This window comes from Canis lupus, chromosome 12, assembly GCF_003254725.2.
Source record: "Canis lupus dingo isolate Sandy chromosome 12, ASM325472v2, whole genome shotgun sequence".
Lineage (NCBI taxonomy): Eukaryota > Metazoa > Chordata > Mammalia > Carnivora > Canidae > Canis > Canis lupus.
The window spans coordinates 5,625,314-5,769,492 of record NC_064254.1 but is presented as its reverse complement, the minus strand read 5'-3'; the positions used below and the strand labels follow the sequence as shown (position 1 = coordinate 5,769,492).

The 144,179-nt window shown below is 41.0% G+C and overlaps 3 protein-coding genes and 1 long non-coding RNA gene across 13 annotated transcripts; 2 read left to right on the top strand and 2 right to left on the bottom strand.

The window, feature by feature from the left end:
- The first annotated feature begins 39,447 nt into the window (after window positions 1-39,447).
- On the top strand, window positions 39,448-81,700 carry STK38 (serine/threonine kinase 38). Of its 6 annotated transcripts, none has more exons than XM_025418586.3 (14): window positions 39,448-39,722; window positions 45,930-46,062; window positions 57,581-57,632; window positions 58,528-58,650; window positions 60,607-60,690; window positions 64,822-64,945; window positions 67,270-67,424; window positions 70,424-70,526; window positions 71,346-71,407; window positions 76,400-76,517; window positions 77,566-77,689; window positions 77,879-77,974; window positions 78,862-78,956; window positions 79,655-81,700. In XM_025418586.3, the coding sequence occupies exons 2-14, from the start codon at window positions 45,932-45,934 to the stop codon at window positions 79,780-79,782; spliced, it is 1,395 nt and encodes a 464-aa protein (XP_025274371.1). In that variant the 5' UTR covers window positions 39,448-39,722; window positions 45,930-45,931; the 3' UTR covers window positions 79,783-81,700. The 6 variants fall into 6 exon arrangements, with proteins under 6 accessions (XP_025274371.1, XP_025274369.1, XP_025274370.1 ...); XM_025418584.3 differs by having other exon boundaries at window positions 79,652-81,700; XM_025418585.3 differs by having other exon boundaries at window positions 39,456-39,722; window positions 45,927-46,062; window positions 79,652-81,700.
- Window positions 61,294-64,372, bottom strand: LOC118350484 (uncharacterized). Its single transcript, XR_004804366.2, has 3 exons — window positions 63,226-64,372; window positions 62,642-62,748; window positions 61,294-62,351 (listed from the first exon to the last, which is right to left on the bottom strand). It is a non-coding gene; the product is annotated as an uncharacterized LOC118350484 (long non-coding RNA).
- Window positions 81,701-85,163: 3,463 nt separating the features above from the next.
- KCTD20 (potassium channel tetramerization domain containing 20) lies at window positions 85,164-123,465 on the bottom strand. 5 transcript variants are annotated; one of them, XM_025418589.3, is made up of 9 exons: window positions 123,346-123,451; window positions 121,190-121,387; window positions 100,085-100,291; window positions 97,165-97,438; window positions 94,024-94,126; window positions 93,348-93,468; window positions 91,847-92,044; window positions 90,340-90,450; window positions 85,164-88,815 (listed from the first exon to the last, which is right to left on the bottom strand). In XM_025418589.3, the coding sequence occupies exons 3-9, from the start codon at window positions 100,242-100,244 to the stop codon at window positions 88,523-88,525; spliced, it is 1,260 nt and encodes a 419-aa protein (XP_025274374.1). In that variant the 5' UTR covers window positions 100,245-100,291; window positions 121,190-121,387; window positions 123,346-123,451; the 3' UTR covers window positions 85,164-88,522. The 5 variants fall into 5 exon arrangements, with proteins under 5 accessions (XP_025274374.1, XP_025274373.1, XP_025274375.1 ...); XM_025418588.3 differs by lacking the exon at window positions 121,190-121,387 and having other exon boundaries at window positions 123,346-123,465; XM_025418590.3 differs by lacking the exons at window positions 121,190-121,387; window positions 123,346-123,451 and adding an exon at window positions 122,913-123,069.
- A 112-nt stretch (window positions 123,466-123,577) lies between these two features.
- LOC112641493 (proteasome subunit alpha type-1-like) lies at window positions 123,578-126,029 on the top strand. Its single transcript, XM_035698074.2, has one exon. It carries the CDS (start codon window positions 124,611-124,613, stop codon window positions 125,400-125,402), a length of 792 nt encoding a protein of 263 aa, XP_035553967.1. The 5' UTR covers window positions 123,578-124,610; the 3' UTR covers window positions 125,403-126,029.
- The last annotated feature ends 18,150 nt before the right edge of the window (window positions 126,030-144,179 follow it).

The following is a 144,179-nucleotide window of genomic DNA, read 5'->3' as shown; positions in this document are numbered from 1 at the left end:
ATCTAAAAAAAAAAAAAAAAAAAAAAGACAAAGAAAGAGAGGGAATGGGAACTATAGTTCTTGAGCCAAGATCTGTGCTGGCTTTACCTGGGGTTTTTTTCCCCAGGTGAGGGGGGATTTTAGCAAACGCTTTCTCTTCTCACGTTTTTTTTCCTTCTGTAAATGTGTTTCTCTTCTGGCTCATGTATATTGCCTTGATTTGATCCCCTCCTCTGTGTAAGCTTTTCTCTTCTTTTAAATTTTATTTTCTGGAGCTCCTGGGTGCCTCAGTTGGTTAAGTGTCTGCCTTAGGCTGGGTCATGATCCCAGGGTCCAGGGATTTAAAGATTTTATTTATTTATTATTTATTCATGAGAGAGAGGCAGAGACATAGGCAGAAGGAGAAGCAGGGTAGAGCTCCTCACAGGGAGCTGGATGCAGGACTTGATCCAGGTCCCCAGGATCAGGCCCTGAGGCTCAACAATTATTTTTTAAATAATAAAAATAAATAAATGTTATCTTCTTCTGTCAAAGCAGAGGCTTTGAAGGCAGACAATCCTGGATTTGGACTACCACAGTCCCTCTACTTAATACTAAAGTGTCTTGAGAAAAATCTCTTAAACTGTCTCAGAATTATTTTCTTCTGTAAAATGGGATAATAATACTAGCCTTGCAGGGTCATTATGTGTTGTCTCCTCCCACAGGAACTTCAGCTTTTCTCTATGGTGGTCACTCCTGCCTCCTTGGGGCCTAGAAACAAATCTGGCATACAGCACGGAAACATATTTGTTTAATTATTTAATGACTTAAAAAAAAGTATGTATGTAAATCACCTCACAATCTCTATTCAAAAAATTCTGCTTTCAAAGAGTATCCTATTCTTCCCCACCATTTTTCCTGTTTTTTTTAGTTTGTATGTATAATGTTAATTCATAGCATGCCTCTTTCAATGCAGCACTCTTTTTTTTTTTTCAATGGAGCACTCTTAATCCCTTCAAGTATATTCCAGAATACATTTTGAACCTCCTATGGCCATCCACACATACTTTCCATCTTCTGGTAATAGCATGCAAAATGAATTATCCATTTAAATTATGGATTATTTTAATGTTGCTTTAAATTTATTCAACCACCAACCACTCTTGTCTAGACCCTAGAATGACAGGAAGCTTCAAAAGACCATATCAGGGATCCCTGGGTGGCGCAGCGGTTTGGCACCTGCCTTTGGCCCAGGGCGCGATCCTGGAGACCCGGGATCAAATCCCACATCAGGCTCCCAGTGCATGGAGCCTGCTTCTCCCTCTGTCTGTGTCTCTGCCTCTCTCTCTCTCTCTCTCTGTGACTATCATAAATAAATTTAAAAAAAAAATTAAAAAAAAATGACCATATCAGTATTTCTTGGTAGAGACAGGGAATGGGGAATCCTGTGTTGTAGTAAACACCTCTTGATTTCCTTTGAAGAACTACCTTTCTCATAGTAGACCATGGTATTGATTCAGGTGTGGCTGATTTAATTAAATCATTCCAGTTCTTAGCACCCCCTGCACCCCAATTAGTTCAGGAACGGATGAATAATCCAATCAGACCAGTCAACTGCTAATGATAACCCTGCTACTAGGTCAACCAGAGGTGTGGTCCTTTCCTCTGACTGGTGGGTTTGTGAGCCAGGACTACCAACCTGTTTCCAGGACGGAAGATGCAGCCTGCAGTGGATCCAATTTAAAGGAAGGGGGAGAACTGAAAGACAGGGAATAAAGAGCCCTGGAACTCTTATTTAAGAAGCCCTGAACCCAGTTCCACTTCTGGAATTCCCTAACATACATTCCCTAATGCTTCACCCAATTTGCCTAAGCCACTGGAGTTTTTTTTTTTTTTTTCCTTGTCACTTGCAAACAGAAAGATTCCAAATACGGAAATGACTAACAGACTTCTCAGTATCTCAAGTTGAGAATCAAGGCACTGAGTTTTCTTCTGATTCTGAAATTCACTCCTTACTAATTCACTACTTTTTTTTTTTTTTAGGAAAAAAATTACTGATGGCCAGGCATTAATATCTGAGTTTTTGTTTTGTTTTGGGGTTTTTTGGGGTGGTTTTTTTTTTTTTTTTTTTTGTGCAGGCATTAATATCTATGTATAAGAATGGATACTTTTTTAAAAAATATTTTTTAAGATTTTATTTATTTATTCATGAGAGACACACACACACACAGAGGCAGAGACACAGGCAGAGGGAGAAGCAGGCCCCATGCAGGGAGTCTGATGTGGGACTCGATCCTGAGTCTCTAGGATCACACCCTGGGCTAAAGGTGGCACTAAACCACTGAGCCACCAGAGCTGCCCTAGGAATGGATACTTTAGGGGCATCTGGTAGCTCAATGGTTGAGCATCTGCCTTTGGCTCAGGTAGTGATCCTGGGGTCCTAGGATCAAGTTCTGGATCAGGCTCCCCACAGGGAGCCCGCTTCTCCCTCTGCCTATGTCTCTGCCTCTCTCTATGTCTCTCATGAACAAATAAATAAAATCTTATTTATTTATTTATTTATTTATTTATTTATTTATTTATTTATTTAATTTATGATAGTCACAGAGAGAGAGAGAGAGAGAGAGAGAGAGGCAGAGACACAGGCAGAGGGAGAAGCAGGCTCCATGCACAGGGAGCCTGACGTGGGATTTGATCCCGGGTCTCCAGGATCGCGCCCTGGGCCAAAGGCAGGCACCAAACCGCTGTGCCACCCAGGGATCCCCAAATAAATAAAATCTTAAAAAAAAAATGTATACTTTAAATATTATGATTGACTTCCAGTATAAAGGAAAATCATCAGAGCATGGGCCATAACAATAGTTCATTAGCTACTTGGTTCAGTGACTGTCCTGGCAGGACTAGCAGATGGCACATTCAACAAAGAGTTAACTGAAGAGATAATTATGTACAGGGCTAGGGAAACCCACTTGGGAAGAGGTTACTCCCAGTGGCAGCTCTTAGATTCAACTAAGCAAGGAAGGGAGCAGAATTACAAGAAGCAGCCAGATGCTATGGCTGTGAATAGAGGCCACTATGGCCTTAGGTAGAGGAAGTGTAGCAACCCAATTTGTGGGGGAGCTGGGAGGAGAGGACAGATGGTTAGAAGTGGAGTAACTGGACTAGTCTCTTCCCATAGATTGGTCTTTTAACAGTGACTTCTATTGCCCAAAAGCCCTCAGGAAACCTAAGGGCAAGAGAGCAGAGTGATGCAAGCTTAGAGGTCAAAATCAGCCTCATGGGGACAGAGCAGATCAGAGAAAAACCAGAAAACTGATTTAGGACCGTGTTGTCCAATTCAGCAGCCACTGGACACACATAGCTATTTGAGTTCCAATTAACACGTGCTGTTACTGTAAAATACATGCTAGATTCCAGACAGTATATTAAAAAACAAAAAATATCTCATTTTTATATTGATGATATGTTGAAATGATAATTTTTTCATGTATTGGGTTAACAACAGGATATTATTGGGGATCCCTGGGTGGCTCAGCAGTTTGGCACCTGCCTTTGGCCCAGGGATCCTGGAGTCCCAGGATTGAGTCCTGCGTCAGGCTCCCGGCATGGAGCCTGCTTCTCCCTCTGCCTCTCTCTCTCTCTCTGTCTATCATAAATAAATCTTAAAAAAAAAAAAAAAAAAAGGATATTATTAAAATTAACTTCATCTCTTTATACTTTTTAACTGGGCCTACCAGCACATTTAAAATTACATTTTTAGGAGTGCCTGGATGGCTCAGAAGGTTAAGTGTCTGCCTTTGCCTCGGATCATGATCCCAATGTCCTGGGATCAAGCCCTGCATCCAGCTCCCTGCTCAGCAGGGAGTCTGCTTCTCCCTCTGCCTATGTCTCTGCCTTTTTCCTGTGTCTCTCATGAATAAATAAATAAAATCTTTAAAAAATGAAAGTAGTGTTTCTGGGAATTATGTCATTTTAAGCTTATTTTTTAAAAAAATATATTATTTATTTATTTGAGAAGAGAGCGAACCTGTGAGCATAGTGGCAGAGGGAGAGGAAGAAGCAGACTCCCCGCGAACAGGGAGCTCAATGCAGAAATTGATCATAGGACCCCGAAATCATGACCTGAGCCAAAGGCTGACACTTAACTAAGTGGGCCACCCAGGAGCCCCTTAAGCTTCTTTTTTTTATTTTTTTTTAAGATTTATTTATTTATTTATTCACTAGAACACACAGAGGGGAGAAAGAGAGAGAGTCAGAGACACAGGCAGAGGGAGAAGCAAGCTCCACGCAGGGAGCCTGACGCGGGACTCGATCCCGTGTCTCCAGGATCTTGCCCTGGGCTGAAGGCGGCGCTAAACCGCCCAGCCACCGGGGCTGCCCTAAGCTTCTTTTTTTAAACCTAATTGTTTTGATAGCTTGATAACTTTTCCATGCTTTTTTCTAATGTAATTCCCTGAAACAGTTTTTTTTTTTTTTTTTGGATCATATTACATATCTAACAATCACTCATTCATTCAAAGAGCATTTATTAGGGACGCCTGGGTGGCTCAACAGTTAAGAGTCTGGCTTCAGCTCAGCACATGATCCTGGAGTCCCCGGATCAAGTCCCACATCAGGCTCCCTGCATGGAGCCTGCTTCTCCCTCTGCCTGTGTCTCTGCCTCTCTGTGTGTGTGTCTCTTATGAATAAATAAATAAAATATTTTTAAAAGGCATTTATTAGGTAACTTCTATTTTCTAAACACTGAGATGGATTTAGATGAAAAAATAATAATTCCAAACAGAGCCTCAGACTGCTGCCATCATTGGGCTAAGTTCTAATATAGGGGGAATTACAGAAAGAATGACACAAGCAGTTTGTAAAATTATTTATGTTGAAAATGGTTTGGGGAAGGAAAAGATTCCTTAAGGATATATTATAAGATGGGCACCTGGGTGGCTGAATCCATTTAGTGCCTGACTCTTGATTTCAGTTCGGGTCATGATCCCAGGATTGTGAGATCAAGGACATGTTGGGTTCTATGCTCAGCGTGGAGTCTGTTTGAGATTCTCTCTCTCCCTCTTCTCCTTCCTCTACTTGTTCTCTCTCTCTCCAGTAAATAAATAAATATTTTTTAAGTTTTATTTTTTCTAAGATTTAATTGAGAGAGAGAGAGAGAGCATGAGCAGGCAGAGGGGCAGAGGAAGAAGTAGGCTCCCTGCTGAGCAGAGACAACCCCCAGCCCCTCCCCCCTGACTCGGGGCTTGATCCCATCATGACCTGAGCTGAAGGCAGATGCTTAACCATCTGAGCCACCCAGGTGCCCTAAGTAAAATCTTAAAAAAAAAAAAAAAATAGGAAGAAGAAGAAGAACATATCATAGGAGAAAAAAAGAATATATCATAGGAGAGATTGGCCTGATAAAATAAACCAAAGAAGGCTTCCCAAAGAAGTTATGATTGAGCAAAAGCAGGAAGCCACAACTTGTAAGAAGAATGAAAGAATGTTCCCGGAAGAGGGTACAGAATGTATAAAGTTCCTGTAGAAAGCTAAAGTTAAAAAGATAAATCCAGTATGCTGCAGCACAAAGTGAGGAATATATTTGAAATCTTGTTAGTATGTAAAATGTTCATTTTATACATGTATTTACTCATATATATACAAGTATTTACCAAGTGCCTATTAAGTGCTTTCAAAGAAGCAAGGTAAGGGCACCTGGGTGGCTCAGTCGGTTAAGCATCTCCCATCCACTCAGGTCATGATCCCAGACTCCCGGGATGGAGTCCTGCATCAGGCTCCATGCTCAGTGGGGAGTCTGCTTTTCCCTCTCCCACTACTCCTCTCCCTTGCTCATGTTCTTTTGCACACAGGCTCTCTCTCTCAAATAAATTAATAAAAATCTTTAAAAAAAAGGCAAAGTAAATCAGTCACAAATATTATGCAGCCATAGGAGAGGAGTTCATGCCATTTGTGACAACTTGATTGGACCTAGACAGTATTATGTATGTTAAGTGAAATAAGTCAGACTGAGAAAGTCAAATAGTACATGATCTCACTTATGTGTGGAATCTAAAACAAACAAACTCAAATGAATAAACAAATAAAAAGCAAAATCAGACCTGTAAAAAAAAAAAAAATCAGACCTGTAAGTACAGAGAATGAACTGGTAGTTGCCAAAAGGGAAGGAGGTGAGGAAATGGGTGAAATAGGTGAATGAGAGTTGGAGATACAGGTTTCCAGTTATGGAATGAATAAGTTATGGGAATAAAAAGCACAGCATAAGGAATATAGTCAATGATATTGTAATAGCATATGGTGGCAGATGGTAGCTACAGTTGGGGGTGAACATAGCATAATGTGTAAGCTTGTGGAATCACTATAATGTATACCTGAAACTAATGTAATATTGTGTGTCAACTATACTCATATAAATTTTTTTTAGAAAGATCAGTTGCATTCATTCAGTCTATCAAATTAATTGAGTACTTGTACTTCTCTCTGGTGGGCTAAGAGCTGCTATAATGCTATGTTAGAAGTATATGCACCAGAAATAAAAAAGAAGTATGTGTACCCTGGAGACTTTCCCTTCCTCTACATAGAAGATTCCAGATGACAACAGATTTTTTATTTTTGAAGAAGAGAGGGGCTCTTGTGCCTGGAAAAGAATAATGATCGATTCTGGTGTTTTGTTTAATATTAAATTATTAAGTTTCAAATTCTTGAATCCAGTTTTTTAATATTGTTAAGCTAAAAACTCCCAATCATTGTTATTTTATTTTCTAAAAATCTAATGCTTCTTAATAAGATCAATAAAATCTTAAAAAAGAGAGAGAAGGTAAAAAAATAATAAGTTAATCAGAATTTCCCTAAGCAACCTTATTTACACACTTGACTGATTTAATTCCTTTAAATATATCCAGCAACATTTGTATATTTAATATGCTTAATTTTTTTTTTTTTTAATTTTTATTTACTTATGATAGGCACACAGTGAGAGAGAGAGAGGCAGAGACACAGGCAGAGGGAGAAGCAGGCTCCATGCACCAGGAGCCCGATGTGGGATTCAATCCTGGGTCTCCAGGATTGCGCCCTGGGCCAAAGGCAGGCGCTAAACCGCTACGCCACCCAGGGATCCCTTAATATGCTTAATTTTCTGAAACATTGCAAAGATCTATGACAGCAGACTTATAATTCTCACAAGCAAATCTCTGGTGTTCATGGATTGGAAAGCTTAATATAATTAAGATGGAAATATTACTGAAAGCAATCTATGGATGCAATGTAATCCCCATAAAAATTCCAAAGATCTTTTTTTGCAGAAATGAATAAGCCAATCCTCAAATTCATATGAATTTGTAAGAGGCCCAAATAAAAATAGTATTAAAACATAAGAACAAATTTGGAGGACTCATACTTCCTAATTCCAGAACTTACTACAAAGCTATAGTACTCAATAGATTGTAACATTAGACCAAAGATAGACCTATAGACCAATGGAATAGAGTTGAAAGTCTGGAAATAAACCCATACATTTACAAGCAACTGATTTTTCACAAGGGCCAAGAGTATTCAATGAAGAAAGAATAGTCTCCTCAACAAATCATGTTGTAACAACTGGATATCCACAAGTAAAAATAAATAAATAAATAATGAGGTTGAAATCCTTCCTCATACTATACAGAAAAGAATTAACTGCAAATGCATCAGTGACCTGAGTATTAGATTCCAAACCATAAAACTCTTATACAAAAACATGAGGGTAAATCTTTATGACCTAGGATTTGGCAATGGATTCCTAGATAAGACACCAAAAGGACTAGCAACAAAAGAAAAAACAGTTAAATTGAACTTCATCAAGATTAAAAATGTTTGTGCATTAAAGGACATTATTTAAAAAATGAAAAGGCAGCTGCTATGTAATAAAGAATTTATCTAGTCAGTGTCCCAGGTTCCTGACATTGCACTTCTAAAACCCTTGGAATTTCCTGAGCAACCACATGATTAGAGAATTGGTACTTTGAGCCAACCCTACTCCTGAGAAGAGGGGAGTGTGGGTGGAGGCTGGCAGTGGAGCCAATCATGTAGCCAGTGGTTTAATGAATTAAACCCATATAATCAAACTTCCATTAAAAACTCTAGACTGGGATGCCTGGGAGGCTCAGCAGTTAGTGTCTGCCTTCGGTTCAGGGTGTGATCCTGGAATCCCAGGCCTGGGATCAAGTCCTACATGGGGCTCCCAGCATGGAGCCTGCTTCTCACTCTGCCTGGGCCTCTGCCCCCCTCTCTCTATGTGTCTCCCATAAATAAGTAAATAAAATCTTTAAAAACAAAACAAAACACCTCTAGACTGAAGCTTAATGGAGCTTCCTGGTTGGTAAATATATTTATGTGCTTGAAAAGTGAGAGCACAGCTCTGTGTTGGGGACCCTTCCCCTTTATATCTCCCTATTTGGCTCTTACTGACCTACATCTTTTTATTTATTTATTGTTTTAAGTAATCTCTAGACCCAATGTGGGGCTTGAACTCAGGACCCTGAGATCAAGAGTAACATGCTTTATCGACTGAGCCAACTGGGCATCCCATTACCTACATTCTTTATAATAAAAATGGAACTGCAACTATAGTGGTTTCTTGAATTCTGTGTCATTCTTGTGAATTATCAAATGTAGGGATCATGGAAACCCTTACATTTGTAGCCACATGTTCATGAGTGTAGGTGGCCTGGAGACCTCCAGATACTGAGGCTGGTGTCTGAAGTGGAAACAATATTGGTGGAAACCATGCCTTTAAACCTCTAGTTTCTGGGACACTAGGGTTGCTCAGTGGTTGAGCGTCTGGCTTTGGCTCAGGGCCTGATCCCAGAGTGCTGGGATTGAGTCCTGAATCGGGCTCCTTGCATGAAGCCTGCTTCTCCCCCTGCCTATGTCTCTGCCTTTCTCTCTGTGTCTCTCATGAATAAATAAATAAAAATTAAAAAAAATAAACCTCTAGTTTCTGATGCTAACTCTGAGTGTTAAATATCAAACTGAATTGTAGTACACCAGTTAGTGTTGCAACAGTTGGAGTTGAAATGGAATAACACCATTGTACAATCCCATTGATATTGAAATATTCAGAATGAGTAAATTCGGACATAGAATGCAGATTGGGGATTATCAGGGATGAGTGGGGAGCAGATTCTAATGGGTGCTGGTTTTCCTTTAGGGATGATGAAAACATTTTGGAGCTAGGTAGAGGTGGTGGTTGTACAACACTGCAAATATACTGCTACTGAATTGTTCACTTTAACATGGTTAATTTTGTGTTATGTAAATTTCACATCAATTTCTTTAATTTTTTTTATTCTTTAAGATTTTTATTTATATATTCATGAGAGACACAGAGAGAGAGTCAGACAGAGGCAAAGGGAGAAGTAGGCTCCCTGTGGGGAGCCCAATGCGGGACTTGATCCCAGGATCCTGGGATCACAACCTGAGCTGAAGGCAGACACTCAACCACTGAGCCACCCAGGCACCCCTTCCATTCAATTTTTAAAAAGATGAAAGAAGAAAATTGACAAACAAAAGTACTCTAAACCTCTAAACAAGTCTTTTTTTTTTTAAATCTCTAAATCTTATAAACCTAATAGGCTGAATATTTGTGTTCCACCCCCACCAAATTCTTATATTGAAATGCTAATCCCAGGGCAATTGTATTTAGGAGGTAATTAGGTCATGAGGGTGGAGTCCTCAGGAATGGGATCAGTGCCCTTATAAGAAAAGACTAAAGGACCTATCTAGCCCTCTTTTGTTGTTGTTGTTGTTTTATTTGTTTTTATTGAAGTTCAATTTATCTAGAGTTCTTTTAGCCATGTGAAGACCAATGGAGAAGCAGGTGGGTTGTAACCCAAAGAGGACTCTCACCAGAACCTGACCATGCTGGCATCCTGATCCTGGACTTCTAGCCTCCAGAACTGTGAGAAGTAAATTTATATTTTTATAAACCACCTAGTCTATGGTACTTTGTTAGCACAGCCCAAGCTAGGACATTTACTAAATTTAATAAATTAATAGATCAAATCTATAAAAAATAAAATATAAAAATAAATATATATATTATATATATATAAAAAATAAAAAATAAATAAAAAATAAAATAAGTCAAGTCTATAAATATGAAACATCAGGGTTTTTATTCTGGTCCAGATTGTGGGATCTGAATAAATATTTGATGACATGAAGGAATTACAATTAATCTTTATTTTTAAATTTATTTTTACCTTTACATATTTTACTTGTTTATTTGACAGAGAGAGAGAGAGCACAAGCAGGGGGAACCGGAGAGGGAGAAGCAGGCTCCTCACTGAGCAGGGAGCCTGATGTGGAGTGCCATCCCAGGACTCTGGGATCATGACCTGAGCTAAAGGCAGCTGCTTAACCCACTGAGCCACCCAGGCACCCCTCCAATTAATCTTTAAAGAATTATAACAATACTATGCTTATGATTTTTAAAGTCCCTATCTTTTAAAGGTACATGCTGAGATACACATGAAATGATAAACGATGTTCTAGGGATCCCTGGGTGGCGCAGCAGGTTTGGCACCTGCCTTTGGCCCAGGGAGCGATACTGGAGACCCGGGATCGAATCCCACATCGGGCTCCCGGTGCATGGAGCCTGCTTCTCCCTCTGCCTGTGTCTCTGCTTCTCTCTCTCTCTCTCTCTATCATAAATAAATAAAAAAAATAAGTAAAAAAAATAAAAAAGATAAAAGATGTTCTAGATTTGCTTCAAAATAATACAGGGATGGGGCAGGCCCGAGTGGCTCAGTGGTTTAGCGCCACCTTTGGCCCAGGGTGTGATCCTGGAGACCTGGGATCAAATCCCACGTCGGGCTTCCTGCATGGAGCCTGCTTCTCCCTCTGCCTGTCTCTGCCTCTTTCTCTCTGTGTGTCTCTCATGAATAAATAAATAAAATAATAAAAAAAAAATAATACAGGGATGGAGGCACATATAAAGCAAGCTGAGAATGGCTAGCTGAAGCTGGATAGTGGATACTGGGTTCAGTCTACTTTTGTTATGTTTGATATTTTCTATTATAAAGAAAAAAAAGGAGAGAAGCCGTATGAGAAGAGTGGGAAGAAAAAGAAATAATTATCCTGCTGCTGATAGTGTAGCATTTTATAGATTATGGCATATTTACATGCAGTCATTCAGAAGAGACAGGTGAGCTCCCAACTTTTTCTTAAACCCTTTCCCTGCCAGCCACAAGAGCCCTGCCAGTCTCAAGACCAAGCCAGCCTGACACATAGAAGACAATACATGTTCATCAGAAATGAGTAAAAAAGCTCTCCTTCCCAGCACTGCCCACACTTACCCACAGGCTCTACAGTGATCAGCCCTCTCAAGCTTGGCCTTAAAGCAAAGACAGACTGTAAGGTAGGGACCCCTAACAATACCACCTCTTGGTCCTGTTCTCTTTCTGGCCTGACAAAACATGATTGCTTCCAGCTGCTTGCCACATATTTTAGAATTTAAATGACATGTATATCTAGCTGAGGCTTTATTCTCTAGGCAAAGATCTGTAACTTCTTTTATGAGTTTTTTTTTTTAAGATTTTATTTATTTATTCATGACAGACATAGAAAGAGAGAGAGAGAGATTGAGAGAGAGAGTCAGAGACACAGGCAGAGAGAGAAGCAGGCCCCATGCAGGGAGCCTAACATGAGACTGGACCCCGGTCTCCAGGATCCCACCCTGGGCCAAAGGCGGTGCTAAACTGCTGAGCCACCAGGGCTGCCCTGTTTTTGTTTTAAAGTTTAAGGAACAGGGCCAGAAAATGAGGGCTGTTCATTCTAGGTTATAGTTGATAGTTCTATTCAAGTCATATTTCCTCTCATTCACCATTCTGTGTCTGGAGAAGGTTAAATCCTCTCAAAGCCTGTCACAGAATCAAAAAGTATGGGAAACACTGAGTTTCAGGCTTTCAGACTCTCATTTTAAGTTGGTTCATAGTTTCCAATAATCATCACTTAAGGCTCCGATTTCTCCTACTTTGTGGTGTCACATGACCATGGAAGTGTGGGAGTGAGCCAAGAGCTAATTTGAGTAATTCCACTTTCCTGACACTGCCTACCCACCACATACCTTTCTCTACACATAACAACTCCCTACCCCTAATCCAGCACATGCACTAATCTTTCACCTTGGTTTTCTCTGGAATTTATCTGGCTTATGAAATATAATTGTACACTTGAAACAAGTGGATACAGAAGGGTTAAGTCACTTGCCTGAGGTCACACAGCTTTTAAGGGATGGAGATGGGATTCAAACCTCAGGTCAGGCTCTGGAGCCTGATCATTATCTGAGGAGTGCAAATTATGGCCATTTGGAAAGGCTGCCTTTGACATATCTGGGTGTGTGTGTTTGTTTTTTCAGCTCCAAGGAACAACATGTTACATGAACACATGTCCTTCGCTGCTGTGCCAGCCCCCTCTGGCAGTTCAGTTCCTGAGCCTCCTTTCCTAATTTCAACTCCACCCTCTACCCTCCCTGGGTGGTGCCTGAACGTCAATGCCTGCCTCAAGTATATTGCCTTATTTGGTTCTCAGACCCACAGAGAGGTCTGGAAAAGGATCCAGGCCTGAGTAAAAGGATTGCTTATGCAGCTAGGAGATGAGAAATCTATTTTACAGGACCCTGCTTAGTGCTCAGGAAATCACAAATAATAGGGAAACGAGTTTGATCAAAAGCAACTACAAGGGCAGCCTGGGTGGCTCAGTGGTTTAGCGCCGCCTTCAGCCCAGGGCGGGATCCTGGAGATCCAGGATCGGGTCCCATGTCCCGCTCCCTGCATGGAGCCTGCTTCTCCCTGTGTCTCTGCCTCTCTCTCTCTCTCTCTCTCTCTCTCTCATAAATAAATAAATAAAATCTTAAAAAAAAAAAAAAAGCAACTACAAGAAAGCAACTGAGGAGGGCCAGTAGAGGTATTGAGAATTTCTAATGTGTGCATAATTCTGTGTTTGGAAAGAGATTTTTCATTTTTTTCAGCTCCTCATGGCTGTCTTTTTCCCCTTCTTTTCTGAGCTTCTAGGGTCTACACACCAATCTCTAGTTTATAGCCAAGGAAATTCACAGGCCTAGAAAGTGCAAAAAATTTTAGGTAGCTGGTACCATAACTGTCGTCATAATTTAGCATATGCTTATGTGTAGCTCTTAAACAGCCTTTTTAAAGTGGGTTTAGAGGGTCTCTCTCTCTCTCTCTCTCTTCCTCCCATTCTCATTATTTTGGGGGCACCTGAGTGACTCAGTAGGTTGGGCATTCAACTCTTGACTCTTGTTTTTTGCTTAGGTCATTATCTCGGGGTCTCATGAGACCAAGCACCATGTTGGGCTGTGTGCTCAGTGGAGAGACTACTTGGGCTTCTCTCTCTCACTCTGCCGCTCCTCTGCCTCTTTCTCAAATAAATAAATATTTTAAATTTTTTTTCATTTTTAAGTAATCTCTATACCCAACTTGGGGCTCAAACTCACAACTCAGATCTAGAGTCACATAGCGTCACTCATTGAACCAGCCAGGCGCCCCGCCCACTCATTTAATCCTTGAAATTCGCTGAGGTAGATGTTTTCATTATCTCCATTTTATGGATGAAAAGACTGAAACACAGAAAGTTACATTGCTTACCCAAGGCAAGGCCCTAGAGCTCAGAATTACCAGAGCCAGGTTTGACCTCTGAGTCAGGATACTAGCCACAGGCCCACCCTGCCTCTGACCCTCTGAGTATCTGGAATCCTCATTCTATCTAATCCATCATAGATTGATTCCATTCCTCCTGCATCTCTGTCTTTTCTCTCTTAGTTTTATAAGTTTCCAACCATCTGGCTCCTCATTCTCAGTGCCCTTCAGAGTGCTTCTTCTACTGCCTGCTAAATCAGGGAGCCCTCATGGTTTCCCCTCAGTCTCTGTGGGGCACTCCAATCAGATGGGGGAACCACCAAATGTGGGATGTGTGCGGTGAAGGAATTCACCCAAGGCAAGATAATCTTTTCTTTTTTTTAAGGATTTTATTTATTTATTAATGAAAGACACAGAGAAAGAAAGAGAGAAAGGCAGAGACATAGGCAGAGAGAGAAGCAGGCTCCATGCAGGGAGCCCGACGTGGGACTCAATCCCGGGACTCCAGGATCTCACCCTGGGCCGAAGGCAGATGCTCAACCACTGAGCCACCCAGGCATCCCTACCCAAGGCAAAATAAAAGAGAAATTTATTGACTACTCTGAAAGGGAGCAGCAGGCAGGACAGCAAAGGAGAGATTGCCTGCTCTGAGGCAGTGGTAGTGAGGCTACAGTTATAGGACAGAGTGAGGAAGTATGACAACAAATGGAATTTTCCCTTTTTTGGTAATCTTAGGAACTGTGCCTGGTTGTAATTAGTCAGTTAGGGTCTATGGGTGATTTTTTTTTTAATTTTAATTTTTATTTATTTATGATAGTCACACACACACACACACAGAGAGGCAGAGACACAGGCAGAGGGAGAAGCAGGCTCCATGCACCGGGAGCCCGACGTGGGATTCGATTCCGGGTCTCCAGGATCACGCCCTGAGCCAAAGGCAGGCGCCAAACCGCTGCGCCACCCAGGGATCCCCCTATGGGTGATTTGAGGTGGGTTACCTAATGGGCCTGTTTGCAGTCAGCCCAGTGGGCACAATGGGCTCTTTTACCTTGTTCAGATTTCCAGTGCTCAAATTTGTTGACCAAAAGTGGCCTTTATAATCTCTTCCTGGCTCTCTGTATGTCAAGCTCCAGGAGGGAGCTTGTCTAGTTTCAGGACTCAAGTTCTTTGCTTTATCATTGGTGGGGTACTTATTCCTTCATGCTTAAAACACATCAAGAGGAGATCCCTGGGTGGCTCAGTGGTTTGGCACCTGCCTTCAGCCAGGGTGTGATCCTGGAGTCCCTGGATTGATTTCTGCATGAGGCTCCCTGCATGGAGCCTGCTTCTGCCTCTGTTTGTGTCTCTGCCTCTCTCTTTCTCTCTCTCAGTGTCTCTCATAAATGAATAAATAAAATCTTAAAAAAAAAAAAAAACCCACACACATCAAGAGATGCCTGGCTGGCTCAATCAGTGGAGCATGTGACTCTTGATCTCAGGATTTTGGGTTTGAGCCCCATGTTGGGCATAGAGTTTACCTAAAAATAAAATAAAAAAAACCCCCATACATCCAAATGTTATATATGCCCTATGTTCCCGACATTTTTTAGATCTCCAACTTATTCTTTCCATTCTATGCCTTACATTTGAACCTCACTGCTTCCAGGTTACTCATGACCTAAGTCAAAGTCAGATGCTTTTCTGACTGAATCACCCAGGCACCACAATATCCAGGCTACTCTTGATTGACCTGGAACCTCATGGCCTCTATACCTGGCCCTGCCTGCCTACTTCCTAGTCATCTTGTCTTTCCTTTCCAGAAACAAACTGTGTACCTCTGTATTTGGTCCCCTTTGTCTGGAATGCCCTAACCAGGGTTTTTCAAACTTTTGATTCCAAAAGTAAAAAATACATTGGACAATACAACCCAGTACCCACAAGTACGTGGCCCAAGGATAGGGAGCAGTGCCTACCTTAACAACACCATGTTCATATCCAAGTCAAATATGAGTGCCAGATTATAGCAATTAGAATTCTAAACCAGTTTGTGTCCACACCCAGAGGAGTTATTCAAAATATTTAACCCTAGTTCAGCCTGGACCCTAGTTAATCAAAACAGTCCTGAGAGGGTGGCAAGAGAAGAGACTAGGGCTCAAGGTAGGTAGGAAATAAGCACTAGGGTAGGGATGGGGGTTCTCCAAGTAGCGGCTATTTATCAACAAACACAGAAGTATTTGCTTTTTTTCTTTTTTTTTCCGAGAGAGAGAGAGAGAGAGAGAGAGAGTGCACTTGGATGGGGGAGGGTAGAGGGAGAGAGAATCTTAAGCAGACCTCCCCCATGCTCAGCATGGAGCCCAACATGGGGCTCCATCCCACAACCCTGAGATCATGACCTGAGCTAAAATCAGAGTCAGATGCTTAACCGACTGAGCTCCCCAGGTCCCCCAGCACTCAATATTTTAACAACTGTTACCTCTGTTCCAGAGCCTTCCAGCTGAAAATCAGTCCTGTCTATACTTTTTTTTTTTAAAGATTTTATTTATTCATGAGAGACAGAGAGAGAGAGAGAGAGAGAGAGAGAGAGACAGGCAGAGGGAGAAGCAGGCTCCATGCAAGGAGCCGGATGTGGGACTCGATCCCGGTCTCCAGCATCACGCCCTGGGCCGAAGGCGGGCGCTGAACCACTGAGCCACCCATGAATCCCCCTGTCTATCCTTTAACTTCTGTGTTCCTTACTGACTCCACCATCTAAACTTGTTTTCGGACTCCTGTCTTTTCTGTTTCTTGCTACATTCTGTTTCATCCTTGCTTGGAAAACAGCCCAGGAGGTCACTTCTAATTAATTCTAATTTATGCTCAGACAGAAGTCAATGAAGGGGGTTTTAACGGCAAAGGAATGTATTCCAGGCCTGTTGGGCCACGGTTTCAGCTTCTGTGCCACACTAGCAGGTTCGGGGAAGGGCAGCACAGCAGCCCGTGAGACACTTGGTAATGACCCTGCTGTAAATGAGGGAGTTCATAGCAAGGAGATGAAATGTTTCTCAATAGACTCTGACCATGTTGCTAGGAAGCAGGCACCCAGTACTGGCATACTATGACAAATCTTCAAAGTACCTTAGCAACCGAGACCTTTAATTCTTTTTTTAAAAAAATATTTTATTTATTTATTCATGAAGGACAGGGAGAGAGAGAGAGAGAGAGAGAGAGAGAAAGAGAGAGAGAGAGACACAGGCAGAGGGAGAAGCAGGCTCCATGCAGGGAGCCCGATCTGGGACTCGATCCTGGGTCTCCAGGATCATGCCCTGGGCTGAAGGCAGGTGCTCAACTGCTGAGCCACCTAGGGGGCCCCGAGGCTTTTAATTCTAAAGGCAAAGTCATATTAGGAATTCTTGATTGCTGGCTGAGATTCAGCAACTTTTTAGTCTCAAGTTCTTTTGAGTCTCACTGTCACATCTTTCATTTTATAAAATGGGAAAAGAATAAAAAGGTGACCTGAATAAAAAGGGTGTGTGAGAAGTAAAACAACTCTTTGTTTTAAAAATTGGTGACTGGACACCTGGGTGGCTCAGCGGTTGAACATCTGCCTTTGGCTCAGGGCGGGATCCCAGATCTAGGGATTGAGTCCCGCATCAGGCTCCCAGCGAGGAGCCAGCTTCTTCCTCTGCCTAGGTTTCTACCTTTCTCTGTCTCTCATGAATAAATAAATAAAATCTTTTTTAAAAATTGGCAACTAAAGGGAGAGAATTGAACTTTTTTTTTTCATTTGAAAAATTTATTTTACTTATTTTTACTATTTTACCAGTGTGGTGAATATTTGGGAAAGAGCTATCTTTAGATCAACCAATACACTTTTAAAAATTTTGTATTCTGGGATGCGTGGGTGGCTAAGCAGTTGGGCATCTGCCTTTGGTGCAGGGCATGATCCTGGAGTCCTGGGATCAAGTCCCACCTTGGGCTCCCTGGATTGAAACTGCTTCTCTCTCTGCCTATGTCTCTGCCTCTCTCTCTGCCTATGTCTCTGCCTCTCTCTCTCATTCTCATGAATGAATGAATCAATGAATAAATAAATAAATAATTTGTATTCTTTTTAAAAATTTTTATTTATATCCCATTAATTCACATATAATGTATTGTTTTTTTAAATATTTTTTAAAAATTTTTATTTATGATAGTCAGAGAGAGAGAGAGAGGCAGAGACACAGGCAGAGGGAGAAGCAGACTCCATGCACCGGGAGCCCGACGTGGGATTCGATCCCAGGTCTCCAGGATCGCGCCCTGGGCCAAAGGCAGGCGCTAAACTGCTGCGCCACCCAGGAATCCCCACATATAATGTATTGTTGATTGCAGAGGTAGAAATCTGTGATTCATCAGTCTTATATAATACCCAGTGCTCACTTCATCACATGATCTCTGTAATGTTCATCACCCAGTTATCCCATTCCCCCACCCCCTTCCCCTCCAGCAACCCTGTTTCCTATGATTAAGAGTCTTTTACGGTTTGTCTCCTTCTCTGATTTTTTCTTTTCTTTTTTCTTCTCTTTCCCTAGGATCCTCTGTTTTGCTTCTTAAATTCCACATATAAGTGGGATCATATGATAATTGTCTTTCTCTGATCGACTTATTTCATTTAACATAATATCCTCTAGTTTCAACCACAACATTGCAAATGGCAAGATTTCATTTTTATGATCGGTGAGTAGTATTCCACTGTATATATATAGACCACATCTTCTTTAACCATTCATCTGTCGATGGACATTGGGCTCTTTCCATAGTTTGGCTATTGTGGGCATTGCTGCTATAAACATTGGGGTGCAGGTGCCCCTTCAGATCACTACATTTGTATCTTTGGGGTAAATACCCAAGAAGTGCAATTGCTGAGTGGTAGTGTAGCTCTATTTTCAACTTTGTGAGCAACCTCCGTACTGTTTTCCAGAGAGGCTGCACCAGCTTGCATTTCCACCAAGGAGGGAATGTAAGAAGGCTCCCCTTTCTCAGCATTGTCAACAACATCTGTTGTTTCCTGACTTGTTCATTTAAGCCATTCTGACTGGTGTGAGGTGGTATCTCACTGCGATTTTGATTTGTATTTCCCTGATGCCAAGTGATATTGAGCATTTTTTTCATGTGTCTATTGGCCATTTATTTGTATCCTTCTTTGGAGAAATGTCTATTTGTGTCTTCTGCTCATTTCTTGATTGAATTATTTATTCTTCGGGTGTTGAGTTTGATAAATTCTTTATAGATTTTAAGAATCAAACATTTAAGCTCCGTTCTAGTGGGAACTATATTTAGGATAAGTACATAACCTCAGTTGATGAGAGAAAGCTCTATTTTATTACGAATACCAGATAATCAATGTAGAAGTAATGTTAGAAATATAAAACCAGTGGTGCCTGGGTGTTTCAGTTGGTTATGTGTCTGCTTTTGGCTCAGGTCATGATATTAGGGTCCTGGGATTGAGTCCCACGTTGGGCTCCCTGGGCTCCCTGTTCCTCGGGGAGTCTGCTTCTCCCTCTGCACCTCTCCCTCCCACCTTGACTCATTCTCTCTCTCTCCCAAATAAATAAAACTTTAAAAAAAATAAATATAAAATCAGCATTTTGCAAGTTCTAATAAAATCAATGTAAGCAAGGATTGTCCACTGGTATTAAAATTAAGAACCTGATCATATTAAGTGTTAGTGAGGATATGGAAAAGTTGGGACTCTCATGCAGTGCTGGTGGGAATGTAAAATGTACAATCATTTTGGAAAACAATTTGGCAATTTTTAAAAAAGATTTTATTCATTTATTCATGAGAGACACACAGGAGTGCAATCCTGCTGAGACCTTGATTTAAACTGGATAAGGCCCATGTTGAACTTCTAACCTACAGTACTGTAAGATAATATATATATATATATATATTTTTTTTAATTTATGATAGGCACAGAGAGAGAGAGGGGCAGAGACACAGGCAGAGGGAGAAGCAGGCTCCATGCACCGGGAGCCCGATGTGGGATTCGATCCCGGGTCTCCAGGATGGCGCCCTGGGCCAAAGGCAGGCGCCAAACCGCTGCGCCACCCAGGGATCCCAGATAATATATTTTGTATTGTTCTAACCTACTACGTTTGTGATACTTTATCACAGCAGCAATAGAAAATCAATAGAGTACCCTTTAAAAATGTGCCGTTTATTGCATGTCAATTATACCTAAATAAAGCTGTTAAAAATTGAATAGTTGAGGGGTGCCTGGGTGACTCCATTGTCTGCGAAGTGTCTGCCTTTTGCTCAGGTCCTAGGATCCATAGAGCCCCTCACTGGCAGGGAGCTTGCTTCTCCCTCTCTCTCTCTTCCACTCCCCCTGCTTGTGCTCCTTCCTGCTATCTCTGTCGAATAAATGAATGCAATCTTAAAAAAAATAAAATAAATGGTTGGGGGCGCCTGGGTGGCTCAGTCAGTTAAGCATCTGCCTTCGGCTCAGGTCATGATCTCAGAGTCCTGGGATGGAGTCCCAAGTGGGGCACCCTGCTCAGCAGGGGGTCTGCTTCTCCCTCTCCCTCTGCTCCTCTGCTTGTACTCTCTCTCTCTCTCTGTCAAAATCTAAAAAATAAAATAAATAAAAAAATAAATGATTGATCGAGAACTGGATGCACTAATAGCATCAGTTAATCCCATATTGGTTCATTTTTAGTCTCAGATTGGAGATGGAATAGACGTAATCATATTGTGAGAGAATCAGACTGTCATTCCCCTGAGATTGGTTAATTTTAGCATCAGTTGTGGGTCTAGATATTAGGTGTCTTTTGATGATATAGTATGAATAGACAACACTACTTAAACTGTAGTCTAGCCAAATGTTTAAATTGAGTTTCTTCCCCCCTTAGGTACAACTTTTTTTTTTTTTTTTTAAGATTTTATTTATTCATTCACGAGAGACAGAGAGAGAGGCAGAGACACAGGCAAAGGGAGAAGCAGGCTCCGTGCAGGGAGCCTGACGTGGGATTTGATCCTAGGTCTCCAGGATCAGGCCCTGGGCTGAAGGTGGTGCTAAACCACTGAGCCACCTGTGCTGCCCTTTCTTCTTCTTCTTCTTCTTCTTCTTCTTCTTCTTCTTCTTCTTCTTCTTCTTCTTCTTCTTCTTCTTCTTTTTTCTTTTTTTCTTTTTTTTTAAAGTAAGCTCTATGCCCAATGTGGGGCTTGAACTCAATGACTCTGAGTCAAGAGCTGGCTCTACCAGCTGAGCCAGCGTGGTGCCCCTAGATACAACTTTTAATTTACTGTAAACACAAGGTGCAAGATAAACACTGGCACAAGGAAGTAGACAGAGAAATCAGAAAGTAGAACATTCTGGAGGACACTGAGCCTGTTCTCTCTGAAAGTCAACTTCATGACAAAAGGAGAAGAAGCCGTTAAGGGTTGTAACAGCCAGATCAATGAACAGTACTGCACCCGTCCCAGTTTCTACAAATTTACTCTCTGAGAAGGACAATTTGGGGGAAATTTGAATTTAGTTTGGATATTAGATAAAATAAAAGTTTCAAGTGTGAATAGGAAAAGATTGGTGACTGAAAAACAGTTGCAAAATAATATAAAGGAGATATATTTTTTAAAGATTTTATTTATTTATTTATGAGAGACAGAGAGAGAGGCAGAGGCAGAGGGAGAAGCAGGCTCCATACAGGACTCGATCCTGGGACTTCCAGGATCATGCCCTGGGCCGAAGGCAGGCGCTCAACCGCTGAGCCACCCAGGCGTCCCACTAACAATATCTTTAAAGGAATATTCGGATTACACGAGACAACAGGTAATACAGATAAAGCACTTGGACTATGTTAGGTACACCTATGGCTACTTCACCAGGTCTACCACTATGATCATAACTAAGATTTATTAAGGGTCCACAAGGGTGACCCCTCTACTTTTAATTGCTTTGCCTGTATTCATTCAGGGGTTTTCAAACCTTTTGGATGGTGACTCACAGTAACATTTTACAAAGCAATGCAGCACATTCATACGTATGTACTTTTAGGCCATATACAATGGAAACAAAAGCTCTCAGAAAATATAACCTTCCCCTACTATGTGTGATGCATTCTAATATCATTTTGAAAAATGTATTCTGATTTTACTTCATTAAAAAAATGCTGGTTAGGGACGCCTGGGCAGGGAGTCCTGGGATCAAGTCCCACATTGGGCTCCCTGCAAGGAACCTGCCTCTCCCTCTGTCTGTCTCTGCCTCTCTCTGTGTGTCTTTCATTAATAAATAAATAAAAAATATATTTTTTAAAAATGCTGGTTAACGCATTAAATTCATTTCATGATCTACCAACGGGTCATGACCTACAGTTTGAAAAACCCTTTTAACTTATTTAATACACACAGACATACATAAATTCCTGTGCAGTAGGAACTATTTTTATACCTATTTTTCAGAAGAGGAAATTCTGGCACAGAGAGGTAAAATAACTTGCCTAAGCACACACGGCTAAGGATGAAGTGGGGGAACAAGAATTCTAACCCAGGGAGTCAGGCCCAAAGCCTGTCCTTTGAACCAATCTCTTACATTCCTCTCATCCCACCAGACACATGGTGAGAAATGAGTATCTGCTATTACATGTCTCTGATTCTCCAAACAAGTGATTCACGTAATATTTGAACAGAGTGCTCTGTAAAGGGTATTGGTGTATTATTCACAGTTATACAGATTTAGGAAGCATATTTTCTGACTTTGCATTTTGTGATGAATAAGAGTTCTGTATGAAGAGCATAGATTTCAAAGTCAGATAATTCTGGGTTCACACAGTGACTCCACAGCAGGGGCAGATTCAGATTTGGTGGGGACTAAACTTTAAAAGATATTGAAAGCTCCTTTTAAGGAGAAGAATAAAGCTTATGGATACAGAATTAGGTGCAGTGTCTGGAAGGAGCTCCATGTAAGAGAGGGTACCTTCAGTCTCCTTAGTTTGATTAGCTTCCTGTTAATTTGCCTGTGTCTGCCCCTCATTGGCCCTATCTTTCTGACACTCAGTTTTTAGGTCTCTTAAATAGGGTTAACAATGCTTATTTCTTATGGATGCCAGAAGATTCGCCGGAGGCCCTAACACAATGTTTATGAGTAGGTATGCAATAACTGATTATTAACAATAATATAATAATAATGATTAAAAAAATAGGGCAACCCTCTAGGGTCCCCTCCCTCTTTGGGAGCTTTGTACTCTCTCATTCAATAAACTTTACTATTGCTCAAAAAACCTTGCTTTGCTGCTGACCAAAGGGGCGGGGGGAGAAAGAAAAGAAAAAAGAAAAAAGAAAAAAAACTAGAATATTTCAATTAAAAGCCAGTTTCTAACCAGGGTTTTGAAATTAAAAACATGATGTGGAGAAAATTAGTTTGTCAGTTCATTTAAGCCTCAGCTCTGCAACTCAGCTCTCCCTGGAGTCCAATTATTCTGGTTTCTCTAAAGAGAAGTCTAAGTAAGAATAAGAAAACAGGGCATCTAAAAACAAAGGCAGATAGAGTATCATGGGAGAAAGTCATCTGTAGGGGCCCCCAAAGGCCAGATTTCCACTGTGTGGATGTCAACAAGAAGAAAAGATATTTAACCATTTTAAGTCTTTCTCAATCAGCTGAAAAATGGTAGACTTCAAGGTATACTTTGCTATTGAGAGAGGAGGAAGCTGGATAGACCCTATCCTGGTCTGTATCAAGTTTTAGCCACCAGCAGACAGACACTTTGTGCTCGTTGTTCAGTTGTGTCCTGAAGGATTATCATAAACCAAGAGGCTTCTGGAGCTGGCTTCCTGCCCCCCTGGAAAACAAGCAGTATTTGAAGAAAAGCATGAGGTCACTTTGCCTTCAACTTGCATCTTCCCAGGGTTTGAGGTTCTAAACAACAACAACAACAACAACAACAACAACAAAAAACTATGCTAATACAGAATTACATGAAAATAAAATATAATGGGAGTCTTTCTCAACCATGCAGCTTCTCTTGGCTATCTGTGGGGTTTTTGTTTGGGGTGATCATGCTGTTTCATTTAGGTAATACACCATAAATGGAGATAGGTGGGAAGAGAAAGGTCAGAAGATGGTAGGAGGTAATTAGATTAATTAGATAATTAAGGGCAGATATGTGGGTGATGATTAACTTTCTTGCTAGCTACATTTAGGCACAAGTACATGTTTTATTTTCCTTAATGTTTACAAATGACTCATACCCTCTGTGATTCAACAATCACAAAATCTTCACATTTTCCTCCAAAAATTTCTCTGTGTAATGCCGGAGATCAAAGGGCCCTTCTTTTTCTACTCTCTGGCAAAATGATTTTTTTTTTCCTTCTGCCATATCTGTTTATTGCCTAAAGACATCAGGCAGTTCTGGATACATCTATTATCTCCAAACCCGTATTTCTCTAGATTCTCAATATCCACAGTACTGCATCAGGAGGCTCCTTTGGAATATCAACTCATGGCTTTTGTCCCCAGGATATTTTTTTTCTGCATGGCCTTTTTGCCCATTTGGTGAACTAAATCTTTGTTGTCTCAATTCAGGGCAGGGTGGACCCAGCAGAAAGAGGAATCTCTTTCTGGGGCTTGGGAGCTAGGACCCTGTGGGAAACAAAAGAGACTCATGTGAAAAGACAACACTCAAGGTTTGGAAGAGTCTACTCGACCTCTAGGTGAGATCCTCTAGGTGAGATCGGTGACCTCAGTGGTGGTTGTTAGGCATAATTTCATACGAAGAGGCTGTGTGGCCACCATCAGGCCACTCTCAGGGACTGCTGCTTTAATAATTTCCCGTGATCACTTTGGATAAAGCCTGGAAAAACAATTTAAATGTGTGAGGAGAATGAAGGAGAGTATTCAGATCCTTTTAAACTAGTATTCATGAGGACTGTAAACTCTTGGTACGTTTCGGCTGGAGAGCACAAGAAGAAATGTGCAGGAGCAGAAAGCCACCCTCCCCTGTGTCTTGTCACCACAGCAGTCTCTGGATAGTAGATACAACTCAGGGGGAAGGCTGGGGTGTAGAATGACCCTAACATATCTAATTGCAATCTGTGATAATTGCTACTCAGGTAAAACACAGAAAACTGTGCACACAGGTCTGAAGGAAAAGGGAAGGTGCTTTTGCTGAGATCTGAAGGGTGAGTTAGAGATAACGAGGTGTTTGTGAAGGGAGAAACCAAATATAATCTCTGGGCTGGCATTTACTTGGTGAGCCACCCAGAACCATTTATGAAATGTTGTCATAAGGAAAAGAGCAACAAAACAAGGAGGAGGGAGTGGTTGGTAGTGGTGAACACTGCAGAGAGGTCAAGCAATGTGAAGACCACTGGATTTAAAGAATACAGAAGACATTGGTGTTGACTTTGTCAAGTATAGTCTCAGCAGATGGCAGGGGGAAAAACAAAATTGCAGGAGGCTGAGACATGTGTGGGAGATGTAGAACTAAGGATGGTAAACAGAGACAACTCTAATGAAATTTGGCTGTGAAAGGAATGGTAAAGGGCAGTAGGTGAGAGACAGATATGGGGTCAAAGGAAGGGGCTTTTAAGTTGGGGAGCCTTTGAACATGCATACACATTGCTAGGAAGCAGCAAGAAGAGCTGGTTAGGAGAGAGGGGATGGAGTTGGGGGTGGACACTTAGTAGCAAAGGATCCCCAAGGAACTAGAAGTGATATAAGCCAAAGCCCTGGAGGAAATTGCCTGAATTTAGAAGAGAAAAGGTTGAGGGCTTGGGTGTCTGTAGATTTGGCGGCAGAAGGTGAGGGAGCTGTCTAATGGTCCCTGAAAAGTGGGAAGTGATAGAATCTGCTAATTGGGATGGGTTGGTGGGTGGGAAGGTTGGCAAAATCTAAGAATTGAGGAAGGTAGAAAAGATTCGAAATAGCTAGTAGAGTGGGTACAAATTTCAGATGCACACAAACCCCCTTCTATTTCAGTACTTTTACTCCTATTTTGAGCTGTCATTCCTCTAGGTGGCAGATGCTTCATCTCAGTCAATTTAAGCAGGGCTGACAGGAGGTCGGATTCAAGCTTAGAGAAGGGATATGGGCTGAAAACATCAATTTGGATTTCATCAGAACATGGTTTGCCCAGGAGTCATTGACATATTTCAGGGAGAGAAAAGAGGAAAGAGCCAGACTTGGAAAAACTCTAATATCTAAAGGCTGAGTAGAGGAAGAAGAATCAGCAGAGGAGATGGCAGAGGTAGGAAGCAAAGCAGAAGAACGTCATATCTCAGAGCTAAGGAAAGTGAATATTTTAAGTAAGTGAAATAAGAGGTCAACTAGGATTAGGATTATAAAATATCTGTGGGTGTCCCGTCTTCTTTCTTTGAGATTGGGCACACACAAAAAAGTGATAAGATATATAGTAACCACAATGCCCACTCTTTATTGAGTCCCAGCCCCTGATTATATCATTCAACCAACCAATCAGTCATATTTACCAGAACACATCATATGCCAAACTGTGCTAAGGACGTGTTTCCTCTCATGCTCATCAAGGCTCCTCAACCATTCTTGTGGCCACACATTAAAAAAGCAATAATATTTGGGGCACCTGAGTGGCTCAGTCGGCTAAGAATCTGCTTTTGGCTTTGTCTTGGGCCCTGATCTTGGGGTCCTGGGATCGCCCCCCTTCCCACAACTACATTAGGCTCCGTGCTCAGCTAGAAGTCTGCTTCTCCCTCTCCCTTTGCCCCTACTCCCCTACTCCCCTCATGCTCTCTCCTTCTCTCTCTCTCAAATAAATAAATAAAAATCTTAAAAAGTAAAACAATAATATTTGTACATCTCTTGTGGTAAATGGATGATGAGGCTTCCAAGGCCACCTGGGTCCCTTTGGCTACACTGAAGGCTGGGAAATGCCATCACCCTTTACCTGCCTCTGATCAAGGTCTTTCTTTCTTTTTTATTTTTTTAAGATTTTATTTATTTATTCATAGAGACGCAGAGAGAGAGAGAGGCAGAGACACAGGCAGAGGGAGAAGCAGGCTCCATGCAGGAAGCCCGATGTGGGACTCGATCCTGGATCTTCAGGACCACGCCCTGGGCTGCAGGCGGCACTAAACCACTGCACCACCGGGCCTGCCCTCTTTCTTTCTTTTTTAAAAGGTTTTATTTATTTATTTGAGAGAGCGTGAGTCAGAGAGTGAGCACACCTGCACATGAGCAGGGGGAGGGGCAGAGGAGAAGCAGGCTCCCCACTGAGCCCCTGGCCCAATGCCTCCAGGGCTCCTTCCCCGAACTCTAGTATCAGGATCTGAGCTGAAGGCAGATGCTTAACCAACTAAGTGACCCAGGGTCCCCTGATCAAGGTTTTTCTTGTTCTTATAGTGAATATGATGGTAGAGAAGCTTTATTGTTGTGAGGGCAGAACTGGGAACCACCCGGAATAAAAACTGCCAGTGGTCATTATGAGGATTATTCAGAGCTTTGGAGAATGAGGGAGGTTTCAAAAGCTAGATGTTAAAAAAAAAAAAAAAAAAAAAAAAAAAGCTACATTGGATTGTTCAGCTTTCAGTAATGAGGAAGGGATGGAGAAAGAGAGAGAGTAGGGGAGAGAGAGGGAGAGAGAGAGGGAAATAAGTTTATTCCAAAAATGAGGAACATTAAGACTTGAGGTTCTTGAAGCAATCTGAGATTCAGCCTTAGCAGTTAGGAGGTGAAAACACTTGTGAGTTTCTGTTTGGCACAGATAGTGCCAATAGTGAGCTCACTATTGAAAAGAACCCCCTGGGATCCCTGGGTGGTGCAGCGGTTTAGCACCTGCCTTTGGCCCAGGGTGTGATCCTGGAGACCCGGGATCGAATCCCACGTCGGGCTCCCAGTGCGTGGAGCCTGCCTCTCTCTCTCTCTCTCTCTATGACTATCATTAAAAAAATAATAATAATAATGAAAAGAACCCCCTTTAGATGAATTCATTTTGGTATATTGGTCATTGGAACATTATATAACCCTAAAAAAATGAGGCAGTTTTATTTGTCCTGATGTAAAATGATTTCCAAGATGTATTTTTCAGTGAAAAAGCATAAGGTGCAAAACAGTGTGTTTAGAATGCTATTTTCTTTTTTTTTTTTTTTAGAATGCTATTTTCAAAAAAGGATATATATGAATGTGTTTGCATATGTAAAAACTATGGAAAGATACACAAGAAATGGACAACAAAGATGACCCATGGGGAGGGAGGAGAACATGGTGACCAGAGATGAGGGTGGGGCATTTTCATTGTGTACTCTTTTGTATTTTGTACAAAGTATTATTTATTTAATAAATAAAATTTTATTTAATTTTAATTAATTTTATTTTATTTTATTTAATAAATAAAATATTAAATACATTAAATAGATAAATACATTAAAAGATGACTTGGTGAGTCATTTTGCAAGGTTCATTTGTAATACAAACAGCCACTCCCTCATTTGCTTTGGAAATGTTGACATTTGTGTTCTGGATTTTCTTAAAGCATGAAATACCAGAGTCTATAAACCACACCCTGAGTGTTCTAAATTTGAGGTCAACTGACAAAACTAGCCATGCAAGTGTGACTTTCCAAAAGACCAAACATTGCCAAGAGAGGCAGAATGAGTAGCAGGGGGCTTAATGTATGCCTGGCTTGTGAGAATGTCAGAGCGGCAGGCGAAGAGATTTGGAACAATATCCTTTCTTTATAAATAGGGAAATTAAGGCTTGAACAGGAAGAGACTTGCCTGATGAAGAGATCATGCCATTCGTGTAAATAAGGGAAAGAAATGACTCTATATGCATATGTGAATAAAGAACTCTGGAAGGAGGGGCCCTGGCTAGCTCAGTCTAAAGATCATGTGACTCTTGATCTCAGGGTTGCCCTGTGTTGGGTGTAGAGATTATTAAAAATGAATGAATGAATGAGTAAATGAATTTAAAAAAAGAACACTTGGGGTGCCTGGGTGGCTCAGTGGTTGAGCATCCAACTCTTTTTTTTTTTTAATATTTTATTTATTTATTCATGAGAAACACAAAGAGAGAGAAGCAGAGACACAGGCAGAGGGAGAAGCAGGCCCCATTCAGGGAGCCCAACGTGGGACTCGATCCTGGGTCTTCAGGATCACACCATGGGCTGAAGACAGGCGCCAAACCGCTGAGCCACCCAGGGATCCCAAGCATCCAACTCTTGATTTGATCTCAGGGTGGTGAGTTTGAGCTCCACATTGGGCTCTGCACTGGGTGTAGAGCCTACTTAAAAAAAATGAGAGAACTCTGGAAGAAAATACAAAACACTAATAACAATGGCTAACAATGTGGAAATGGAAAGTAAGGTGCATGGGAGACAGAGGTAGGAATGAGACTTTCACTTTGAAATTTGTATAATCTTTGATCTATTTTTTGAACAATACAACCCCATTTTATTTTATTTTTAAAGATTTTATTTATTTATTTATTTTACAAAGAGGAGAGGGCAGAGAGAGAAGAGATTGAGAATCCCAGGCAGACTCCATGAGACACAGGGCTCTATCTCACGACCCTGAGATCATGACCTGAGTGGAAATCAAGAGTCTGATACTCAACCAATTGAGCCACCCAGAAGCTCCCACCCTATTTTAAAACTTTATTATAAGGAGAGATGGGCCATGACATCTACATGACTTAAAATTCAGTTTTCAAGGTAGACGTCATGAAGCTATGGCCTCAGAGATAAATGAAGAATCTGGTGCTGAAATCATGGGTCAAATCCTGCTGCTTCAAATGCCAGTGACTGTGATGGTCTGAATTATTTTATCATATTGCAGTTTCTTTGAGATTGTATGAGCCACTAGTTGGTTTAGATCTCATTTTTGATAATAGACATATTTGTCAGAATTGTGCAATGACAGCCCATTGAAAGTCTGTGGATTCAGTCATATGGAGAGAGGCACCAAAAAGCAGGAGAAAGATCAATGGACAGGAAGTCAGGAAACCTGGCTCTAACTGAACTTTGCAATTTAATGTACCCATGATTTTGGGCAACTTAATTCTTGTCCGTAGGCCCGATTCCATCTGTAAAATGGAAGGATTAGTTGAGGTGATCTCTAGGTTCCCTTTTAGCTTGGATGTTGGATTCTAAAACATATGTTAGCAATTGAGAACCAAAGGGGAATTTATGAGATCATATTTCAAAGCCAGGAGGTGGTAACAGGCTGTTGGGTCTCCTCTTGCTCCTTTGGTCAGAAGCTACACAAGAACTAGCAGGTGATCCTGGCCCATCTCTCATATATCTCATATAACCATCTCCCCACACACACATACCCTGGTGGTAACTATCTAGTTCTGTGTTCCTCAAAGCACTAGTTTAGGGATATGTTAACTAGTGCTCCAAGAAACATCTCAGATACATCTATGGATTCCTTTACAATAAACGTTCCTAATGGAGAGTCACAATGCTATTAAAAGTCCTGAGAAGGCCTGCGGTAAAGAAACTCATATCATTATACTTAACCCAGTTTCAAACTTATGGATATAGAACATTTTAGTATGTTCTATTATGGAACAAATGGGCTTATCTATTTGGAACAAATGGGATTCACATGCCTCCACTTTTAGGGAATGTATGACATCAGCTATCAGTTGGCAGTTTGGACAGTTCTGGGCCCTCGGCAAACATGGAAAATTTAGTGCATTCCTAAGAGAGCCTGGGAATCTTAAGATTCTTGCAGCCCCCCACCCAACCAGTTAAAAGAAAACCTTTCAATAATGGGAGCCTCAGGAACTCCCTTGTTTTACAGGAAGTTTCCCATCTAAACACAATGAAGTCAGTGACATCCCTTTCACTTCTGGTTTTGATTTATTTTTGCTTTAGGGATGGCTTCTTGGCCTTTTGGCTAAGATCAAGTGTATTTTTGCTTTGGGTAACCTGTTTTATTTTATTTTATTTTTTTTAAGACTATTTATTCATGAGAGATACAGAGAGGCAGAGACAGAGACAGAGGGAGAAGCAGGCTCCCTGCAGAGAGCCCGATGCGGGACTTGATCCCAGGACCCTGGGATCACATCCTGAGCCAAAGGCATATGCTCAACTGCTGAGCCACCCAGGCGTCCCAAGGAACTCATTTTCATTACTCTTTTTGTTCTGCAGTTATTATTCTCTTTCTTTCCTTGCTCCATAAGGTTCATATAATTTCTTCCCTCCTAATATTTCATACCAAAGGTTAGGTGGGAAAAGTTTATGCATCATTTGGTTACTGAACCTACCATGCTTCACATCCTTCATTTGTTTTTGAGATTTTTCACCCTCAATCCCCCAAAAAACATAGACTCATTATCATACACACACACACACACACACACACACACACACACGGGTATACACAGTCACTTGGAAAAAAATGATTTAAAATCTGTATTTCTTAAGACTTCACAATTATTTTGGCCCCATCTTTAAGTAGTTTAGAGAAAATAAAAACCTCTAAGCAGGCAAAATCATATGATCAAAACTATTATTGTACTACGCATTGGCATAGTTGTAAGTCTGCACCTAATAAACAATATGAAAAGCTAATGATTGCCTTTATTTTTTAGATTTTATTTATTTATTCATTCATGAGAGACACAGGGACACAGGCAGAGGGAGAAGCAGGCTCCATGCAGGGAGCCCGATGTGGGACTTGATCCCCGGTCTTCGGGATCACACCCTGGGCCAAAGAGAGGCGCTAAACCGCAGAGCCACCCAGGCTGCCCTAATGGTTGCCTTTAGTGCTTTCTTTATTGAGATTTTCAGGTTTGTAGCCTAAGCATTGGGCTAAAAAAGACCAGTAAGACAGCTGTGGCAGGCCCAGTCAATTATACTTATGCTTCTGAAGGACTGCAGCTGCAAATAAATTCTCCTCCTGGCCAGGCATGGTTATTGGCAGTTACCAGAGCATATATGCTGTGTGAGCTCTGCACTCTTCTGCTCTCCTAGGACTGTGGGAAAGAGATGGAGAAGAGAAGGCAGCTGGATGGGGCTGGAGCAGGTGCCCAGTGACTCTCCCAATATTTATCTATTTATTTATTTTTTTAAGATTTTATTTATTTGTAAGAGAGAGCATGCATGCAAGCAAGGGGGATGGGTAGAGGGGGAGGGAGAAGCAGACTCCCCACTGAGCAGAAGCCCCATGCAGCAGGACTCGATCCCAGGACCCTATCCCAGGACCCTGGGTTCATGACCCAAGCCAAAGGTAGATGCTTAACCGACTGAGTCACCCTGGCACCATGACCCTTTCAATATTTATATATTATGGTTGATATTGAAAGGGGACGGCTATGAAATTGAGTGGGAGGGGAACACTAATGAGAAAATAAAACCATAGTGGGAGAGACCACTTAGGAGGATGGTTAATTTCAGGGTTAACTTGGCTAGGCTATGGGGTTCAATCTGGCCACAAGTACTAGTCTATATGTTGCTATGAAGGTATATTTTAGATGTGATTAACACTTATAATCCTTTGACTTTAAATTAAGCAGATTACCTTCCATAAGGTAAGTGGGTCTCATCGAGTCAGTTGAAGGCCTTTCAAGCAAAGGCTGAGATGTCCCAAGGAAGAAGCAATTCTGCCTCAAGATGACAACATAGGGGCAGCCCGGGTGGCTCAGCAGTTTAGCGCCTGCCTTCAGCCCAGGGCGTGATCCTGGAGACCCGGGATCAAGTCCCGCATCAGACTCCCTGCATGCAGACTGCTTCTCCCTCTGCCTGTGTCTCTGCCTCTCTTCTTTCTCTCTCTCTCTCTGTCTCTCATGAAGAAATAAATAAAATCTTAAAAAAAAAAGATGACAACATAGAAATCCTGCCTGAGTTTCCAGCCTACTGGCCTATCCTGTGGACTTCAGACTCAAGACTGAAGCATCAACTCTTGCCTGGGTTTCCTGCCTGCCAGCCTGCCCTACCAATTTAGGACTTGCCAGCCCCCACAATCATATGAGCCAGATCCTTAAAACAAATCTTTCTATCCTATTTCTCCGGTTACTCTGGAGAACTCTAATACAGAGAGCTCCATGAAGGATGACCCTAGAGAAAAAACTGGAGCTGATAGACTGAGTTTGACCATAATATGAAAAAAGTTTTCCAGTTTTGACAAGAGAGATTGCAGACTAAATTAGTGATACATTTTTTTAATTTTAATTTTTTTTTTGAGAGAGAGAATGTGTGCACAGGTAGTGAGTGGGAGGGAGATGTGAGGGCAGAGGAGAGCGAGAATCTTAAGTGGGCTCTATGTCCAGAATGAAGCCTGAGGTGGGGCTTGATCTCAGAACCCTGAGAATCATGACCCGAGCCAAAATCAAGAGTTGGATGCCTGACTGGCTAAGCCACCCAGGTGGCCTGATGATAAATATTTTAAAACAAAACTGAACAAAGGAAAAAAACTGAGGCAATTATTAACTTTAGGGAAAACAAAAAATGGTCCAAGAAGGCAGAGTAATTATTCTGTCTTGTTTGGTTTAGTTTTTTTTTTGTTTGTTTGTTTGGTTTAGTTTAAACACTGAATATTGACTTGAGAAAAGCAGTGGTGAAAGTTGTGTTGTGAGTTCTATCCTCACTTTCACTGTGAAAATTAAAAAAATTTAAAAAGACTGAAAATTTCAGAATCAGCAATGTTATTTAGAAGCAAGGAGGTAAAAAGCAGAAGAAACAACTATGTGTTGAAAACAACTGCTTATTATTATTTTTTTAAAGATTTACTTATTTGAGAGTGAGAGAGAGTGTGTGCGCACAGGGGGAGGGGCAGAGGGAGAGAGAGAGAGAGAGAGAGAGAGAAACTCAAGCAAAGTTTGAGTGCAGAGCCCAATGCAGGGCTCAATCCCAGGCCCCTGAGATCATGACCTGAGCCTAAATCAAGAGTTGGATGCTCAACTGACTGAACCATCCACGTGCCCAAAAGTAGCTGCCTCTGCTGAGTGAACTAGGAGTGGATGGGGCAAGGAATTGCTGTTAACATAAGTCTTGTAGATCGTTTTTTCCCCCCAGGTCTATATGTGTATTGCTTTGATAAAAATAAACTAAATTAAAAGTTATATGGGTACAATGTGGAACATTTTGAAAGAGAAATGTATGAAGTAGAAAATAATAGTCATTCATAACTCTTTCACTCACAGAAAGCAACAATGTACATTTTACAGGAGTAGGATTATTGAATGAATCTGAGATTTGGGACACCTGGGTGGCTCAGTTGGTTAAGCATCTGCCTTTGATTCAGGTTCTGATCCCAGGGACCTAGGATGGAGTCTGGCATTGTCCCCGCCCCCCTCAGTGGGGAGCCTGCTCCTCCCTGTCCCTCTGCCTGCTGCTCCCCTGCTTGTGCTCTCTCTCTGACAAATAAATATTTTAAAAATATGTAAATGAATTTGAGATTAAATTGTCAGAGCTTGCGGTTTACCAAATATCACAACTTAGATGTAAATGAATAAGAACAGTATAATACTGTGTGATATTGTAGGTATAATTACACACAATATAATCATACACCATATAATCCCCATTTGTTGATATGTGTATTAGAAAGTAGCCTGGAGGTGGGGTGCCTGGGTGGCCCAGTTGGTTAAGTGTCTGCCTTTGGCTTGGGTCATGATCCTGGGGTCCTAGGATTGAGTCTTGCTGAGCAGGGAGCCTGCTTCTCCCTTTCCCTCTGCCTGCCACTCCCCCCTGCTTGTGCTTTCTTTTGGCCAAATAAATAAAATCTTAAAAAAAAAAAAAAGTAGTCCGGAGGGATAGTCACACCAAAATGTGACTTGGTAGTGAGTAGGGTGGGCAAACAAGGTGCTTGTATGCACAATATAAGGAGGCACTCACCTCATGGTCATGTAATGAAGTTGCTGAACTTGAGCCTAGGTGCCTCACTTGCCTCACTCAAGTCTGGCCATGGTCGGGACATAGGGCTGCTGGATCATGGGCACTTACTCCATATTTTTCACTTGGGTGTATGTTCAAGTTCCTTCCTACTCCAAATGTGGTACATGGACCTCCAGCATTAGCATCACCTGGGAGCTTGTTTGAAATGCAGACTCTTAGCTCTGCCCAGACCTTCTAAATTAGAATCTGTATTTTAATCGAATCTTCGGGGATTTGTGTGCTTGTTAACATTGGAGCAACCCTGGGCTAGCAGGCACCAAGAACAGTTCCTGTCTTCTTACTAAAGGAATATTCAGAGGCACATTGACAGGCGAGGTGAGACACACTGACAGGCGATAAGACGCCTATTCTTCAGAGGATTGTGGTCTTTGACTAGAGGATGAGCTTCAGCCAGTGAAGCAATTGCAGATCAACCTGATGGATGAGAAACAGGTGAATTGCTTGGGACAAAGAACAATTCGGGGCAACCTTTATTTTATTTTAAAGACTTATTTATTAAATATTTTATTCATTTATTCATGAGAGACACACAGAGAGAGGCAAAGACATAGGCAGAGGGAGAAGCAGGCTCCAAGCCTGATGTGGGACTCGATCCCAGGACCCCAGGATCGGGACCTGAGCCAAAGGCAGATGCTCAACCACTGAGCTACCCAGGTGCCCTATTTATTTATATTTTGAGAAAGGTGAGGGAGATGGGGCAGCCTGGGTGGCTCAGTGGTTTAGCACTGCCTTCAGCCCAGGAAGTGATTCTGGAGACCCAGGATCGAGTCCCACATCGGGCTCCCTGCATGGAGCCTGCTTTTCCCTCTGCTTGTATCTCTGCTGCACACGCATGCTCTCGCGCTCGCGCTCTCTGTCTCTCATTAATAAATAAATAAAATCTTTTTTTAAAAAAAAGTAAGGGACAGAGAGTTCACTTGCTCTCACTAGGGGTGGGGAGGGGCAAAGGGAGAGGGGGAGAGAATCTCAAGCAGACTCCCTGCTGTGAGCAGATCCTGAGGCAGGGCTCATCTTCTTGACCCTGATATCCTCACCTGAGCGGAAACCAAGAGTCTGATGCTCAATTGAGGGAGCAACCCGGCACCCCTGGGGCAACTTTTAAGCAGAAGGAAAAGATTAGTCCGTCTGAAACTGGGGAAAAGAGCAAGACGAAAGTGTTAGTATTTGTAGCACCTGTAGCACCTGGCTGGCTTAGTTGGCAGGGCATGCTACTCTTGATCTTGGGGTTGTAAGTTTGAGCCCCTGCTTTGAGCATAGAGCTTACCTAAAAAAAAAAAGTGCTAATATTCTGACCAAGTAATTCAAATCCATGGGGATGAAGAATAACTTAGTATACTATAAGGTTGTTGGTTTTCCAACAGCTTTTAAAGATATCTGTTATAGAACCGAGAATCTTGCAGGGTGCCTGGTTGACTCAGTTGGTAGAGCATGTGACTCTTGATCTGGAGGTTGTAAGTTCGAGCTCACTCCTTTGGGTGTAGCAATTACTTAAAAATAAAATCTTAAAAACAAAACCAAAACCAAAATGGAGGTCTCTTGCTGCAGCAACAGGAGTGGGTGCATCAGCCACGGGGCTCGAAGGGGAATTTCATGGATCGCTTTAAGAAAATGGCAGACAAGCCAGGCATGGGGGAAATCGTCCCCAAGCTGAAGATGGACCCAAGAGATGGTTGAATGGAGAAGTGGAGTGAAATTTCCTAAGAACCTTTAGGATTCTCTACCCCCAGTCATCTTCAAGACACCTCAGTCCTGACGTGGAGGAAGAAGAATCACCTGCAAGATGGACGTAAGTGCATGGTGAACCCGGGCATTCTGTGCTGATCCCACTGGCCTGTGGGTCTCTCAGGGGACTCCCAATCAGACTGCTAAATTCTCCACCTTGCTCTGGGATATTACAGGAAATTATTTGTATGGTGAATGAAAATAACATGTACTTTGTGGCAAAAAGATGTCAGAAAACCAAAACCTAAAACAAAACCCCCCAAAATAAAACCCCAAACTGAGAATCTTGAATAGGTGGATTGTATTGTAGTTATAATTATATGAGGGCAGAGATAATACAAAATAGAAAATAAAAAGGGATGTTCCCATTAACCAGTAGTCAATTAATATGGGTCCTGTAGGGGCACCTGGATGGAACTCCTGGAGAAGCATGTGACTCTTGATCTTGGGGTCTTGAGTTCAAGCTCCATGTTCAGTGTAGAGCTTACTAAAGAAAATAAATAAAATTTAAAAATAAAGCATCCTGCAATATGCCATTCTGCACTTAGATTAGGAAGTTAGAGGGATCCCTGGGTGGCGCAGCGGTTTAGCGCCTGCCTTTGGCCCAGGGCGTGATCCTGGAGACCCGGGATCGAATCCCACGTCGGGCTCCCGGTGCATGGAGCCTGCTTCTCCCTCTGCCTGTGTCTCTGCCTCTCTCTCTCTCTCTCACTGTGTGCCTATCATTAAAAAAAAAAAAAAAAAGATTAGGAAGTTAGATTAAGGGGGCAACTGGGTAGCTCAGTGGTTGAGTGTCTGCCTTTGGCTCAGATCATGATCCTGGGGACCCGGGATTGAGTCCTGTATTGGGCTCCCTGTGGAAGCCTGCTCTCCCTCTGCTTATGTCTCTGCCTCTTTCTCTGTGTCTCTCATGAATAAATAGATAAAATCTTAAAAAAAAAAAAAAGGAAATTGGATTAAAAGAGAACAGCAAAGTAATGTATACTCCATGGCAGTCATTATTGGCTGGATCACTCAACATCCATTTTCACTTCCTTTCTTTTCTGTCTGCCTCCATTACAGAATATAACAAAAGCTGAGTACTTGCTTTCCCAGAAAGGGTGGCCGTGTTACACATGACCATCCTGGTCTGAGATCTCTATGAAGGTCTCTAGAAACTGTATGTAGCAGCTACCACTCTGACCAGAATGGATTCAGAGTGATCGTTCCAGGGTCTGGAGTAGGGTGAGGTGAGCAAGACACTTCCCTTGGTACAAGATTTATGAGGGTAGCAAAAGAATCAGTAATCAAGATAACATTTTAATGCAACATTTAAAAAAATAAAAATTAATGCAAAAAATGCATGATAAAAAAATAGCAGCATTTATTATTTTTTAAAGACTTTATTTATTTATTCATGAGAGACACAGAGAGAGAGAGAGGCAGAGACACAGGCAGAGGGAGAAGCAGGCTCCATGCAAGGAGCCCAATGTGGGACTCGATCCCAGGCCTCTAGAATCACACCCTGGGCTGCAGGCGGCGCTAAACCGCTGCACCACCGGGGCTGCCCAAATGGCATTTAAAATAAAAGCGGGATCCAACAACACAGTATTATAGGGAGGCAAATAAGGCCCCGTCCTGTGGGTGTAAGGGTCAGCTCACACTTGCTTCTGCTTCCAACTCACAGTCTGGGGTGGGTATAAGTGACTGGTGGCACTTAGGTTTTGTTTCTATTTGCTGGAAGTAGAGAAGAGCAGCATATTCTGGTTGAGCAATTTTGAGTAAAATTTTAGTGTTTATTAGAGTTAAGGTATAGATAAATTAATATAGAACTATAGAGAATAGAGGATGGGATATGTATCCTCTGGTGAAATTGGGAAGGCTCCAAGGAAAAGATAAGGTTTCAGCTGGGGAAAGGGGAAAGCAGAAAGAACATTGGATTTGCAATCAGAGAATGAGGCTCCTCTTGCTTTACTAGCTGTGACAATTCAGGCAAGTTCCTTCACTTCTCTCAGTGCTAGTTACTTTATGTGTAAAGTTACTCATCCTATGTGACCTGCCAAAGACTTGCGAGGATGAACTGAGATCAGATGAACGAATGGGGTTTCTAAACTGGAAAGTGCGCTAAGCAAACATCTTGCACTGCTATTAAGTCATTAAGGACTGGTAGGACTTTGACAAAAGGCATTGGTGGAGAAGGGCCTTTGGACAGAGAGAATGAAGGATGAATTCTTTTTAGTTTGAGGCGACACAAAGGAAACAGGGCTTTGAAGTCTAGGAAGATAAAAGCAGTCACGGAATGCCTACGTTTTTTAAGACCATTAAGGAAACAAAGCCCAGGACCCCAAGTTTGAACGGCAAAACCAAGCTTTATAGTCTTAGAATAACCCAAGAATGAGGCACCAAGCTAGCACAAAATACCCTAATGAATGACTTACACATTTTGCTACCTACATGGTCTTTTTGAAGGCAAGCAGGCACCCTATCTTACTCATCTATAATGTTTCCAGGAGCCTGACGCTTTCTAGTCAAGAGCTCTGTGCTCCTTTCTCAAGAAAAGAATGAGCGTCCTGAAGGCTTGGGGCTTCTTTACTCGGGGTTGCACAGACTAAGCGGTTGCGTTGCCTTGAAAAGCAGGTTCTTCTGTGCAGACTGGGATGCTCCCCCCCCCCCCCCCACACGCCATAGCCTGACGTTACGAAAGCTCTCCAGATCCCAAGTAAGTCCTTAGTGTTAGTCCTTATTTTAAGGAAGAGTAAGATGGGGGGTCAGGGGTTCTAGCCGACTTATTGCTACGATGATCAAAAATCAGGGGAAGGCGGGGGATGACGACTACACAAGTAATACAATTTAATACAACTACAGATGAATGCGAGCACGCAAGCACTCACAGACACACCAACGAGTGCATGGCAAACTGGTAAAATCCGAGTAAGGTCTGCAATCTAGTCAATCGTATTGGTTTAGTTAGTTGTGTTGTGCCGATGTCAATTTCCTGGTTTTGATCATGTACTAGTTGTGTAAGATGGTGAGGGAACTGGGTGGGTGATGGGTACACGGGACTTCCTCGTATTAGCCTTGCAGCCTTCTGCGAGTCTGTAATTATCTCCAAATAAAGCAAACAAAGAAACCAGAAAACACAGGGCACCTCCCCCGAGCCCGGCCTAGCCCACCCCGAAACCCCCACTGCACACGGCGCGCTGCCGCCCTCCGCACCGCCTCCCTCTCCCTCCGACCCTCTCCCAGGTGAGGCGGGGAGGATGGGTGCGGCGGGGCCGCGCACGCGCAGTCCCGAAGCCCCCCCCCCCGCCGCGTCGCGGGGCAGTCACGCCTGCGCAGTGCGGGCCCCCGGCCCCCGCGCCAGCCCCTCTCCGCGGCGGGGGACTGGGCTGCCTTGGCCCCTCCGCGCTGCCGTCTTTTCCGGCGGTTGGAGCGCTTCCTGTTGTCCTTACGCGCTCCCGCCCCCGGCCGCAGCCTCGGAGCCCCTTGCGCGTCCCCCGGTCGTGGCTGGTCGGCGCGGGGCTGCCGCTGGGGCTTCGCGTGTCTGCCGGTCGGAGAGGTCGCTGGCCGGGCGGCGTCCGCGGCCGTCCGCCGTCCCCAGCCCTTCTTTCCCGGGGCTCTGGTGAGTCTTCAGCCCACCCCAGGCTGCCCCCTCCTTTAGGGGCTCTCCCTCCCCCCGGCGCCCTCTTTCCAGCCGTTGTGCGGGCCGGCCCTCGGCGGCTCTCCTCAGCCGCTGGCACCCCTGGCACCCCTGGCACCCCGCCGCGCCCGGCTGCTCTCCCGGTCGGTCCTCGCCACACTTCCCCCGTCGCAGGCTCCCCACCCCATTCTTTCTTTCTTTCTTTCTTTCTTTCTTTCTTTCTTTTTGTGCGGTTGGGGCGGGGAGCCGGGCTCTCTTCTCTTTTTCCGTGTTGCCAGCTTTGCTCGCTGCTACAGCTCAGGTCTCCTCTGGGATCGCAGTCATTACCATTTTGCACCTCTTTTCTTTTTTTCTGGGGTCTGAGAACCTAGGAGCTGTTGTGTGAGGCAGAGATGTGGAAAGCCCACGCTGGGGTGTGGCTCCTTCGAGTGTGCCCCCTTCCCCACGGCGAGTCTTAGGGTACAGGGTTTCAGATCATCTTAAAATCACAGGAAAATTGAGTGACGGTTTTTTGTTGTTGTTTTTTTAAAGAAATAATGGAAAAGGAAAGTGTGTATCACAAAGTGTGCAGAAACAGCTACTAGCTGATCTACTAAAGATCAGATCTCCCAGTTTGCACTTTGAATCGACTAAAAGACACAAAGAGAAGCTTTTTTTTTTTTTTTTTTTTTTTAAATGTGCAGAGGGAGGTTGATGTGAGGCACACCTGCTGCTTCCTCTCCCTTTCAGCTCACCTTGGCTCTGAATTAGAATTAGCCAGGCAGTAGCTGTGGTTTCCCTAAACAGACGACATCAGGCTAACAGGCTCCGCTGGTAAGAGGACCAGAACTTCATCCCCCAACTTGGCGGAGAAAACCATTTCACCTCCCAATACCGTTCCTGTCCTACATACATATTCTCAGCTCCCAGGAATGGTGAGGAAAGATGAGTGCTTTCTTGGCAAATCTTTTATAAGGTGCTTACTAAGTACATTGAGCATGAGATGGGAGAAGGATATTAAGAGTAGTGTAAGACAGATGCTTGCTTTGCCTTGGCTTACAGTTCAGGAGGAGAAATTCAGATACATGATTCTTAAGGAATAGTCTTAGCATCCGTGTTCATTGGCCCAAATGAAAGATACAGGATTGTCTGTTACAAAGAAGTAAGTAAAGAATTGGTGAGAGAAGGGGTCTTCATTAGAGATGACAGTGCCATTGTAGAGTTAGAGCCAGTCAACCAAGGATAATCATCTGGGTTGAATAAAACAATGCATTCATTCAGTCTACTTTTATGTTTACACTACCTACCCCTAACTTCTGAAGATCACATTCTTTTAAACTTTTAACACCTTTAAGGATTTTTTACCTACCTGTTCCCTAATCCTGCAGAGTTGGAGAATGAAACAAATAGGACAGGGGCCTCCATTGGCTTGTAGGTCAGGGCATGAAGGCTTGAATGATCAAAAAGTGTGAGTGTGATCCCTGTCTTATAAAAAGTACTTGGTTGACCCAGTAAAGCTATAAATTGCTATAGGGCAATAGTGATTGTATCTTTTGATGAAAGGTTATTAGAAAAGGCTATTCCTTTTATGAGTAGAGGAAGGGGAGGAGGAGGAGGTTTTGAAGAAAGGTCAAAGGGAAGGGCAGTGCCACCTTTGCCATTACATTAGAGACTATCATTCTACTAGAAAATTTGTTGGTCTGTTATATGAGCATCTTTGAATACACTTATCTGTCGATCTTTTTAAAAGCTTAGAAAGCCATGCCAATGACTTAAATGAGTCAAAACTTTCTTCACCCCAGTATTTATATACAGATCAATGTAAATGTAATTTTGTTCTTTAGTTTTTTTGACAACCAAAAAATCATGAACTTGCTCAACTTATATTTATTAACAACCTATTATATGAAAGACATTGTTTGTCTTAGGTTTAAACACTAGTTGCATTTTTATGTTGAAATAATTTCAGTTGTTAGAATGTAACCACATGTATGTGTTATATATATATAAAAGGGTCTCTAGAAGTGTTCAGGCAAGGGAGGAGTACAAAGCACTCCCTTGCTTCAGACTTGTTTTTAAATTTGGTTTAAAATTTCTTCACCAGACTTAGAGTGCATGTGGTTTTCATTGTGGGTGGAGGGGGTACAGGCTGACAAATAAGGAACCACACCCAAGCTTCATAAACCAGAGGTTTTTAAAAAATTCTACTGTTATCCTAAAAATATTTGGGTTAGCTGTTGCTATTAGCAGAAACCGCCCATAAAAAGTAACAGTAACGAATAACATTGTAAGGTAGAGCTGAGTTCACTTTCTTGAATTTGTGATTACTAATCATTTTGGCACATCATGAATAAAAATGTTTGAAGTAGAGCCTTGATCTTGAATCTCTTTGCTCTGAAAGGATTATTCTTTTACGTGACTTTTGCCTGAATATCTTTTATGTTAAGCCTTTTGTCTTAGTAATAATAAGTGCACACTCCTAAATAGCCTTAATCTAAGAAGCTGCTAAGTATTTTTTTTTTTTAAGATTTTATATATTTATGAGAGACACAGAGAAAGAGAAAGAGAGGCAGAGACACAGGCAGAGAGAGAAGCAGGCTTCCTGCAGGGAGCCCAATGTGGGACTCATAATGTGGGGATCCCGCATCTCCAAGATCACGCCTGGGGCTGAAGGCGGCGCTAAACTGCTGAGCCACCCGGGCTGCCCGAAGCTGCTAAGTATTAAGGGAAGAACCTTAAGGAAACTTTCCATAAAGTGTACTTTTTAAAAAAAATTGTTATATTTCTCTTCTCTTCTCTTCTCTTCTCTTCTCTTCTCTTCTCTTCTCTTCTCTTCTCTTTCTTTTTTTCTTTCTTTCTTTTCTTCCGACTTTGTTTATTCATGAGAGACACAGAGAGAAAGGCAAAGAAGTAGGCAGAGGGAGATGCAGGCTCCCTGCAAAGAACCTGCTACGGGACAAGTTCCAGGGACTCCGGGATCACGCCCTGAGCTAAAGCAGGCAGATGCTCAACCGCTGAGCCACCTAGGCGTCCCAAATGTACTTTTGAAAATGGCCCTTGGTCGCTTCTGATTTTTACTCAGCTTCATATTGGGATGAAAGGACAAACTTAGAAACAGGTCATATTGGAGGAAGGCATGATAAGGTTAAAATATCTAGCATTATTCTCAACCCTGGAGCAAGTCCAGAGTGGTGAATGGTTTGGCCAACTGTGACAGTATGGGCTGGGGAAAATGAGATTTAAATTTAGGGAAAAAATGGGGGATCTCTGGGTGGCTCATCGGTTTAGAGCCTGCCTTTGGCCCAGGGCGTGACCCTGGAATCCTGGAATCCTGGGATCGAGTCCCACGTCGGGATCCTCGCATGGAGCCTGCTTCTTCCTCTGCCTGTGTCTCTGCTTCTCTCTCTCTGTGTCTCTTGTGAATAAATAAATAAAATCTTTTAAAATAAATAAATTTAGGGAAAAATGTTCTGTAAGTTGTTTAAACCGTGTTGGTATCAGTTTTCTCATATGTAAATTAAGAAGTTAGGGTTTCTTGTTTTTAATCTATCTTTTATAGCTAAAATTATGATTCAGGTTTTTTCTTTGTAACATTGTTTTTATCATAGGTTTTAATTTAATTTATAAATCCAAATAGCATGCATTTATCAAATACTATAAGACATGTCAGAGTACATCTATACCTGCAGATAAGCATTTTATTTTATTTTTTCTTAAGATTTTTTTAAAAAAGATTTTATTTATTTATTCATGAGGAACAGAGAGAGAGACAGAGATACAGGCAGAGGGAGAATCAGACTCTATGCAGGGAGCCCGACCTGGGACTTGATCCTGGGTCTCCAGGATCACGCCCTGGGCTGAAGGCGGTGCTAAACCACTGAGCCACCCAGGCTGTCCTTTTTTAAGATTTTATTTATTCATGAGAGACACAGAGAGAGGCAGAGACATAGGCAGAGGGAGAAGCAGGCTCCCTGTGAGGAGCCCGATGTGGGACTCAATCTCAGGACCCTGGGATCATGACCTGGGCAGAAGGTAGATGCTCAACCACTGAGCCACCCAGGTGCCCCTGTAGATGAGCATTTGTTATAGATTTTTAACTGTAGAAAGTTTATAAATTTAAAAATTATTGATAATTTGGGGCACCTGGCTGGCTTAGTCAGTAGAGCATGCAACTCTTGATCTTGGGTTGTAAGTTTGAGCCCCACGTTGGGTGGAAAGATTACTTAAAAATAAAATCTTTAGGGACACCTGAGTGACTCCAGCGGTTGAGTGTCTGCCTCTGGCTCAGGGTGTAATCCCAGGATCTGGTATCGAGTCCCACATCGGGCTCCCTGCATGGAGCTTGCTTCTCCCTCTGCCCATGTCTCTGCATCTCCCTCTCTCTGTATCTCTCATAAATAAATAAATCTTTTTAAAAAAATCTTTAAAAATTATTGGTAATTTAGTAGCAATAGTACATGCTCATTTAAGAAAATATATAAAATATGGAAAAGCCCACATAAATGATCTTTATGCCACAAAAGAATGGCATTCTTACTGCCTAAAGTTAAACCATTAGTCACATTTGATACATATTTTATTTTATTTAAAAAAATTTTTTTTAAAGATTTTATTTCTTCAAGGTAGATTCTTGGATGGCAAAGTTTTATTCTGTGTCTATATTATATATTCTTAGTATACATTTATGGTATTGTGATCTTGTTCTCTTCCTTTTTAAAGTTATAGCATATGTTTTAAAGATATATTCATGTCACTTTTAGGTACAGATAGATTTGCTTCTGACTGCTGCATGTTATTTCTTTATGTGCATCCACAACATTTTCTTTATTTCCTTACTGAATTGGCTTCAACTTCCTATAACACAAATGAGGGCATAATAAACATTGTGTATTATATACATCCTTGTGCATTTCTTTCTTTTTTTAATTTTTAAAAGATTTTATTTATTTATTTGAGAGAGAGAAACACAAAGAGCATGAGAGAGAGCAAGCAGGGGGAAGGGCAGAAGGAGAAGGAGAGCAGGGAGCAGGGAGCCCAATGTGGGGCGCCATCTCAGGACCGTGGTATCATGACCTGAACCAAAGGATAGACGCTTAACTGACTGAACCACCCACGCACCCCCTTTATGCATTTCAGTAAGAGCCCGTGTGACAATTTCTTTAGGTCTTATACCTAGCAATGGTATTTCTGGGTCATAGGACATTAATATATACTTATTTTCACCAAATATTCTCTTTGGCTTTTGTTATATATTATATGTTTGTCCTCCAGAAAACTTAAACAAATTTACTTTCCTACCAGTGGAGTAAGAGAGTACATAGTTGGTGGGTTCTTTTTTTTTTTTTTTTTTTTAATTTTTATTTATTTATGATAGTCACACACAACACAGAGAGAGAGAGAAAGACACAGGCAGAGACACAGGCAGAGGGAGAAGCAGGCTCCATGCACCGGGAGCCCGACGTGGGACTCGATCCTGGGTCTCCAGGATCGCGCCCTGGGCCAAAGGCAGGCGCTAAACCGCTGTGCCACCCAGGGATCCCTTTTTTTTTTTTTTTTTTTTTTAAAGATTTTATTCACTTGGGCAGCCTGGGTGGCGCAGCGGTTTAGCACCGCCTTCAGCCCAGGGCGTGATCCTGGAGACCTGGGATCGAGTCCCATGTCGGGCTCCGTGCATGGAGCCTGCTTCTCCCTCTGCCTGTGTCTCTGCCTCTCTCTCTGTGTCTGTGTCTCTCATGAGTAAATAAATAAAATCTTAAAAAAAAAAAAGATTTTATTCACTTATTCATGAGAGAGAGAGAGAGAGGGGCACAGGCAGAAGCAGTCTCCATGCAGGGAGCCGATGGGGGACTCAGTCCTGGGTCGCCAGGATCACACCCTGGGCTGAAGGCGGCGCTAAACCGCTGAGCCACCTGGGCTGCCCTAGTTGGTGGGTTCTTTTTTTTTTTTTTTTTTTAATTTTTTCTTTATTTATTTATGATAGTCACAGAGAGAGAGAGAGAGAGAGAGAGAGAGAGAGAGAGAGAGGCAGAGACACAGGCAGAGGGAGAAGCAGGCTCCATGCACCGGGAACCCGACATGGGATTCGATCCGGGGTCTCCAGGATCGCGCCCTGGGCCAAAGGCAGGCGCCAAACCGCTGCGCCACCCAGGGATCCCTAGTTGGTGGGTTCTAATCCAAAACTAATACCTCTTCTTTTTTTGTTTCTAGCAGCCATGGCAATGACAGGCTCAACACCTTGTTCCTCCATGAGTAATCACACAAAGGAAAGAGTGACCATGACCAAAGTGACACTGGAGAATTTTTATAGCAACCTTATCGCTCAACATGAAGAACGAGAAATGAGGTAAAGAACTGTGTTTGAGAAAATTGTGTCATGGTTTTGGCATTCATGTCTAGTATCATAAAACACATTCATAATATTGTTGAAAGGAGATAAGAATAGCAGCAGCCATGCAGTAGCTATCCCATTACAGTGGAAGGACAGGGTCATTGATTTCCAAAACCCTTGCTATTTAACCCACTCATTTTTACTACTAGTCATAACACAGGGACACCTGGCTGACTCAGTTGGTAGAGCATGTGACTCTTGATCTTGTGGTTGTGAGCTTGAGCTCACATTGGGTGCAGAGATTACTTAAACTCTTAGGAAAAAGAACAATGCAGAATTCCATAGTATAAAAATATTAATTGGGTCAAATCCTTGGATTTATTGTTAAAACAGTATGATGTAACGGAAAGAGCAGCCCTTACGGAATCAGAGCTGCGTATAGAGTCATGCTTTTACCATTTATTAGCTGTCTGAGTCTGGAATAAGTTTCTTAGTCTTTTTGTGTATCAGTTCCCTATCTGGAAAGTGGAGATAATACTTGCTTTGCAGGATTGCTATGGGGATTATATATAACATATGTGAGTAACCACCATAGTGCTTCTCACGTAGTAATCACTTAATCACTTGGCACCTGTTGTTATTGATCTGGTGTAGAGTATTCATGTGGTAACTTGTAATTAAAATTTTATTCCCAGCATTTTATTATGAAAATATTTAAAAGTGCAGAAAAGTTGAAGGAATAATATACTGAATACCCTTATATACATCAAGATTCTACGTTTATCATTCATTTTATTACATATTCATCTATCCATCCCTCTATTCATTCATTAAACCATCTTGATTTTTTGCTATACTTCAAATTATGATGGAGATGTCAGTATGTTTTACTTCTGAATATGATGTCTGCTTATATAACAAGTTCAATATTTATATATACGTATATATTTAAGAGAGTGTAAATTTTGCATACAATGAAATGCACAGTCATTGTTTTTTTCTGTCTTTTTAAGTAATCTCTATACCCACGTTGGGATTCCAACCAAAATGCACAATCTAAGGGTACCATTCAGCAAGTTTTGACAAATGGAAATACCTGTAGAACTTAGTCCTATCAAGACAGAATGGTACCATCGTCCCAGAAAGTTCTTTTATTCTTGGAGATGTTCCTTCAACCCCAGGCAACCACTGTTGTAATTTTGTTTCTATATTAGATTACTCTTGCTGGTTCCATGCAAATGGAGCATGTAAATGGATTCATATAGTAAGTACTCGTTTGAGTAAGGCATCTTTCACTCATCCTAATGTTTTCAAGGTTCATCCATGTTGCTCTTGTATCAGTAGTTTGTTCCTTTGTATTGGCTGAGTACCATTCTGTTTTCTGACTATACCTCTGTTTTTACATTCTTCTGTTAATAAACATCTGGGCTTTTCTCAGTTTTTGGCTGTTTTTTTTTTTTTTTTTTTTTAAAGATTTATTTAGGGATCCCTGGGTGGCACAGCGGTTTGGCGCCTGCCTTTGTCCCAGGGCGCGATCCTGGAGACCCAGGATCGAATCCCACGTCGGGCTCCCGGTGCATGGAGCCTGCTTCTCCCTCTGCCTATGTCTCTGCCTCTCTCTCTCTCTGTGTGACTATCATAAATAAATAAAAATTAAAAAAAATAAATAAAGATTTATTTATTTGTGATAGACACAGAGAGAGAGAGAGAGGCAGAGACACAGGCAGAGGGAGAAGCAGGCTCCATGCCGGGAGCCCAATGCGGGACTCAATCCCGGAACTCCAGGATCGCGCCCTGGGCCAAAGGCAGGTGCCAAACCGCTGAGCCACCCAGGGATCCCCAGTTTTTGGCTGTTTTGAATAAGTTTCTACTGACATTTGTGTACAGATCTTTTTGTGAACATGTGTTTTCAATTCTTGGGTAAATATTTCAGAGTGGAATTGCTGGATCATAAATATACATAAGTATATATTTAGTTTTATGAAAAACTGCTAGATTTTTTTTCTAAAATATTAACAACAATGTGTGAGAGTTCCAGTTGCTTTACATTTTTGCTAACAAAATGTCAGCCTTTTTTTCCTCTTAAGATTTTATTCATTTATTTATTTGAGAGAGAGAGTGTGTATGTGCACACACTCATGAGAGCTGGGGGGAGAAGCAAAGGGAAAGGGAGTGGGAGGGGAAAGAATCTACAGCAGATCCCTTGCTGAGCTCACAGCCCAATGCAGTGCTTGATCTCATGACCCTGAGATCATGACCTGAGCAAAATCAAGAGAGGCCTAACTGTGCCACCCAGGTGCCCCTCCTGTTTCTTTTCTTTTTTTTAAAGACTTATTTGAGAGAGAGGGAGAGAGAGAACGAGTAGGGAGAGGGGCAGAGGGAGAAACAGACTCACTGCAGAGAAGAGAGCCCAATGTGGGACTTGATGCCAGCACCTCGGGATTATGACCTTAGCCGAAGGCAGATGCTTAACCGACTGAGCCACCCAGGTTCCCTCCTGTTTGTTGTCTTTAGATGAGCAGAAGTTTTAAATTTTGATGAACTCTAATTTGACATTTTTTTCTTTTATAGTTCTTGCATTCTGTGACCTCTAAGAAACCTTTGCTGCCCCCCAAGTCATAAAGATATTCTGTATCTTCTTTGGAAACTTTTATTTTTTTATTTTATTTTATTTTTAAAGATTTTATTTATTTATTCATGAGAGACACACAGAGAGAGGCAGAGACACAGGCAGAGGGAGAAGCAGAGGGAGAAGCAGGCTCCATGCAGGGAGCCTGACGCGGGACTCGATCCCTGGTCTCCAGGATCACATCCTGGGCTGAAGGCGGCGCTAAACCACTGAACCACCAGGGCTGCCCTTTGGAAACTTTTTTTTTTTTTTTTTTAATTTTTATTTATTTATGATAGTCACAGGGGGAGAGAGAGAGAGAGAGAGGCAGAGACATAGGCAGAGAGAGAAGCAGGCTCCATGCACGGGGAGCCCGACATGGGATTCGATTCCGGGTCTCCAGGATCACGCCCTGGGCCAAAGGCAGGTGCTAAACCGCTGCGCCACCCAGGGATCCCTGGAAACTTTTATAATTTAGTTTTTACATTTAATTCTATGATCCATCTTGAGTTAATAAGTGTATGAGATGAGAACACTAGATCTAGATGACTCTAGATCAAGAGTCACATGCTCTACCAACTGAACCAGAAATTGAACCCTAATATGGTTTTCTACTGTCTTTCATTGATCATTTGTCCTTCTGCCGGTATCATACTGACTTGGTTACTGTAGCATTGTGGTAAGTTTTGAAGTCATGTAGTGTAAATCTTCAACTACATTGTTTTGTTTTCTTTTCCCCCTAAGATTGTTTTGGATATTTTAGGTTCTTTGAATTTTCATATAATTTCATTTTATTGTATTGTATTTTAAGGTTTTATTTATTTATTAATGAGAGACACAGAGACATAGGCAGAGGGAGGAGGAACAGCCTCCCTGCAGGAGCCCAGTGCAGGACTTGATCCCAAAACTCTGGGATCACGTCCTGAGCCGAAGGCAAACTTTCAACCACTGAGCCACCCAGCCGTTCCTCACATACATTTTAGAATCTGATTGTCAATTTCTAGAGAAAAGCTTGATGGAATTATGATTATAATTGTATTGAGTCTGTAGATTAGTTTGGGGGAGAATTGACATCAGTATTGAATCTTCTGATGCATGAACATGGTGTATCTCTCTATTCTCTTAGGTCTTTAATTTTTCTCAGCAGTGTTTTGTAGTGTTTACTGTGGGGATCTTACGTGTTATTTTGTTCATCTGTTACTAGTATTTTGGAGTTTTTTTGAGCTGTTAATTGGATGTTTAAAAAATTTTTTCCAATTATTTGCTGCTAGCATATAGAAATATAATTGAATTTTGTATATTGACTTTATATCCTACAACTTGCTAATTTACTTATTCTACTAGCTTTTTTGTAGATTCCTTAGGATTTTCTGTGTAAACAATCAGGTCATACTCATTTTTCTTAAAGATTTAATTTATTTATTAGAGACGGGACAGTAGGGAGGGGTAGAGGGAGAGGAAGAAGCAGACTCCCCACTGAGCAGGGAGTCCAATGTGGGGGCTTGATCCTAGGACCCTGAGATCATGATCTGAACCAAAGGTAGACACTTAACTGGTTGACTGAGCCATCCAGGAGCCCCTGGTTTTGCTTTTCTTAAAGACCAAATTAATTAAAAGATCGTAAGAAGGGAATATTAAACATTTAAGAGGATTAGAATGTTTTTGGTAATTTTTGTTATCAAATCATTATTTTTCATTAAAAAAAAGTAGTAAATACGTTGAAGGTCTCAGATATCCTTGCTAATCTTTTTCATTTAGTGCCCCCTTTTTTTGGTGCCCCCTTTTTGGGAAATGAGTTGATCTTTGTTGTGGGTTTGTTATACCAATTGATAAGACTATTTAGGTTTTATTGCTAGAAATTTTAAAAATTAAAAAAGGAAAACAGCGATTGGCAGGAGTTACTACCACATTTAGAACTACATTTAGAACTGTCAGATGGAAAAAAAAAAAAAAAAAGAACTGTCAGATGGGGGGTGCACCTGGATGGCTCAGTGGTTCAGCATTTGCCTTTGGCTCAGATCGTGAATCCTGGGTCCTGGGATCGAGTCAGGGAGCCTGCTTCTTCCTCTGCCGGTGTCTCTGCCTCTTTGTCTCTCATGAATAAATGAATAAAATCTTAAAAAAAAAAAAAAGGACTGTCAGATGGGGAACTGAGTTTCTTAGTCAGTTGTGTCTGACTTCTGATTTCAACTCAGGTCTTGATCCCAAGGTTGTGAGTTCAAGCCTCAGACTGGACTCCATGCTGGGTGTGGAGCCTACTTGGAAACAACAACAACAAAAACCCTATCAGAAATGGATTTTCAGGCTTTTTGATGTTATGGGTGGAAATGTCATAGAACCTTGAGAAATAAGCAGAGTTTAAGTGATATGAGACACTCATTGATAAAGAAACTTTTATTTATTTATTTGTTTATTTATATATTTTTAAAAATTTTTATTTATTTATGATAGTCACAGAGAGAGAGAGAGGCAGAGACATAGGCAGAGGGAGAAACAGGCTCCATGCACCGGGAGCCCGACGTGGGATTTGATCCCGGGTCTCCAGGATGGTGCCCTGGGCCAAAGGCAGGCGCTAAACCGCTGCGTCACCCAGGGATCCCTTATTTATTTTTTTTAAAGAAACTTTTATTATGAGTATATCACTAATATGTGATGATGAGTGGTTTGAAATAAGTATTGCTAGTAAATTTTGAGATCAGATTGTAACAAATTTTCATTTTGTTCCTCCCTTGGATGCCTTTAAAATCTCTAGTATTTCTGCCACATACATGCACTTTTGCATTGTTCCATGTGTAGTAGAGCAGTAGGTTATATTTGAAACAAAGTACCTAACGGCAGGGGAGATGAAACCAAAACCTAGAGGTAGAAGAAAGAATAAAAATCATTTAGGATTGGTTTTCTGTATAAAAGTAAAATGTGAGAACATTGGCTGGGATTGGAAACATTACAGCAAGTTCTACTAATGGATTTAAAAACAATTAAACCCCCTGAGTCTGGTGTCTGATGGTCTCCTGTTAATGCTACTGGTAGGCTATAAGCTGAATCCCCTCAAGAATGCAAGTTTATCTTCTTTATATATATATATGTGTGTGTGTGTGTGTGTGTATATATATATATGTATATAATTTGTATACATACTATTTTTTTTGTATACATACTATTTTTTTTTGTATACATACTATTTTAATCTTTGTTTTGCCTCTGATGGTAAGGTTATCTAAGAATAGCAGTTCTCCTTCTATTCTCTCATGTGACCCTAAGTACCCAGTAAATATTGATAATTGCCTAGTTTTTCATATAAAAAATATGATTATAGCAGCCTGAAATCAAAACTGAGGAAGCTGGCATTTTTTCTTATTAAATATTCTGTGTTGTTTCTGTTTTTCATAAATACTGTTTTGGTGGATTAATTAAGGCCACAAAAACCCAATTTAAAAAAAATTTTTTTTTTAATTTTTATTTATTTACTTATGATAGTCACAGAGAGAGAGAGAGGCAGAGACACAGGCAGAGGGAGAAGCAGGCTCCATGCACCGGGAGCCTGACGTGGGATTCGATCCCGGGTCTCCAGGATCGCGCCCTGGGCCAAAGGCAGGCGCCAAACTGCTGCGCCACCCAGGGATCCCAAAAACCCAATTTAATAGGAAGTAATGGTATGCTTCCCTCACCTTCCGCCCCTAAATCAAATAAGAACTTTTCTACATTTTACCCTTTGAGAACCAGCACTGTCTGCTACTCCTTTTAGATATTCATTCTTACCCAGGTTTTCCTGTGTATTTGGTCTGATCTGATACGGAGTTGCAATATGTGATTATTTAGTGAGCAACTGTCAGTTTTTTGGGGGTTTTTGGTTTTTTAAGATTTTATTTATTTATTTGAGAGGGAAGGAGCAGGGGGAAAGGCAGAGGGAGAGGGAGAAGCAGACTTCCTGAGCAGGGAGCCTGAAGTGGGCCTCCATCCCAGGACTCTGGGATCATGACCTGAGCTGAAGGTGGACACTTAATAGACTGAGCCACCTAGGTGCCTACAAGTGTCAGTTTTATCTAAGTCCTAGGGATGAGTAAGTCTTGACCTTTGAATGTTGTTCACTGATTAGATGTATCAGTCAAACCAAAGTAATTTGTTGAGTTGTATGTATGTATGTATGTATGTATTTATTTATTTATTTTGAGCACACACCAGGGAGGGGCAGAGAAAGAGGGATAGCAGACTCAGTGCTGAGCATGGAGCTGACCTGGGGCTCGATCTCAGGGCCTTGAGGTCATGGCCTGAGCCAAAACCAAGAGTCATACACTTAACCTACTGTACCACCCCAGCACCCCAATTTGTTGAGATTTTTAAAAAATCTGTGTAATATTTATTTTTAGGGTATTTCTTGAGAATATTTTCAATTTTAATCATAGAAATAACAACTAGTGCTTATTTCTATACTATTTTTACTGGATTTTCAAATGTCTCATCAACAGAAATTAGAAATATTGTCTGGTCAACTCTCATAGAATGGACTAGCCCTTTTCTCCTATCCCTGGAACCTCTGAATCAAGATGTGCTGTGAGGTGAACTGAAATCTTAGCAGAGGGAGCTAATTACACATAGTCATGAATGTGTCTGCACATCATTACATACTCTGATTTTCTTTTTCTCACCATTTGGAAACATAAATTTTATAAAGTTGGTGTGTACAAAGCACTATTAGTGGAAAAGAAGGATTCAGATATGGGCCATCCCTTCAAAAGAACTTACTGTCTCATGAGAGGTGGGCTCACATGCAAGTAAATGGAGTTCATGGAAGGCCATGATGGAGTTAGGTTGAGTGTGGCCTGTAAGTGTGAAAGTGGCCAATCTCTTTCCCGGGGTTCTGCTCTGGATCATTGCAGTTGAGTGCAAGAGTGACTTCACCAAAGCTTGGAGTGTTAGCTAAACTGGCTCTTCAATCAGAGACATACCAGTGGAGGGGCCTGCTTTTCTTTTTTGTTATGAACACTTTTAAACACACACATAGAAAGATTAATACAATGAACCCCTGTATATTCATCCCTCAGATTCAGTAATTATCAAGATTTTGCTAAATTTGTTTCATCTGTTCCATTTTATTTTTTCTTGCTGTGTGTTTTAAAGCAAATTTCAAACATTTATGATTTCTTTTTTTAAAATTATTTATTTATTTATTTATTTATTTATTTATTTATTTATTTGGGACAGAGAGCGAGAGAGAGAGAGAGGCAGAGATACAGGCAGAGGAAGAAGCAGGCTCCACGCAGGGAGCCCGACGCGGGACTCGATCCCAGTCTCCAGGATCACACCCCAGGCCAAAGGCAGCGCCAAACTGCTGAGCCACCGGGGCTGCCCAAGCATTTATGATTTCAATCCTATGTATTTCAGTGTACATCTCTAAAAATAGGCCATTTACTTGTGTCATTGCAGTGCCACCATGAATCTAACAAAGTTAACAGTAATTTCTTCATGTCATCTCATAGAGGATGTCACTAGTAAGCCTCATTTTAGGTTATGCTTGCCATTTTGGGGGTCTTTAAGGTCTTCATTGGCTTGGGCCCAATAAATTATTACCATGGAGAATTCTGCATGATAGGCTTTTTCTGGATACTTTTTCTAATGAAAGAATCTGATTGTGTTCAAGGAGTTGATTCTAATAACTTTACCCTCAGGTAGGTATTCTACAGAACCCATTTAATTACTCTTGCAAGTATACTCAAGCTACGGAAAACTTCTTAGTTTGAATTAAGATTTAAATATAGTCAGAAGCAACTGTCTCTGGGTCATACTTTGTATGATAGCATATTGGACTTCCCACTCTGGTATGGTCATTCAAAAAAAAAATATAGTCAGAAAGTATGATGGTGTTTGATATTCAAGGCACAAAAAGAGCTGACCATGGTGGAGTTATAGTTCTTGCCATGATGTTTTCTTTCTTTCTTTTTTTCTTTCTTTCTTCTTTTTTCTTTCTTTTCTTTCTTTCTCCTTTCTCCCTTCTCCCTTTCTCCCTTTCTCCCTTTCTCCCTTTCCTCCCTTTCCATCCTTTCTCCATTTCTCCCTTTCTCCCTTTCTCCCTTTTCTCCCCTTTTCTCCCTTTCTCCTTCCCCTTTCTCCCTTTCCCTCCTTTCTCCCTTTCTCCCTTTCTCCCTTTCTCCCTTCTCCCTTTCTCCCTTTCTCCCTTTCTCCCTTTTCACCATCTCCCTTTCTCCCATTTTTCCTTCTCCCTTCCTCCCTTTCTCCCTTTCTCCCTTTCTCCCTTTCTCCCTTTCTCCCTTTCTCCCTTTCTCCCTTCCTTCCTTCCTTCCTTCCTTCCTTCCTTCCTTCCTTCCTTCCTTCCTTCCTTCTTTCTTTCTTGATTTTATTTATTTATTTGACAGAGCACAAGCAGAGGGAGTGACAGAGGGAGAGGGAGAAGGAGACTCCTTACTGGGCTGGGAGCTCGATGCAGGGCTCAATCTCAGGACTCTGGGATCATGACCTGAGCCGAAGGCAGACACTTAACTGACTGAGCCTCCCAGGTGCCCCTCTTTGATTATTTTTACTTCAACTAATTAACTTATACTCCTGAAAGTACCAGCAGTATAGCCTTATCCTTTTAACACACATGCAGACAAAGATGTGTATCATAAAATATTGTGGGAACTCAGAGAAGTGAAGTAGGCAGACTGGGAACCATGTAGGGTTTTTTTGTTTTTTGTTTTTTAAAGATTTTATTTATTTATTCATGAGAGACACACACACAGAGAGAGAGAAGACAGAGACATAGGCAGAGGGAGAAGCAGGCTCCAAGCAGGGAGCCTGAGCCACCCAGGGATCCCCATGATCCTGTGGATTTGTAATATGATTTCTAACACAATACAAATTTTAATTACTATTATTGCAATAATTATATATTGACCAAAATTAATTCCATTACCTTCACATGGTCCTTTCTCTGTGTTTCCTGTCTTGGTTGGTGGCATCATTATCCCCCCGCCCATGAGAAAGTCTAAGATTTTTCCTTTGACTCCTACTACCAGTTAGTCATCTTTGTAGTAACCCCCTTTACTTCATTCTGGGTTTCCAGCTCTTGGTCCAGATCTTGACTCTGAAGAATCATTAGGAGAGCTTTCAATTTGCCTTAGTCTTTGTTTGTTGCTTTCCCAGCCAATCCATCAGCTCCTTACTGCTGGCTGTCATTTTAAAACAGAAATCTCATCACATCACTCCTTTACACACCAACCCCTGGCTCGGTCTGTAGCCCTTAGTTGTCTACAGACCGAGCCAGCCCTCTTAGTGTGACATTTGAAGTGCTGTGTGCCTCTGCCACATTAGACTACATGCTGTTGCTTCATGTATTTCCTACTTTCTTTTCTTTTTTTTTTTTTTTTTTTTAAGATTTATTTATGTATTTGAGAGAGTAACAATGTGCATGCCCACAGATTGTGGGGAGGGAGAGGGAGAGCAAGTCTTAAGCAGACTCTGTGCCTAGCTGGAGCCTGACTTGGCCTGATCCAATGACCTTGAGGTCACAACCCCAGCTGAAAACCAAGAGTCGGGCGCTCAACTGGCTGCGGCACCCCAGCACCCTATATTTCCTACTTACATTCTTCCCTGCTCTGTCCACATTGCCTGTTATCTGGAATGCTGATAAGGGATAGAGATCCCAGTCAATATGCTTTCGTTTATTATGCTAAATAAATACAGGTGGAATCAGTTATAAGGAAGTTTTTCTTGTGTCTTTGAGTTTTATCAAGTCAGTATGAGACTATAGATCAAAAATATTCATGGATGGGGATTCCTGGGTGGCTCAGCAGTTTAGCACCTGCCTTTGGCCCAGGGCGTGATCCTGGAGACCCCGGATTGAGTCCCACGTTGGGCTCCCTGCATGGAGCCTGCTTCTCCCTCTGCCTGTGTCTCTGCCCCCCCCCCCCCGCCCCCCCCTCTGTCTCTCATGAATAAATAAATAAAATCTTTAAAAAAAATATTCGTGGGGCAGCCCCGGTGGTTCAGCAGTTTAGCGCCGCCTGCAGCCCAGGGCGTGATCCTGGAGACCCTGGATCGAGTCACGCTTCGGGCTCCCTGCATGGAGCCTGCTTTTCCCTCTGCCTGTGTCTCTGCCTCTCATTCTCTCTCTGTGTTTCTATGAATAAATAAATAAAATCTTTAAAAAAATATTCGTGGATGCAGTTTTTAAAGTTTAATACTCTACGGATTTAGAGCCTTAAATTTTAACAGTGGTGCCAGTTGCCTGTTTTAATCATTCCTGCCCCCCCCTCCCCCCTTGAATCTCTAAATTCTGCCTTTACTATTGTTTATCACTCTTTGCTTGTGTACGGAGGGGGAGGAAGATGTAAAAATAAAGGAAGTAGATTTCAGTCAGGGACAGAGAGACATCCTGATAGAAGAGGTTATCAAACACCAGCTGTTTGTGGTTTGCTAAGGAGGAAATACTTTTAAAAAAGAGAGAGAACTTTTCATATTGAAATAGGATTCTTTGTTGCATTAATGTCTTATATAGTCTTTTTCAAAATGTAGAACTAACAAAGGGTGGGGATCTTTTTAGTTGTCTTAGTAACTGTAATTTTTTTTTTTTAAAGATTGATTTATTTTTGAGAGAGAGGGTGTGTATGCATAAGTAGAGAGGGCAGGGGGGAGTTGGGGGTGGCTGGGGCAGAGGGGCAGGGGAGAGGGAGACAGAGAATCTTTATAAACAGATTCCTTGCTGAGGGTGGAGCCTGATGTGGGGCTCTGTCTCACAACTCTGAGATCATGACCTGAGCTGAAACCAAGAGTTGGTAACCCAACAGACTTCACCACCCAGGCAGCCCTGTAATTGTTTTAATGAGGCATTTTGAGATTTACCTGTTTATATCATTAAAAAGATACTATGTTTATATAGACTTTTCAGAAAAGTATTCAGTTATTTCAAATATCTTTATTTATTTTTAGACAAAAGAAGTTAGAAAAAGTGATGGAAGAAGAAGGCCTAAAAGATGAAGAGGTAATTCATATTGGGAAATTTTTCCTTGAACCCAGCATGGCAGATCTTGCCCAGCAAGTTGTTAGCCTTGGAGCATAGGGAAAGGGTCTTGGCTTAGTAACAGAAGAACTTATGAGAGCTGGTGTACTTCTGGATTTAGGTATTTATGCAAAGGGAGAAATTAATTACTAAGTACCAGGGAGAAGAATATTTATCTAGGCACAATTATAGTAAATTAACTAGATTTAGAATTCTAAGAAAGAGATGAGATCACATTAAAATTTAAAAAAGCAAATTATAGCATATTTACAGAAATCATGGGAAAGTCTTTAAGAAGTAGTGCCAATTTCTGAAATCATTATCAAGGCAAAATATCAAATCAGCTCTTCCCCCAATGCCTACAGATGCAGTAGGAAAAAATACAGTTAAACTGTGCAAAGAACTGAAATGAGAGTGGAAATGCTTTCAAAAATAGGAATGAAAAGAAAAATAGGAATGAATCATAGAATCCAGGAAAACCCAAAAAACCCCAACAAACCCAGAAGGAAATTTAAAAAAGCTCATACCCTTTTATTTTATATGCAGAAATTAAAGGAAAACATTGATTGTTTATTCTTCCTTCATTAGAAAAGTTCAAATAGTTGATTGCCAAAGTTGGTAGAGTCCTCAGAGGAGGCAGGCACCCATCTGTTCTCTATGGTTTGGTTATTGTGTCCAAATGCTGGGGAGGGGAGATTTGACCTCTTAAGGGTTCTTCTGTTCCTCTTAAGAACCCTTCTTAAGGGTTCTTCACGTGTGAGAAGGTTGTGCTTAGTCTGTGTGGCCCTGCTTTCCAATCACAAATAAGACTGTTAAGGAGTTGCAGTGTTTTAGTTCCTCCCCTTCCCACCTCTCTTTCCCTTTATTTAAACATTAGAAACGACTGAGGAGATCCGCGCATGCTCGGAAGGAAACAGAGTTTCTTCGTTTGAAGAGAACAAGACTTGGATTGGAAGATTTTGAGTCCTTAAAAGTGATAGGCAGAGGAGCATTTGGTGAGGTAAAAAAAAACACAGCTACTTATCAGATATAAAAACACCACAGAACTTTGAAGCTGCTGACATATTCATGATTCATGATTGTTAATAGAACTGAAATATGGGGTAGATAGGTCAGGCATGCCAGCCCCACATTTTAACTGCTCTCTCTGTCCTTTCTTTCTTTCTCCCTCCCCTGTCCCAGATCTCTGATTATTCTTCTGTTTTGCCAGAGATGATGTTGATGTTCTAAGTATTGATCTAGAGGGAGAGTTGAAAGGTAGAAGGAAATCAATATTTATTATTTACTGAGTGCTTCTCTCCTACAAGAACTCATTTTATGGATGATGAAATTAAGACTCAAGGGGGATATATAATGTTCTGTTGTCACATGGCCATTGAGCAGCAGCCCCAGAAGTTGGGCCCAGGAATTCCTGAATTTTTCTTAAAGTTTTTTTTTTTTTCTTTTTTAAGATTTTATTTATTTATTCATGTGAGACACACACAGAGAGAGGCAGAGACACAGGCAGAGGCTCCCCACGGGGAGCCCGATATGGGACTTGATTCCAGGACCCTGGGATCACAGCCTGAGCCAGAGGCAGATACTCAACCACTGAGCCACTCAGGCATCCCTTTCTTAAAGTTTTTAATCACCCAGTGCTCATGATGACAAAGTGCTCTCCTTAATCCCCATTACCTATTTCACCCATCCTCCTGCTCACCTCCCCTATGGTAACCATCAGTTTATTCTCTGTAGTTGAGAGTCTGTTTCTTGGTTTGTCTCTCTCTTTTTCCTCCTTGACCCATTCTTTTTGTATCTTAAAGGAGTTCCTGATCTTACATAAGCTCTTGCTTTTCCCAGCATCACACTGCCTCTCTAAGAGCAAACTAACAGCATATCTGTACCCTTCATTTCTTCCCCCAGATTGCTATTGCTCTGAAAATAGTTCCAGGAGACAGAATTTATAGAAATAGGTTATGCAGATAGTGGTAGAGAGCTGAAAGCATCTGCAGCTTTGTCCTACCTGGTCTCGTAGATGCATCCTGCTAGGTCATAAGGGCAGTCTGGTGGGGAGGGTTTGAATGAGCCCATGTGAGGTCATCATTGTTAATGGTAAACACCCAAAGTGGACTACTTACTGATGCAATAGTTTCATTAACTTTGTATAAAAGGAGTAGCATATTATTAAAAACCCATACCTAGGGGAAATGTGAGTACCTACTGAGAAGCACAAGTCAAAAAATTAAATTGATCCCTCAGTGTTCAGAATCCCTGTTGGCTCCTGGGGAGAGGGAAAGGTACGGTACTCCCTCTGGAAGGACTGTTTAGTGAGGAAGGGACATCAGACTCAGGAAAAACAGGAAGAAAGGTACAGGGGGGAGAAAGCATACATATCTTATGAGGGTAGGGGGAGGATGTGTGGGGACTTGCCAAGAGATTTGTCTTTGGGTTGATAGACCATTAGTTTTCTTTTCATCATAAAATTATCTGTTCTTTCTAAAAACATTGGAAGATAAAGAAAAAGGAAAACTGCATAAAACTCCATTTCCCTAATTATACCTTTTAGGTTTTTTCCTTCTTGATGTTTTTTCTACCCATAAGCTTTTGCTGTTGTTTTAAACATTGTTGTAATTGATTCCTTAGGTTTTCTGAGCTGACTGGATGGATATGTGGCATGGGTATAATGAATCCTTAAATTTGAAAGTGAGGGTTTTAAATTAGATGGATTTATTCAACGAAGGAGTGAAACCTGTTCAGATGTGGAGATGTTTGAGAATGTTTTCAGGGCTGACTTCATGATATTAATAAATATATCCATTCTGGAACATTAAAAAAGCGCTTTTTTCTGCTTTGTTATTGCTGGTTGCTTGTATTAATAGTGTAATACTTTTTCAGTTTAAATTATTTCTTAAAACACATGAAAGCGTTAGCATGGCATTGTGAACTTTTGACTTGACATTTCTTTTATAACTTTTAGGTGCGGCTTGTTCAGAAGAAAGATACAGGGCATGTGTATGCAATGAAAATACTCCGTAAAGCAGATATGCTTGAAAAAGAGCAGGTAAACCACAATTGTAGGAGTGATTTTAGTCAGCTGATAAATTTTGTGTCATGTAAAACTGTTCTTTTTGTTTATTTGAAATGTATTTTATTACAGTTTTCTTTAGCACTGATTCATGTATGAATGTACATATAATTACTTTTCTTTCCCCAACGAAGAAGCAGTTACATTAGTACAACTAATGCCTTATGTTGTATGGTCTTTTAAACGTTGTAAACCTATTAGAAGCATCTGCTGTTCGTGTCTCCCATTTGATCACAAGCTGTGGTTGTCATGAGGAGCCTGTTTTTGAGGTCACCCTTGCTGTGGTACCGTGTTCCTACTGAATGCTGAGAGAAATTGTATATATATACCTTGGAACTGAGACTTAGGAATTAGCAATCTAAAATGTGTCTTAATACGCTTCATTCTGTACACTCGAACCAAAGTTGGGTCTTCTGACCCACTCATTATTACCCAAGAGAGGAGACCCGCTCATTATTACCCAAGAGAGGAGACCAGTCTTCATTCTGAGTGAATTTGAAAAAACCTAATGCAAACGGCAGAGCAGTGCAAATTCTCCTTTAAGGAGTAAGAACGCTTTCTAAAACCTAAACCTACTTTGCATTTAGATTTAAAAGATGCAGAAATACTTTATGCAAAATAAAATGTTAAATATTGGACAGTATGTTAAAAACAAAAATGCAGCCTTTCTGTAAATCTAATATCATCAGCAGTTTGCTTAAGAATAGATTGTAGTGGGTGATGCCTGCATAGGTCCTGTAAAGGATCAGATGCCCTAGGAGAGAACAGAGAGACTGTGGCAAGGAGAGCTCTGGGTATAGAGTGTAAGAGCAGGAATGGAGACCAGCCCCACGCCCAATCCCTTTCTGCCTCATGAAAGGAGGCATAATCACTAAGGCTTCTCTGCCCTTCTTTTAAGTGCCAGTCACCATTTGGAGTTTTTATTTTCTCTTTAATTTTCATGTATTATCCATAAGCTTAGACTCATGGTTATTTTTTTTTTTTATTTATTTTTATTTTTTTTATGATAGTCACAGAGAGAGAGAGAGAGAGAGAGAGAGAGAGGCAGAGACACAGGCAGAGGGAGAAGCAGGCCCCATGCACCGGGAGCCTGACGTGGGATTCGATCCTGGGTCTCCAGGATCGCGCCGTGGGCCAAAGGCAGATGCTAAACCGCTGCGCCACCCAGGGATCCCGACTCATGGGAATTTTGATTGAGAGTATCAAATACTCTGGCAGTGAACCTTCAGACACCATAGCTTATGCTAATACCAACCTCATTCAGAATGCTCAAGAGCCCTGTTTGTGTATTATCTAAAAATTAGTGTGCACTATGGGTATAGGCACTGAAAGAGTTTCAGTCTTGGAAAGGGAAAAGTACAACGGTATGGATTAGTCACTATACTTTGTATTTCACAAGTAAGCTTTATTTTTACAAGACCTATTTCCTGTAGTTTTAACCAACGCTCGAAATGTTTCTTTATCAAAGAGTGTTCAGAATCAAATTGTAAAAAGAAGTGTGCATGATGACTTTCACTTATTGATCCTTCATAGTTCGTGCCAGTTGCCCAGCATAGTCACAGATGGTGATCCAAACATATGGTGTAAAATATTTTTTCAAGTTGTACTTTCTTCAAAAATCATTTTCGAAAGTTTTCCTACATGAGAGTAGAGGGACTTTGTGAAAATTAGGGTTTTTATTTTTATTTTTTATTTTTTAAAGATTTTATTTATTCATAGAGATGCAGAGAGAGAGAGAGAGAGAGAGAGAGAGGCAGAGACACAGGCAGAGGGAGAAGCAGGCTCCATGCAGAGAGCCTGACGTGGGACTCGATCCAAGGTCTCCAGGATCATGCCCTGGGCTGCAGGCGGCACTAAACCGCTGCGCCACCAGGGCTGCCCAAAATTAGGGTTTTTAAACAGTGCATTAACTGAATTGTTAGCTCACCTTGCTGCTGGACTCTGCTCCCTGGGTTGAGTCTCAGTGTGGTCTAGTTAAAGTTTCTGGCTGTAGACATGGCCTGGATCAGCCATCTTGAAGAAGCATAGTTTGTGCTAGGGTGTGAGGGGAGGTAGACCAACCAGTGCAAATCCATTACTTTTGGGTAGGGCTGACAAAATTTAGATTCAGAGCCTAACTTTTTGTTAGGTAGAGTACCTTATCCATAGGAAAAGTTTTTTGTTTGCTTTTACTAAACTGAATAGGAATTAAAGCTACTCGCTGAGAGTTCAGGTTGTTATTCTCATCCTTAGGATAGAAATTTTGCTATCTGGAAAATTTTAAAGGATAAGAGACCAGCACTTAGTTTTTTCATGTGTCTCTTACATTGCAAAAGGAAAACCTCCAGTTGTGATGCCAGTATAGTATTAGGATGGAACAAAAGATAGACTTATCTCTGCTCTTTTCTTTTAGTGTTTAGGATAGCAACTAGCATGTAACTGTCCACTCCATTAAATATTTATGGAACAAGGAAAAGGAATCTCTGATGTGAATTGCACCTCTGGTTCTTCCCTCCCTGATCCTATATTTACCTGACTCCACTACTATCTGGATCTTGAGGTTCCTAGCTGCTGTTTCAGCCCCAGGAAAGAAGGGCAAGATGTGCACAGGTTGCCTATAGCTTTCCGCTTGACAAACAGTGAATGTTTCACTCACTTCCAAGGTGAGTGATGAGTGGGAGTGGTTGTGCCTTGCTTTTTCTTTGACTCCCTACACCAAGTAGAAGCTCTTCTCTGGAGCCAGGAGAGCAGAGGCAGGTGGAGGTTGACTTGCGCAGTCTTCACATCTGCTAATGCCAGGGGCATATCCCCAGCTGCAGTTGAGCAAGTGACATTTGTGTTTTCCACAAGCTTTGCTTCTGTAGGAAAGCCGAGGAAAAGCATCTGCTCCTACACAGCTTCTTTGTGATTTCCTAGCACTGTTCCTTACCACCCTTCTTCCATTTCCCCACCCTTGTACCCTAAATAGAGATGTACAAAAGGAAAGTTTTCTGCCACCTTGAAGCTTTTTAAAAAGTTCCCAAACAATATTAGTAGAGCCTTGAAACCGAAATCTGTAAACTCAAGTGCTCTGAGGCCCGCGGGAAGAATGGGGCAGGTTCCATGTAAGATGGGAGAGAGGAATGAGAGCTGTGTCTTACTGGAGGAGCAAGTGCCTGGCTTTGCTAAAGACATTCCAATAAAACAAGCATATAGAACACTGTATCAAACAAAACAACAGCCATGGGCTGAGTTTGCCACAGAAGTGCCAGTTTGTGAGCTATGGTAAATCTTCACCTCCTAACATGGAGTAGAACTCAAGCCCTTCAACATATGTTAAGAATAAAATCTCTACTCAAGAATTGGACTGGGTCTTAATAAACATAGATCTGATTGAACTCAGTTTTACATTTTGTGACACATAAGAGGAGAGGGAGTGGGATTTGATAACACACAACAGTGTTTTGATTACTATTACATATTTAAAGTAGATAAGGTAAATTTGATAATGAAGCATTGTTTTAATGAAGTAATTCTGCTGGTTCTCCCAAACCTTTGGTGACTTGGTCTCCTTAGCTAGGTAAGTTTAGTAAGAGCAGAAAACTGGCAATAGAAATTTGAATCAGTAACTTTTCTTAGGTATCCTTATATTACAATTCAGTAAGAACTGAGCACTTAACTCTGTGAATAGCAGTGAACTGAATGCTGTGGAATAGTATTCTAGAATTGTCAACTAGGGCATTGTCATTGCTGATCTCATCGCAGACCCGAGCCAGGACTTAGTTATTTAGAGAGTCTCATCTCGGGGCCTTATTTTTGTCATAAAAGATTATTGGAACAAAAAGCTGTGCAAAGAATGGTAGTTTTAATTAATCAGAGGTTCAATTTATAGCACTGTGAAAGTTGCCGTTTGCATTATAGCCATTCATTGTGTTATTTTTTTAAGCCTTTCATCACTCAGGTGTTCATGACTGAATACCTTCAAGTCAAATGTTGTCTGTTTTGAGTTCATACGTTTGCCTGAGCAGAAATTAGTTCTTTTGCATCATCACAATTTAATACTCAAACAGTATTTAAATTGTTTAAACAAATATACAGTCGAATAAAGCAGAGCAAGGCTTGTCATTAATCAAATGCGTATACCTCCAGGTTGGCCACATTCGTGCGGAGCGTGACATTCTAGTGGAGGCAGACAGTTTGTGGGTTGTGAAAATGTTCTATAGTTTTCAGGATAAGCTAAACCTCTACCTAATCATGGAGTTCCTGCCTGGAGGTAATTACTTGACGATGAAAGGTCATTTTTCCTTTTTGTTCTGTGGTTTCTCTCTCACGTCAATTAACCCTCCTTTCTACTTTTAATCGTGCTCACAAAGTTGCTTTCTATATCTTTTTTAGGTCTGTAAAGGAGGTCAGTAACCTGTCTTGTGCTGGGGTGCCTTCCTACAATTCTTAGTGCCATAAAAGTAACCTCATTCATTCTCATGATTTCAGATGGACATTTCTTTCTTTTCTTTTTCTTTTTCAATATAGGAATACAATAGGGACTCTGCTTGCTCTCCTGTCAATGGGAATCATGTATAATCAGTACCCAAGTGACCAAATTGAAGCTATTACTTTTTTTGCTTCAACTTTTTTGTTCTTTTTCTGTAACTTCTATTAATGAATGAATCTCTCATTACATTATATTAGTAGTCAGAATCAATTTCTCATATTTGAGATTTCAAGTTTTATATAACCCAGCATGTGTATCTCCTAAGACTGCTCCAAAGTAAACTCATAACAGAACATACCATCTATTCTGGGGAAGACAGTCTGTTTGCCAGTGAGCTGATGAGCTGTGAGCAAACTCTGGTGGCCAAAAAAGAAAACTTTTTTTCTCTTTGGTTCTATAGCAAAGCAAAATGCAACTGTAGTATAATATTTTGATCCTGTGAGAACCTTTAATTAGATCTAGGGTCATCAATTTTTAATGAACAATTAAAGAAAGTTAGGAGTCTATGTAGTAGAATGAGGAAAAACTTTTGAACATTTAGAAGCCAGTTCTTAAATAGGAATAAAACCCAGCTCAGCCACCAGCCCCTTGACACATGTCTCCTCAAGCTTTTAAGTACACCATCTTCCATAGCTTCTCATGTCTCCTGGACCCTGCCCTTTGCACTTGGTGAAGCTGGCCTGCAGAGCCATAGACCATCTGACTTGAGCTCTCTGATCATCTGGGCAAACTTGCACAGGTGAGGCCATTGGCTATTCTCCTGGGCCACAGCACTAAGGTCACATAGCTACCCTAAAGCTAGCCTGAGTGCACCATGTCTCTGTTGTGCCTCCAGATTGAATAGGTAGCTGCCAGGAGTGATTAGGGTATCCTGGTTTTCAAGTCTTGGGTCAAAAAAGAGAGCATTTTAATAAATGGTTTAATTTTTTGCCTGAGCATAAAATATCCACTCTTCCAAGAACACATGAAATTCCCCCAAAGTTATAAATGAAATTCACAAAGTGGCATGATGCTGTATTAAAATCAGAGGTTTCTTTCTCTTTTCCTTTTTTCTGACCATAAATGGCTTTATATGGAATCTAAACTGAATCTTTCCTGTTTCTCTTAGCTTTAAACTACTTATACATATTTTTTCTTTGCTTTGCTTTTTGTCTAACCATTGAGTTAGGATCAGAATCTTTTTTTTTTTCCATTTTATGTTGCTGATATTAAGCAGAGATAATTAAATTTTGACTTTGCAGAAAACTAGGGAGTTTACCTTTTACCTGATAGAATACTGATACTGTGTCATAAAAGTTGCATAAAGCCTATCGGTGTATATTTAACTACCTATAATAAAACTCTGGAGAAGAAACTCCACTGATCTCGGGAGGTGTTCACTTTGCACTTTGGGGAGGCAGCCATTACATATCTCAGTACATAGCATTTTCAGTTCCTTTTTACCTTTTGTTGACTTAAACTCTGCTACCTAAATCACACCTTTTTATGTTCAAGTGTTTTGTAAGTAGAGACTGGAGACCTTGTTTTCAGCTTTCTCATATATTTAGTTTTTGTTTGGCATTTCGACCTCTCTCTATAATAGTGGCAGTACTGCCTGTGTGGAAATGCCATTTGGTTCTGGGTTATAGAGAAGTTGGCAGGCAAAATGAAAAGTAAAGTAATTTTTTCCCACTCCAAAAATTTACTGTAAGCAAATTGTGTGTGTGTGTGTGTGTGTGAGCGTGTATGTGTGTCTGTGTGTGTGTGTGTGTGAGAGAGAGAGAGAGAAAGGGATTTCCTTTTTCTCTCTAAATTACAATGTAAATCAATGCTCAGTGGTCAGCATCAGGTTAGGTTAAAAACATTTTTCTCTCCGTGGCTGTGAATTTTACTTTTAAGTCTAAGTCTTAGAGACTGTTTACCATTTCCACCCATATTGGCAGTGTGGGGTCAGTTTCTGGAACACAAAAGAGGCTTGTTTATTACTGCCTTATGTAGGCTGATAGGGAAGACCAATCTGGAAACTGGCGCTTACTTATGTATTGTGTGTGTGTGTGTGTGTGTGTGTATGTGTGTGTGTGTGTGTGTGTGTGTGTGTGTGGTGTCTTATATCTTCTTGTTTGCAGGGGACATGATGACCCTATTAATGAAAAAAGATACCCTGACAGAAGAGGAGACTCAGTTTTATATAGCAGAAACAGTATTAGCCATAGACTCTATTCACCAACTTGGATTCATCCACAGAGACATCAAGCCAGACAACCTTCTCCTGGACAGCAAGGTACTGTGGTAGGGGAGAAGCGTGCCTGATGTGTGTTTCCTCATCTGAGGAGTCTCTGCTTTCACAACTGTACCATTTATAATCACAGTAAGGAAGCTGGGCACTGCCTTTTGGGGTGGGGGTGGGTGGGCAGTAAGCTTGCTGTTACTTCCTTTCTCTGAAATACGTATGATTTTATAATTTGATTGAATATTCTTTTTAAAAGTAAAGGACATTTTCAAAAATGATTAAGAGGAAAATTGACTTAGAAGCTTATTTTATGATAAAGCCAAAGATAGTCATCTTTTCCTAGCATATAATTAACTATTCAAATGCATCACCTATTGGGAACCCCTCTGTTGGCAAACCTTATTAGTTGAGGAACCAGCTAGGAACCAGGAAGTAAGACAAACAAAAACAACAAAAGTCTCTCCCAAAGTTCAGGTTCCAGATCTTTTGTCCTCTGTGTAAAGAAGAGTCCTGCTTAACCTCTGTACTGCTCTGTTTGTAATGTTCTTCAGACATGCAAATGAGTTCAGTCGCTTAGTTCTTAAACTCATAGCAAATGAGAAGAGAATCGCTGTGCTGCTAGATTGCTGGCTGCTCCTTGGCACGTCTTCCCCACTGTCCAGAACTCACGTATTTATAAAGTGGATATATTGTTCCATAGAAGCTCCAAAATCTTTTCCAGCTGTAAAATTTTAGGATGTTTTGTTCTATTACACAGTTGTCTGGACTGAACTTTTAAGTAGAACAGTGAATGTGATTCTTATATTTTTCTTTTTTTAAAAGTTTTACTTATTTATGTTATCTTTTTTTAAAAGTTTTACTTATTTATGTTATCTATCTCTACACCCAGTATGGGGCTTGAACTCACGACTCTAAGATCAAGAGTCACATGCTCCACTGACTCAGCCAGCCAGGTGCCCCTCTTCCTGTCTTTTGATAATTTTCTTGGGATCTTTGAAAAACTTGAACTTTTGGTATACTTTCTTTAAAAAACTTTTATCTTAAAAAATTTTTATCTTTCTATTTCAAAATGGCAGGAGATTTACCAAATAATTGCTTCTGGTTAGTAGCTTTTTTCTTTGTCCTAAGAGTATATACATAGTAGAAAATTTGGACAGTACCAAGAGTTATAAAGAAGAAAAATACCTATAATCTGATCATTCAAAGATAATTACTGTTTTGGTATAAAAGCCTCAGTACCTTTTCTGTTTGTGTCTGTAATTTATATACAGTTAATATCCTAAAAGTACTTTAAAAATATTAATGTGTATAAATTATTCTTTAAGATTTTATTGAAAAAAAAAGATTTTATTGATTTATTTGAGAGAGAGAGTATGAGCAGGGGAAGGAGCAGAGGGAGAAGCAGGCTCCCCATTGAGCAGAGAGCCTGATTAGGGGCTGAATCCCAGTACCCTAGGACCCTGGGATCATGACTGGAGCTGAAGGTGGATGCTTAACTGACAGCCACCCAGGCGCCCCTCAGATTTTTCTTCTATGTCATTATGTTCAGATATATTTTTAATAGAGTACTGGCCCTACTTTCTGTGGTTGGATTCAGATCCCCTGGTCCTGTATCCAAATGAATTAGTGCAGGCTTAGTTGAACCCTGTAGTCTGTGTTGAGGTCCAGCAAGCATATTGAAGGGAAAGACATTGGGGCTTCAATATAACTGAGGAGTGAGGAACCCTTGTAGGTGCACATTTGCTCTCTACAAGATGCTAGCCCAAACTTGTAGAAAAATGTTCTCACGAACAAGCTCATTTAGGTGTTCAGCCATACAGATTCTAGAAGTGAAACTGGATGTTTTGAGTTCCTGCTGCATACTTAAAAAAGCTACAAAATTCCCTGAAATTAGGCTTGATTAGCATCTGCTCCAGTACTGCTTTTTCCATTCCTGTCTTAGAGGTATCTAGGTAAAATGTAGTTTTGAGAACTATAAATTAAACTCTAGCCCTTGACTTGTATAACATATTTGCAGATCTCAAACAAGTGGTACCAAGTTAGCAAGCTCAAGGCTGTCTTCGTTTGGCAGTTTACGTTATTGTGCATGCATACACGTGTATGCAACACACACAAGGCCAAACCTAAGGGGATTTCTTCAAAATAAAACTTGAGCCACCTGGCAGGGTTTCTGTTGCCTCCTTGTATCCTGAGAAGTTTGTATGTTAAAGTATGTCTGAAGGAAGGTGGTGGAAAGACCACAGATGTTGAAATCACTGGGGCTTAACCCTTGCCATGCCACTTCTAATTGTACGACCTTGAGCAGTGTGTAGATCCCTGCACATCAGGATTCCCTCCCGTAATTTTGGCTTTATTTCCTTATCCACTTGAAATTTCACTACTCCAAGGACACCTACCTCTTTCTCAGGACTAGGTTATGTGCACTAGGTAAGGAGCTTTATGTGCATTAATTCTCATCATTCCTACCAGGAAGATACCTTTATTTCCATTTTCCAGATGAGATCAGGGGGTTGGAGAGGGTAGGTAATCCTGGTCTGGGGAGAAGGAACATGGATTGATTTCTGGCTTTGGTTCTCCCATTTCACCAGTAAGCCATTTAACAAGTCTGAGTCAGTGAAGTGCGGCTTAAGAGTTATAAATGAGATGATACATTTAAAGCATGAGGCCTGGCTCAGAGGAGATGTGAGTGTTCCTTGAAGAGAATGATAAATCATAAGTGTCTACTTATGATTAAAATATAGTATAGCAACATTTGTCAGGAACTATGTAATAACATTCATTCTCTGTTTTTGGAATAATTTATCCTTTGGACTGTAGCCTAATGAAACAATTCAAGAGTAAAAGTTACATGAACAAAGACTTGTTCATTTATTCATTATTTAACAATCATTTGTTGAAACCATCCTCTGTACCTCTATCACAGCGGTGCTTATAATCTACATCACATGAGAATGAGAATTAGAAACAGATATTTTGAAGAGCCAGAAAATATAACGTCTGTTCCACATCTGAGAATGTTCATCTTCCGTTACCTTATTTCTTCCCCACAGGGCCATGTGAAGCTTTCTGACTTCGGCCTTTGCACAGGACTGAAGAAAGCACATAGGACAGAATTTTATAGGAATCTGAACCACAGCCTCCCCAGTGATTTCAGTAAGTGTCAGTAGTGGTGTTAGCCTTTTTATCCCTTACCTGGGCCTAGAAGAGCTGTTCCCCAGGTAACCAAAATATCCAGGACGGATTAGGAGATTCTCACAACCTGAGTCTAGAGAATGAAAGTATCTTCCCAGGTGTGCCTGTGGTTTTTATTGTATGGAGAGGCAAGATGAGTGCTGCCGGATATATTAAGGTGGATTTTGGGAAGAGCCTTCTTTGGACCTCTACTGAGAAGGGGGGGATGTATATGGGGCAGGCAAGCAGTAGAGGAAAAAGTCCTGGGACCAGCTCTGGATGAGATTTATCCTAGGTGCTTCTTTCTGTCATGGCAGAAAGAAATTGATCTTTGTAAGTGTTATTTTCACTCCAGCACCGTTAAACTATTAAAACTATGCAGTACAATTACAGTTCATCCTGGAGAAGGTTATGCCAAAAATGTATTCTAAATTCAGAAGTCTTTGAATACATGCTAATTATTACTCTTGGAAACTTGATGGTAATTTTGAGAAATTATGAATATCTTAGGTCTACTTTGGGACCTTCGCTTCTGATGAAACTGTATTTCCTGTAATTCTGATGAAGGCCTGTATCCTCTATGGCCGCATGACCCATGTGACTGTGTGATTCTTCGAGCTAATGCTTCAGTGACTTTGATTTGGGTTTATAGACTTGCTGAGAGGTGTGTTAGATCTAGAGTTACTGATGTACAAGCTGGAAAAGCAAGACCGAAGTCTCATGTGGCTTGAATCAGAGCCTGAAAAAATATTAAACATACCTGTCTGAACTTTGACTAGAACTTGTTCTCTCTACTTTTAGCTTTCCAGAACATGAATTCCAAAAGGAAAGCAGAAACCTGGAAAAGAAATAGACGTCAGCTAGTAAGTAATATCTGTGGCTTCCTAAATTGCTGCAAACTGAGTATGAGTAAATTTTAAAAATAGGCACAGAAATTTGCATCCAATAAATGTTGACAGCATATCTATTCCTTGCTTTTAAGATTACCTTGACAGAACACTGTCGTGTTGCCAGTGGCACCAAAGGTAGTATTTTGATGAAGGGAAGATAATTTTAGGTTGTTTTGGTTGTGACATTTTTAGTGGGGGACCTCATCCTGACCTTTTACAAGACAACCCCATTCCTTCCTATTCAATCTGTTCTCTATTTTTACGGTGTTGTAAAGGGGTTATTTTTGAATTGGAGATCTCTCAAAATGAAACTAAGTTACAGATACCTACCCAGAGCTTTAAGGCCGCGGTTCTCATACTTTTAAAATTTTGATTCACTTAGGCAAGTGAAGACTCTTCAGTTCACCTGCCCCATCCTACTTTGTGGTAGAAAAGAGAACTTAGTGATAAAAATTGGAGAGAAATTTAAGGAAAGTGCTTATAACTTACTGTATAAATATATACACAAAATTATGAGCTATAAGCTTAAAAATAAGTAACATTATTGCATTTACCTTGATGATATGTTGGAAGTGATTTTAAATATGCAAAGTCACCAGTGAAATATTATTGATGTCTAGGCAAACTTTTATTCTCATTCATTGGATTATATCTGAAGTATAATCTTGTGTCCAAATGTCTAGTTATTGACCAGAGATAATAGAAGTGTGTATCACCACATACTTAGACTTTGCTAGAAGCCCATAGCGAATGGAATAAATGATCGTAAAGCTAAACTAACAGTTGGTCATAGAAAGCAAAAATAGCAGCTGTGGAAAATGATGACTAACTTGGAATGATGGTCATGCACGTGTATCCTCTAGAAATGGTGGCACTTCTGCTTGTTGGTTGGTGTATACAGTAGTAACTTGGCGGGTTTGCCAAATACTTATTTGGGTCAGCCTTCTTAGTAAAATACTGAATTAGAGTTCTCTGTAGTATTTAGTAAGTCACTGGTAAGTAGTTGTCCGTCCTAGTGAAAATGGATGCCTGTAGGGTTGTTTGAAGAAAGCATCAAAAGAAAGGCTTGCAGTTTTTGAGGCCCATTGGTGGGCCTCAGACCAGACCATGGTTTGAATATGATGATTTTTTTATTCAACCTTGGTCCTGGGAGAGGCATTATCTTAAACACTTCTAGAGATGTAGTAACTGAAATTCATCTTTGAGATCTTGTCCTAACATTAACTTGGGGATACTTATGGTTGGTATGTCAGTCACATCATGATCTCCTTTCCTTAGGAACTCTGATGCTCTTTAAGAGTCTGAATCTTGTATGTGGTTGAAAAACTGTTTACATAGCTTGTTGAGGGTTAGGAAATGTCAGGAACAAATTTGGTCAGGTGCTTCTATTATGTCTCTCCATAGAGTAGTAGATCTTAACCTTGGCTGCACATCAGAATGACCTGGGGGACTTTAGAACCTATTGATGGCTGGGTCCTACTCCCAGAGATAGATTGAGTTGTATTGGGGTATATAATCTGGGTATCTGGTTTTTTGAGAGGACTCTTGGTGATTTTACTGTGCAGTGAAGGTTAAGATCCTCCACTGAAGAGACTGTTTCTCAATAGCTTCTGCATTATTGGGAAACTGATATTTACCTGTGTTTTGGAAGCTAATGAAAGGTAAAAAAATCTTCCGATTTTTAAATTAAAAAAAAAAAGATTTTATTTATTCATTCATGAGAGACACACAGAGAGAGAGAGAGAGAGGCAGAGACACAGGCAGAGGGAGAAGCAGGCCCCATGCAGGGATCCCGACGTGGGACTCGAGCCCGGGTCTCCAGGATCACACCCTGGGCCAAAGGCGGCGCTAAACCGCTGAGCCACCCGAGCTGCCCCTACACTTTTTTTAAAGTAAGCCAGAGTTAACCTTTGGCTACAGTGCTAGTATATTTACTTTTGTTTTTTAAAGTGATTTCTATGCCCAGTATGGGGCTCAAACTCACAGCCCCAAGATTAAGAGTTGCATGCTCTACCGACTGAGCCAGTCATTTCTGGTTTTGTAATAGAAATTTCTTTAACAAAAAAAAAAGAATTTTTTTTGACAAATAAGATATACTTAATATTCAGTTTTGCTGGAATAAATCTAGTTTCTAAGTGGAAGCGTTTCTGTAGTTTCTTAACCTTTATAATTAGACCGAAAATACTTCTCGGGGAGACCACAGTCCATGTCTCAGACTTTAAAGCTTTAAAAACAACAACTGGCATTTATATTTGTTAATACATGTATTTAAAAGAAAACAGTATACAATTCTATCTGGAACAAATGAATTCCTACTTTATAGTATACATAACAATAAGTTGTAGATGGAAAATAAAACTTTAAAATTTTAGAGGAAAGTATAGGGTGGTATGCTCATGATCTTGGAGTAAGGAAGGATTTTAAAAAATCCTTTAATTTTAAAGGAAAATTTAACTTCTTGTTAAGATACAAGAAGTACAGATCATAAAGGAAAACTTGATTTTACTTTAAAGACAGAACCCTTCAGTATATTGAAAGACATAAACAAATGAAAAAATAAGCCACATGGTCCCACTATTTTGGGATTATGTTACAATTCATATGCATACCCTGCAACCCAGGGAGTCTACCCCTCCCTATTCATATGGTCTGGAGAAATTTGCACTTGTAAAGCAGGAGCCATATATAAGAACGTTTATTGCATTTTTTAATAGCAAGAAACTGGAAATAACCCCGTGTCAGAACCCCATTGACAGGAAAGTGGTTACATTTTGGGATAGAATATTTTACAGCAGTGAAAATGAATGAATTCTAGCTACATGTGACATCATGGATCAATTTTAGGAGCAAAACATGGAGAAGAAAAATCAAACAGCAGAAGACTGATGTAGTGTGATACCATTTTTACAAAGCCTCAGAATAAAACCAAGATCTCATTTAGAGGCAGATATGGGGCAAAATTAAATTTCTTTTTAAAAGCAGAGGAATGATAACAAAATTGAACCATAGGGGTTAGGAGAGGTAAGAGGATGGAAGGGACAGGAGTACATGTTTAGTTCTAATGACATTGGTAATAATTCATTTCTTCAGTTGAACTCGTGGTTATTCATTTTTATTATTATGCTTCATAATTTGATAATTACACACTTTTTGGTATGTAACAAATATTACATCACTTAAAGGTCATAATAAAAATGATAATCCTCACACTGGGATAAGTTATTTCCAATATGTAAAACTATAAAGAATTAATGTCCTGGATTCATAGAGAATTCCTACGAACCAATTAAAAAAAAAAAGTAATGCAACTGAAAAACGAGTGGGCAAAGGATCTAAATGGGAATTCAGAGACAAAAGACCTGAATGGCTTATTAGTAGATGAATATATACTCAACCTTACTAGAAATAAAGGAAATACAAATTAAAACATCCCATTTCATATTCATCAGATTGGCGAAAATTTAAAAGAGTCTATCAGAGCCAAGTGTTGGTGAGATCTGGAACATCAGGAACTCATCCCCCCTGGGGGTGTTGCAATAGGTAATAACCACTTTGGAGGACAGTTGGAAGATGTCTAGTTAAATTAGAAGATGTTTGTAATGCAAGACCCAGTGATACTCCTCCTTTAGAGAAATTCTTGCTGCTACTGCCCAGGAGGTGTCACAGGAATGTTTATTCGGGTGTTGTCATAGTGAAACATTGGAAGCAATAGAAGAATGGATAAAAAAAACACTGTGACATTTGTATAACAGAATACATTTGCAGTAGTGAAATGGGTGAATCAGAGCTACATGAATAAATCTTAAAATCATAATGTTAAGTTAAAACAAGTTGTAGCATTGTAGACTAATGAAGTGCCAAAGGAAACCCTTTATTAAAAGTTGAAATATTCAGGAGATCATATTATGTTATTTATGCAAATATGCATATAAGCATGGCACAGCAACTTCAGAGTGGTTTTGACTTCAGTAGGGGAAGAGGGAAGGGCTATCTGGTTTTAATCGTTTCTATAGTTTTATGTCTTTTAAAAAACAATTGATCTGAGACAAATATGGGAGATTATTAACTTCTCTTTAATATGGGCAGTAGGTGTTGTGTGTTGTATTGTCTGTTGTTTTTTTTCTGTATCTTTGCAGTATTCCATAATAAATATTTTCAAAAGACAACACATGTTATTTTCTATCTTAGAAGTTCTGTAATGTCAAAAGCACTTAGATTAGAGCCTTCTATGTGGTAAATCCTCAAATGCTGAGCACACTGGAAGGCTTTGAGTGCACATCCCCCTAGTATCATAGTCCTCATTATGAGAGTAGATTACTTGAGTTTAGAAAATATTCCCGTAAGAACTATTTACATAAATGAATATGTTTGGTAAATGGACATAAATCTCTAATCTGTAGGATACTACTACCTTGTAATAATAAAGCTTCCCTTTATTTAGGTTTTATCAAATTAAGGAATATTTAGGATAGAAAGAGGGATGATTTAGACAAGGTATTTCATTTTCAAACTGGCCTCTGCCACTTAACTAGTTCTCAGCCTATGAACAAAGCTGTTTTGGGCGTCAGATTTTTTTTTTTTTTATCTGCTAATAAAGTCCTTTGCTGACTTGTGCCAGGACTACATAGGCTCAGAAGCATGTAAGAAATATGGAGCCTCGCACTCACTGGGTGCTCAGTCAGTCACAATGCTGGTTGTTGAGATGGGTACCTTTGTCCTGATCAACCATGGGCTTTGGGTGTATTTAGGAAGGGTCTCTTGCCTTGCTGACAAAGCTTTATTGTTCATTTTGGAAGTGCTCTGGCAAATCAGACTTGCCATTGGGCTACTGGGGCCATCCATTCTGCTTGGTTAGTTTGTGGGTCCCCGTAGGTGGTGCTTGAAACTTTCTGTCTCTAGAACAGAACTCTGAGCACCGTCCTGGCTGTGGCCACCCCCCTCCCTGATGTATGGTACATGTTTCAGGCCTTCTCCACAGTAGGCACTCCCGACTACATTGCTCCTGAAGTGTTCATGCAGACCGGGTACAACAAGCTCTGTGATTGGTGGTCGCTTGGGGTGATCATGTATGAGATGCTCATCGGTAAGTTGCATGCTTTCAGAGGACATTTTGGTGCAACCAGAAGAGAGTCCCGTATTGATAATAGATGATTTCAGTTGAGGGTGGTCTAAGCACTTTTCTCCTTGTGTCTTTCAATGTGAATTTTCCTAAGCAGAAAGCTCTTGGCCATCAAAGAGCCAACTATGTTCTCTGGCCTCCTGCATCCTGTAGTTGCTTTGCTGATCATTTATCCTGTTCTTCCCCTATTTCATCCTCTCCTTCTAGCAGCTCTTTCAGTCACTTAAATATTCATTATTTGCAGAGAGCTTTAATTGGGCATTGCCTCACATACTCTTCACTTCTTTGCTGTCCCCTTCCTCTCTCTAAGCCTTCAAAGCATGGACCCCTCTGATCTCTCTCCCTCTCCCTCTAATTTGGATGATGTGTCTGTGTATTTAGAGGACACTCCAGGGGTGGGTGGCCATATTCCCAAGAGCACTAGGAGAGTAAATATGTCCATGGCAGTACCGAGTGCATGAGTCTGTGGATGACTAGAATGGTTTCTGGCTGTGTTGTCTTCCGGAACATTGGGTGGATGCCTGTGGAAGCGCATGAGATCTGTGTGGAGGGCATGTGGAGTAATGTGGTGTGAGAGTACTTATCCCCTTATCTGTAGTTCTCAAAAAGAGGCATGGTAGTCACCTTTAAAACCTAGGCTTTTTTCTTATTCAGCTTGTTTGGCACTTTACTCATATAGGGATATTCCTGGAACAGAGTCATTTTTCAATGATGTTGTTTCTTTTCATTTCTTCTTTGGGCGTGGTGATTTCCACCTGTGCAATGCTATGTATGTCCTCCTTTCTTTTCCCGGCTTCAGCTGTTAGCTGCTTCTCTTGTGGTACCAGAAGCACAAATTCACTTTGGGCTTAGAAGTTTGGGGGGAAATGAAAAATCAGTTTAGATGTTTTCTGGAATGAGTGGAAGTCCTGTGCATGTCATGGAGGGTTAAAGATAAAATCCTATTAAGGAGAGTACTCTCAGATTCAAAGTTCTGGGGAGTAAAAGCTCCGAAGTGTCTCTCTTATTACAGGGTACCCACCTTTCTGTTCTGAGACCCCCCAAGAGACCTATAAGAAGGTGATGAACTGGAAAGAAACTCTGACTTTTCCTCCAGAAGTTCCTATCTCTGAGAAAGCCAAGGACCTTATTTTGAGGTATTAGAGAACATCTCCCCCGCCTTTCACCCAGGTTTTTTGACATGCCAAAATTCTTTTTTTTTTTTTAAACTTAAATTATTACCTGGATCTGCCCCCTGCTGTCTCCCATTCCTCTGTTTAGGTTATTCCATATCTTCTTCTAAAGAGACTACTTGAGGTTTGCTGAAAGACCTCTGTCTTTTCCAGATTCTGCTCTGAGTGGGAACATAGAATTGGAGCCCCTGGAGTTGAGGAAATCAAAAGTAATTCTTTTTTTGAAGGCGTTGACTGGGAACATATCAGGTATATCCACATAAAGGCTTTCAGGATTATTTCCGAAAGGGTGTAATTTGCTTACCACTAATATAGAGGCCCCAGTATTGGCAAGCCAGGTAAGGGAAGAGGGCTTCGGAGACAGTGAGCGTCCTTTCTTGATTTTCATTCTTGGCGGGGCTCAGGAGTCAGGGCTTGCTGTCGGCCATGTGCCCGGGGACATGGGGAAGCCAGCAGTTATTTCCAAAGTGAAGGGACATTTGAGTTCCGTGGTGAAGACAGCACTTTAAGCGTGTTGCCCTTGCTCTTACCTAGAACACACCAACCTCTGTAGCGTCGGCCACCGGAGCCGGGGTAGGAAGGAAGGAACTGGCCCCGGTGTGGGCTGCGGGGTGTGGCCAGCGCGCCGCCTCTTGCCCCCGGCCCAGCGCTGCTTCCTAGGCATTCGGTGGTTCCCAAACAAGGTGGGGACGTTGTCCTCTCCTCATAATTGTGTTCTGTTTTGCACTCTCATAAGTTTTACCTTTACCTCCCTTTTGCCACATTTTTAGCCCTCTCCTTGTTAACACCTGTGGTGGAAAGTGAGAGCCCCGCGCAAGAGGGCGCCCGGAGGTTTAGTTCCCCTTTTAACAACTGGGCAGGACACAAGGGCAGTGCGTTAACCTTGGATTTGACTTTCTCCTCATGGGTTTTGTCTTTCTTCCCAGCTCTGGATAATTGTTAGTTATATTCTCTCATTTGGATGTGGCCAAGTGGCGTGGTCGCTTGGTGTCAGAAGCTCTTCAGAGAAAGGAAATGCTGCCTGCCAGTGGGGTGGTCTTCCCGTGTCAGGCCAGGGTTCTTTTTGGAGAAAAAAATCAGCTGTGAGCCATGTGAGTACTAACTATAGTAATTTTTGGCATGTCTGTTCTTGGCAGAGAGAGACCTGCTGCAATATCTATTGAAATCAAAAGCATTGATGATACCTCAAACTTCGATGAATTTCCAGAATCTGATATTCTTAAGCCAACAGGTAACATCGCCAACACTGCCTCCTGCTGCATTATAGGCCCATTACGTCCTGCCAGTTTAGGGGTTGTATTCACAGGTCAGCTAGAGGAACTTTAGTTCTTTGGGTTCTTTGTAAGTATTTTTGTGGTGCTAACGCTGGGTAGCAGTGACCCCTTGTCGAATGGAGAATGAATATAAACTCTCATGGTCTCTTTCCTTATTTATTAATTTATTTTTTTAAGATCTTTAAAATTGATTTTAGAGAGTGAGCATGAGTGGGGGGAGGGGCAGGGGGAGAAGGAGAGAGAGGATCTCCAGCAGGCTCTCCATTGGCTCTCGTGACCCTGAGATCATCACCTGAGCCAAAATCAAGAGCCCGGCGCTTAACCAACTGAGCCACCCAAATGCCCCCACGGACTCCCAGTGTTTACCTGCTAAATGGAGTGGGTAAATCACAAAGGTTTGTTCTTTTGTTTTATTTATTAAGGGTTAGGTAACCTGAAATGACAGAAATGGGAAAATGGAACTTTTAAAATATTTGTGACAAATGGGAGATTCAAAGACCATAGACACGCAAATGTAGAAAATTTGCAGAGTGAAAAGCAGTTTTTCCCAAATACAGACTGTGCTATCTTCTTCAGAATGTCCTGTCCTCAGTACTGAGCAGTCCATCGGGGTAAGGCAGTGAATCAACTCTCACATCTATTTCTTTCCCAGTAGCTACAAGTAATCACCCTGAGACTGACTACAAGAACAAAGACTGGGTCTTCATCAATTACACATACAAGCGCTTTGAGGGCCTGACGGCTCGGGGGGCAATACCTTCCTACATGAAAGCAGCTAAATAGTGTCCTCGAAATAGAATCCTAAATGGAGCAGAGCTCTTTGTACAACGTTGCGGTTTTCCTCTTACACATTCTTTGAAAAGAGTTTCCAAGAAGTTTATGGAACCTGCCAGTATGTCATGGTAAACTCTCCTGAAATGTGACAGTAAGTGGATTCTCTTCCATAAAGCATTGGAAACCTGCAGAACAAAGACAACCATTTCTACTACGTCGGCCATAAACATCTGTACCGCTTCTTCAGAAGCCTCATGAGCCAATTTGATAGAGTTCTTAAAAAACTCGTTTTCCTAAGTTCCTCAGAATGAAGGAGAAAAAAAAAAAACAGCCATCATCAAACATTATTAAGATTGTAACATACACTTAACTGAGTATCAGCCAATTTCTGTGATTTTTGTGACAGACCTGCTTTCTGCCAAGCCCACCAAGTACTTCTTTTTCCTTTACAGCTAAAAGTTCCATAGTACTAAGGAAATAAAGCAATAATGAAAGCCTCAGCAGCCAGCGTTCTGGCTGAAGGAAATGATCCACCATCCTCTGAGCGGGTGGTGAGGGTAGTGTCTCCCATACCTCGGCCTCTGGTGAGTGGCTCCTCACAGCCTCCATTCATGGTGCACTTTATTTATGGTACTAGGATAAAGACCCTGAGTCCACTGATTTATCTCCTGCCCATCTAAAACACTCATGCTGCTTTTCTGAGTGTTGGTGGGGGATCCTAGCGTGATCCATCGTCGCTCTCAGAAGACCCAGAAGCCACTGGGCTTTGCCAAGGAGTCCCAGATCATGTGGAAAACCCTTACTGTCCCTTCATGGCTGGATCAAAAAATCCTTAAGATGGATGTTGTCGCGGACCAGCAGTAGCCACAAGTGCTGTCAGCAGGAACTCGGTTTGTTCCTGGGAACACAACAGGGAGAGTCCAGGCAGAGGCAGGAGGCCTGGAACCCTCTTGGCCAAGGTGCTGTTCCTGCTCGGTCTCCAGAACCTCCTCCGAAGTGAAGGAGCCAGCCCAGTAGAAGGCGAAAGCTGGCCTACAGGGCCCTGTAAAGCTCGCTCCTCCTCAGTCCTTGGTGCAACTGTGTTTGGTGTCTCTCTCTCTCTCTCTCTCTATTTGTATTTGTCCTCTCCAATTTAAGTAACCATTTTGCCTTGGAATCATGATTACTGATTTTTCCTTTGCAGATGCCTTCCAGGGCAGGGCAGGGGGGGTGCTTCTCTCCAACTTAAAGGGCAGCCTGCTGCTCAGGCTGACCGGTCCTCTCTGCTGTGGCACTCTCCCAAGAGACCCTCTGAATTTTAGCACAAAGTGCCTTTTCTTTCACACCTGCCACCACCTTAAGAGGAATTTTGTGGCATCAGAAAAATGTGGAGGTTCCATACTAATGCATTAAGATTTTTGATAACTCTGAAAGCATCATTTGCACCTCTGTGGTAATTTTGCCTATGGCAAAGCGTCATGGCCAAGCGACAACAGGGAGTCCGCTTTCTGCCAGTCTTGAGGTTAAGATCGACTTGAAAGGAACGTATGTCCTGGCTTAGCCATTCTGAAAAGAAAAATGGGATATCAGAGTTACAGTAAATGAAACTGCTTTGAGTTTCAACGTCTTAGAGGAAGGAGAAAGAGAGTAATAGGGAAGCATTAACTTTGGTTGAAGGTAATGTTTGCCCTTTAATCTTTCACTCATGGTCTGCTAGTGAAAAGGAAGTAAATGAGATTCTTTTGTGTAACTTTGTCATTTCGTTGTATTACCAAATAGCTGAGGTTTTGATCCCGAGGTGTTTTGCAAGTATGTTTGGTAAGCACAGTAAAGAGAAGTTAGCAGGAGTGGTGATAGTCTGTGTGTGGGGACTGGCAGGGGATGATTTGTTTTAGGGGAAGATGCCCATATTTTAAACTTCTGAATAAACTGTGTGAAACGGTGTGAATCTGATGTGTTTTAAAGCCAGCATGGTTCATAACTGAAAGGGGCAGAGTGCTGTGGCTTCTTTTAGCCCGTTTATCTGCAGACCATCGGAACTATTCATCACCATGTTTAAGTAAAGCGCTCTTCTGTCTCAGGGAGGCTGGGGCCTGCTTTTTTGTTCCCCGAGGATGAGCCTTCTGAGTTGGTTTGTATAAAGAGACCATCTTCTGTTGGCGCCATGCATGTGTTCTTTCTGCCTGGTTCAGGGCTGCGGGGCAGTGGGGCCTCCCCCTGCAGCAAGGCCAAGGGGACACCTGCTGACAAAAGTCCTGTTAGTTGTTGGACTTCCGTACAGCTGTTTACCCACCTGGGGTCGACCAGGACCCTCACAGGCTCCTGGGATGGGACTTTGGCAGAGCCTTTTGGGCCCTTTGGGTCTACCTGCTGGGGCCCCACATCAGCCCCTTCTCTGGTCTAGGGAAAGGAGCCTCAGAAAGAGGAAAGAAGAGCAAAGGCCATCCCGGGTCAGAACCGCAGGCAGAAGGAAGCCGAATGCAGCCAGAATGGCTGTTGTCTTTGCAAAACTTAAGAGTTTCAAGAAACATGTTAGGAGCCGCTGGTTCAGCGTTGGTCCTCTTCACGGATAGTACTGCCCCCTGCTCTCTTAGGGGGAGTCAGGAAATAGGACTTGGACCGTACTGCATACTGAAGTGAAACAATGCTGATGTCATTCAGCCTCCTCTTGATTTGGGGCTACATCAGGATTTTCTTTGGTGCCTGTTTCTTTTTAAATTTTTTCAAAGTAGGCTCCACACCCAACACAGGGCTTGAATACCGACTCTGAGGTCATGCGTCCCATGCTCTACCGGCTGAGCCAGCCAGGCATCCCCCCGCCCCGCCCCTGTACATTTCTTTTTAGAATTACTTTGAAAAGCTATGAATGGGTTCCTTCAGGATTAATATTCAGGCTCTGGATAGCAGGCTGCAATGTCAAAGCTCATGTATATGGCATAATATCTGCCATCAACTGTTAATGCTTTTTCTCTGAATTGGTTCCTTGGGAGGTGTGTTTGGGTTTCACTCTTTCCTGGGGCTCTGTGTGGAACCCCACATGGTATTTTTTTCTTGAATTCAAAAAGGATTCAGTGAATGGTATTTCCCTTTCCTAGCTAGCATATATTTCCCTGGAATGATCTACAAAAGCCAGCACTGACTTGAAAACCACCTCCATGATGCTTTTCAGGCGTACTTTCAGGGAAGAGCATCTTGCCTAAATCACATGAAGCACCCATCATATACAGAGCACAGTACTGGGCACCCTGGGATGCACCCGGGGAGCCCCCTTTGGTCCTGAACTGCAGAGCAGTTGGAGAGTTCCCACTAAGTGGCCTAAGGGCACGCGGCACCAGCTGTGAAGTCCTGGCGAAGCAGTGTGATAGCTGACCTGGAGCTGTTGGGGGACCTGGTGGTGTTGGGGAGCTGAGGGAAGCTTCCCGGAGAGGTTTCTTTTAAGATTTATTTATTCCGGAGAGGTTTCTTAATAGCAGTGACTTGGCAGAGTCGTGGAGCTGTTACTTCCTCATTTCCCCGCTCCCACTTCACTTCATCTGACTTCCGTCCCTAGTGTGAAACATGTATTCATTATCCCAGGTATAAAACCTACTAGTTTTTGTTTTTATAGTCATTTCTCTGGTCATGGATGTCCTGTCATAGCCTTTGGCTTCCATTCAGTCCTCATTAAGATTTATTAAAGAAGAGGGGGTAGAGGGGAGGAAGAGGGAGGCTGAGGGAGAAGCAGACCCCCCGTCGAGCAGGGAGCCCGCCTTGGGGCTCCATCCCAAGACCTTGGGATCATGACCTGAGCTACCCAGGCAGCCCTTCAGCCCTCCTTACTTGATCAACCTGTTGCATGCATACTGTTGACTTAAAAAACAAAACCAAGACTACTCTCACCCAGCTTTCTTCTTGGTGGTTTCCTTGCCACCGACTGAAATGCTCAGGATCGTCTGAGCAATGCCTTTGCCCTCTTTTGACTCACGTGGTCTTGGTGATCTCCCCAACACCGGGGCTTCAGCGCCCCTTTTTGTGGGGAGTTCCTCAAAGTGACCAACTTCCAGCCCTAGCCCTGGAACACTAGATCCCACGAAGCCAGGCGCCCACTAGACACCGCAGTGTGGAAGGCCTCGTTCAGGCTCAAACTACTGCAGTCCAGACGGAACTCCTGTTGCTTCCCACTGGCCTTTTTGACTCTGCCTACTCAGCTGTCCAGCCAGAAACTTCTTTCCCGGCTCCCATCGGTAAACACGCACAGCTGGGGCACAGCCATCTGTCTTACTGGTGCCTTCATTTGCTGAATCTACTGCTGTGGCCCCTTAGCTGACCTCTGTCCCTGGGCCTTCCCCCTTCAAGTCCACGGGCCTCCCTGCTGCCAAAGAAAGTCAAGTCTGACCATGTCATTCTCCTGCATAAAACCCTTCAGGGCTCCCAATAGTTTATATGAACAAGACCAAACACCTTTTCTGAGGTAGAAGAGTCCTTCCTTACTCTGGCTTCATCTCTGCATCTCTCCGTCTTCCCTGATGATTATCTCACCTTTGCATCTTTTCTCAAATAGTGGTGTTGGCCTGGAACACCTCCTGGCATGTTCACGGATCCAAAAACAACTCGTGTTTGTTCTTCAGAATTCGGTTCACATATCACTTGTAGAGCACTCTTGCAAACTCTCCTCATGCTGAAGAACTGGCTACTGCATGCTCTTGGGTTTTCTGGGTGACTTGGACTATAGATAGAGGTTTTCCCCACACAAATCTAAAAATCCCTTGGAGAGGAACTGTCCTGGTCATTGTGTCCCTGTGGTCATATAGGACTTGGCACAGAATATGTTTAATAGGCCGTGTCTACAGAGACGGTTTTTTTTTTTTTATTTTTATTTTTTTACAGAGACGTTCTTAACCTCTTTGTTGATAAAGGCAGGCCTGCTGGGAGGTGTTAGCACCCCTTGAAATTACCATCATCGATAAACTCCTAGGCTAAGGGAGCTGAGGAAACTCAGTAGGCACCAGACTGGAGTCAGGCCAAGTCACAGAGACCAGAGGAGGAGCCCACAGCTCTACAGCAGTGTTTTCCAGGGACCTGCTCTTCATTCCTGTTGCAGTTCCTCATTTGTTTGAAACCAGAACATCAAAGTCTGAGTCCTCTTACCTTCCAAATTTGTATTTGGCTTTGTGGGGCCCTACTAGGTTGGACTGGAGGATTCAGGAGGGCTTGAATGCCAATGAACCAGGAACTCAAGAAGGCAGACTCTTAGGGTTCTGGAACCCGGGAGTGATTAATAGGATAAGAAGGATGCACATTGGCTCCAAGTGACCCTGTGGCCTTGTAGGAAAGGAAGAGGCTCTGCTCTGGATAGTCGAGGTGCTGCTACTTCAGTCCCTTTTAATGTCCTGGCTTCCAATTTTATTTTCTGCTCAAAAACAACACGGACACAAATGATAATACTTTATTATAGAAAAAGCATCCCAAGTAATAGGATATCGTAAACACTGGTAGGTGAACAAGTGCAACTTTAAAAGTAAATACAAAGTAAAGAGGCAAAATCTACAAGCATTTTGCCTTTGAGAGAAAATGTAATGTTCTCGTGCAGAGGCAATCCCACCCAGAGCACAGTGTGGCTCCATCTCCCCCAGTGAAGCCATCAGGTTTGCTTTCTGAACTCTTACCCATTTTAACAATTTCAAAATAATGGCAAGAAGTGGCATTGAATAAATTACTAAAACCCCCTGATTCTTAACCTACTGTTGACACTTAATAAAAAAAGACTCTATGTCACACTCCGACAATTTGAGTTAAAGCCTGTGCTGATTGTTTCCTGGGCTTATTCTACAGTATTTTCAGAGACCTGTATACGTTAGATGACATTCTACTTTCTTCAAATTTAGCTTAAAATAATATATAGGCTATTATACATTATGCAGTAAATTTACTTTCTAGCTTCCTTACCATTTTTGCTGGCATCTTTTCTATACTTTTCCTCCACTTGGGAGAAACCATGACGTCATCTCATGTTAACACTCTGCCCACTCTCCAGCTCAATGCCAAATGTTTCCTAATCAACGATGCATGATGATGATGCATTCACAAACTCAGATTCTAAACTCCAAGTTCAGGTTCCTCTTGGCTCACTGAGCTACCTCTGAGTTAGACAGTCTGAGCAAAACCATCTTCATAAGAAGATGTATGAACAGCCTGGCTTCCTTATTTAGGCACTTAGAGAAAAAAAAAAAAATCACCAAACCTGAGTTCCACCTTTATTAGAAATATCTCTTGCCGAACTGGCCAGTGGTGGACTCTGAAGGGAATGACTGCAACCCAGCCCCCTTGTCCCTGCAGCGACTGAACGGTCCTGCCATTAATGGAATGTCCTGGCCCTGGGAACAGAGCAGCCATGGCTAAGGGGAGCTACTAAATTACAGTGATGCTGAGCTCCAGGTTGGAAGGGTGGTGGGTCCATAAGACACCTCCCTCTTCACCAGAAGGGACCTTTAGGCCCCACTTTTCCCTTTGTCACCACTATCCAGTGACACCAGCAGATTTACCTGTACGGGTTTACCTGTGAGGCTCACTCACCCCCATGGATTGCGGCCAAAAGCACATTACCCACCTTTTGTGTGTGGGGGGGACCTACTTCTTGAAAGCCTGAGGAAATGAGTCATTTACATAGAACAGAGTGCTACATACATGCCATACTTTCATACCTGGCTTTTTAACTAGGCAAGGACTAACTGGTTTTACAGTGTCAGCTGCGGCATGTTCACACTTGAATGGTAATACAGAAGACGTAGAATGAAGTTATTACACTACACAGTTAATTCAGATTTCCTTTGTGATGGCATAGAAGGAAGTCAACTGAGAAGCAGAAAGGAAGCACCATTAAACGATTATCTGGGCTGGACAGCTATTGGTAGGAATGAAGTACTGGTAAGGTCAAAGCCAAACCAGACCTCAAACAAGAGTCAGTGAGTTTCACAGACATAAAAGTCCCCTCTGGAAAAACAAAACAAAACAAAAAAATAAAAAATAAAAGTCCCCTCTGGCTACAAAAAGACCTAACCCCAAATTGAACCATTACCATCAGCCTTACAAATTGGATGCCAGTGGTAGAACGACTATAGGTGGGAGATGGCTCAGTTTAACTACTTATTACTACTTTTTTCTGAGTAATGAACAGAGCATTGATTTCTACTGTGATGCTGGTCACATGTACAGAGAACACATTTCTTAAGAACGTTCTTGTTCTTCAAGCCTTGGAAAGAGTAGCTTTCAACACCCATCTGACTTTATACCTTTGGAGGACTATGATTAGGGCAAACTGGAATCGACTAGTTTGCCTTATGGTGTCTTATGGGAATGGAATTTAAGAAAACTAGTCATGTTACCTTAAAGAACTTGAAGGAAACTATGTACCTCTGAAATGTGTGAGGACTACAGGCTCTGGGTAGGTGGCCAACCTTTACCACAAGATGGGAGATTAGCCCCAGACACTTAATGTCTGGCTCTAGACTCTAGATTTAGCTCTGCTGTTAACAGCCAAGGGGCCATGAGGGAAAATGGTTCAGTACCGGGGTGGGGGGGGGAGTGGTCTGGGTTGTCACACACCATGCCATACTAACCCAGAGCCGACAGATCAAACAAAATTATTAGGCCTAACATCCCTTCAACTCATCCTTCCTTTGGGGATGACGGTACTATGGTTTTCTAACCCAGTGTGAGCAGTGTGATAGGCCACTTCAAAAACAAATATCCTGATATCCAAAAAAAAATTCCATTGTATGAAAAGAATATATAAAGTAAAATCCTGTACTGGGGTAAAACCTGGGTAGGTGATGTTTCCCCACCCAGCTTCACCCCAAATGCCCCCTTCCCTGGAGCTCTTAGAAGTCTTTTCTATTGAGAAACAGAGCACTTGTCAGAAGTTTCTGCCCATCTCTTGAAAGCCTTTAAGCCCATATCATCTAAGGTTTCCAAGCCACACTTACAGTAGTGTGCTGCCTACAGTGAAGACCTACAGCTTCTTCACATCAGATTCCAAGCCAGATAATTAAAGTGGCCTGATTCAAAAGATTCTTCTGGAGCTGTGAATTTGATTCCAAATGGTCATTCCAAATAATTCCTTTAGACTTGAACCTGACAAGGTTTCATAAACATTGTTACACTATTATAGTCAAAGAATCTGTCTGGTTTTGAGTTATTCACTGAATGAATGAAAAACAAAACTGAATTTAAACTCTTAAGAAATCCCCTCTGGACATTTTGATGAGAGCCTAGTTCTTCCCAGATGTGATCTGGGCACAGAGGCCACCAGGAGTGGCATTTTTATTGACCCCTAACAAGAATCCCATTAGCGCCAGCTTATGGGAGCTAGAGATTGTCTTTTTTTAAGGTTTGGTCCCTTTGCTGCCAAGTAATTTGCCTGGTATAAAACAAAAAAGCCAAGAACAAAGTATAAAGGATGAGAGGACTGCTTTGATGAATACGAAGCCACAAGAGTCTTGACTTCCTTTCCTGCTTTTTGCAGTTATGCAAAGACTCTGTAAACGGCACCAGATTTTTCAAGTTACCAGGGCTGCTACAAAGTTGGTAGCTTAATTACCAGTCAGTGCTTTTTTATCCACTGCCGGAGGCACAGACTTTTCAGTAATGAAAAGGACACACGCTAACTGTGGGAAAAACGGAAAGGACGGAGAAGCAGGTCTCCTACTCAGGGTGAGACAAACCATGGGAAGGGCTAGCTGTGGGCATCCAGTACAAAGAAGGGCTCCGAAGAGGCGTGGGTCCACAGCTGGCCCTAATCCTGAAAGTCGTTAGAAGCCATCTGAGAAAGTGGGGCGTTCAGCCGGTCAAGTTCATCCACTTGGGGTGGGTGGTGCATTAATATCTCATGGTCCTCCAAGACATCTTCTCCAGCAGCTACCAGATTGGTGAGGGATTTGCTTCGGACACACTGGAAATCCACATGGCGACTTTTCCCTTCTTCCTTTTCCCAGGACATCTGAATAAAGGGGCGCTGCACATAGTTATAGATTACTTCAGACCGGCCACCAGGTCTCCTCTTAATTTTTTCTTTACAGGTAGGGTAACCTGAAACACAGAAGGCCATTCTCATGACTCCAGGAAATTGCTCACTCTAGATTCCACGCTTTCTCTTTGCCTAACCACGGTAATTTCCTCCCAAATTCAAAGACTGTGCATAAGAACTACTGGAGAAATGGACAGCCCCGGTGGCACAGTGGTTTAGCGCTGCCTTCAGCCCGGAGCGTGATCCTGGAGACCCAGATCGAGTCCCACATCGGGCTCCCTCCATGGAGCCTGCTTCTCCCTCTGCCTGTGTCTCTGCCTCTCTCTCTGTGTCTGTCATGAATAAATAAATTAAAAATCTTAAAAAAAAAAAAAAAAAAACTACTGGGGAAATGACCTCTGACCATGTCCTGCCACTCCCAACCCTCTGTGCTACACTCACCTCCCATCTATCCAGGTTAGCAGGTCTTGTCCCTAGAAGGGAAGTAACAAAAATTCTATCCCCTCTAATGGCAGGGTGAGAAGAGCCTCTTAGTAATTTCAGAAGCCTGTACTCACTGGCAGCAATGCCAGAGAACAGAAATCCTGCTAGGCCATGGTGAACTCCAGTCTCTAATTCTAGTGCTTAGAGAGCACACTGTAGGAGGAGTAGTTTAAGGTATACATTACACGCTTTCTTAAAGAAAAAACAGGGAAGTTGCCTGAAGTATCTGAAATGCTATCACATGGAAATGGGAGTAGAAATTTTAGAGTAGCTTCAGAGATTAGAACTGGAAGACAGAAGAGAGGAAGTTATGCACTAGATATGCGGAAGAATGTTCTAGTGGTAGGACAGTATGACAGGCTGCTCTGGGAAATGGAGTAATCCTTATCACCCTGTTCCTGGGGTTTCTCGTGAAAAGGAGGGACGCAGTGAAAGGTTTAATAGACCTCAAAAATCTCTTCCCACCTGCAATTCCAACCTAAGTCAGACACAGTGAAGATCTGATATGTCTCAGTAGGCTAGACTGAGACAGCAAGAATAGTAAAACACAAGAGTCAAAGACTCACAGAGGGGAAACCAGCACAACTTCAGCGTACTCTAAGAGTCAGCGGCTAAGACCCTTTCATGGAGACCATAGGTTGGGAGCCACTGCTCAACATCATTTAAAACCATTCTATCAATACAGAAATTCCTCAAAGGTATGTAGTGGAATAAATTCAAATTATAAGTCTCTAGGCTATAGTTTTCAGAAGGACCCTTCCAGATTCCAAAGAGATCCTTAGCACTTGGTGAGCCCCTGGGGCTCTGCTCCATTCACCCAGTAGTGTCCCTAGCCCTTACTGCTCTTTATCCCGAAGCAGTATGCTGGGACTTATTCCTCCAGCTGTTTTAAAGCATTTACAACTGGAAATAAAATGGAAAGGAAATATAAGGGCGAACAAAAGCAGAACCAGGAATCCTTTCAACAGGTAGGAATGTAGTTCTCACAGGTGTCTATTCTCTAGGTCCTCTGGAAGCCAAGTTTGAAGGACATAAGCGGTGCCCAGAGATACAGCCTATTCCAGAAGCCATGCAAACTGAATACTAACTGGGATATTTATTACCTTCAATTCCAATGCGAATATTTTTCAGGCCTCGCTCCTTTAACACTGTTTTAGCAACATCACGGTTCTCAATATATTTGAAGAATCTATAGAGCTTGGAGCTATAAAGAACTGGAAAAAGAAAAATTGAGTTAGTCATGGAATGAAGACTTCTGAAAAAGGAGGGAGATGAGCTAACAGAATCAGTCTAATGAAAGGTATACCTGACCCTGATGCCAAAAACAAAATCCAGGTAGATCACAGATTAAATGTTAAGCAATAGATCAAACATAAGAAAGAAACCACCTGAGAAATTGTTATAGTCTCAGGGTGGGGAAGTCTTTTCTGGGTATGACCTAAAACCCAGAAGCCATAAAATAAAAATTAATACATTTAAAATAAAAATTAATACATTCAGCTACCTAGAAATGCAACATTTCTGCTTAGCTAAAACCACTTTTAATAAAGCTAAAAACAAATAGTCAACTGGGAAAAATACCTGCAGCTCACATTACAAAGGGCTAATTTCCTTAATATATATACAAAGAGAGAGCCTTCACAAATCACTAAGCAAGACTATCCAATTCTGTAATAGGCAAAAGGCAAAATAAAGTTACAGAAAAGGAAATTAAAATGGTTTCTTAAAAATGAAAAAGATGGTAAATCTTGATTGTGGAATGCGAAATGCAAATTTAAGTGTAAATGCAACGCTATTTTTTATCTGAGTGGCAATGATAAAAGTTTAGTAAAACATTGTTTGTTTTGGTGAGGGAACAAACCTGTCATATGTTGCTTTGTGAGTGTAATATGGAGGAGAATCTGGCCACATTTATCAAATTATAAAGGAACATGGCTTTGGCACAGAAATTCCATTTCTAGGAATATTGTTCTATAGAATTATACATATGAATAGACTGTTTAAAAGGAAATTTATTGCAGCATCATTTATAATTTGTAGCTTAAAAGCCCACCAACAGAACCAGTTAAATCAACTATGGCACAGTCATACGGTGGAATAGTAAATAACCATTAAAAAGATCGTGGAAGCTTTTTATGTAAGACATGGTGTTGAACAGTCCATAGAATATGGTAGCATTTGAAAAAAAGGGAAAAACATGGACATAATTGCTTATGTGTGTGCACTGAATACATCTGAAGGGTATAAAAGAAACTGAGATGAGGCAGGGGTAGGATCAAGACTTTTCAATGTATATCCAACCTTTTGTACTTTTTGAATTATTACCAATTCAAAAGGATTTAAAAATAAGACCAACGGAGAGAAGAGGGACACCACCATTTAATAGGCTCCGTATCACCACAGTATCCGACACTGGGCGCAGCAGTCGGAGTTGTAGATGCTCAGCATAAGTGTTAGCCCTGCATCAGCACTACACTGCACTCATCATCCAGGTGAGTGTGCTCATTGCCAGCTCAATAAGTGATATTCGCACTGCTTCTAGGATCTAGCTGCTACTCTGGGCAGCATGTTTCTTGCAGAAAACATGTACACCATGCAGGGGGCTCCTACTTTGGGAATATTCCTCCCCCATGGGAGGAGGGTGGTCTTCATCCCAGTCCACAGAATCCTCATCTGTTAGCACAACGATGTGGCACTCTCGCTCCCCTTTCTTGGCACAGCCCACCATGATGGGCAAGATCAATTCTTCAAGGTAGTGGTCAAACTGCTTGTGAGCACCATCATTAGACAATTCATGCAGTAAAGCACCTGGGGAGAGAAACTATAGGTGAATATCCTCTCTGCCCAAATGCAGATATCACTGGAGCAAAAAGACTATGAGGTAATGGCTGTTATTACTGAGAAGTTCCAGAGAGGTTGCCCATTAAAGGCAGAAACTGTTTCTTGCTCCAAGACGCTAATTAAGCTGATTTTGCTAGATGGGTCTCACATTTTACCACTCTTTAACTTCCTCATGTTTATTTATTTTATTAGAGAGAGAGGGAGGGAGGGGTGTGGGGTGGAAGGAGAGAGAGAATCCCAAGCAGGTTCCACCGCCCAACATGCCCAGCATGGAGCTGATGCAGGCCTCAATCCCACAACCCAGAGGATCAAGATGTGAGCAAAAACCAAGAGTTGGATGCTTAATCAACTAAGCCACCCAAGCACCCCCCTCATGTTTAATAATCCCTGAGCATTCTGACCAACTGAGGTTTTGTTAGCTATACAATGTCAGACCACACACATTAATAATACCAGAGACAGAACTAGCATTTGTAGTACTCGTTCTGAAGATGCTCTGGACCCCAATTTCATGGATTTACAGTACCACAAAGAGGAATCATCTGAAGTTTGAGGACACCAAGGGATTTGCTCTAAGTGTGCGCTAGACCGAGTAGAGAAACCACAAGTCTAGAGAACTTCATGGAATATGCAGGGAAATGTATCGTGAACCTCAATTATTTTAAAAATAATTTCAGGAAGCCTAGGTGATAATAAGAGATGGTGTTTGTAGTCAGACAATCAGTTCTAATCCCAGCTTTAACGCTTATAGCTTTGAACAAGCTAATTTCTCGGTCTTCTCATTTGTTAAATGGGGTTATCGCCCACCCTGCAGGGCTCACTGTTTTAAGAATGAAGCAAGTTCACATCTAGAAAGGACTTAGTACACACGAAGTTAATAATAATGGTAAAAATAATTAGAAGAACCCAGCCAGTTTATGTTGTTTGACTCTATGGGAGAGAGAATCAGGGGACCTGGAGACTAATGTCCAAGAATCAGTATCCCTATTTATTAGTTGAGACACCAAGGTTCCAAGAGGAGTAGTAGTTAGCTCGGTGCTTTGCTGGACAAGCTAGATTCAGAACCCACCACATGTTCTGGTTTGTTTACTCCACACTTCCTCACAGTGCTCTGAAGCAGGAAGAGGGAACAAGTTAGTATCATGTCTCTGCCTCTGCAGAGATTTTCAACCATGCCTGAAACTGTTTAGTGATCAAAAATATCAGTTGATTCCAAGCAAACTCAAAGTTTAGTGGCTCAAATGCAGATGGGAGCTGCTCCTGTACTCACTCAAATCTTGACATCGGATAGTGTTGAAGTCAAAGTTAATGCAGAGATAATCACATGTATCTCTAAGGTCTGGAATCGAGATGCCATCAGGACAATTGATGATACCAGTTTTATAATAATCCTGTAAACAGATTAAAAAGAAATGTAGGCAAAGAACGAGACGAAGAATGACCTCTTCAACCCTCTATTCATTCCTGGTTCTGTTAAAATGACAGGTTACTAGAACTATCACCAAGTTGGCTGACTTGTCAGCTGGCAAAGTAGCCCCTGGTCTCTCCTGGCATGCTTAACCACAACCTGGTACCTGACTGAGCTTGCACAAGCAAGAAGTACCTAAAAGTTACAGGAATGGAAAACAGAGGGAAGGGCACCTGGGTGGCTCAGTTGGTTAAGCGTCTTGCTTTTGCCTCAGGTCATGATCTCCAGGTCCTGGGACAGAGGCCCAAGTCAGGCTCCCTGCTCAGGGGGATTTTGCTTCTCCCTCTCCCCCTTCCCCCTGTTTATGCTCTCCTTCTCAAATATTTGAAAAAAGAAAGATAAACTAATTAAAAAAGAAAATGGAAAGGAAACTGGGAACCAGAGACTCTAAAGTCAGTAACAATTTGATGGAACTCTGAAGGCTTCTGACTATGCTTGCGCCTGGGGAAGAGGATGTCAGGAAGAGGCTCCTACACACCAGCACTGTTCGAAATACGGTAGCACTGATTCCTTCCGCGATCTCATACTCTCCCTTCTCATTGGGCCGAGTGAAGTTGTACTCTCTTCCTGGTCCAAACATTCTGAAAGACATCAGGCAACTATGTTAACCTTCTCTAGTTCAAGGGATTCTTCACACATGAGGACTGCTCCCATCTTCATTCTGGAAGACTCCATTCCATGTTCTCATAGTATAAATTAAAAAAACAGCAATGGGACCCAACCCCTTTGAAGAAGCTCCCTCCAGGTGGTAGCAATTGCTTTCAACATTAGAATCCAAGCAGAGATGAAGCAGCAAGTCCTCAAGAAACACCTGTGGTAAGCATCTGTGACAGTAATGAAATAAAGCGGCATCTGCAGAGTTAGCCCCTGGAAAATCTCTGGCGTGTGTGAGGGTTGCTTCCCACACGCTCCCCACTGCTCAGGAACCTGCCTGTGTGCCGGCAGCTCAGGAAGACCGCGTGTCTCGTGCTCCTGACCCTTCCTGGTCCTTTCCGCCCCCTGTTACCGTTACTTATCCAGTATGCCAATTCTCAGTAGTTCTGAGTTTTGCTTTTCAACACCTGTGTGACAGATGTATCTGCACTGGTGGGTGCACATGTTACTGTTCTCCCTCTCCTGGTACCTTTTAATACTGGGCTCTGGGAAAATGTCCTCCTTCAACCCAAGGAGTAACCCTAATGATGGGAACTTCAGGTCAAGTAGACAGGGACGGGAGGTATTAGGCTCATCAGTGGTCTGCCACAGGTTAGAGAGGCAAGCCTGCTCTGTGGATGAACTCAGAGGTCATGAGGGTACAAGGAGATCTTACTTTTTCTTACTCATATTTTCCCATGCTTCCTCCCTTCTCTCAGATCCCGTCCAGTACAACTGGCCCCATGACTTCTACCACTCAGATTACATTTCTGAGCCGTGGAGTGGGAAAACAGTGTGAGGGAGGGACAGGGCAGGCAGGTAGGATCTTTGGCCAGCCTGATTTAAGTTCCTAATGGGGCCTCACTGCCATATCCTTCCTTCACCTGCTGGGAGTCCTGCTGTTCAATGTAAAGCTGTTACCCTCCACCCTAAATTGGCTGCTTTTCAGAGTTCTGAAAAAGACTCCAAATCACATGCTTTCCAAACCACGAACACCATATATAAGAAATCCATCCTGATAAGTGTCTTCAAAGAATGCTGACATTTTTCTGGAACATTCTGGTTGAAGTCTAGCCAAGACAGTTATGAGTCAAAATAGTGAACACGGACAGCCTGGGTGGCTCAGTGGTTTAGCGCCGCCTTCGGCCCAGGGTATGATACTGGCGACCCAGGATCGAGTCCCACGTCAGGCTCCCTGCATGGAGCCTGTGTCTCTGCTTCTCTCTCATGAATAAATAAATAAAATTAAAACAAAACAAAAAAACCAAAATAGTGAACACATGCCATGTAACCAGTCCCCCCAACTATCATCAGCAAGACCTAAGCTCAAAGTTATTTATCTGGTAGTGGCGTGGGTTAACATAAATCCATTCGCAATCTCTCAGCTTGTCCATCTTGTGACCAGTGGCCCATATTTGTAAGCTCACTGCCTAGGCTTATGAACACTGTATGTAACCTCAGGACAGAGCAACCTAAGTATCTCTCAGAACTGATAACCTCAGCTGATGAACCACCTAGACAAAGAATCAGACTCTCTTGCCATGGGACAACTCATAACCAGATTCAAAGAGTGTCACTCAAGAATCTATTAATCTATCACTCAGAAAATGCTTGCCTTCCTTCTTGCAATTGCTACCTTCAGGGGCAATCTATCTCAAAGAGCCAGCCAGCACTGAGGGAACAGTTTCAGGGGGTGGGGATGGGTGGGGGCAGTGCCATAGTGGTAGTGACACCAAACCTGAGGACAGGAGGTCAAGTCTGATAAAATGTAGGGCCAATTTGGAAAATGTTTTAATGTTCTAGTTTAGTCTTACTTTAGATGTTTGAGAAATATACAGGTTTGGTTCTGGTTAAAAATGGTTCTTCATGAATCTGTATGTGTATGTTCAAATATAAATATATTTGAATAGCTAGATTCCACTGATCCTAAAATTCAACAAATGAGTGTGGTCCATTCTGATTTCTAAATCAGTTCAAATTAGTTCAAGGTCCTGAGTGAAGTTAGATCTTTAAATAAGATCTACTTCCAAGGAGATGAAAGTCCTCACAAATCAAATGTTTGTGTGTATATACACACAGATTATTATTATTTTTACTCTTATCCCAACTTGCTATTCCTCATGTCAAGGTCTATGGTTGGCCAGAAAGAGAACTTCCTAATTCTCAGCCCAGGCTCCCAAGAATTCTTTCTGGCCAGTACTCCTCCCTGGCAGGCTCTGCTTGTATTTCCTAAACTCTTAACTCTAAAATGCTGGAGGCAGGAGATGGTGAGGAGAGTTAAGACTATGGTCTAAATGAAGCAGCACAGAGAATGGAATATGAAGAAAAGAAAGAAATCATGAAACACTAAAACAGCCAGATACAAAGATTTTATTTGAGAAAACTTGGAATAGTGATGGAGGCATTAGAAAATGACAGCATGACACCTACTGCCAAGCCTGATGGATGGCAGACAAAATGGTAGTAAAATGGCTTTGCTGTTGTGTCATGTGAAACACGTGTCTAATTCTATTTATTGAAAGATTAAAGAAAAAAAACAAACACGACTTAGATCTCACCTAATCCTGTCTTTGACCTGTGGAACTCAGACAAGATTACTTTTGAGAGTATACAAATTATGGATAATAGAAATTAGGTATCTAAAAAAAAAAAAGAAGAAAAGAAATTAGGTATCTGACTTCTGTTTTAGACTGAGTTTATAGAGAAATTGGGAGGGATATTCAGCAGATTACTTCCCACAGTTCTAACTGACTACACTCCCTTCTGCGGAGGCTCAAAGCTGTACTGGCTTCGTAAATAAGTACCTCCCCTAAATCATCAACACATATAAGGCTTTTTATAAGCTTCCCCTCCCTATTTCACAAAAGTATGAAGGTAGAAAAATAAGCAATGCAGTGCTTCTTTTCCTCACATCTAGTGCAAGATTAACAGGTACTTCTATTCATAGAGAACAGAGTGAATTTGGAAGGAAATTATTGTCAATTACCTTCCCAACATGGTATCCGGATGAGCAGTGAAAATTTGTGGATTCACAACAAAACGTGTGCCATCTACAAGAAGTGTCACTTTCTCTGGCGCCTGGGAATGAACGTTACTGCCAAAGCCCACAGTGCTGTTTCCAAATCGTTCTGGAGCCATAAAGGGTTCATGGTTCCGTTTATTCCCATTTTGGAAGCAGGAGCCTTTGACGTCTTCGGGAAGTGGCATTATGTGAGGGAACTGAAGATTTGCTGGCTGAGAGGCATAGTCAAGTGAAAGGTCTAAAAGATCATACAAACAAACCAAAATAACTTGACAGCAAAAAAGGTTTGGGGGAAAAAGAAACTTCATCTCTTTAAAAAACAACAAAACCCCCCCCAAACTTTTAGATGTTTGCAGGCAAAAAAAAAACAAAAACAAAAAACCCAAAAAACCTCTTGCTTTGAACAAGTAAAGGAAAAATAAGCTAGAGACTCATATTGGACCCCTCTGAGCTTTTTTCCCAGGTTTATATTTTGGAGAGGAGAGAAGGCAGGCAATAATGCCCACACTTTAAAATGTTTTAAAAAATTTAAAGTAAACTATGTGTATGGCTTAAAAAAATTTAAACACTAGAGAATTCTTGTGGACAATCAGCAAGGCCCTGCCACACTCCAAGCCCTCCCCTGGTCTTGTTCACAGAGGCAGTCACTTTTTACTTCTGTTTCTACTTCTGGCTCTAAATAATACTCTTGTACTTCTTATGATTTATTTAAGGAAACTGCTACCTCTGTGTGCAAAAACTTCATTTTTCACATTCTTCAAAAATTTCTAAATGTTTCTAAATTTTATTTCCTAAAAGGGATGACAGTTGTTGCATTACTTTTTCTAGAAATTCCCATAAAAATGCATTGTCACTATGCACTGGAGAATCCTAACATCACCAATACCATTTCTTGAAAGAGGTTCAAAATGAGGTTAGGTTTGCCCTCAACAGAAAAGTTCCAATGCTGGTGGCCTTGAGTTAGGATTCCTTCACAGAACCTGTTTTTGTCCTGGTATCACCAAGCAGCCATTTGCTTTAAGCAGTTTATTTAATTTTCTAAACCTGGTTCATTTTTAAAAAAATAAGAATCATGTTCATTCCACCTCCCTCACAGGATTATTCTATCAGCTGAAATAAAGTATTGTGAGAGATTTCAAAGTGTGCTAATACCATATCATGCAAAAAAAGAAAAAAAAAAGGCTTTTAACTAAATATCTGAAATTGGGATGCATGCAGTAGACAATTAGGGGGAAATATTTATCAAATGACTACTATAGGATTCTTTTAAATTGGCAGTTGTCCTAATATATTTTACTTTAATGTAAAAAAAAGTCTGTTATTTTAATGTAAAAAAATATTTTTATGAAAAATTTCAAACATACCAAGGTTATTAACACAATATATAATATGCATATCCTGTCACCTAGATTTGACAAGCTTAATTAACACTTTTCTACGTTTTCTTCAAATCTTTTTTTTTAAAGAGTAAAAGGTTAGAAATACAACTGAATGTCTCACTCCCATCCCTCACATATTTTAAGTTTGTATACAATATTTTATGAACATGATCACTGCTCATGACTTCTGGGAAATCAGTCTGATTTCGGACCCTTAGATAACCAAAAAAATTGTGAGCTAGCATACACACACTTTTCTTCTCCATTCGCTTTTCAAGAAAAAAACCCCAAAATCTAGACCAAAAACCTATTGACTTTTGACAAATTTTCAGTGTGGCCCTGTGTTTGCACACCAAGAGTTAAATTTCCACACGGCCCACAAGCAAGCTTCTAGCAAGAAACATTTTAATCACTAAGATGGGCTTTTGAATTCAAAGTGCTGTTCTAAAAAATGAAAGTAAATACCTATGTCACAAATTCAGGATGCCTGACCCCGCCCGCCCACCAAGGAAGCAGTTCAGGTGGCCTGATTCCTGAACGGTGCAAGTCCCACCGGGCATACATGGGTGAGCAGGAAAAGGGACTCAGTGCATAAACTCTCCCTAATGGCACCCTCTAGGATGGCAGGCACACCCTGCTCCTCTGCCAGCGGATGCATCTAGAATGCTTCTAGCACTCTCTGCTTCTCTAGCAGAGCCTGGTCAGAAAGACACATGTTTAAATGGTGGCTGCCCACCTCCTACCGGTGTGGGCCTGGGCACCTTCTGTAAGCTTATGAAACTTCTGTTTCCTCATCTGCACAAGGAGGATGAATCTAAGCAGGGATCAGCACACTTTCTATAAGGGGCCAGAAAGCTTTGCCGGTCAGTTTCTGCCACTGTAGGAAAGCAGCCAAAGACCGTGGGTCAACAAACGGGCATGATGGCTGCATTTTTGAACTTTATGCACAAAAACAGGCGGTGGTTTAGATTTGGCCACAGTTTGCCACCCTTTATCTAAAAACATGTATGTAAAGTTCCTAGCACAGTGAAGGTGAACGCTCAATAAACAGTAACTCAGTAACTGTTATTATTAGTGTTGCCACTGCCTTTTAAAGTTAAAAAGAACCTGACAGTTTATCAAGAGCTTGCACATCCATGAACTCCGAAGTCTTCCAGTCTCATGAAGAATAATATTAATATCCCTGTTTTCTAGATTAAGAAAGCAGGGCTCAGAAAGATTAAAGAGCTCATCTATGGTTATAGGTGATTAGTAGCAGAGCTAGAATTTGCATCTGTCTTCTGACTGCAGACCCAGGACTATTTTTCTTATACTGTTGTTGCTGAGTTGGGTGTGCTGGACTGATTAAGTAAGCAGGGATTTTTGGTGACAGTCAGCTTTATGTAACAGTGATATGTGAGCTAAGCCAATTAGCTGGGGATTTTTTTTTTATATGCCTTCTGGGTAGAGTGAATGCTCGAGTGTCAGAAAGCCCTCCCAAGGAAGTTAAGCTCTAACCCTCGTACCATCACTCCTGGGACCTGGAGGGTAAGTGAGGTTCTGAAGAACAGCAGCAGCCAAGCTGTTTGTTTCTCTTTCTGGCGCTGGGGCTGTGGGCCCGTCAGTTGGGCCGCTCGCTTCCTGCCACAGCCCTCTGTCACTCTCACTGCCACGATGAACGTTCATGCTTGGATTCGGAATCCTGAACTGTCTGCTTGACCAGAAAAAAAAGCCTGGAAGACAGGAATATGCATGATCTAGAACATTCTCCAAACACGTTCCCAAGGAACTCCAAGGCATGAAAGGCAAGCTGGAGAACTCACAGATGCCTCGCATTCTTGCTCTGAAAAGAAATGACATCTTAAACATTCCTGTGATTTTATACTGGGAGGAACTGGGCTTATCGAAATGGTCTTTACCAAACCACTGACAATGTAAAAACATTGACCACCTTGTTACTTGAGAATAATTTTAAGCTGTATCCAAAAAGAGACCTCAAATCCACAATTCTTGCTGCAGTCATGATCAGTTCTACAAATTAAATGGTAGTGCAATAATTTGGTGGTGTTTAGATCACAGACACAAAAGAGGGCAAGAATCCAACTGGTCAGTTAAAGAAAACCTGCCCATGTATTAAAAATAATCTAGGCACATATGCTCCTCTAACAAGCATTAGGAAATGCAAACTATCAAGCACTGTAAGGCTCATCCAAGAGTTGGAACAAGAAGTCATCTGCCCTCAAATAAGCAGTTTGACTTACAGTGCTCAACTTCCTATTCATAAGTCCTCTCTCACTTTCTGTACCTTATGCTTAACCCTCAGCCCCTATGTCAAAATTACACCACAATGTCACTGGCTAGAAGGCTAACTCTCCCTCAAGCAGGGGAGTCATGTAAGGAACAAGTAATGAGCTACTGCCTCATGCAAGGCATTTGCTCCCAAGGCACAATGGGGAGGGGGCTATGTGGGAAGCTTCATCCCTCTCTTTCAGGTAATCACACCCCCCAACCCCTCTATACTTTGGGGGATGTCCAACTATTCAAAATACTCCCGAAGTTCACCCTACTTATTGTATTAGCACTTTCGGTTTATACTGTCCTGATTCCCATTGGTGCTCTGGTGGAAGAATGATCTTATGTCACCACCAATTTTTATGCAAATGGACTGCATCCTAACACCAGTTAACGAAAAAGTTAGGTCACTAAGGGCAATAACATGTAGCATGGAGAGGTTAAAACAGATCCCTAGCCACTGGTAAAGTCAAATAAAACCACTATTGCTCTCAAGTTTGATTCAGAAGATGTCAAAGTCAGGTCTACGGAACAGGAAAAGAAAAAGATCCGTAAAATCAGAAAATGCTTATTGCCGACAAGGGAAAGACCAAAATGGGGTCTTATTTTTTAATAAGGTTTAATCTATTTCAAAAGTACGCTTTTAGACTGTTCATTTTTTAAAGATTTTATTTATTCATTTGAGAGAGAGAGTGAGCGCACAAGCAGGGGAAGGAGCAGAAGGAGATGGAGAGGGAGAAACAGACCTCCTGCTGAGCAAGGAGCCCAACATAGGGCTGGATCCCAGGACCCCGAGAAGGTCTTGGGTATGATCTTTTAAAAGGCAGTACCTTTTTACTTCAGAGTAAGCTGAGTGGTGGAGATGAGGTAGGATGCCACAGAATTCAGTAAATAAACCAGTCCACCCTTCATCCATACTCCATAATTAGCTTTAGAAAATAATTACATCTTTGCCCAAACTTAATTCTAAACAAGTCTCGGTCTTTTCAGTCTGTTCTTCTTCTTTTTTTTTTTTTTTTTTAAGATTTTATTTATTTATTCATGAGAGACACAGAGAGAGAGAGAGAGGCAGAGACACAGGCAGAGGGAGAAGCAGGCTCCATGCAGGCCTGATGTGGGATTCGATCCCGGGACTCCAGGATCACACCTAGGCTGAAGGCAGGCGCTAAACTGCTGAGCCACCCAGGGATCCCTTCAGTCTATTCTTATGTGAAAACTACTACATTTCTTTAACTGTTTTAATGGCATATTGTTGACTTTGGCCTAGTTCCATTATTTATGCATAGTAATGACAACCCTGCTAATGTTTTTTATTTAAAGTTGAACAGGTTTTCATTTTGCTTCACATATATTCTCTGATGATACCCAGGATTTCTGGAAATAGTTAAAAAGGGCTAATAGTAGGGGAGGAGAGAGACAACAAAGATATAATCTAAAATGTCTTCATGATCACCTTCTAAGGTATTAATGGATGGATTGCAAAGAGGCTGCAATTTTAAAACATTTATTTATTATTTTTAAAAGATTTTATTTATTCATGAGAGACAGACAGACACACACACACACACACACACACACACACACACACACACGGAGAGGGAGAAGCAGGCTCCATGCAGGGAGCCTGATGTGGGACTTGATCCCAGGACTCCAGGATCACACCCTGAGCCAAAGGCAGATGCTCAAGCCACCCAAGAATCCTCAAGGCTACCATTTTTAGAATATACTCCAGGTATCCATTTTTTTTAAACCAACTCTACCGAAGCTTTTCTGTCATAGTTCTATTCACTTCCTTTGCATGTGTGACCCTAATGTTCCAATTTCTGAAGAAATTCAGTCTTCTAACTATTGAAGGCTTCTGGTTTTCCTTTTCCCAGAATATTTCTAAAAATCTTAAGTAAGACCACTCCAGATAAAGCCCATATAAATTCTGTTAACATTTTTAAATCTTGGAATTGTCCTACAATAGGTCCCTAAATCCATAATAATTTAGCTGTTTAAATGAGCAATGAGACCCTTGTTAGTAAATTATTTCTACTGGGTCCCCCCTACACACGTGCTTCCTTGAACTCTGGCAGACTGGTGAGACATGAATCACTTCTTAGAGCTCTCCTGCCACACTTCCCCCCCACGTATGATCTTTTATCATGGCTCTAACATTTATAACGTGGCCCTGTGCAGGCCCTATAAGTCTGTGTCTCAACTTTCTCACTTGTCAGAAAGGAAATAACTATTAATTACACAAAGTTGATATAAGGATTAAATGAGGTAATACATTTAAAGTGCTTAGTACAATGCTTGGCATGTATAGTGATTACTGTTCTATTCCTAAACCAAAGAGTCTACAAAGAGATTTTACCAACCTAATCTTATTTGCTACTGAAACAACTCCAGGAGGGATACTTTAATTATCCTCACTCAAATCGGGGGTGGGGGTGGGGGTGGGGGTGGGAATTAAGCTTTAGAGAGGTTAGCAACTTTCTCCAAATCATAACTCTAGCTAAAAGGCAAAGGTAGATTCCAGAATTAGGTCCCTGGATTCCTGTATTCTTTCCATTCAGTCACAGTGTTTCCTGCAAACCATCTTGCCTTTAATCCATTACTGACTCTAGAAGTTATTCCTTCTATTGTTTGTCACAAATGAAAGAGAAAGCCAGTAGTGTCACTGCTGCTATTCTTAACATGTAGGGGTTACGGCAGTAAGAATCCTGTGATAGCATGGTTATATTCTTCCATAAAATAAGCATTATTAGTATTTTACTGCTTATAAAAGCAATATGTACTCACTGAAAAAAAAAAAAGCAGTCAATATAGAAAGATACTTGAAAAATCAACAAAGCTGGGGCACCTAGGTGGCCTGGTTGGTTAAGTGTCAGACTTTTTTTTTTTTTTTTTTTTTTTAAGATTTTATTTATTTCAGAGAGAGAGAGCGTGAGAGTGCATGAGGGGAGATGGGTGAGGGGGCAAAGGGAGAAGCAGATTCCCCACTGAGCAGGGAGCCCAATGAGGGGCTTGATCTGAGCCAATGACAGATGCTTAACTGACTGAGCTACCCAGGGGCCCAAAGCATCAGACTCTCGATTTTGACTCAGGTCATGAGCTCAGGGTCCTGGGACTGAGCCCCGTGTCGCCGGCTCCTCACTCAGCAGGGAGTCTGCTGAAGATTCTCTTCCTCTCCCTTTGCCCCTGCCTCCTGCTCTAAAATAAACAAAATCTAAAAAAAAAAAAAACAACAAAAAACAAAAACAAAAAAAACAATAAAGCTGTGGTGAAATCTTTGCACGTATTATTATAACTTTGGGCATCTCCCCATTATATCCTTGGAATAAACTCTTAGAAGTAAAACTGATAATGAAAAAGGTAAACAGGGCAGCCCCAGTGGCTCAGTGGTTTAGTGCTGCCTTTAGCCCAGGGTGTGATTCCTGAGTCCCGGGATCGAGTCCCACGTCGGGCTCCCTGCATGGAGCCTGCTTCTCTCTCTGCTTGTGTCTCTGTCTCTCTCTCATGAATAAATATAATCTTTTAAAAAAAAAGGTAAATAATTTTTAAGTTTTGATAGATACTGCAGGATTATCCTCTATAAATATACCCATTTAAAGTATCTCTAGGGGCACCTGGGTGGCTCAGTTAGTTGAACATCTACCTTTGGCTCAGGTCATGACCACGGGTTCCTAGGATCAAGCCCCACATTGGGCTCCCTGCTCAGGGAGGGTGGGAAGGGGTGGGGGTAGTGTCTGCTTATCCCTCTCTCTCTGCCATTCCCCCTGCTTGTGCTATCTGCCAAATAAATAAAATCTTAAAAAAAATAAATAAAATCTTTCCAGCAACATGGGGCATTCACTTTCCAGAACTCTTGCTAGTGTTTCAGTTTTCTTCATCTTTGCTATTCTGATGAGTGAAATACAAATATAACTCATTTTTTGATATTCATTTTAATGTAGTAAATTAACATCATTTTTTTCATCAAAAATTTCACCTTCAAGAGCCTTAAAAGTAGGGACACCTGGGTGGCTCAGCCAGTTGGTGCCTGACTTTAGCTCACGGCATGATCCTGGAGTCCCTGGATGGAGTCCCGCATTGGGCTCCCTGCATGGAGCCTGCTTCTCCCTCTGCCTAAGTCTCTGCCTCTCTTTCTGTGTCTCTCATAAATAAATAAATAAAATCTTAAAAAAAAAAAAAAAGCCTTAAATTCTGGGTGGGTGGGGAAAAACAACCACACTGGGCAGGTATTAGGTAATAGAGATTTATTCATATCAAGTTTGTCAGGCTTGACCAGAATCACTGGATGTTTCCCAGGACTGCTCTCATCTCCCTGGAAGTCTGAGAAAACAACATATGATTACAAGACCACCCACTAGACTAAAGCAAAGCAGCTTCTGGCTTTGGCTTCATTATTAACTAGCCATGTCACCAAAACATTCTTTAAGCTTCAATGTTTTCATCTATGAAAATAGAGGAAGATATCTGCCGTTACCAAGTCAGACAAACCTGTCTCAAACAGGATGCATGGAAAAGCTCTCAAAAATCATGAGACAAAAGCTCTCAAAAATCATGAGACAACATACAAAAGACACGAGATAAACTTGGAGATGTGTCAATTTCTCTTATACAACTGCTCAGTACTTATTTAGCTCTCTAAGCACATCATGCTTATCCTCCACTTCTGAATGTTTATTATGTTCTGACTATTGTCTGGTTCTGACTTGAGCCACCTTTCTCTTTTTTTTTAAACATGTCTTTTTATTTTTTTAAAGATTTTATTTATTTATTCACAAGAGACACAGAGAGAGAGAGAGGCAGAGGGAGAAGCAGGCTCCATGCAGGGAGCCCGATGTGGGACTCGATCCCGAGTCTCCAGGATCACACCCTGGGCTGAAGGCGCTAAACCGCTGAGCCACCTGGGCTGCTCGCCTTTCTCATTTCGATTCAGTAAGACAACACCCTGTACTATTTTTGGAATTCCACATAGTATTTTTTGCCTCAGTTGCCTAACTTTTCCTTACATTTTTTTCTGCAATGAATAACATGTTTTATTAGTTTAGAATTACTGTGATAAGAACATTACATTTAATGGATAGCAGTTGTACACAGATTCCCTGTAACAGTTTGTTACCCAAACTGTAGCTTTGTTTGTAAAGATTTTATTTTGTAAGCAATCTCTATACCCAATGTGGGACTTAAACTAACAGCCCCAAGAGTTGCATGCTCTACCAACTGAGCCAGCCTGGCACCCATTTGTTCCAACTTTTATTATAGGAAGTAAAACTTCGCTTTACCTGAAAAGATTACTGCCATTAACTCATTCCAATGGAATATTAAAAATATGTGTGGGTGATTGAAACTATTAATACTAGAGTGATTTTGCTGTTTATTGTTGAGACAGTGTTTAGTCAAAAAAATTTTTTAAAAGATTTATTTATTCATGAGAGACACAGAGAGAGAGAGAGAGAGAGAGAGAGAGAGCAGAGACACAGGCAGAGGAAGAAGCAGGATCCCTGCGGGGAGCCTGATGTGGGACTCGATCCCAGGACCCCGGGATCATGCCCTGGGCCAAAGGCAGATGCTCAACCACTGAGCCATCCAGGCGCCCCTTTGTTTGTCTTTTTTTGTTTGTTTAAAAGATTTTATTTATGTATTCATGAGAGACACCCAGAGAGAGGCAGAGACACAGGCAGAGGGAGAAGCAGGATCCTGGCAGGGAGCCTGAAGTAATATCTATTTGGAAGAAGGATTACGAATACTTCAGATCATGCACAATCTCCGGCATATGAAGAAGAAACTGAAGAAACTGTTAGCTGTTACTATTCATATATTCAAATCTAGCTTCAAGCTTTTCTTTTTGGCTTCAAGCTTATAAAAAAATCATATTTCAATCATACTCAAAAACATTTTTTAATCTTTGCTTGTTTCTTTTTTGCATTACCCACCTACCATATCATCCCTCATCTCAGCTCCAATACCAACAACCTTCTATTATCTCTGTGTATTTGTATTTTTTATTTTTTTTAAAGATTTTATTTTATTCATGAGAGACACAGAGCGAGAGAGAGAGAGGCAGAGACACAGGCAGAGGAGAAGAAGGCTCCATGAAGGGAGCCCGATGTGGGACTCGATCCCAGGACTCCAGGATCACGCCCTGGGCCGCAGGCGGTGCTAAACCACTGTGCCAGCGGGGCTGCCCTGTATCTGTATTTTTTAATGTTAAGAATAACTACTGGATTCTGAATATGTTCGTCTGCAGAGATAATAAAATTTAGTTATGGGGCAGCCTTGGTGGCGCAGCGGTTTAGCGTTGCCTGCAGCCCGGGGTGTGATCCTGGAGACCTGGGATCAGGTCCCACGTCGGGCTCCCTGCATGGAGCCTGCTTCTACCTCTGCCTGTGTCTCTGCCTCTCTCTCTCTCTCTCTGTGACTATCATTAAAAAAAAAAAAAATTTAGTTATGATACCACTGTTAAGTCTTAATTTCAAACATTTACTGATAAGACATGTTATTTCTGTAAACCAAACCTGTAATTTTAGACCTAAAAACTACACAGCTTTCTTTTTTTGAAAGTAGGCTCCATGGCCAACGTGGGGCTTGAAATAATGACCCTGAGACCAAGAGTTGTGTTATCTACCAACTGAGCCAGTCAAGTGCCCCAAAATTACACAGCCTTCTAATGAATCTTTTGTCTTGACTAAAAACTTTTATCAGCTATGTTTCTTTTTTAAGCTCTCAAAATGTGAGAAGTTTCTGGTAATCTCTTCAGATTATCTACCTATTAGTCAACATATATAGTCAGCATATATTTACCAAACATCTACTTTGTGGAACATACATATTATTGTGTGCCAGCAATGAGGGACACAAAGTATTGAGTAACAACTTCAGGGTTGGGCTGTTTAGGTGGGGATATGTGAAAAAGATAAATAAAGTAATATATACAGAATAAGTGGTTCTAAAAACACCTATTCGATTCTCAGGTCTATCCTCCCACAGTAGTTGCCATAGGCTCACAGTGGGATCCAGCAGTTTGTAATTTTTTTTTTTTAAAGTCAACTCCTCAGGCAGCTCCCATGTGCATTTAGTTTTGGGGATCGTAAGAGAAAAAGTCATAAAAATTTATACAAGAGGGATCCCTGGGTGGCGCAGTGGTTTGGCACCTGCCTTTGGCCCAGGGCGTGATCCTGGACACCCGGGATCGAATCCCACGTCGGGCTCCCGGTACATGGAGCCTGCTTCTCCCTCTGCCTGTGTCTCTGCCTCTCTCTCTCTGTGACTATCATAAACAAACAAACAAACAAATAAATAAAATAATAAAATAATAAAATAAAATAAAACAAAATAAGATAAAACAAAATAAAGTCTTAAAAAAAATTTATATGAGAAAATCACCTCGAGCTAGTGTGGCTAGGAAAACAAAGTCTTCATCAGAAAAAAATCTGTGCTGGGCTCTGAAGATAAGATTTTTTTCTCCCCAATTTTTTATTTATTTATTTATTTTTTTAATAATTTTTTATTTATTTATGATAGTCACACACAGAGAGAGAGAGAGAGGCAGAGACACAGGCAGAGAGAGAAGCAGGCTCCACGCACCGGGAGCCCGACGTGGGACTCGATCCCGGGCCTCCAGGATTGCGCCCTGGGCCGAAGGCAGGCGCCAAACCGCTGTGCCACCCAGGGATCCTCAATTTTTTATTTTGAAACTTTTCATATCTACAGGAAAATGGAAAAATCATTACAATCAGTACCCTCATATGTACCCCTCAGACTTACCAGTGATCATCCTGTCTCATTTGTCTGTGCTTATGCTTCCTCCTCCACAATTTTCCAAATCACCTGTTAGGTATCACATTTGATAATCCTAATACTTCAGTATACATAGTCTAAGAATCACAACATTCTCCTACAAAATGCTACAGTACCATTTTCATCTAAGAAAATGAACAATTCTATAATCTCAACATATAATCTATAATTAAATTTATTAATTTGGCTTCATATTTTCTTTTACAGCCTTTTTGGGGATCCATAATTCAATCAAGGCCCATTCCTTGCATTTGGTTGTTCTGAATCTTTTAATTTTGCATATTCCCTCCCTCCATTTAAAAAAAATGAAATTGACATTTTACTTATTTTTAATTTATTTTACAGAGAGAGCTGAAAGAGAGTACAGAGAGGGAGAGAAGTAGACTTCTTACTGAGCACTCTATAGGGAGTACAGGGTTCCATCTCAAAATCTCATGACCTGGGCCAAAATGAAGAGTTGGAAGCTCAACTGATAGCCACCTAGGCACCCCTGAAACTGACATTTTAAAAGAGTCTAGGTCAGTTCCAACATACTGGATCTGATTGTTTCCAAATGAGTAAAAAATTTTGCGTCTAAACTAGAATACAACATAGATGGCAGTTGTACCCTTCCAAACACCATTACATTAGGGGCACATAATGCCAGGTTACCCCACTACAGGAGATAAGTTTGATGACTCAGCTAAATGGTGACTCTATATCTCTCTCCATTGTAAAGAGAGAAGTTAATAATCTTACCCTGTGGTTTTGGCAATCTACTGAGGATTCTTGCCTGCATCAGTTATTACATTTCAGACTGTAAAATGATGGCTTTCTAATTGTGTAATTCTTCCTACATCTACAATATAGCAGTATTCCATGAAGTAGAACTATTTTTTCACCCTTCCCTTATTTCTCCTTAAGTATCATTGTGAACTCATTTGTTTTAATCTAGTATAATAATCCATTACCATAACTTTTTTTTCAAATTGTCCCCAATTTTTGGTTCAAACTATTCCAAATATTGCCAGTGGGATTCTCTTCAAGTTATCATCTGTGTCATTTTCACACAATTCTATTTGCTTTTGAGGCTATTTGTTGACATAAGATTTCTCTAAGCTCACCTTTTGCCATCTCTGCCCCAGACCTGGAATCAGCCACTTCTCCCTGGAGCCTCTGTTTCTTCTAGTGGGCAATGGCATTTATAAATCAAGATCTGAGCACTAGTTGTCCTCATAGTTACAGGAGTGTCACTACTTCTAAGCTATTTTAATAGACAAACTTTGTGACTTTTTTTTTTTTTAACAATTATGAGTTTATACTGATATTTTCTTCTTTTTTTAAAATTTTTATTTATTTGAGAGAGAGAGAGTACAATCGGGGGGGAGGAGGAGGAGAGGAAGAAGCAGACTCCCTGCTGAGCAAGGAGCCCAAAGCAGGGCTTGATTCTAGGACCTTGAGATCATGACTTGAGCCAAAGGCAGACACTTAACCAACTGAGCCACCCAGGCCCCCCATACTGATATTTTCAACTCTAATTCAACACTATAGTTTTTCCTTATATATCTTTTCCCTCACAATGAAAATCTTGGTTCATAAACTAGTTCAAATTTATAACATCTAGGGACACCTGGGTGGTTCAGTGGTTTAGTGCCTGCCTTCAGCCCAGGGTGTGATCCTGGGGTCCTGGGATCGAGTCTTGCATCAGGCTCCCTGCATGGAGCCTGCTTCTCCCTCTGCCTGTGTCTCTGCCTCTCTGTGTCTCTCATGAATAAAAAATAAAATCTTTAAAAAAACAAAATTATAACATCTATATTATTACTTACAATAAAGAATATACTAAATTTTAAGTACATATTAGGGGGCAGCTCTTTTTGTCCTTAAAGTATACCCTACTAGGGATGTACTATCAGTATGCTATGTTCAACTTATTTTTCCTCTATATATCCTCCTGTAGGTTAGGTTCATTTCTCTTTATACTTACTATGTAAAACCTTTACATGGTTCAAAAGTCCAGGTGTTATGGGGCACCTAGGTGGCTTAGTCATGTGGGCATCTGACTTTTGATTTCAGTTCAGGTCCTGGTCTTGGGGGCATAAGATGGAGCCCTATGTGGGGCTCCAAGCTCAGCAGGAAGTCTGCTTGAGATTCTCTGTCTCCCTCCCCCTCTGCCTCCATACCTGCAGAATAAATGGATGAATCGTAATTAAAAAAGAAAAGAATGCTCAGAGAAGTATCTTTCCCTTCCCTTTTCCCTCCAATCTTTCCCCATCTATTCCCCACAACCAGTTTTATTAATTTATTTACCCTTCATATTTCTTTTTGAAGAAATAAGCATAAAATGTGTATATACAGGTAGATTCAAAATTCCTTTTTCTTATACAGAAGATGGAACGCTATTATCTAATCCTCCTATCTTTGGCTATTTTTAACTAAACTGGAATTTACGCCAAAAGAGTGATTAGAAACCATCCTCATTCTCTTTATTACTATGTAATACTCCACTCTGTAGATGTTAACATGTAGAACTTTGATAGAGAAAAGAAGAAAGAGCATGCTAGATAGCGTATACGACATATAACAGGCAGGAAAGTAAGAGTGAATAAAGCTTTATTACTATATATAAGGGGGGTGGGGTAGAAGACCAATCAGGCTAGAGTAAAGGGTTAATGCAAAAGGATGGGAGAAACCAGGGTCATCATCGTATCATACAACTCCAGGAAACCCCATGTATACCATCATTTAAGGAACTGTACAATGTATAACTTAGATGAGTATACACAACAGTCCTGGGGGCAGATAAAATTAAAAAACAATTGGGATCCCTGGGTGGCGCAGCGGTTTGGCGCCTGCCTTTGGCCCAGGGCGCGATCCTGGAGACCCGGGATCGAATCCCACGTCAGGCTCCCGGTGCATGGAGCCTGCTTCTCCCTCTGCCTGTGTCTCTGCCTCATTCTCTCTCTCTCTCTCTCTCTGTGACTATCACAAATAAATAAAAAAAAAAAATAAAAAAAAAAATAAAAAAAAAAAAAATTAAAAAACAAGATGGAACCAGCTTATGGAGGCCTTGAATTACAAAGTAAAACAGTTAGAATTTTGTCCTATAGCCAATGTTTTTACATATAGAAAGTTCATATTCAGGTGCCTGGGTGGCTCAGTCAGTAAAGTGTCTTGACTTCAGCTCAGGTCATGATCCCGGGGTCCTGGGATCAAGCCCTGCATTGCATCATTGTGATCTCTGCTCAGTGGGGAGCCTGCTTCTCCCTCTCCCATGCCCCCTGCTTGTGCTGTCAAATAAATAATAAAATCTTTAAAAAAAAAAAAGGCTCATGTTCAAAATGTTTGAAGATGAATGCTTCAAGATAAATACAGCCACAGACAGACTGGAATAATTAAAAGAAGAGGCTATTAGAACTGTCCAAGAGTGAAGTAATAGGATCTCAATGGGTTAATGGCAAGAAGGGTAGTACGTAAGACATAGTCCTGCCTACATTCAAAGAGCTTATAGTCTAGTTGTTAAGAAAACTCCAAACACAAGAGTTACATAATACAGAAAAGTAATATTTTGGAAAAAGAGACCTTAGGGTGATTATATTTCCAGTAGTTCTCAAGTCTAGTTGATAATCAGTATCACTCAGAAGAACTGGTTAAAAACATATTCTTGGGCTCCATTCCGCAAAGATTCTGATTGGGGTAGGATCTGAGAATGAATGTTTAGGGGATCCCTGGGTGGCTCAGCGGTTTAGCACCTGCCTTCAGCCCAGGGCGTAATCTTGGAGTTGCAGGATCGAGTCTCACATCTGGCTCCCTGTGTGGAGCCTGCTTCTCCCTCTGCCTGTGTCTCTGCCTCTCTCTCTCTTTCTCTGTGTCTCTCATGAATAAATAAATAAAACCTTTAAAAAAAAAAAGAGAGAGAATGAATTTTTAATAAGCTCCTCAGGTGATCCTGTAGACTGATGATGTTTAGGAACAAATGATTTAGTATAACTTTTCATTTCATGGATGAGAGACTGAATCACAGCAATATTCTTTTTAAAGAATATTCTAGGAGACTTACAATCTTGGGATAGAGAGACCTTTTTAATTTTTTTTTTAAAAGATTTTATTTATTCATTTGAGAGAGTGTGAGTGCGGTAGCAGAAAAGAGGGAAGGGCAGATGAAGAGGGAGAAGGAGACTCCCTGCTGAGCAGGGAGCACAACACAGGGCCTGATCCCAGAGATCATGACCTGAGCAGAAGGCAGACTTTAACACATTGAGCCACCCAGGCGCCCCAAGAGAGGCATGCCTTTTTAATCAGGACCCAAAACCCAAAAGCTAAAAGAAAAAAGACAAATTTGACTCCAAAACTCCCCACCCCCAAAACAAAAAACTAAAAATTTTTGTATGACAAGGGATGCTATAAAAATAGATTTGAAAAATGTATTTGCAACAGGCTACACAGAGTTATTATCACAATATTCAGTGAGGGCTTATGAGAATGCATGAAACTAACAACAGAAAAACGGGCAAAGGATGGAAAAAGAAACTCACCCAAAAGAGAGATGGTGAAAATATATTAATAGCCTACAAAATAGAATTTAAGGCAAAAAACAAGTTGGGGAAGGCATAAAATTCAAAGATGTCTATTGGCACAACCACCTCTGTTCCTCATTTTTTTCTATCTTGGAAGAAAGCCACAATGAGAGAAGAGATGCAAGAGAGAAGAGGACATTCCAATTCTACAGAAAGGCTGGAGCTCTAATTCCACTTCCCCTTTCTTTCCTTCTTCCCTATGAATTGCTGAGGACAGGCTAAAAGGCTGGCAGATAAAAGCACAATGACAGTAGTGAAAGATCATAATTGCTTGGACACTATTTCTTGTCTTTTCTACTTGACATTCCCAATTTACTGCCTCTAGTACTTTTTGTGATTACTTATGTCCAAGAACAGGTTTTGTTCACAGAGACTATATTATAATTACTTGGATTTAAATTAAGATTTAAGACCTTGTGTCCAATTTAAAACTAAGACTGCCCTTAATCAGTTTCTTTTACACATTTTTCAAATTAATTAAAAAACTACTGTACTTGAAAAAAAAAGATTTAAACAATAAAAACTTTTATACTTACCACCCAGTTTAAAACAAAAAACATGATAATATAGTTGAATCCTCTATAACCACTATCCTAAGTTTGGTATTTCTTTTTTTAGGATTTTATTTATTTGACAGAGAGAGAGAGAACACAAGTAGGCAGAGCAGCAGGCAGAGGGAGAGGGAGAGAAGCAGGCTCCCCGCTGAGCAGGGATTTCCCCACATGGGGCTCAATCCCAGGATCCTGGGATCATGACCTGAGTGAAAGGCAGACCTTAACTGACTGAGCCACCCATGTGCCCCTAAGTTTGGTATTTCTATCAAATATTTCAAACTATACCTATAGTCTTAATATATTCTCTTTTCTTGTTTTAGCACTTCAACTGCATACCAAGCAAATCTTTAAGCAATGAAAAGAAACTGGTAGATCCTAAAAAAAGTTAAACTGATGAATCTAGTGTATCTCAAGAAGTTCTTAAATATTGCAACTCTTTCAAACAGCAAAGTTATCTTATATCCTTAAACTAGTAATCAAATCTAAAGCCCAACTAATTACTCAAGAACACATTCTACATTACAATCACAAATGAATCAGCTGAGATTGTTCAATATGTCAAATTACTACAAATCCTACATCTTAAGTACAGATGGCCATAAACTTTATTCACACATATCATGTGCCACATATGGTTCTAAGTACTTTATAAATGTTAAAACTTTACAAAGTAGGTGCCATTATTACCCTCATTTTATAGGTGAGTAAACAGAGGAAGAAAGAGGTTAAGGAAAGTTCTCAGTCACACAGCTAATAAATAGTGGAGCCAAGCTTCAAACCCAGGCTTCTGGCTTCACTATCTATGTTACCCATCATGCTGTGTTATAGGTCTGATTTACCTCACAATTTCTACTTAAGTCACAGAGGTTTGGAATTATAATTTCAAGCCCAAGATCTGTAGCCTGGGCACACAGCTTTTCTGTGCCAATAATGGGCATACTCAGCACCTTTTTGGTTTAAATAGTTGCTATAAAAGGATTTCTAAATCAATTAACTCCATGTGGAGGGTCGATTTTACAATGTGAATTCCGAGTTCAAAGATCTTACCTAATTCTGCTTCAACTTTCAACTTTATTACCTAAAAAACGGTGTAGATGAAATTTTATAATTTCCACACAGCTGTTTCGATCTTTTGATTGGATTCAACTAGTTCTATTCATGTTAGTGACAACATTATGCTAAGAACAACCCAAGGCACATAATAGACCAGGCAAAGCTTATGACTACTAAGAAGCCAGTCAACATATTATATAATCTCCAGGGTGATGTTCCTAATGTCCAAGACACTCTTCTGCTTGTTAAAAACCTGAAAACCTTTAAAGGAAGAGATACACAAAGATTACTTTGGCAAACTTCCAGGAAATCTCCAAGGGATATACTATTAGTAATAGTGTCTTAAAAGGTATAGTGCAAGGCAGTGCAATTAAAAAATTTAAAAATGGGGCACCTGGATGACTCAATGGTTGACCATCGGCCTTTGGCTCAGGTCATGATCCTGGGGTCCTGGGATCGAGCTCTGCACCAGGCACCCTGCAGTGAGACTCTTTCTCCCTCTGACTACGTGTCTGCCTCTCTGTGTGTCTCACATGAATAAATAAATAAAATCTTAAAAAAAAAAAAAAGTACTAGTTAACATAGCAGGTCATTTTAGAAAAAAAAAGCTAGATGTACATATGGCAAGAAAGATCTGAAGGTCTCTGGAGACAGATCCATGGATCAGTACTGTAGCTACAGAAGATGCTGAAAATTTTGGAGACAATCCAAAAATCATTGTCAGAAGATGCTTGCTTCAAGGACCAGTACCATTAGTGTCAAAAGTTTCCACTGAATTCTTAGCAGAAATGAGGACAATGCAATATACACATAAACAGACAAGTCATTCCAGTTCAAAGACACTGGACATTGATGGAGACATCATCAATCTAATAATAACAGCTTTGTAGGAAAAAGTACTAGTGTATTAGATATATACATGATTTTAAGATACCCCATAATTCCAAAAATATTAAAATGTTAACTAAAGAATTATGGTATAGGTGTAGTGCTTTCTTGGGAAGGGCAGTCCTTTGTACCTAAATTATACCTTTCTTTTTTGATATTAAATGTCTTTTCTTTTATGAAATAATGGTAACAGAAAATGATGGCCAGGTTTGTTTTTTTGTTTTGTTTTTGTTTTTAATGTGCTAAGATACTGGCAAGCTTATGATAGGCTCCCAATTTCCTCCCCCACAATTTTACCAATCATGAATCTCAAAAAAATCTGGACTCCAATAACCTTCCACCTAGGACTACAAAAACACTTCTACCAGTTTAGTCCAGCCTACCTAAAAACATTCAAAAATAAGAGTCTCTTGTTTTGCTCATTCACTCAATCGTTGAATAGCAATCCTTGGGGGAAAATTTCTCTTTTTTCGAGTTGAACCCAAGTTTGTCTTCCTCCCCAGACCCACCATAACTTCCATGTTTGGTTTTAGTCTATCCCCTAGAATAATACATCCTTCAGAAAAATGGGCAAAACAGAAAAAGACAATTGCTTGAAGGCATCAGACAAGTAAAGTAGCCAAGTCTTGAAGACTGGAGAGAAGCTATGATGGTCAGTTTCATATGTAAACTTGCTTAAGTTACAGTCACAGTTCAAACACTAATCTAGGTGTTACTGTGAAAGTGTGGTAGATGTGATTAAAAGTCTATAATCACTTTAATTAAGGAAGGTAATTTTAGATATTCTGAGTGGGCCTGATCCAGTCAATTGAAAGGCTCTAAGAGCAGAACTAAGGTTTCTCTATTAGGAAAGAAAAAATTCACCTTTGGACTATAGCTTCAACTCCTGTCCAGAGTTTCAACCTGCCCTTCCTGATGGTCTAGTCCAGCCCCCACGATTCTATAAGCCAACTCCCTATGATAAATATCTTAACATATATAATATAGGTGTGTATATTTATAGATAGAAGATACATATATTATCATATACATACACACAGAATCATAATCCATAATTAAAACCTTTCCATAAATAAAACTCCAGGACCAAATGGCTTGGCTAGCAAATTTTCCCACATCTTTAAGGAAGAAATTACATCAATCTTATACAAACTCTTTCTGAAAGCAGAAAAAGGAGGAATATTTCCCCAGTTAATTTTCTGAGGTTATTTTCTCTCATAAACATAAGCACAAAAATCCTAAACATTATTAAAAAACCAAAGGGGTAACATATTATGAGGAAAGTTGGTTTAACAGTCTAAAAAATTAATATAACTTATAATACAATTCACATTCAAAGACTAAAAAGAAATAAGTTTTATATTATGACTAAAGTAGCATGGAACAATATTGATTGAAAAAAGCAGATTGAAATATTCATAGAAAAAAGTTTGATAATATTAATTATTCTCCATTGTAGGCTTATCATGTGTGTTTAATTGTATTTTAAAGATTTTATTCATTTATTTGAAAGAGTGAGAGACATCATGAGCAGGGGGAGAGGCAGAAGCAGACTCCCCACTCATCAGGAAGCCTGATGTGGGGCTCCATCCCAGGATTCTGGAATCATGACAGGAGCTGAAGGCAGATGTTTAACCAACTGAGCCACTCAGGCACCCCATTAAATTGTATTTTATTGAATATTCCGAAGTCCCTAAAATAAAAGTGTTATTACTTTTAAAATGGGAAAAAAGGGGCAGCCCCAGTGGCTCAGCAGTTTAGTGCTGCCTTCAGCCCAGGGTGTGATCCTGGAGACCTGAGATCAAGTCCCATCTCCAGCTCCCTGCTTGGAGCCTGCTTCTCCCTCTGCCTGTGTCTCTGCCCCCCTGGCCCCCTGTGTGTCTTTCATGAGTGAATGAATAAAATCTTAAAAAAAAGGGGGGGGGGAGGAAAATGTATCTTAAAACAGAGAACTCTTCAAGAAAATGTGAGAACTTTTTTTCAAACAACAACAACAACAACAAAAAAAAAAACCTTTTTTTTTTTCTTAGAAAAGGCTTAGGGCAGCCCCAGTGGTGTAGCGGTTTAAGGCCGCCTTCAGCCCGGGGTGTGATCCTGGAGTCCTGGGATGGAGTCCCATGTTGGACTCCCTGCATGGAGCCTACTTCTCCCTCTGCCTGTGTCTATGCCTCTCTCTCTCTCTCATGAATAAATAAATAAAATCTTAAAAAAAGAAAAGAAAAGAAAAAAGGCTTAAAACAGTTTAAGAACAAATTTTAAAAGTTAAAAAAATTAATACATAAGAAATTTTGAAATTCTTCCATTTAGATGAAAGAAATATGCTTACCAAATAAATTAGGAATTTATTAGATTAAATATATGGTATAGTTTCTCAAGCAGATTCTTGCTTTAAGTCCAAATGCAGGGGCACCTGGGTGGCTCGGTGGTTGAGCATCTGCCTTTGGCTCAGGGTGTGATCCTGGGGTCCTGGGGGAGTCCTGCATCAGGCTCCCCAAAGGGAGCCTGCTCCTCCCTCTGCCTGTGTCTCTGCCTCTCTCTCTGTGTCTCTCATGAATAAATAAATATATATATATTTAAAATATCCAAACACGGGACACCTGGGTGGCTCAGCAGTTAAAGTGCCTGCCTTCGGCCCAGGGGGTGATCCCGGAGTCCCAGGATCGAGTTCCACATCGGGCTCCCTGCATGGAGCCTGCTTCTCCTTCTGCTGCCACCCCCCCCCCCCCCCCCGCCGCCTTCTCTCTCTGTTCTCTCATAAATAAATCTTTAAAAAAAAATCCAAACGCAATGACTTAATGCAGAGGCATGATGTGTTTCTTAGGGTACTCGACAGCAAGCATGGTTCTAAGTAACAGATGGAAGGTAAGACAGGGCAGGCATGGGGATAAAGGATGTTGCTTGAGACCTAGGGCACTCAACAATAAGGGCAATGGAACATTCAGATTAGCTGGCACAGAATTTCCTAAATAAAAAACAAATTTTCCTAAAATTTCCTAAAAAAAATAAAATTTTCTAAATAAAAAATTTTTAATCCCCTAAACAGACTGTTATAAGCTAAATTGTGTTCCCTTCAACATTTGTATGTTGAAATCCCAACTCCTAAATCCTCAGTGGGACTGTTTGGAAATAAGGACTTTAAAAGAGGTAATTAAGGTTAAATGAAGTCATTAGAGCAGGCCCTAAACTAATAGAATTTTTAAGAAAAGGAAGTGAGGACATAAACAAAGCAAGAAGGCCTCAGAAGAAACCAATCCTGCCAACATCTTGATCTCAGACCTCCAGCCTTCGGAATTGTAGGAAAATAAATTTCTGTTAGTTAACAGTCTGTGATACTTTTTTTTTTTTTTTTTTTTTTATGGCAGCCCTAGCAAACTAATATAACAGATACAACTGCAAAAAAAAAAAAAAAAATTTCAGGCTCTACCACCAAAAAAGAGATGTAGGACAAACACATGGAAGGACTCTTATGTGGTTTTATGGTATGGACTGTGATCTTCCTATAGAACTGTAAATCACTAGCTGTTTTAAGGAAGTCAAACTTTCTTTTAAAAATCTTATCAAAAAAAAAAAATCTTATCAATAATTTACTGCAACTTTCCTCTCTAATTTTAATAACTGTATATGCTATACAAATGTAAAATTCCATTTGTATTTGTTACTTCATCTGATTCGTACAACCTTCTCTATGAAACAAACAGAAACTAAACCCTCTGGTCCCAATTACAGATCTTTGCACTATACCCCAGTATTTTCCAAAATTTTAATAAGGCTCCCTCTGTTTTAGTAAGAACAGAGATAGTTTGTCTATATTTATCATAATGCCTTAGTAATTTAACAGTAGGAAGGACCATCTGAATCTAAAGAAAAGAGTATCTTGATTAAAAAAAAAAAAAAAAAAGCCAACATTTCCTGAGAATTTACTGTGTCAGGCACAGTTCTAAGTACTTTATGTGAATTAACTTGACCCTAACAGCCCTCTGAGGTAGGTAACTATGACAATCTCCATTTCAGAGACATAGAAACGGAGGAGTACTTTATCCAGTTAGTAAATAAAGGAGCCAGGATTTGAACCCAGGAAAGGCTGGGCTCAATGCCCACATTCTGAACTACCACCCAATGAAGTATAATGAGGGCACTATTGAGCATAAATCTTAATAGCTTTGGGGGCATGCAGATTTAAGTTTGAACAGTGGCTCTGCCACTTACTAGGTGCATGACTTTGAACAAACTTAAGCTCTTTGTATCTTAGATTCCTCAGCTATATAATGGAAATAAATAAAACAATGGATGTAGAAGCATTTAGTACATTAGCCCTTACTCCTCTAATTCTACTTTCATCAAGATACAAGGAGAATCCAACAATGTCTAATTTGGGGACTAAAAGCAAAAATATCAAAAGGTTCTCTTGGGACTCAGTCACTCAAGTATCAAACTCTTGATTTTGGTTCACGTCGTGATCTCAGGGTCATGAGATAGAGCCCCATGTCCAGCTTCACACTGGGCATACAGCATGATTAGGATTCTCTCTCTCCTTCTCCCTTTGCCCCCATACATGTGTATGTGCGTGTGCACTCACTCTCTAAGAACAAAACAAAAGCTTCTTTTTCCATCCATACTTCTTTCCTGCCTACATCTCAGAAATGCGTTTGTATCCCATTAATCTCATTTCTCCTAAGAAAATATATTAAATCAGATTAGTAGTTAGATCAGTTTTATGTTCTGTCTTCCACAGAATATCTAATAACTTTGATATGGACAACAATATAGTTATGTAACAACCTCAAAACAATACGTACAGGGTCGCCTGGGTGGCTCAGCGGTTTACCGTCTGCCTTCAGCCCAGGGCATGATCCCCGAGTCCCGGGATAGAGTCCCACATCGGGCTCCCTGTATGGAGCCTGCTTCTCCCTCTGCCTGTGTCACTCATGAATAAATAAAATCTTTAAAAACAAAACAAACAACAACATTCTGGATATTGCTCAAACACCTAATATTTAATAAAAATTCACCAAGGTACTCATCTTAACCTTTACTGAATTTTTAAAAAATTTTAAGTTCACAATGTCTCTTGGGATTACAAGGTATCTGCTTATTTAAACTTTTACTACCTATTTCATGCTTCAGAGTCCTTCAATCTCCTACATTTTCCTTCAATCTCTATTTTTCTAGAAAATAATGCTTTTGTGGTCATGTAAAAGTCTCTCCACTGTCATCTTCTTATAACTGAATTTCTTTCAACCTTTTCTTAAAGATTTTTATTTATTCATGAAAGACACACACACACACACACACACACACACACAGAGGCAAAGACACAGGCAGAGGGAGAAGCAGGCTCCATGCAGGGAGCCTGATGTGGGACTCGATCCGGGACTCCAGGATCATGCCCTGAGGCAAAGGCAGGTGCTCAACCGCTGAGCCACCCAGGGATCCCACTGAAGCATTTTTCTTGAGAAGATTTAACAGGAAGAACACTGGGTTAGGAGCCAGGCATCCTCACCTCTGCCATCTCATCTCCTAGATTCTTCATCTGAAAGACGAGAGGACTGCACCAGACACATTTGTAATAGGTTTCCTTATATCTCTAAGCCTCATATTTCCATGATTCTGGGTCTTCCTACTAGAAGTCATTCAACATTCCAACGACTTCCCTCAACTTTTTACTCCAGTTAGCCAAGGAGAGGCAGGCATTCAGATTCTGGGGGAGAGGCAAGACAATAAATAGGAAGTCTGGGGCCACAGAAGGAAAAGATATGACATTTGTGAACCAACGGGAAAAGATTAATATAGAAAAAAAGATGTCAAAAACAGGAAAGTCCAGCAGCCTATCTAACCTCACCCTTACATATCTATTTGAAGAGGAACTAGGAAATAGAAAAAGCTCTTAGCAGCAGACGTTATTCAGCACTGGTTTCCATGTCAAGGGAGCAATGTGACTGTGTACCATCTTTGCAATGTTGTTGCTAAAGTGGCCCCCTACAGGCTTTGCAACAAAATAGGGCATTACTAGGATATTCGGTGATGGTATTCAGCGAAACTGAAAGCTCTCATAAATGCTACCAGGACCGCTAGGTACCATGAAATCTGAGGACTCGAGTCCATGGGAATTACATAGCATTGGCTGCCCTGGTTCTAACGGGAAGACTGAGACTGAGTTAGGATGGGAAGATGTGACCTAATGGCACTGCTTAAATTCTCATGATACTGGAAGTACAGTACAGACTAATAGGCACAGGCCATCTCTAACCCACCGAGGCAAGATCAGAATATGTATGAAAGTCATTTCCTACCCTGGTGTCAGAGTCCAAGAAAGCACTAGCTCAAGGCCAGCTTCTTGGCTCATGGCTGGCTGGAGGGAAGGGGACAGTAAATCAACCAAGGGATGCGGGAGTTGGGCACTTCTGGAGATTCTCAGGCCAGCCCTATGGTGGTGTTTCTCAAAGTGTGGTATAACACACCAAGGAAGGGGGTGCCTGCTTAAAATGCAGTTTCAGGGACCCATCACAGATCTCTAGAATCAAATTGGCATTTTTTAAGGGGCAAACTTACGTTTGAGAACTACTGCCCCAGAATGACAGGTGGGGATGGGGGTGGGGCAGCGATAGGCATTGAAGTGAGGTTCTTTTGCTTCTGGATTACATTGGACTACACCACTCTGTTTTGGGGACCATTACTGAAACCCCTCAATACCTGTTTCTCAGGTAACAGCTGCAGCTAAGTTGTCTAACAGCTCACAGGGGCCCAATGAAAGGGCTTGGAAAATGTTTTTTTGGGAACTGGTTAAACAGCTCCTCCAGGACCTTGTTTACCGGGTTTCGTTTGTTCACTGGTTTCTTTTCTTTCTTTCTTTCTTTCTTTTTTTTTTTTTTTTTTTCCACTGGTTTCTTGTTTACAAAATATGCCGGTTCAACCCAGGAATTTTTAGAAAGAATCACAAACTCCAAAACAGAAGAGATCTGGTTTTTTTTGTTTTTTTTTTGATAGCGCAGAACTAGGCTTGTAAACCCGAAGTCGCTGTCTACTATAAAAAAAAATAGGGTTTCACTTGAAAAAAAAAAAAAAAAAAGGAGCTCGCGGGTTCAGGCTCTGCCCAGCTCTGGTGCCCTCGGAGCCACTAACGAAAGGCAGTATCTTGGGGGGCACGAAGGACTGTGAAGCCGAGGTGGGGAGGCGAGCGAGAGCGCTCTCCGCTCCAGAGTTGGACAAGAAGTCCGATCAACTACCTGGTTTCTAAGGAGTTCCAGTAACTGCCGGCAGAAAACGCGCCTGCAAAGGCGCTATCAACAGCCGCCCGGGGTCGCCGTCGCCGTCGCCGTCGCCGCCGCGCGGGCGGGACGAAAACACCCCAGGCCTGCAGAAGACCGACGAGTTACACGTCGCCCCCCAGCCCCGCGGCGTTTACCGTCTCCCTGTGAGGGGACAGCCCTGTCCCGGGTTACTAGACTTCGCCTCCGCACGCACACCCGCGCCCCACACGCAGCCGCGGACATGCCTCCGCGCGACGACTTTACTCCCGCGGCCTTTCCACCCGGGCCCGAGCCGGCGGGGTCCGCACGAGCGGCGGCCGGAGGAGACGCCCCCGCCCTGACACAAAGGCCAAGTCCGGGCGCTGCCCACGGCCACCCTCGCCCTTCCGGGCTCCCGGCCACCGCTTACCTGACGCTCCCCGCCGCGCTCTCGCGCTCGGGCCCGAACCCGCCCTGGAGGCGCGCGCACACGTCGCCGCGAGGAGCCGCCGTGCCGCAGCGGCGCGCCCCCCACGCCCCCCACGCCCCCCACCCGGGCCGGCGCGGCCACGCGGCTGAGTCACCCGGCGCTTCACGTTAAGAGTCCCCTCGGCGCGCGGGGCACGCCGGGAAGGCCGTCCGGGCCCGCCGCCTGGGGCGGCCGCTGATAGGTGCCCGCTCTCCTTGCCGCCCCGCCCACCGACCCGGGAGGACGCAGCGGCACCTGCTCGGCGGGTCGGAGCGGGGTCTGCGCTGTGGATGCCCGCTTTCAATTGTTAAAGGTAGAAAACGGAAAGTTAGGGCAGCCCGGGTGGCTCAGCGGTTTAGCGCCGCCTTTGGCCCGGGGCGTGATCCTGGGGTCCCGGGCTCCCTGCATGGAGCCTGCTTCTCCCTCTGCCTGTGTCTCTGCGTGTCTCTCATGAATAAATAAAATCTTTTAAAAAAAGAAAACGGAAAGTTAGCAGTTACCTGAGTTGTAAAATAATCTCGTGCAGCCCCCGGGACAGCTAAGCTTAAAGAAGATTGGGAGCTTGGGGAAGGGAGTAGGTAGGTAGGTAGAATAACGGAGCCCCTTAAACACGTGTTGCTTAGAAGCCCCTATCCTGGGAATGCATTCTGACCAAAGGAGGAAAAAAAACAACAACCTATATTTTTCTCAGATTTTGAGCTCATGAAATCACATGCTATGTATAGCAAACAAAGTTGAATTACAAGTCTAAAATAAACCGGAAGCGAATTATTGGAAAACTGGTCGTGTTACGAGTAAACTATTTCAACACTCGAAAAACATGAACACACGGTCCTTGTCTTATAACAGGAGTGCTGAAAATATGAAGGAAACGGTATCAGCCCTCATTGTCCTGATTTCTAGTGGCTTTTGTACTTTTAAAAGTTATGAAGTTGTACTGATTATGCAGTTTTGTTTTAAAATAAAAATTAAAATAACAATTTTGAGAACTAGGGCACCAAGTTCTACGGTGGCGCCGGGTGGCGCCGTAGGTTAAGCGTGGGACACGGTGTCGGCTCAGGTTGGGACCTCAGGGTGGTGGGATAGAGCCGGCTAAGGGCTACTCTCTCTGCCCTTCCCTCCCCACCATTCTCTCATAAATAAAAATAAAATATTTAAAAAATAATGAGCTCGCTCCTGAAGCCGCCACCTCTGCCGGAGGCCGCAGCGGGACCCGCGCCGGAACCATGTTTCGCAACCAGTATGACAATGACGTCACTGTTTGGAGCCCTCAGGGCAGGATTCATCAAACTGAATATGCAATGGAAGCTGTCAAACAAGATTCAGCCACACTTGGTCTGAAATCAAAAACCCATGCAGTGTTGGTTGCATTGAAGAGAGCACAGTCAGAGCTTGCAGCTCAACAGAAGAAAATTCTTCATGTTGCTAACCATATTGGTATCTCAATTGCGGGACTTACTGCTGATGCTAGACTGTTATGTAATTTTATGCGCCAGGAGTGTTTGGATTCCAGATTTGTATTTGACAGACCACTTCCTGTGTCTCGTCTTGTATCTCTAATTGGAAGCAAGACCCAGATACCAACACAACGGTATGGCCGCAGACCATATGGTGTTGGACTGTTTATTGCTGGTTATGATGATATGGGCCCTCACATTTTCCAAACCTGTCCATCTGCCAACTATTTTGACTGTAGAGCCATGTCCATTGGAGCCCGTTTTCAATCAGCTCCTACTTACTTGGAGAGACATATGTCTGGGTTTATGGAATGCAATTTGAATGAACTGGTTAAACATGGTCTGCGTGCCTTACGAGAGACACTTCCTGCAGAACAGGACCTAACTACAAAGAATGTTTCCATTGGAATTGTTGGTAAAGACTTGGAGTTTACAATTTATGATGATGATGATGTATCTCCGTTCCTGGAAGGTCTTGAAGAAAGACCACAGAGAAAGGCACAGCCTGCTCACCCTGCTGATGAACCTGCAGAAAAGGCTGATGAACCAATGGAGCATTAAGTCACAAACCAGTCTATATGTGTATTATCAAATATGTAAGAATGCAGGAGCCCTTACTGATGACAGTAATCTATACTTTGAACCAAAAGATGCAGCGTGGTCTTCTGGTATGTTTTAGGTATCGGTCCAGATGTGTTTTTCCCAAGTAACTTGTCTGAACCATATAATGGTGTGCATTTTTCTTTGAGAGGGTCTATATAATCATTTTCTAGAAAGTATAGTTATCTGTACTAATGTTTTTATATGAAGAACATAGTGTCTTTGTGGTTTTAAAGACAACTGTGAAATAAAGTTGTTTCACCTGCCTGTGGAAAAAAAAATAATGAAATTGTTGAAAACCGTGTAAGTTAATAGCATGATTTCTTAAAATTCTGAGTCCAGTTTTTTGTTAGAAAAGTCTCTAGGGGGCAGCCCCGGTGGCTCAGCGGTTTAGTGCCGCCTTTAGCCCAGGGCGTGATCCTGGGGTCCTGGGATTGAGTCCCACGTTGGGCTCCCTGTGTGGAGCCTGCTTCTCCCTCTGCCTGTGTCTCTGCCTCTCTCTCTCTCTCTGTATCTCTCATAAATAAATAAATAAATAAATAAATAAATAAATAAATAAATAAATAAATAAATAAATAAAATCTTTAAAAAAAGTCTCTAGAAATTAATTTGAGGCCAAAGATCAGGATTAGAGTTGAAGTGGAAGGAACATGATTAAATTGTTTTGATTCTCATTCTAACAGGTTGCAAATGGTTGTTGGATACTTGTATGGCAAAATTGCATTATTAGCAACTTTAATTTAAAAAAACTGAAGCTATGTTTTTTCATTGTAATTTGACTTTAGAGGTCTTTGAGAATCTTAGGATCCAAACTTTACAGTCAAAGAGGATTGTTGGGAAGCCAGGGTGGCTCCGCGGTTGAGTGGCTGCCTTTGGCTCAGGTCAAGATCCCGGGGTCCTGGGATTGAGTCCCACATTGGGCTCCCCGCAGGGAGCCTGCTTCTTCCTCTGCCTATGTCTCTGCCTCTCTCTCTCTGTATCTTTCATTAATAAATAAATAAAATCTTTAATTAAAAAGAGAGGATTGTCCAAATTAATACCTTTATTTCCATTTCTATAAAGTACAATGTTATGCCTGAGGCAAAAAAGAAGGAAAGGAGGAAAACCTTTTGATATTCCTGCAGGATAGTTCTTGAAGCAAATTCTTCCTTTCTGGAAAGTTTTCTTTCTGCAGATTTGTAATACACAAAAATCTGGCACAAAGATCAGACAGTCAGGCTAATGACTGTGCCTTTTAATTAATAGTTAAGACTAAATTGTTCTATTTTTGTCTATACTTTCATGTAGTGAACAGCGTATCAGATCTAGCACTTTTTCAGGGTAGACACTGAGGAGATGAATGAAGTATGAGAAATGTATATTCACAGGAAGCACCGGTGTGTGCAGATTTTTATCATTCGCCTGTAAGTTAATGCATCTCCAAACTGGAATCTCTCAGATGCATTTATATCTGAAGCTGAAACCCTTTCAAATATCAAGTTGGCAGACCTGGAATTTTCCACTGCCATAATGGCTAATTCAAAAGGCAGTTCAGTTCATCTGATTAACTGTGTTAAGTCTCCTTGAATAGGATACTTACTACCAGCAAATATTACAAGGCACCTTTTCCAATATTAATTAACAATTCTGGGAGATAGATTTTATTACTTAGATTTACAAATGAGCAGAACAAGACAAACAAGTATCTAAGGTTATTAAATACATAGTGGTACTGGTGGGCTGAGAAACCTGGATCATCTGACCCCCAAATTCTTGCTCAGCATCCACTGAGCATATGGCAAATCTCCCTAATTGCTTCCAGGTGAACTCTGGAGTGCTTTCAGGAGGCACCTTAAATGCCTTCAGCTGTCAACACCAAACAATTTTAAGGTTAACTTAGAATGAAAATATTTTTATTATTTTTATTTTATTATTTTTTAGAATGAAAATATTTTTAAATAGCTGTTAACATTAGTATAAGAAAATAATTATCCTTTCTACATTATATGTAGTAAATGTAAAAACAATGCAAAAATCCCAGGATTTTTGAACTCCCAAAGTAATTATATTTACATTTTAAAAAACTAAGTGATTTAGGTTGTATGATTTCTAGGTCACTGCAGACATGTAAAATGAGACTTTTTGAAAGAATAATCACTTTCATTTGGAAGTCCAAAATTGTGATCAAATATCGATGTAAATAACTATTTAACTTCTGACTTTCTAGAGGGAGGCTGGAACTCTGCATGTTAGCCCAAAATAGATTCACAAGAATCTTTTTTCCTTTACTCTATCAGTTCACTTTTGTTAACAACTTTCTCTTCATGAAAGTCACAAAGGTTAATGACCAGCAGGAAACAAAGACTGGATCTTGAAAACATAATCAACCAGAGGAGCATGAATTTTAAGTTTCTAGTGGCTGGAATTTGCTACTGGATCTTTATTTGGATACATCTGCTTTACATACAACTTCAGTGAGCTTTTTAGTCTTGTTTATAATGTCTCATCTGCAAATTCAACAAACATGTAGTACAATCCAAAGGTATAGGACCCCAAAAGAATTATGTAGATGATGATTGCAAGATCTCTTCTCTAAAGGAACTTTAAAAAGTTTGGTTATTTGGGTAACCAAATAGATAAGGGGAAGTGAATCTAGATAAAAGTATTCCAGTATTAAGTAAAAGGAAAATGATAAAATATCCCAATTTTGTAACTCCCTATGAATTAATAGATACAGTCATTGTGCCTCAGCAGCTCCTAAGATCATAAAAAAGAGAGAGAACTAGACATTTTGTACCTCCTGAGGGAAGACCACACCACCACTTAAATTGCTGCTGAAGAGATCAAACCTAAATCTGTTACAGACTTGAGATCCGGCTGCCAGTTTGTAGGAAACAGAAATATGTTGAACACTACATGATCATGCAATCCCACAGTCCTGACTGTGGGAAACTCTACAAGTCAAAGGGCCTCCATTCTTCAAGAGATAAACATAAAGTTGGAAAAAAAATTATTTAAAGGATATATAAAAAAATTTTAAGTGTCCTGTATGTGTTGGGGGAGAGACTATACCACCTGGGGTAAACATCTGGGTGGAGAAACCATTAAAGAAAAAAGGAAGTGAAGGTGATACTATTAAAAGTTAAGATAATGTCACTTCTGAGATGGTGGTGATAGGAAATGATTGAGAAGGGATACTTGGAAGAAGTTCCTAAGAGTAGGTAGCAAAGTTCTGTTTCCTGACCTGGTGATGGTTACAAGAGTGTTTGCCTTAGAATAATTTATTAAGGCAAACATTTCCTTTATAGTGTCATCTGTTTCTGTGTTTTGTTTTATGATAAAAATATTAAAATAAAAAAAAAAGAGGGACAGGCCAGTCCTACCTTAGAGCTGAAATATATTTTCTCCACACCAAGCTATTTGCAAATGTATTCATTTGGTCTCCTGGAACAATATTATGTTTAAATTATTTTTTTTAAAGATTTTATTTATTTATTCATGAGAGACAGAGAGAGGCAGAGACATAGGCAGAGGGAAAAGCAGGCTCTCCGCAGGGAGCCTAATGCAGGATTCGATCCCTGGACCCTGGGATCACCACCTGAGCTGAAGTCAGACACTCAGCCACCCAGGTGTCCCGGTTAAATTATTTTTAAAAGAAAGATGCTTTAAAAAAAAAAAAAAAAAAAAAAGGGATCCCTGGGTGGCGCAGCGGTTTGGCGCCTGCCTTTGGCCCAGGGCACGATCCTGGAGACCCAGAATCGAATCCCACGTCGGGCTCCCAGTGCATGGAGCCTGCTTCTCCCTCTGCCTGTGTCTCTGCCCCTCTCTCTCTCTCTCTCTCTCTGTGTGTGACTATCATAAATAATAAATAAAAATTAAAAAAAAAAAAAACCCAATCCAGGATGCCTGGGTGGCTCAGCTTGAGATTTTGCCAAGGGCAGGAGCTACCTCCTTTGCCCACCCATCAGTGAAGACAATTCATCTCCGAATTCTATGACTTCTTAAAGGGACATAAAATGCTCAGCTTGAGATTCAAGATCAAATAAACCCCTGTAAATAGAAGTCCTGCTGGGAGTCAGAATGGAGGCTTCGGAAAATGTAGAAATATGTTACCCTGGGGCTTCAGCAGGCTGGGTGTAAACTGATAATATGTTTATCTCTCATTACTCCTGTTACAGTTTACAAACAGACTCTGACCTTCCAGATCTCATGCACAGGCTCTGACAGCACAGGATGTCTCTGTTTATGAACACAGAAGTCTCATTCTTGAACACAATACTGAGAATGCTGGGAATTTTTTTTTATTTTTTTATTTTTTATTTTTTTACTTCATACACGTTTTCAATGAACTGCATCAGAAAAAGAAAACAAACAGGTTCCAAAGTATACATTCTTCAAACCAGGGTTTGAACAAGTAAACTTCAGGCTTGCAAAATAGACTCCAGTTATCCATTGAGCCACCATAGAAAATCAAGAGATTGTTTTACATGCTCAAATCATACCTCCTCTTTCCCCTGAAACTTTCAGTAACTGAAATAAAGCAAAATCTGCTTACCACAGCATGTGCCCTGGCCCATACCTCCACTTTTGGGGAAACTTTATAATGAAAAACAGACAGTAAATAATAGGGACTAGGTAAATTCAGAAAGGTTTCTTCTGCTGTTAACCAAGAGCCCAAAGTGTTCTTGTTTACTTGGAGTTATGATGCCTCCTTGGAAGTACATCAGTGTTTGTGAATGTACAAAGTACATAAAAAAGGAAGTACAAAAACATGAAGTGATATCCGATTCATAGGGCAGGCAGTACGATGTAGTGAAGAAAACAACATTGGAAAAAGAGCCAGATGACCTCAGTTTGAGGCCATTCCACCACTTACTGGCTCAGCAAGTCATGCAAAAGCTTGGGTTTCCTAATTTGTAACATGATAACTGACCTACCTTTGCCTTGAAGTTGTTATGAGGAAGAAAATATAGTCAAATGTATGCAGAAGTATATAATCTCAAAGCACTAGAGAAATTAGGTACTATTAGTATTAGAGAAAAAGGTACTATCAGTATTAATGTTATTTTTGTACTTAAAACAATTTTTATTGAAGTATTTACTCTTAATGTCATATTCACACATTCCATTCCAACCAATATTATCTTTAAAAGGAATACCAAGGGGCGGCCTGGGTGGCTCAGCGGTTTAATGCCACCTTTGGTCCAGGGCCTGACCCTGGAGACCCAGGATCGAGTCCCACTTCGGGCTCCCTGCATGGAGCCTGCTTCTCCCTTTGCCTGTGTCTCTGCCTCTCTGTGTGTCTCTCATGAATAAATAAATAAAATATTTAAAAAAAAAAGAAAGAAACTTTCTTAATATTTAAAAAAAATAAATAAATAAAAAATAAAAGGAATACCAAAAGACTTTCTTGTGAGATAAAGTTGACCTCGTCAATGTCAACCATTAATTATTATGTATCAAAATATACTGCTTTCCTTAACATTATGCAGTTTGAATGAAAATAAAACCATGTTATAATGGCAAAATAGTTTCAGTATTTTCTCCTTTCATTCATAATCATTGGTAACAATCGAGTTACATTTAAAGAGAATTTAACATCTTTTCTTTTTTGAATTTAAATTGTTTATTTAAATTCAATTAGTTAACATATAGTATATTATTAGTTTCAGGAGTAGAATTTAGTGATTCATCAGTTGCATATAACACCCAGTGCTCATCACATCAAGTGCCCTCCTTAATGCCCATCACCCAGTTACAGTTACCCTATACCCCCACCCACCTCCCTTTAACATCTTAAAAGGACATTTGGTTCTTTATGTAATGTGTCCTTTTTAATGGAGCAATTTTTTAATGGTGCAGTAAGTAATTGCCCTTATAGATTCTTATTTTTAAAGGGCTATAGTGGGCACATGCCACCCCCCGACACACACACACACTCCCCTGGCTGAAGAAATTATGGGAAATTTCCTAACTCAGTCCTTCCTCAGCCATGCTATGATTTTTTTTTTTTTTTTTTTTTTTTTTTAATGTAAGCCCAGAGTCAGGCTTGAACTCACAAACCTGAGATCAAGGGTCACAGGTTGGGGCAGCCCAGGTGGCTCAGCAGTTTAGTGCTGCTTTCAGCTCAGGGCCTGATTTTGAAGACCTGGGATCGAGTCCCATGTCAGGTTCCCTGCATGGAGCCTGCTTCTCCCTCTGCCTGTGTTTCTGCCTCTCTCTTTCTCTCTCTCTCTCTCTCTGTGTCTCTCATGAATAAATAAATAAAATCTTAAAAAAAAAATGGTCACAGGTTGTACTGACTGAGCCAGCCAGGCACCCCCACCATTCCTTTATTTTTTTTTTTTTTTTTATTTTTTTTTCCCACCATTCCTTTTTAATCACATGATAGCAGCATACAAACAAGGTTGAAGAGAGCAATTTCAGAAAGTTTGTTTTCTTGCTCTGAGTTTCTAAAGCATTTAACACTTAAGTTTAGATAGCAATTTGGGCTATTCTCTCTTTTTCTTTATTGTAAATGCTGGTAGGCCCTAGGATGCTGAAAATTAGTAGATGTTCAGGCCTTGGGGTGGAGATTATATACAAATATCCCTTGATTTTTGGGACACCTGGGTGGCTCAGCGGTTGAGCCTCTGTCTTTGGCTCAGGGCCTGATCCCAGGGTTTTGGGAAACAGTCCCACATCGGGCTCCCTGTGAAGAGCCTGCTTCTCCCTCTGCCTATGTTTCTGTCTCTCATGAATAAACATATACAATCTTAAAATAAAAAAAAACTTCTTGATTTCTGAAAATTTGAATTATGCTGCATTGTTTTTAAAAGACCTGCATGAGGAACTGTTTTTGCCAACTGAAAGAAATCCAAAGAGAATTTTCGTTTTTTACAAGAAAAAAGGCAAAAAGCAAAAATAGCATTCAGCATTTATTTTGCAGCAAACCCTTAGAGAGGCAGCGTGTACCTGACACAAGTCCCTGTACCCCCCATCTCCCCGCCTCTGAAGTACACTCAGCATCTCAGGATCAAGGTGCCATGGCTTTGATTTGTGTCTGTGAGCATCTTTGCTTTACCTCAATTTATTTTGTGCTTTTGTTAGCAAGATGTGTCCTTAAGGTATCAGAAAAGCTTAATAGAGGTTATTCGCTTGGGTCTGGGAATGCTAAAAAAATGTTCCACATAAATTACTGTTGATTTCTTCTTCTTTATGCCATTTTGGCTTATGAAAGTTTTCATAAGAATCCTCTACTTTGAGGGACACCTGGGTGGCTCAGTGGTTGAGCATCTGCCTTCGGCTCAGGTCGTGATCCTGGGGCCTGGGAGGGAGCTCCACATCAGGCTCCCTGCTCAGCAGGGAGTCTGCTTTTCCCTCTGACCTTCCCCTTCACTGGTGTTCTCTCTCTCAAATAAATACATAAATCTTTAAAAAAAAAAGTTAGGAGTTTTAGATGAAATGATAACTGCCATTTATTCGCCACATTCCATAAAGTAGTGTTAAAAGGTAAACTGAGTCACATTAAAGATTTTAAGAATTTACAGCCATAGGGCAGCCTGGGTGGCTCAGCGGTTTAGCACTGCCTTAAGCCCAGGGCGTGATCCTGGGGACCCGGGATCGAGTCCCACGTCGGGCTCCTTGCATGGAGCCTGCTTCTTCCTCTGCTTGTGTCTCTGCCTCTCTCTCTCTCTCTCTCTCTCTCTCTCTGTCTCTCATGAATAAATAAATAAATAAATAAATAAATAAATAAATAAATGTTTAACTGATCTATCTTTCAAGTTAGAATACATACAAAGTTCAAAGAATTAAAAAAAAGAGTTTACAGTCATAAAAAAAGTATGAAATCTTGACATTTGCAACAATGTGGATGGACCTAGAGAGTATAATGCTAAGTGAAATAAGTCGGACAGAAAGAGACAAATACTGTATCATTTCACTCATATGTGGAATCTAAAAAACAAAATAGGTGAGCAAACAAAACAAAACAGAAGCCAACTCAGAGATACAGAGAACAAACTGATGGTTGGCAGAGGGGAGGAGGGGATGCATGAAACAGGTGAAGGGGATTAAGAAGTACAATCTTCCTGTTATAAAATAAATAGAATGTGGAGATGTAACATAGAGGGTAGGGAGTATAGTCAATAATATTATAACAACTTTCTATGGTGACAGATGGTAACTGGAGTTTACTGTGGTAACCATTTCATAATGCCTATAAATATTGGATCACTGTGTTGTGCACTAGAAACTAATATGATATTGTATGTCAATTATTCTTCAATAAATACACATAAATTAAAAAAATAAGAGTTTATTTGGCATCATCCAATCTAGTAAACAGAGAGAAGCTCTGAGGAGTTGTGAAAATGAAAGGCTTATAGGCAGAAGGGAGCAGGAACAAGGACATTATTATTAGGCACAAAAAGCAGGTTAGTTATTGCAAAGTTACTTTCCTTAAGGGTATTTCAGAGGGTCTAGTAGGCAGATTACCTCAAGAGTGCTGATCAGTGATTCCTGATTGACTGATTTAAAATTCCATTTCTGAGAGAGCCAAACTTATAATTAAGTCTCCATTTAGTGCTGTGGGGCTGAGCATGAGCAATTCATTTTGGGCCTGTTGTCATGTTTTTTAGCAGTAGGCAGATAGTAGCTCTAATTCTCCTAGCAGCCTGGCAAGACTGGGTTTGTAGTCCCATATTACAGGTAGAGAATAAAAGGTTCAAAGACATGAAGTTATTGCAGGTCACATTAGGTGAACGCCATGGAACCACTTTAGCTTTGAAATTCTAGGATTACTGAGAAAATCTACCTCTTGGGTTTCATGTTTCCCTTTTAGAAATCCCACTGTTTGAGATTCAGTCATGAAATGCCAAATGTGGAAAGGGCCTTAGAAATCATCAGTGTCAGGTTTTTTAGTTCTCAAGAAGGAATCTAAGGTCCAAAGAGGATGAGTGATCAGCCCATGGTTTTAATTTATTTTCTTTTCTGAGTTTGCCTGTACTGCTCATTGTAACCTGATTCTACCTGGGTAGAAATATATATAGGGAGATGTCTCAGGAGGTGGAATTTGGCCTGGACTCCAAAAGTTTCTTAAAGGTGACCTTGGTTATGTGCGTAAATATTGTCCAAATAAGCAGAATTTCCAGGACCTGAAGGTCACTGGAGGACAGTCCTTTTCTTTGGAGAGGTATAAAATGAGGCAGTGAAACTTTCACAGAGAATTACTGACCCCTGAAAAGTTAAGAAAGAATCACACATAATGAAAAAGCAATTTAATTTAGCTATTTTTAAGAAAGATTTTATTTGTTTGACAGAGAGAGCGCACAAGTAGATAGAGTGACAGGTAGAGGAAGAGGGAGAGGCAGGCTCCCCACTAAGCAAGGAGCTCAATGTGGGGCTCCATCTCAGGATCTTGGGGTCATGATCTGAGCTAAAGGCAGATACTTCACTGACTGAGCCCCCCAGATGCCCCTTAATTTAGCTATTAATATGTTATTAAAATAATCATTAGAAATTAAGCATTGCTGTAGATACATTTTTACATTTTAAAATTATTCAAACACTAAAAGCAGGTAAATTTCTGTAAATAATAAACTTTCAATAAATACTATAAGAATTTATTATGGCTAGCTAAGAGTTAGAATTTCCATAGAAGGAGGAGAGAAGAAAGAGAGGTGGAGGCAATACTAGATTAAAGAGAAAAAAGGAGAGAAACATGGGCAGAAAAAATTAGAGCTGGAGAGAAGGAAAAAAGAATGACAAAGAACAGTGGGGAAGAGAATGCTTGAGTAGCTCAGCCACTGAAGCATCCAACTCTCTCTCTCTCTCTCTTTTTTTTTTTTTAGCATCCAACTCTTGATTTTGGATCAGATCATGATCTCAGGGTTATGAGATGGAGCCTGATGTCAGGCTCTGGGCCGGGCATGGAGCCTGCTTAAGATTCTCTTCCTCTCTCTCTCTTCTCCCTTCCTGCACCCTGCCCTACTCCTCCTGCCTTTCTGCCTGTGCTCACACTCTCTCTCTTCCTAAGGAAAAAAAAAAAAAAAGATTATAAAATGCTGGGACTATATAGAGAATAAATTATTATTATTATTTTTAAAGATTTTATTTATTTATTCATAAGAGATACATTGAGAGACAGAGACACAGGCAGAGGGAGAAGCAGGCTTCCTGCAAGGAGCTGGATGTGGGACTCGATCCTAGGACCCCAGGATCACACCCGAGCTGAAGGCAAATGCTCAACCACTGAGCCACCCAGGCGTCCCTAGAGAATAAATTATTAATTAAAAAAAAAAGAAGAAGAAGAAGAAGAAGAAGAGTTAGGGAAGGAGAAGGGGGAGTCAGGGAGAGAGAAACCAGAAGTGGAGAAAAGGAGGAAGCTGGTATTAGAAGGGAGAAGACTGAGAACAAAGATTACCCAGGAGACATGAGTTAAGAGGGTTCCTTGTTTCATCAACAATTGTTTATTGCCTACTGTGTGCACTTTGAGAAATTCACGTCCTAGAAGAAATAAATATGCATTACTCCACTGCAAGAAGAGTTAATGGTTTTCTTTCATTAGTGACCTTTTCATCTTCTGAGAATGAAAAGTAATTTATGCTCATTTAGAAATTTTGGAAAATAGTGGATTAAGGAATCTCTTTCTCTAGGAGAAAGTGGGGGGGTGGGGTGGGAAACGAATCCCTAATTCTATCCTATTGACTTTTTGCTGGCTTCTGTTTTGCATTCCTTCTGGTTTGAAGGGCAGCAGCTACCCAGGGAAAACTCTTCTGGAGATGACAGGAAGTACAAATTGGCAGGCAGAGACACATTAGGCCCCTTCAGGCCCAGGTTGGAGCTAGCACAGTTGTAAGTGTCCCAGTCTCATGAAGCCAGTGAAGTAAAATGGGGCCAATAATCATGTGGATCTAATTTCGTATCATATAAAAAGTATAACTTCCTAAGTATAACATAAATTCGCATTTGTACTTTTACCTCTCCTGGGACAATGCAAGGGCCTTAGAACACTTTGAAAGTCCCTTTGTAAAGCAACTATGTTTCACACCTCCTCTTCTATCCTAGAATGTATGGTTAATAAGAAATATATACAAATCCAATTTTATAAATTTGTATATTTTTAAAGATTTTATTTATTTATTCATGAGAGACACAGAGAGAGAGGCAGAGACATTGGCAGAGGGAGAAGCAGGCTCCCTCAAGGAGCCTGATGCAAGACTCGATCACCGATCCTGGGATCACGCCAAGAGCCAAAGGCAGATGCTCAAACACTGAGACACCCAGGCGTTGCCAATTTAAAAAAATCTATATAACGCCCTTCTCATAGAGAAGAATAAAAGGAAAGTAATTTACAATAGCAGTTACTATAAAATAATATATATATCAGTATACTACACAGGCACTACCCAGGCATAATATAAGAGAAGACTTAAGCACTTATTTGGTTGAACCTATACATAGAATCACTGGGAATGTGACAGCCACAAATACAATCTGATATGTATGTTAAATTAGGAACTCAATTAGCATGAATGGTATTGTAGTCCATAACCTGATTTTTTCTTTTTCTTTCTTTCTTTTTTTAAGATTTTATTTATTTACTCATGAGAGGCACACAGAAAGAGGCAGAGACACAGCTGAGGGAGAATCAGGCTCCCTAGATCCCAGGACCCCAGGATCACACCCTGAGCCAGACAGATGCTCAACCACTGAGCTACCCAGGTGCCCCCATAATCTGATTTTCTGATATAGTAAACAAATTTTGGTAAAGTTCAGAAAGACATAAAAGTATGTTTCTCTTGATTTCTCTGAATTTATGCTGTAATGAATTCTTAGAAAATCCAGTGTGGGGATGCCTGGGTGGCTCAGCAGTTGACCATCTGCCTTTGGCTCAAGACGTGATCCCAGGGTCTCCGGATGGAGTTCTACATCAGGCTTCCTGCATGGAGTCTGCTTCTCCCTCTGCCTGTGTCTCTGCCTCTCTCTGTGTGTCTCTCATGAATATAAAAAAGAAAAGAAAAAAAAAAAAAAAGAAAATCTAGTGTGTATAAAACCCATGCAAAAAATCTTTGGGTTTATATGTGAAACAGACTTAAGTTCTAAACACAGATAATTATACGCATTTTTTAAAAAGATTTTATTTATTTATTCATAGAAACACAGAGAGAGAATGAGAGGCAGAGACACAGGCAGAGGGAGAAGCAGGCTCCATGCAGAGAGCCTGAAGTGGGACTTGATCCAGGGTCTCCAGGATCACGCCCTGGGCTGCAGGCGGTGCTAAACCACTGTGCCACCAGGGTTGCCCCTATACATGCATTTTTTAACCTATATGAATATCCAGAGGAACAGAACAAATACAGTACACAGGTTATAAGACAATTTTTTTGTGGGCAGGATCTTGGCAGGATTGGAGTATGTCTGTGGTACATAATTTGATCGGTTAAATCTGAATATAACCCTTTATTAATATCACTCTACAAATACACAACAACACTTTCAACAACACCCTGTAAGGACTGGTACTGCTCACAGTGCAGTCCACTTATATATCCCATACCATAGACATTTTGCTCACAATTGCAACCTAGCACTTAACACAGTGCCTGGCACATACTAGAAGTTTAATAAATATTTCTTTAGTTATTGAACGTAAGAGTGTTCTTTTCACTTACACAGCATTTTTTATTTTCTCTAAGATAATGACTCACTTAACTTTAATTTTAAATTTAAATTTCTAGCCCTGATCTGTCTTCTGAGATCCAAATTTCTCTTGGCAAGTTGTCTAAGCTGTTAAAAGAAGAATAAAAAGAGAATTATAACATTTCAGTTAATACATTTTATTACTTTAGTTAAAAATCTAAAAACAAAATCAAAAAAGAATCTAGCAAATTTTAGCAGTTTTGCCACTTAAATATAACTCTTTTCAAATTGTATACATTTAAATATTTTATTTCTTCACATACCTTAATTGATTGACAAGCTTTTTTAAGTACTTGTGCTTTTATATTTATAAATATGAGTGATTGTTAGTTCTTTTATACTCCAAATTCTCTTGGATATCTCAAAAATAGATTTGATTTCACTTGTCCTTTATATACCCAAACTGTTCCACTAAAAGTAAGGAGGATTTCAATTATATCGTTAACTAATTTTCAATCTGATTAGGACTGATTTCAGTCTGATTAGCTACCTCGCTTGATTGGATTCAGCCAATTTATTTACTGCTTCATTCTATTTTGAATTCTTCTCAAAAGAGGCCACAATTCAAAACATACAAAAAATGAACTATTGGGACTTCATCAGGATAAAAAGCTTTTGCATAGCAAAGGAAACAATAAAAAAAACTAGAAGGCAGCCTACAGAATGGGAGAGGATATTCGTAAATGTCTTATCAGATAAAGGCCTAGTATTCAAAATTTATAAAGAACTTATCAGGCTCAACACCCAAAAAACAAACAAACAAAAACCCAGTCAAGAAATGGGCAGAAGACATAAATAGACATTTCTCCATAGAAGACCTACACGTGTCCAACAGACACATGAAAAAATGCTCAACATCACTCAGCATCAGGGAAATTACAAATCAAAACCACAGTGAGATACCACCTCACACCAGTCAGAATGGCTAAAATTAACAAGTCAGGAAACAACAGATGTTGATGAGGATGCAGAGAAAAGGGAACCTTCCTACACTGTTGGTGGGAATGCAAGCTGGTACAGCTGCTCTAGAAAACAGAATGGAGGTTCCCCCAAAAGTTCAAAATAGAACTACCCTACCACCCAGCAATTGCACTTTATCCAAAAGATACAAACATAGTAATTTGAAGGGGCACATGCACCTCAATGTTTATAGAAACAATGTCCACAATAGCCAAAGTATGGAAAGAGACCAGATGTCTATCAACAGATGAATGCATAAAGAAGATGTGGGGGTATCCCAGGTGACTCAATGGTTTAGCGCTGCCTTTCAGCCCAGGGCGTTATCTTGGAGACGTGGGATCGAGTTCCACGTCGGGCTCCCGGCACAGAGCCTGCTTCTCCCTCTGCCTGTGTCTCTGCCTCTGTCTCTGCATCTCTCCGTGTCTCTCATGGATAAATAAATAAAATCTTAAAAAAAAAAAAAAAAAAAAAGGAGGGCACTTGATGGGATGACTACTGGGTGTTGTTTAGTGATGAATCACTAAATCCTACCCCTGACACACTAATAATACACTATGTTAGCTAAATTGAATTTATTCATTTTTAAAGATTTTATTTATTTATTCATGGAAGACGCACAGAGAGAGGCAGAGACACAGGCAGAGGGAGAAGTAGGCTCCATGCTGGGAAGCAGGGAGCCCGACAAGGGATTTGATCCTGGGACTCCAGGATCACTTCCTGGGCTGAAGGCGGCGCTAAACCGCTGAGCCACCCAGGCTGCCCTTTATTTTTTATAACAATTTATTATGAAAAATTCAAAGTTGAGAGAATAGCATGATCAACACTAGGATATCCATTATTTAGACTAAACAATTGTCAACATTTCCCTATATTTGCTTTATCTATTTGACTATTTTGGCGACCTATTTGGAAGTAAGTGGCAGACAACAGGACATTACATTGCCAAACATTTTAAAATATAACTCCTAAAAATAAGGACTATCCCTGTATGCCTGTAATAGCACTATCCTGCTGAGGAAAAGTAACAATAATTCTTCAGTAATATTTTTTATAGCAGTTTTTCTTTTCTTTTCTTTTCTTTTTTTTTTTTAAGATTTTTATTTATTCATGAGAAACACAAAGAAAGAGAGAGAAAGAGAGAGGCAGAGACACAGGCAGAGGGAGAAGCAGGCTCCCTGCAGGGAGCTCAATGTAGGACTCGATCCTGGGACTAGGTCTTGGGACTCGATCCTAGGACTCCATCCTGGGACTCCAGGATCATGCCCCGGGCTAAAAGCAGGTGCTAAAGCGCTGAGCCATCCAGGAGTCCCTCTTTTTTTGTTTGTTTGTTTTTTAAAGCCAGGATCCAGGGACGCCTGGGTGTCTTAGCGGTTGAGTGTCTGCCTTTGGCTCAGGTCATGATCCCAGGGTCCTGGGATCTAGTCCCACATCAGGCTCCCCCACAGGGAGCCTGGTTCCCCCTCTGCCTGTGTCTCTGCCTCTCTCTGTGTCTCTCATGAATAAATAAATCTTAAAAAAAAAAAAAAAAAAAAAAAGCCAGGATCCAAAGTTCACACATTGCATTTTATTGTTTTATTTCTTTAGAGTTTTTAAATCTAGAGCAATGCTCCCCATCTGCCTACCATTTTATCTCCCTCTAAGACTTATTTATTTATTATTTTTTTAAGACTAATTAAAAAAAAAAAAAGATCAGCAAGTTATTTTTTAGAATGTCCTCATGACTTTTTCTGACCTGTGTCAGTTTCCAAGTTCATTCTACTTCAGAGGATTTATCTTTCAATATATAATTTTTTACTGAATTTTAAATAGTTTTAGTATTTGTAATTTTCAACTGGTCTTCCTTGCTCTTAGACTATTTCTTCTTTTAGTATCCTGTTCTTGTTTTACAGATACAATATTTTTCTGATGATACTCTTAATTTCTTTGAAGTATGTATATGCTCCCTGCATTGTCTCTGTTTCTTGTGATTCCTTTTCTCTCCCTGATTCTTACATGTTGGAGGTTTTTTACTTTTTCATGTTGAAGGGTTCCCTCTGGTATATGGTGATTTTTATCTGTTCATATTTTAGGAGTGAAGTCCTAAAAGCTGATCAGAGGCCCCAAATGTGTGTTTGAGTCGTGGCAATTGAAGAGTTTTCCTTTGGGGAGCCCCAGATGTCAGTGTCTTTGGCTTTTTTTCTGACATGGCTCAGTTTTTCCTGAGAATAAAGTTTTTACCTTTTATTTTTTGCTAGAGAGTAGAACTTGGCTGCAAAGTTCTACAAGCAGGAGAAGCGGACTGGGTGTCTTATTTTCAGTTTCAGACTTAATTCCTCTTTTTTTTTTTAAGATTTTATTTATTTATTCATGAGAGACAGAGAAAAGGCAGAGACACAGGCAGAGACATAGGCAGAGGGAGAAGCAGGCACCACCCAGGTACCCCTTATTTCTTCTTTTTTCAGTGAGATATCTCACTCTCTGATCTATGCCTCATGCTGCCACATCTAGAACTCATCTGGTTTACTTTCTCCAGAGGTGACATTTCCTGTCTCCTGTGAAAGTAAAAGCAGTAGCCTGATATTATCAGGTAGAATGGGGATGTGAGGATCTGTCTGCTTATTAAACAGATTTTTAAACAAATCTCCCTTTTCTGCATTACACTTCTCCCATTTTTCACTCTAGCTTCCTTCCTGCACTTTACCTACTTACAGTTTGTGAGTCTTTTCTAGGGTTCCTCAGGGTGACCTGCCTTGCTTCTCCTTGGTTTCTCCTCTAACCACTTCAGCTTGACCTTCCTTGAGTCTGCTAAGTGCTTCACCATCCTCGATCCATTTTTCATTTTCGTGTATTGTGGTTTGGGGTGACTACCAGTTCAATAAAGATGAAATCTGTTTTCTCTTTTTCCTCCTTGTTATTTTTAAGAAAAGTGGTATGGGGAAGTTCTCAGCTATCTTGAATTGAAAGGCTCCACTGTTTTTATTTTTAGTTCTTCAAGTCCCATGAAGTCTTTACTGCCTTTGGGCTTTTGCATGTGGTACTCTAGCTCTCTGAGACTTTCTTTTTCCCTCTCTCCTCTTCCCTCTTGGCCAATTCCAAGTCATCTTTTAGATCATAGCTTAAACATCATTCCTAGATGAGTCCTGTCTGACGACCCAGACTAGGTTAGTCCACTCCCTATATTTTCATATCACCTACCATGATTCTAATTAAGTGTATATATCTGCCTCCCCTGCTAGATTGTTACCTCCATGAGGGAAGGGAGTATTTCTGTCTTGATGACTGCTATATCCCCAGTGGGTAGCCCTAGCATTTAGTAGGGCTAAATATATATATTTCATTGTTGATCAACATATATTACTCATTATAAAGATTTTTAGCTAGGGGCACCAGGCTGGCTCAGTCCATAGAACATGTGACTCTTGATCTTGGAATTGTGAGTTCAATCAAGCCCCATGTTGGGTGTAGAGATTACTTTTAAAAAAGTAGCTGGATTTACAGTTGCTACCACCAATAAGTTATTTAGAGTTTAACAATCTTAGTTACAGTGATTGTCTAGTTATTATTATAGAAACACTATCAAATGGACTCTTGTCCATCTCCAAACTTATTTTACACGAACGCTTTTAAGATGATAATGTACTGATAGTAATATCCATTCAGATGAGCATAGTGTATAAGTTTTCTATTTCTCATTTTGCCACATAAGGTAAAATATCCACACATCCAATTAGGATGTGAACATCTTTGGGGGGACCATTATTAAGTCTAGCACACAAGACAGTAAAATGTAAATGCATACATGAATTAGTTATTGCAAGAAATGATAAGAACTTTGTTCATATATAAACTTTATATCAGAACAACTTCCAGAGTAGGTGACATAATTTATTTATTTATTTATTTATTTTTAAAAGATTTATTTATGATAGACAGAGAGAGAGAGAGAAGCAGAGACACAGGCAGAGGGAGAAGCAGGCTCCATCCCGGGAGCCTGACGTGGGATTCGATCCCGGGTCTCCAGGATCGTGCCCCGGGCCAAAGGCAGGCGCTAAACCGCTGCGCCACCCAGGGATCCCGATGACATAATTTATTAAGTGAAAAATATCATAAATATATATTGAAAGAAGACAAGCATAAACCAAAGATTATTAAATAGACAACATACATCATCAGCTCAGTAGTTGCCTTGCTTCCATGTGCATATCCACTATAATGCTTTCATGAAACCTGGGATTTCCTGCTGTTTTCAGGTACACACACCGTTTCCTAAAGGCAATTATATAATTATACAAACAACTATATATAACAGCATAGTGCTTTTCTTACATATGTCTAAAAATAAATTTTAGATGAAAAATATAATTAGCAATGATTTTTTTCAATAAATACCTCTTAATATCCTGCAAAATTCCCAAAAAGTTTCCCAAAAAGTTTGGGAAAAATTATAAAACAACCTATTTGGGAAAAACCAATTCTAACATTCTCAATTGTTTATTTTAAACATTATATGGTCTCATTCATTTGGGGAATATAAAAATTAGTGAAAGGGAATAAAGGGAAAGGAGAGAAAATGAGTGAAAATATCAGTGAGGGTGACAAAACATGAGAGACACCTAACTCTGGGAAATGAACAAGGGGTAGTGGAAGGGGAGGTGGGCGGGGGGTTGGGGTGACTGGGTGATGGGCACTGAGGGGGGCACTTGGCGGGATGAGCACTGGGTGTTATGCTATATGTTGGCAAATTGAACTCCAATAAAAAAAATTAAAAAAATAAAAGACCATGGTTAGATATTTTATTCTGTTATCTAGCAATGTCATATGAGTACATAGTATAAGATGACAATGGGCTTATGGGAGGCTATCAGTTGGCTCTTTCAGATAGGAACCTCATTCTGGGGGTGCCTGAGTGGCTCAGTCGGTTAAGCAGTTGAGCATCTGCCTTTGGCTCAGGTTGTGATCCTGGTGGGTTCTGGGATCAAGCTGAGCCTGGCATAAGGCTCTCTTCTCAGTGGGGAGCCTGCTTCTCCTTCTCCGGTTGCCTCTCCCCTCTCATGCTCTCTCTCTCTCTCAAATAAATAAATAAAATCTTAAAAAAAGAGAAGAACCTCACTCTGTAACTGTATCTTGACTGTCAACTTT

Coding starts and splice junctions, on each gene's coding strand:
- KCTD20 (XM_025418588.3), bottom strand. CDS start 100,244: ATGAACGTTCATCGTGGCAGTGAGAGTGACAGAGGGCTGTGGCAGGAA. Junction 97,439..100,084: donor TCCAGGTCCCAGGAGTGATG/GTACGAGGGTTA, acceptor ATGATCTTTTAG/ACCTTTCACTTGACTATGCC. Junction 93,469..94,023: donor CCGTATTTCGAACAGTGCTG/GTGTGTAGGAGC, acceptor ATCTGTTTACAG/GATTATTATAAAACTGGTAT.
- STK38 (XM_025418584.3), top strand. CDS start 45,932: ATGGCAATGACAGGCTCAACACCTTGTTCCTCCATGAGTAATCACACA. Junction 58,651..60,606: donor GCAGAGGAGCATTTGGTGAG/GTAAAAAAAAAC, acceptor TATAACTTTTAG/GTGCGGCTTGTTCAGAAGAA. Junction 77,690..77,878: donor GCCAAGGACCTTATTTTGAG/GTATTAGAGAAC, acceptor TGTCTTTTCCAG/ATTCTGCTCTGAGTGGGAAC.
- LOC112641493 (XM_035698074.2), top strand. CDS start 124,611: ATGTTTCGCAACCAGTATGACAATGACGTCACTGTTTGGAGCCCTCAG.